General features: G+C 41.2%; 12 protein-coding genes across 12 annotated transcripts in view; 6 read left to right on the top strand and 6 right to left on the bottom strand.

Moving 5' to 3' along the window:
- Positions 1-7,864, top strand: part of prlra (prolactin receptor a) — a gene marked incomplete at both ends in the record, with an annotated part of 10,031 nt that extends 2,167 nt beyond the window's left edge. Inside the window, 9 exons of the mRNA XM_080743480.1 lie at positions 31-93; positions 261-360; positions 1,035-1,167; positions 1,775-1,944; positions 4,489-4,655; positions 5,120-5,261; positions 6,193-6,289; positions 6,420-6,489; positions 6,722-7,864. Of these exons, the coding sequence (XP_080599606.1) occupies positions 31-93; positions 261-360; positions 1,035-1,167; positions 1,775-1,944; positions 4,489-4,655; positions 5,120-5,261; positions 6,193-6,289; positions 6,420-6,489; positions 6,722-7,864 (2,085 nt within the window). The remainder of the gene's footprint in view (positions 1-30; positions 94-260; positions 361-1,034; positions 1,168-1,774; positions 1,945-4,488; positions 4,656-5,119; positions 5,262-6,192; positions 6,290-6,419; positions 6,490-6,721) is intronic.
- Positions 7,865-11,966: 4,102 nt separating this feature from the next.
- On the bottom strand, positions 11,967-17,987 carry ptges (prostaglandin E synthase; the record flags this gene model as incomplete). The annotated part of the gene is given in 4 exon segments (XM_080743849.1): positions 11,967-12,216; positions 17,594-17,667; positions 17,669-17,683; positions 17,852-17,987. Coding segments are annotated over 4 exon segments (447 nt in total). The 5' UTR covers positions 17,960-17,987.
- A 7,156-nt stretch (positions 17,988-25,143) lies between these two features.
- On the bottom strand, positions 25,144-42,007 carry usp20 (ubiquitin specific peptidase 20). The gene is made up of 25 exons (XM_080742928.1): positions 41,500-42,007; positions 41,307-41,360; positions 40,326-40,388; positions 39,986-40,147; positions 39,732-39,834; positions 39,113-39,182; positions 38,888-39,001; positions 38,300-38,383; positions 37,545-37,806; positions 36,811-37,084; positions 36,148-36,297; positions 35,065-35,177; positions 33,306-33,478; positions 31,189-31,283; positions 31,064-31,097; positions 30,507-30,552; positions 30,198-30,378; positions 29,687-29,813; positions 29,413-29,582; positions 28,445-28,526; positions 28,103-28,211; positions 27,904-28,006; positions 27,376-27,444; positions 26,774-26,952; positions 25,144-26,188 (listed from the first exon to the last, which is right to left on the bottom strand). Exons 1-24 carry the CDS (start codon positions 41,575-41,577, stop codon positions 26,795-26,797), a joined length of 2,874 nt encoding a protein of 957 aa, XP_080599054.1. The 5' UTR covers positions 41,578-42,007; the 3' UTR covers positions 25,144-26,188; positions 26,774-26,794.
- A 1,013-nt stretch (positions 42,008-43,020) lies between these two features.
- rpl7a (ribosomal protein L7a) lies at positions 43,021-47,704 on the top strand. The gene is made up of 8 exons (XM_080742600.1): positions 43,021-43,064; positions 44,095-44,215; positions 44,400-44,549; positions 44,978-45,118; positions 45,859-45,938; positions 46,191-46,321; positions 47,059-47,128; positions 47,474-47,704. The coding sequence occupies exons 1-8, from the start codon at positions 43,062-43,064 to the stop codon at positions 47,576-47,578; spliced, it is 801 nt and encodes a 266-aa protein (XP_080598726.1). The 5' UTR covers positions 43,021-43,061; the 3' UTR covers positions 47,579-47,704.
- Positions 47,705-48,719: 1,015 nt separating this feature from the next.
- Positions 48,720-56,391, bottom strand: surf1 (SURF1 cytochrome c oxidase assembly factor). Its single transcript, XM_080743171.1, has 9 exons — positions 56,268-56,391; positions 55,570-55,636; positions 55,352-55,479; positions 51,444-51,526; positions 51,038-51,229; positions 50,521-50,593; positions 49,900-50,062; positions 49,536-49,617; positions 48,720-49,369 (listed from the first exon to the last, which is right to left on the bottom strand). The coding sequence occupies exons 1-9, from the start codon at positions 56,328-56,330 to the stop codon at positions 49,303-49,305; spliced, it is 918 nt and encodes a 305-aa protein (XP_080599297.1). The 5' UTR covers positions 56,331-56,391; the 3' UTR covers positions 48,720-49,302.
- A 271-nt stretch (positions 56,392-56,662) lies between these two features.
- surf6 (surfeit 6) lies at positions 56,663-60,519 on the top strand. Its single transcript, XM_080742973.1, has 4 exons — positions 56,663-56,835; positions 57,694-57,894; positions 58,032-58,114; positions 59,178-60,519. Exons 1-4 carry the CDS (start codon positions 56,739-56,741, stop codon positions 59,865-59,867), a joined length of 1,071 nt encoding a protein of 356 aa, XP_080599099.1. The 5' UTR covers positions 56,663-56,738; the 3' UTR covers positions 59,868-60,519.
- A 9-nt stretch (positions 60,520-60,528) lies between these two features.
- On the top strand, positions 60,529-73,178 carry LOC308299689 (kynurenine aminotransferase-like). Its single transcript, XM_080743479.1, has 25 exons — positions 60,529-60,707; positions 60,805-60,863; positions 62,213-62,360; positions 62,479-62,628; positions 63,326-63,412; positions 63,557-63,682; positions 63,916-64,036; positions 64,681-64,757; positions 64,855-64,944; positions 65,562-65,748; positions 66,027-66,103; positions 66,346-66,432; positions 66,575-66,630; positions 68,433-68,508; positions 68,603-68,642; positions 68,958-69,086; positions 69,433-69,592; positions 69,795-69,884; positions 69,981-70,030; positions 70,798-70,928; positions 71,471-71,540; positions 71,997-72,095; positions 72,359-72,461; positions 72,628-72,775; positions 73,076-73,178. Exons 1-25 carry the CDS (start codon positions 60,642-60,644, stop codon positions 73,151-73,153), a joined length of 2,505 nt encoding a protein of 834 aa, XP_080599605.1. The 5' UTR covers positions 60,529-60,641; the 3' UTR covers positions 73,154-73,178.
- A 1,814-nt stretch (positions 73,179-74,992) lies between these two features.
- Positions 74,993-77,433, bottom strand: st6galnac6 (ST6 (alpha-N-acetyl-neuraminyl-2,3-beta-galactosyl-1,3)-N-acetylgalactosaminide alpha-2,6-sialyltransferase 6; the record flags this gene model as incomplete). Its single annotated transcript, XM_080743285.1, has 4 exons — positions 74,993-75,218; positions 75,870-75,977; positions 76,694-77,106; positions 77,251-77,433. The coding sequence occupies 4 exons, from the start codon at positions 77,431-77,433 to the stop codon at positions 75,032-75,034; spliced, it is 891 nt and encodes a 296-aa protein (XP_080599411.1). The 3' UTR covers positions 74,993-75,031.
- Positions 77,434-82,161: 4,728 nt separating this feature from the next.
- st6galnac4 (ST6 (alpha-N-acetyl-neuraminyl-2,3-beta-galactosyl-1,3)-N-acetylgalactosaminide alpha-2,6-sialyltransferase 4) lies at positions 82,162-86,703 on the bottom strand. The gene is made up of 5 exons (XM_080743041.1): positions 86,274-86,703; positions 85,976-86,119; positions 84,912-85,321; positions 84,410-84,517; positions 82,162-82,861 (listed from the first exon to the last, which is right to left on the bottom strand). The coding sequence occupies exons 1-5, from the start codon at positions 86,316-86,318 to the stop codon at positions 82,672-82,674; spliced, it is 897 nt and encodes a 298-aa protein (XP_080599167.1). The 5' UTR covers positions 86,319-86,703; the 3' UTR covers positions 82,162-82,671.
- Positions 86,704-90,466: 3,763 nt separating this feature from the next.
- miga2 (mitoguardin 2) lies at positions 90,467-108,070 on the top strand (the record flags this gene model as incomplete). The annotated part of the gene is made up of 15 exons (XM_080743478.1): positions 90,467-90,538; positions 91,945-92,155; positions 92,268-92,380; positions 92,481-92,601; positions 96,447-96,577; positions 96,900-97,017; positions 97,393-97,499; positions 99,172-99,284; positions 99,393-99,465; positions 99,865-99,951; positions 100,064-100,162; positions 100,733-100,867; positions 100,973-101,026; positions 101,571-101,687; positions 102,639-108,070. The coding sequence occupies 15 exons, from the start codon at positions 90,467-90,469 to the stop codon at positions 102,837-102,839; spliced, it is 1,752 nt and encodes a 583-aa protein (XP_080599604.1). The 3' UTR covers positions 102,840-108,070.
- Positions 108,071-110,812: 2,742 nt separating this feature from the next.
- On the top strand, positions 110,813-120,047 carry dolpp1 (dolichyldiphosphatase 1). Its single transcript, XM_080743042.1, has 8 exons — positions 110,813-110,895; positions 113,042-113,142; positions 113,411-113,495; positions 113,664-113,763; positions 114,343-114,441; positions 116,564-116,692; positions 117,550-117,639; positions 119,568-120,047. Exons 1-8 carry the CDS (start codon positions 110,820-110,822, stop codon positions 119,602-119,604), a joined length of 717 nt encoding a protein of 238 aa, XP_080599168.1. The 5' UTR covers positions 110,813-110,819; the 3' UTR covers positions 119,605-120,047.
- A 22,753-nt stretch (positions 120,048-142,800) lies between these two features.
- Positions 142,801-143,681, bottom strand: part of ntng2b (netrin g2b) — a gene marked incomplete at both ends in the record, with an annotated part of 95,081 nt that continues 94,200 nt past the window's right edge. Inside the window, one exon of the mRNA XM_080743178.1 lies at positions 142,801-143,021. Coding sequence (XP_080599304.1) covers positions 142,801-143,021 — 221 coding nt within the window. The remainder of the gene's footprint in view (positions 143,022-143,681) is intronic.

Below are 143,681 nucleotides of genomic sequence, written 5' to 3'. Positions count from 1 at the left end.
ATATTGATATGACATTCTCTGTGTTTCTAGTTCAAGTCTGCTGATGAGCCTGTCAAACAAAGCTATGGGAATATGAACCGGGACAGAAAACAGGTACGCCACCCTCTGGATATTCGAGAGGTTTCACACTTCACTATGTGGGTGCATAGTGCTTATTATAACGCTATTACGCAAGACACGCCGACCTGAACACCCCTGATCAGTAGGCTATTGGTCAATCTGTTCTGGTCCTCATATTATCTGTTCTGTTTTCTCCACAGTGCTCAAACATAGTACCAACACCATTTGGCACCATAATGAAACCTGTGGCCTCAGCTCTGTTTGTGACACTACTCCTGTTGGGACAGGCTGAAGGAACTCGTAAGTCACAGCCTACAGAGGGAGTTCGTAGTGAGAGGGGGGGTGGGGGGTAGTATCCTTGAGGAAAGTAAATACAGTTACAATCCAGCTCTTTGCTCCAGTCCTCATCTATGGAAAATCAAAGCAAATAATAGTTTAATGTTTAGTGAGTCGCTTAATTTCAGATTTATTGATCCGGACCCTTTGTACAAACACAAATCCCTACAATCTAAGAAATGGGAGGTCACTGAAAGTTGCACAAAAAGGCACCAGATGTGTGTCTTCCTGAGAGCTTATATGCTCTTGGGTTATAGGACATCTGGTGCTTTACCAGAAGTATTGGGAATGTTTTACTGTCTGATCTTAAGAGTGTACAGGTATTATGTCCTGAAAATATGTGATAAGGACAGATGTCTGTCATGTAGTGTAGCTCTATTGCTAGTTCTTAATTGTTCAAATCGATCTTTTATAATTGACTAAATTGACTACTCTGATTACCCACTTAAGAGGAATTTCATACTTTCGTATAACAAGGCCAATGAAAAGAATGTATATATTTCAATTATCTGTTGCACCCCTAGTCCTTTAATCTGTAAAAAGCATCCAAATTAATGCTGTTATGCAACAGTGTTTGAAAGCACTATATAAAAGCTGTAATACAGGATCACATGAAGCTTTTGTGGCGTCTCTTTCAGGCTACACCCCTCCAGGAAAGCCCAGACTGACCAGCTGTCGTTCCCCAGAGAAGGAGACGTTCACCTGTTGGTGGGAGCCAGGCTCCGATGGAGGGCTGCCCACCACATATGCCCTGTACTACCGCAAAGAGAAGTCAGTGGTGATCCCTCCTTCAGCACTGTTCTTTTGCCAATTCATCTATATGGTCACTGTCGGGCAGAAACCTTGTATCTCCATGTTTCAAATTTGTACGTTTCTTTGTAAAGTAAAGCCCTGCTACGTCATACAAAAGTGTTGCACAAAAGTAGTGAAAATAGCAGATCTACAAACAGATTTATAACAACGCGGTGCGAGGTGTTCTGTGCTTGCAGAAACAATCTAGATCTGCTTGTAGATCTGCTATTTTCACTATTTTAAATTGTTTTTAAAGACAAATGAATGGTTTGGGACATACAATGTTTCCACCCGACAACGACGACATGTTTGTGTTGTACATGTAAAGAAAGGTGCTTCTTACAATATACTTCATATGGTTGTGTGGACCTGCTTTGATGTACTATGGGGGGATTCAGAAAGCCCCTATTTGATAGGGGGCATGTAGCATTGTAGCATGCTCCCTCAGATTACCTAAAAGCAGTTTTATTCATCCTTGTATAGCTCATTTTATATTCATTACAATATATTCTCATTCAATTTAGTTGTCCTGACTGAAATGTAATGACATGCTGTACCATCTCTATATCGCTCTGACATGGTACAGCTCTGACATGGTGTACGAGTGTCCAGATTACCAAACTGCCGGAGAGAACTCCTGTTTCTTCAACAAGAACAGCACCTCCATCTGGATCAACTACAACATCACTGTTGTGGCCACCAACGCTCTGGGCAGCAACCTATCCGAGCCTGTAGAAGTAGATGTGGTCTATATTGGTGAGCAATGGTTACTTTTGTTCTGCTCTTGTGTATTGTATGTTGTTGTTGTCGGGTGGTGGAAACCTGGTATGTCCAAAACGGTTCGTTAAAAAGCACACACATTTGAAACTTGGAGATACAAGGTTTCTCCCCGACAGTGACGATCTCTTACATTAACATTTTGTTCCTGTTTGTTCACATGAATTAAACTAACAGGGACAGATTGATACTATTACTAAGTTACTACTACTATGCTATACAAAAAAGAACCAACCAATACAGGTCTTGTTGCTTTGATAATTTGTTAGCAGAATCTTTGCTAAAATTAAATATTACAGCTGCAATCCATACTGTAACTTCCATGTCTTACAGGGATTCGATCTCAATCGGTCTCCTATACTAGAGACTAATTGCTACCACTCTTCCAATAAGACATCCCTGCTTGGTCAAGGGAGTTATTGCACTTTGAGTAGGGAGACCACCTACCGGTTCTACTTACTCCAGTGGTTCTCAACCTGTGGGTCCCCCCAGTGGGTTCCCAAATTATTTTGGGGGGTCCCCAGATGATTAGCTTAATGTGAAACATTGTTTTCTCACTCAACAGTAAACAAACCAACATACTAGTAGTAAGTGTATAGAGGATATCTGCACAAAGTGACAATTTAAGGACCTTTAAGACCCTTTTAATACCTAAAACAAAATCAACATTCTCCATATTGTCAAATATTAGAGCAATTGTGAAAATAGTCGATCTACGTGCTCACGAAGCCTCACAACACGAAGCGTTGTGAGCATGTAGATCTGCTATTTTCACAATAGAACTGTGTTATACAAAATGTAATGCCTTACAACTCCAAGTGCTCGTTAGGTGGGGGTTCAAATGATAATTTTGGTGATAACGGCCTGTAAAGGTTGAGAACCACTGACTTACTCAACCACTGCAAATTTCCTAGTTACTGTATATTGTATTAACATACCACACAGATTAATTGAAATAATTGTTTCATTCATTAAAATAAGTATTACAGCTTTAAATATGATGCTATGATGTTATGTAACAATATGAATACAGGTAGTAAATGAAAAAAAAGGGAACTCAAACATTATACATATTTATTTATTTATCGTCATGCGCCTTTGAGGCTGCTAATCTGCAAATGGTCTGATTTGACTCTCAGTAGTAGGTTTGCTCTCATTGGCCATATACTTAATAATTAACCACATGAACCCTAATGTTCCTATTCTTGGGGCGAAAAATGGCAAAATGGATAAAGGATGTCAGTCAATTTAAAGACTAGGCATTAACTTTTAAATTGGCCTTTTCAATGCACCCTTGCCTGTGGCTATTACGAAAGCAGATACTGAAGTGTAATTTTTGTTTTGTTGAAGTTTACACCAGCTTGCAATTACTGACATGGATACATTTCTGTCTGCTTTCTATCAGACTGTCAGGGGATACCCTTATTGTGCACTATGTCACAGCCAAATCAACCCTATGTGCATATAGTGATATTATCTGACCAGTAAAGGGCTTTGCACACAGAGGCGTTTTTTCTTTTCGCACGGAAAAAAATTACGATTTCATCTTTTTAAAGAAGGCAATGATTCTCTATGACCTAATGCATAGTTGCATACCGGTTCCGAATTTGCCTTGCGGCAGGTTGCGACGTTGCGTTTTTTTCCCGATCGAACCCAGTTCGATTTGTGCGTCTTGTCGCATGCGGTAAAAACTCATTGACTCCTTTTATGACTCCTTTTCGGATCCACAGTGTGGATTCTGCACAGCCTTGCACACCAAATCCAAAGCGTTTTAATCATGCAGCAAATGGAAAAAAACGCAACGGTCCTGTGTGCGAAGCACTTAAGACTCCCTAGTCGGGAGATAAGCGACCGTCAGGTCACATACACAAACCTTAGAAGGCAATTGTAGGCAATCAGGAGGGAATATGGGAAATGGGACAGATCTATGTTGATGACATGACTTTAGAGATACTGTGTGCCGCTTTGCAGGATTTTAGGGCAAAATCTGTAGGAGCAGTGTCCAGAAATGGGTTTTGCAAGAATCAGCCTCACGGTGGCACTAGAAGAGGGCCATGAAATGTTTTTACAATAAAGACATGGACCATTAAAAACATAAACTCCAGGGACATGGGGAAAAGAGTTCATAAATCACGTCACCTTGGTCACACCCCAAACAGTCCTTCACACCTAACCCTCCACCACCCTCTTCTGAGTCTGGTGTCAATGGTTATATTTATCCATTGTTATGACATCACTCAGTTGGCCCAAATGACCTGGTCATGGCAAGCTAATCTACCCAAGCCGATGGGAACTTAATTGATTGACAACCACAAGTGACATAAAAGTAATAGTTGAATGTATGTACACATTTTGTCAACTGTGCAATATCTTGTACTGGATCAATGCCTCAAAAAGCCACGAGAGAATTAATGTTTTGTTAGATTCAGAGAATAATATCTCTCTCTTCCTTTCTTTGAACTGAAAAAAATGAGTCTCTCATAAATACGAACACGCTTTTCCTTCCATTCTGTCTCTTTCTAGTCCAGCCACACACTCCTGAGAATGTGACAGTGGCTTTGATGGAGGACAAAGACGGACCCTTCCTCAAGGCGTCATGGGAACCACCCCGTAAAGCAGACACGCGATCTGGGTGGATTACGCTCATCTATGAACTTCGTATCAAACTGGAGGGAAATGAGGACTGGGAGGTAAATAAATGTACATTTTCCACAGATTAGGTGGTTAACACGAGATGACATTTCACCAGGGAGCCTGGATGTTTTACATCCATTGTAACCACAACTCACCAATAGATGGCAGTGTTAGATCACAGCAGTAGTTGTTGTCAGAAGGAACACATTTTGTGGGGTCACACATTCTGGAGAGGGACATGAAATAGAGCACGTTGTTGGAGTAAAAAAAATAAAAATCTGTGTCTCCTGCTGTGAGTTAATATAAAAACGTCTGAACTGTTTACATAGATTGTGCATTACATTCACCCATTCCCACAAACATTCATACACCGATGGCAGAGGAAACCATGCAAGGCACCAATCAGTGCTCATCAGGAGTGCATGTGTGTGTGTGTGTGTGTGTGTGTGTGTGTGTGTGTGTGTGTGTGTGTGCATGCGTGAATGTTGGCAGTCACACATCATGTTCTTGTGGTTCCCAGGAACACCGTGCTGGCCAGCAGAAAACATTCAACATCTTCAGCCTGCGTTCTGGTGGGACCTACCTTCTTCAGGTGCGCTGTAAGCCAGACCATGGCTTCTGGAGTGAATGGAGTTCCACCACATACATCAACGTTCCTGACTGTAAGAGATCCTACAAACCGATAAATTAAATACTTTTTGTTTTGATTTGCGACCGTAGATTGCAAGTTTAGTATGTGAACGGTCACAGCTTGTCCGTACCGGTATGTATGTATCTCTGTCACGCCGGACATTGTGGTTCTATTCATGGGTTGCATTTGTAGTCCTAACCCGGCATTTTGAGGACCAACACAGTTGTTTTGATTAACGTAGAACATGTTCTATGCCAATCAGACAAATTGAACACCTGTGTTGGTCCTCAATATGGCCGGTTTAGGACTACAAATGCAACCCATGAATGGGTTTGTCGCTCTGACATCATGCTCTGATGTCACTGTGATGTCAGGGGAACCACTCTTAACAGAATGGGTTTGCTGCTCTGACATCACACTCTGGCTTAACTGTGATGTCACACTAACAGAATCCCTTTTATGCCCATATATGGAATTCCCTGATGTCATCAATATTAAGCCCATATCTAACAGGACTGTGGTGAGGCGATCAAAGAACATTAAAATTCATAGATATTGATGGATCCCACAAATATGTTCATTAATATCGTTGATCACCAGCTCTCCATATTTTTCATATTTATGCTCTACCTCTACGTTCTACGGTATCACACAAAAGTAGCAAAAATAGCCAATCTACAAGCTCACAACGCAGTGCATCATTATGTGTTGTAGCTTGTAGATCTGTAATTTGCGCTAACAATATTTTAAGTGATAGTGAAAGTGGTTAAATGTGTCTGGCTTTTATAAATAAGGAAACTATTATCAAGAGCTTGTGACCAAAACAATAACTACATTGGATCCATTGGAGTTCTCTTTTTGTAGATGTGATGCTTCTTTTTTACCCATTTTCTGAAAAGTAACAGTTTTGGACACCTAAGGTTTCCACCCGACAGTGACGAAACTTATGTTGTGTATTTTAGACATCCCGTATGGGAGGTCCATGTCCATCATCATCACAGTCTTCTCTGCCTTTATCTTCCTCATCCTCACGTGTATCCTAAACATGAAGATCCACAGGTGAGAGAATGACTGAAAATACAAAGTATATACAATATAGTTTTATTAATTAATTAGTTTGATGGACTTGAAAGAATGAAAGAAAAAACATCAATCCAAGAATTATATATATTTCTTTCCTTTTAAAAAGCGTGAAGCACTGCCTCCTGCCACCAGTACCTGGTCCTAAGATCAATGGATTTGATAAGCAGCTTCTCAAGGTAAGAAAAAATGGGAAAAGGCTACAGGGAAAAAATGTAATAGAAATGTGTGTGTGTGTGTGTGTGTGTGTGTGTGTGTGTGTGTGTGTGTGTGTGTGTGTGTGTGTGTGTGTGTGTGTGTGTGTGTGTGTGTGTGTGTGTGTGTGTGTGTGCGTGCGTGTGCGTGCATGAGTGTGTATACGTATGTGCTCACTTTATCAACAGCTAATGTACTGCATATTCCTTTGCATAGGATGGGAGATTTGAAGAGGTCTATCATGCACTGGTGGTGCCTGGTTTCCCACCAACCACCTTGTCTGAATGTGAGGACTTGCTGGTGGAGGACTTGGAAGTGAATGCTCCCGAAGAGCAGGAGCTGATGTCAGAGGAAGGCAAGGACGTCCAGGAGGGCTGTCTGAAATCCAAGGGTTCCCCATCTGACAGTGACTCTGGCCGGGGCAGCTGTGACAGCCACATCCTGCTGATGGAGAAGTGTGGAGAGGTGGAGGTCAAAGAGTATGATAGAGAAAAGGATGTGGATAGGATAGGGCAGCGATCAGGCTGGGAGGAGAGAGAGGCCAGCCAGGCTCATCGAGAGGGAATCAGCCCTGACATGTGCGACGGGAGGGTGAAGACCTGGCCATGTGTGTTCTCACCACTACCTCGGTATAGTTCCAGATCCATGGTCCATCTCGGCTCACTGGAGATAACTAAGCCGCTCTGCCTCTCCGACAGCTTGTTCCCTCCGCCCTACACAACCTCCCAGCCAGCTCATCAGCACCGCTATGGCTCAGAGGATGGCCTGAATCTGGGGTCTGGCCTGGGGGAGTTCCACTTGGGCGAGAAGCAGTTACAGCAGCTCCATGCGTCCCAAACCCAGCCTCACGTACACCTCCAGGAGGCTCACTGTCAGTACGACATTCTCAGCGTGGGGGAGGCCACTGGCAAGCTGCAGGTGAGCCCGTTCAGGTCCACGGAGTACGTTGAAGTCCATGAGGTCAATAAGGACGACACAGTGCTCCTCCAGCCCCTTTCATCAGACCAGGGCCATGGGGAAGCCCTCTCTCAGCTATGCCCGCGACAGGGGGAAGCCCTCTCTCAGCTACCCCAAGGGGAGGACTACAGTAAGGTGAAGGGGGTGGAAAGTGGTAATGTGCTGCTACTCCAGAGAGAGGTAGTGGTGAGGGGACACGAGAGGGAGGGGTGTCCTTGTGACCACCAGGAGACAGGTGGAACAACGCAGAGCTGCTGCACAACGTCCGCCACGCTCACTACCCAGACGCCATGGACCAAACCAAATGTCTCTGCCCACATTCACACATTGCCACCTCAGATAGACATTGTCCTGGCAGAAAATGGTTATGTGGACACAACTACTATTCTATTGAACCATTAGGTTTTATTTTAGGAGGACATGGGTGAGACAAAGCTTTGAAAGCAAGCACTTCAACGTTAGCTGACACCGCTGTGGGTCAGTCTATGAGGAGGTCACTGGCTTGTTGTTTTTGTTGAGTTCTGGAGGATCAAACTTACTAGGCACAAGTAATAGGACTTTGCATACTAGTAACTGATGGTGAAAAACACTGCAGGATCTGTGTTAGTTTGGGATGGAAAAATACACAGACTCCTCAGAAACCGCTGACAATTGGAAAGATAAGATGTTGCTCTCACAATGTAAATGTATTTAAGATTTTCTTTCCTTATAATATAAGAGCCTGATAAATGCTGGTTTCATGCCACATCTTTCCACTGATGCCACTCTAAAGTACTACAAAGCTAATCAATATTGAATTTGTGGTGGAGGTTATGTGTATCTATGCTGTTGTTAGTAAAACATGCAACAATGAGTTTTCTTTTTGAAACTTTGACATTTTCAAAATGTTTTTAAGACAATTTGACAAAGTATAAAGGGCTCAACTGCAATTTGTGCCATCTGGTGTAATACTGGTGTCTACAATGTGTTTTTTATAGAACTGAAAATGTATTCTACTGAGATTATTTCTGAGATTTGCATTATGCTGGTAAATAAAATAAAACAAGAATGTGTACTTAAGCATACGCGTTTTTTATTAAGTACCATTGTATAACTGCTTAAATTATGTGTTTGGAAAATGTCAAACTATTGGGCAAATAGGCTATAACTGGATACAAGTATGGATGATGCAAGCTTGGTCCCAGCACAAATCAGTTTGGCAACATTTAATCGAGTGTATTGAATATGATATAAATCATTATATTAATACAATACAATTATAAAATAACTAATGTATGATATGCATAGATTATGAATATTATTAATAATATCCTCACATCACCAGCTGTGTTGCTGAATCAACTACTGCTGAAATGTTTGTACTCATTATTCAACATTGTATTCAGACAAAATATTTCTCTTTCTGTTCACCAAATGCAACACCCACCAGGGTCCCACAAGAAAGCACTACTCCAGCCTTTAGTATCTTATTAATTTAATGTTTTCCTTAGTTTTATTTGACTGCTGTACCTTGATAACATTCACACACACACACACACACACACACACACACACACACACACACACACACACACACACACACACACACACACACACACACACACACACACACACACACACACACACACACACACACACACACACACACACACACACACACACACACACACACAGGCTGTGGAGAGGATGAGGAAATGAAGGATGCAGAGGTGGAGGAGGAAGATAAAGTGATGGTGGAGGAACCTGCCCCGGCCCGACTCCCTCCTTCCCCGACATACCACAGAGGATTTGTCTCTCTTTTACCCTCAAGGGTTTGTCTCTCTATCCTGGGAACCTGACAAATCTGACATTGATTGAAGACTTTATTAGAAGTTTGCATAGGAAAAGGTACAGTTTCATGACAGTATTCACTGGTACATGGTCAACTAAAAGGAGATCCAAGAAAGCCTTGCGGTAGGCCTATTAGGTATTTAGAGTAGAAAGGGGGAGATAAGGATGGGCTTTGTCTTTTACCAGTTTCGAGTAGCAGCGGTCTGTATTAAGTGGCTTTTCAGACTGTTTTTAAAGGAAGTTAGAGATTTACATTCCTTTAAGGCTTTCGGTAGGGCGTTCCACATATTAGTGGTATAGCAGGAGAACGAATTTGATCCTTGTTTAGTGCCAAATCTGGGTTGAACGTGATCTGTGGAGCTGCCTCTGGTGTTGTAGTTGTGAACATCTTTGACGTTTTGGAAGTATTTTTTGACAGCTCGTGTTTCATTTGTTCTGACTGGAGATTCCAGTGTGTGTTTGAGGTCCCAAATGGGCCCCCTAAATGTGAGCCTCTCTCTCTTGGCTCCACGGCTGCCAGACTCTCATCCAGATTTTGAGTTTTATGTCATCTACTAGCAGTGACCAGATGCCGTGGTATTCTATGGCGGCTTCTTTAAAGTGGAGTTCCAATCTCCAATCCACCTTTCACTCTCTGCCTATCTGCGTCTTATTTCTCTTTAGCAATTGGTTTGGACAATACGAGTGTCTAACTTGTGTTTGTCTTTCATTAGCATGTGCAGACATTATTATTATTCCATCAAATTATTTGACATTTATGCAACACTAATCTACACAAGCTGCTCATTCGACTCCAATGTAGTCTGTGTTTCTTATGATACAACCCAGTAGGTCACTGAAATAGGTAAAATCATTACAATTGTCTGCGGAAGGCTGCAACGACAAGAAAAGGGGAGCGTAAGGAAATAGTTGTTTCCCTCTATAGGACCTGCATGGCCCAAGGGCACAGGCAAGCCCAGACCAGTCCAGACTCCGGATATGAGAAGACTGGACACACCCAAGATACCACCTGTCATTAGCATTGTTTGAACAAGGGCAATGAATTATTAATGATATTCAACTCAACCTATGAATGAATTTCAACGTTTCATCATTTCTGATGATTAAATGTTGCTTTACACATCAAAGTTGAATCATTGGAAAAACACAGGGAAATATAATAATTTTCAACCTGGAAAATTTTCCTTTGTAGTTTTCTATTGCTGTGATCCCATTATGCTGTATCATAGAACCACTTTAAGTAAAGAGGCATGATTTGAGTGCGAGTTTAGGTGTCAAACAAACGTAGAATCCTCACCGTTAACATTTGTAAACATTTGGAACTCTTGAGTTAAACAAACACTCAGTATTTTACTGTGTTTACTGTGTGATCTACCGTATATAGGCAGCATATAGGAGTTACCAGCAACAAATACACTGTTAGACAACTGTACGCATGAATGAGCACTGTTCTGTGTCTCTGTCTGAGCACCCCAGCCCAGCAAGCCCAGCCCTTCAGGACGGTTTGGTGGACACAGCACAGGCCAAGGTCTTACATAAGAGGTAGAGGAATGCTGGAGCATTGCCGTGAACTCCTACATCATCACACATACACACACACACACACACAGAGGGGCCCTCTCCCCTCAGCAAAATAATACACGCTCCCCATAAGTAGGCTAAGATACCAGAAAGAATGATGAGCATATTCTTTTTTACTTCTTCAGTTTTCAGTCACTTTTATTTACACTTTACAGATTACATTGCACAATCACTCTGCCCTAAGTAATAAAAATAGGTCCTACAGTATCCAGGTTTTTGTTAAAAATATCAAATTATACATTCAGGGAAACGAGAATTCAAGAACAAGTATAACGTGGAAAAATAAGTTATGGAAATACTCATCAACGCAGATAATCAAACATAAAACTACACCTCAAACCAGATACTTCAGGCTTGGTTCTGTTCTGTTCTCATCTCTTTCTAATGCTCTATGGGGTTCTTGTCAGACAGAACTTTACTGGCCCTAGTAACTCCGGGGTCAAGTAAGGCCAGGTCTTGATTCAATGAAACAGAACACAGCTTCCCCATCTGTTCCACTGGGTCTTGCAAAGTTCTCAACAGTTCTCAACATGCCATTCATTATCCATTGTGCCTCAGCCCTCAGCTGAATTTAGCAGACAGATGTTTACATAATTATACTCATAGTCATACTAGACACAGACAGCAGATACATCTGTGATGGTATACAGCTGTTAATTACTACATTTTATGAGTTCATCCTCCCAGTCTAGGCCCATGCAGCTGCTTTAAACAAATGTACAACTTTGTCTATTAAGACACTTCAGATTCTGTGTGGTCGATGATAAACAAGATAAAATACAAGAACAACGACCTTCATTTGAAAAAAAAATATACAGTACATGATGACACAATCCTTTAACTTCAAACAACTTCCCCAGAAAGAGAGACAAAGAAGTTCTCACATTTAGAATTTTCATATAAAACAAATAAAATACAATACTGACGATATTTCACAAAACTCAGCGTTGGTGTAAGGCGTAAGCCGACACCATTATTGCACTCGGACTGATGATCATGTATCTTTATATATCCTTAGGGCGTCTTACTAGTATATGTTTATACTGTATATGAGCCACAACTCCACCGCAGTTCGATCTCTTATTCAGAGATGTTAGGCATATGAGGCCACTGCATAGAGGATCTGTATTGCCATGGAAAAACAGGGCACTTGTCCGATGATGTAGGCCAGCGCCCGTGTGGGTGCCCGCATGGCAAACAGGTAGGCCACACTGTGCAGAGTTCTGGCAAGGAAAAAGACCAGGAAATGTAGCCGGGCCACGGCCAAAGAGGGTCCAGTAAGGCAGTAGACGGCTCCCACGAACAGGAAAGGAACAATATTCTCTATGTCGTTACGGTGAGCCCTGCATGGGGAACAAAATACAGTCAGTCACCCTGTTATCTACACTGTAAAGTCCTGAGTGACAATTTAACTCTGAGAGTGTAGAAATGGAACCAATTGGATCTGTAAGGGATGCAGTCACACCGAACTTTGATTCTGCATAGGCATTATTAAGCAGAATTAATCTCCGCCTACCATTAAAGGTCCATTTGGTGAGTTCACAGAAAAATCTTCGGTACTGAGTGTAGAAATGTGAACAAACACATTTGTTTTTCTTTTTTTTCCCCGGGTGCAAACCCATCATTTTAAGTTTAAAAAGCACATACACAGGTATGCCCCCCCCCACACACACACACACGTGTACACACACAGACATGCAACCAAACCCTAAATCCAAGGCCTAACTCAAAGGATAGTCCCCTAAATTGAGGATTGAAAAAATGTCCCGGCTTTCTGGTCAAATGTCATCATTCCCACCACTTTGCTATTCTTGTTTTCTTGTTCAATAATGTCTTTTCCACATAAAACTGGGAAACGCATTGACACACATCTGGTTTTCATAGAGCATTTCTCAATCGCCCCCTCACTTTCCCCAACACTTTCCCTAACCCTAACCCTTTCTGGGAAAATGAAGAATGCCCACAAACATTACCTGCTCTTATTATTACAACCTTTCCAGGAATTGTAATGATGCAAGTCATTAAAACCCTGCATTGTATGAAGATTATTCTGTCTTTGAGTCATGACAGATGATCCACCTTAAGTCAAACAGACTTAAGGTGGATCATGAACTTTCCTCTGAAGGGATGTTGTGTCGGTGTAAGTACAGAAAGTACACTAGTACAGTATACAGGGGGAAACTACTGGATTGCATTCCATGCTACGGACATGACATCAGTAGCTACTGAGCCTCAAAGGAAGGGGAATGATTAATTATACAGGTTACCCAACATTCCCTTTCACCAAAAAGCGTGACTTTTCATTATGAGTCACCTAAAATGCAATTTCCTGTAAAAATTTAACTTTCAATTAAATTATCCGGAGAGCCTCATAGGTTTGCCCGCTGCCTAATGAGGCTGTGTTTTCTTTCAAGCTGCAGACCTCGGCCCCTGTACTGTAGCTGCTTCTGGGAATGCCTGACTAATCAGAATCTGTGGATGTCATAGAACCTCACGCCCCCCACCCACCCGTTTCCTGTACAACCACAAGGGAAACTTAGAATGAAATGTTATTTTAGGAGCCCTGCACTGGAAGAAAGAAATTCAACAAAACCACCCGCACGCGGCACATCAGAGCATCGGTAGAGTTAGAAAGGGATGTGATTATATCTACCCTGGGCCCTGAATGTCGTAACATTCACTGATTGGGTTTGATTTGTGATGCTAGATAATTGTGTGGGAGTGAACAAATGTTTCCTGTCATTAAAAGATATAAAATATGGGTCTTGGAGGGTGATGAGAGGATTATACAATTGATAGTGTTGGGAAAGCTGCTGACTGTCCTCAGCACCACAGATCATTTCCTGGCAAGTTAAAACAAAACAGGCTTTCAACCTCAGTGGTCAGTGATTCTCAACCTGTGGGCCAGGACTAGGGATGGCCAAATGGAGATTTTTTCTTAACCGATAACCGAAAGGCCTTATCAGTTAATTAACCGTTAACCGTTAAGGAAATGTGTTCAAAAATGCGCTATTTTTGCGATTTAAAAAGGGAAAATACACCCGTTTTTCCCCATAATAAAGTGCCATATTTACACATTACAAACAATAAAACTAGGAGAAACAAGAATACAAATGTTTTCTAAGAGAAATGTGTTTTTTCAAAGAAACCGTGGGATTGAAATGATCAATCTGTAATGTGATGCGCTTTCGCCAGGCAGTGACGTGCGCACATACAGCAAAGGGGGCTGGAGCCCTTAACTTTTATCAACAGAATTGTCCACCAAAAGGCCCTTCAGCCCATGCCTCTCTAACATTCTGTGCACTGACTGCACTCCCTGGCTATCGCCTAACAAAACATCCGCAGCGAGATGCTCGCATGTAGAGCAATAACTTTCAATCGTATGGCTTTTGGAATGGTTGAATCGGCTAAACGTGATGTCAATTTCATTCATTTTCTTCTCTCTCGGCCGTGTTTTGTGTGTGCTGATGCAGCGATCATTGAATTTGCGACTCTGAGCCGTGTTATTTTCGCATATCCTACTCTGTAACCAAGACGACTTTAGCGTTCCTCACGTCGTCAACATGTAACATTAGAACGTTGTGTTTTAAGCTCTTCTTAACGAGATTCAAGGTGACGGGGGTCTGTTTTGTAAAATCCAATCGACGACGGAGCATTTGTTGAATAAGTCAGCGTGTACGACTCCAAAATCAAGCAGCGTCGCAGCCTCGCAGTTGCGTGAATGGATGTTACACAGACATTGGTGTCCCAGAAATGTGTGACTACAGGCTACAGCGCGTATATAGTTGCATGGTTGATGACTTGATGTTGCGTATATATTGGTGTACGGGGCTTTTGGTGTGACACATGGGTTGATTTCCTTTTTCTTTTCTTTCTTATCGGTCAAAATTGACCGTTAGTGCTTACCGGTAACCAATTTCTTATCGGTTTAACGGTAACGGTTAGCCGTTGGCCATCCCTAGCCAGGACCCCCAGGGGGGTCCCCACATGATTTTGAGATGTCCCCAGAGGACAGTGAAGTGGCAATTTAAAGAGGTGCAGTTTTGTATTTATTTCTGTTTTGTATGTGTCTATGGAGTTTAGACATTACTCTAGTAGACCCCCAGGTGTTATAATGTGCAGATTTGTCTTCCCTGTGTATTTTTGGTTACTTCCTGAAAGCTGAAAAACACAGATTAACACATTGGGTGCCCCAAGATTGAGCCCCATTTATCCCCTCTCGATGCCCAGACCCACCACCATTGTATTGAATACGGCCCTGCTGCGTCAATGCATGCGTCATGACGTCACTTGGTCACATGACCGCAGACAGGATCTTGTTGTGTAACATACTGTATGGGCCAGTGTTGATCATAGCTGTTCATTGCCGATCAAAAGTTGGACATTTTGCCGCAGCCTGCCACAGTTTTAGCCATAAAACAAACATCAGAGCTAAAGGGCGTTAAAGATGGGGAAATGCATTGGATTATATGGAGAAAAACGGCTGCGCGATGCTCTCAGCGTCGATTCGAAGCAACCCGCGGTGAATGGGCTACATCCCCGCGTAGCCCCGACCTTACGGTGAGATTTAAAGTTGTTACTGTAAATACAGTAAACGCGGCGTGGGCCTCCAGCGACATCAAAGAGTTTGACGTGTGGGCACCCGCTGAGTTAAATGACATCATAAACCCATCCCCTCCCCTTTTACCATTCACCCAACACTGTGGGTGTGGCTAACCTCAGCTGGGTCACCACCCACCATACAACCAGGCATACTTAATGAACTGGTGGGTGTGGCCACATAAAAACCAAATTTTAACACTTTCTGTACACTTAAAAAAAAATCTATAGATCTGCTATTTTCACAACATTTAACTGTGGAACAGATTCAAATTAGATTCAAATTAAATGTTATGCCCCAACTCCTACAACTGCTTGCATGGCCTGAAAGGTTTGCGAACCATTGCTGTATGTGAACAACCATTTAAACATTTACATTTTAAACCCAGCTAGGGTACCCCAGGGGGCTATACTTGATCGACATGCTCACACCGTGAGCTTGTAGATCGTCTAGTTTCACAGAATGTCAACCATGTGGGTGAACATGCATTTATTCAATCTGATAACACTAGTGTAGGTAAACAACCATCCTTATCTTCATATAATTGGTCATTGCTAATGCTCATTATAGTGACTGTCTATTGCAAACAAACATGCCACTCGGCTGGGCACAGGCGACAGGGAAACCCGTTTTTGACGCGTTCTTCAATCAACAAATAACTGAATGTCCAAACCAAAGAACTGCTGTTGGGTGAGGATCACAGCTGACTGTTACGGTAACCGGAATGCTCGCCCTAAATATCTTTCCACCAACCTCACGCTGATTGCTTGGTGGGGCGGTTCTTGTATTCTTGCATTTGTTTTACTGAGGATAAGACAGGGTTAGGTTTTGGCACAGTATATGCGCGTGACATCATCATCGTACCCGGACGTTATTAGGAAACACCTACTGAGTGGCAAAAACCTACTTTCTGGCCTTGACAGCCCATACATACAAACAGAAAAGTCCTATCTGATTGCATTAAACAACTTTAAACAATGTTAAACTCACTTTGCCACTCGATTCTCCATTCACTTTATGCATGCATGCACATGCCCTCTATATGGTTAGGTTTAACCGCTTAGGCATGGTTTACCACGGTTACGTTTTTTGGAATAGGCCTACCAGGTAGAGAACGTTCTACCACTCCACCGGATAGACGCCCGAGGCGACTGTATTTTGGGGCGAGCATTCTGGCATTCATTGTTTTACGGCATCCCCCCCCCCCCCCCCCGTTTTACAGCCCCCCCCCCCCCCAAGGTCAACCCGCCCACAACCAGCGTGTGTTTTTCTTTTTTTCCTTTATGCAAGAATGGCTTCTCTTTAAGCATGCTAATTTTATAGGATGAGAAATTCTACTACTTTCCATTAGCTTAGAATCCCCATTGATGATGTCATTGGTAGACATGTTTCGAGTAGACCTATCAATGCATTGATAAGTTGTACTATGTACAATAAGTATTACTATTTGTGTTATGATGTGACACTTATGTAGCATTGACTGTTCTTGATACTTTTTTTGTTTAGTTTTTTTTAACATACGTTAAGGACTGTTCTGCATTGTTGATTCGTCTTTTTTGTTGCTTTGTTTTTTTCCCTGCAAGTAGGCCTACTTTTTTCTTTTCATACTTGTAATATTAACTGCTGTGCTGCCTCTGGGCGACTGATTTCCCCCTTGGGATAAGGTATCTATCTATCTATCTATCTATCTATCTATCTATCTATCTACGGTATCTATCTATCCATCTACAGAAATGCATTGATGAGGACCAGTTATATGAAGATGAAGGAAATGGGTGTAGTACCCCTTTACTTAATTTCTTTGTTATTGTTGAATTTTGCAAAATAAAAAAAGAATAGGCCTACACATTCACAATCCAAAAGTTCCATAAGTTTAGGTAGACCTATAGGACAGGTTACAAAAGATGAAACACAGCAACAAAACATACAAGTGTGTATCACACACACACACACACACACACACACACCTTTAGAGCGTTTCTCCTTTTTGCCTAAATAATAGGCTACTTAATAATAATAGGCTAATCATAAATACTTTTTACACAAATGCAAACGTTTTGATGACTGTAGCAATTTCACACTCGAATATAAAGTAGCCAGCCTATTGAATAATTCCTCACCTTAGGCAACGTTCCACGGTTGGATCCTCTCTGCAGAACTGAAGACCCCCATGTCTGACTGCATCCTCACTCCTCAGGGTTGGCGAATGCCTTCGAACCAAGAATGGGTAAGGAAAATAGTCATAATACTCTCTCTTAAAGGAAATTGCGTGCGTTGCTGTCTTGTTTATCATAAGCGTCTAATGTTTTTAAACACTTCTACAAACGATGAATATAGGTCTTAAGTGGGTATGGGTAAATGATGGATATGTCACTCACCTTTTTTCGAAGCCTCACTTGTCCTGTTATTATTGCTATGATGTACATCTTTATTACAAGAAGTATAGCATAGAAAATAAAACACGAGCAAACATCATCATATATCATGATTGTTTTTGTGTTGCTTTAAATGCCCGAAAATCCGAAATCCTTGTCAATTGTTTGCAGCCTGCTGAGGAGGACACGTCGCGGCCGAGAATGGAGTTGACACACTTTCAGAGAAGTTTATATAGCCTTCTGCCCCCCCTCCCTCTCTCTCTCTCCCCCTCCCTCACTCTCTCTCCCTCCCTCCCTGGTGACGCTTGTTGCTCCCACCCCTTGAGCTGCATGCCTTTAGGCTACCCTAAAACATCAGTGTAAAGGAGGTTTAGGCTATAACTTGTTGAGGTTGTGATAACTTCGCCATGGGTCGGTCAGGATGTTTAAGAAGAGCTCCAGATTTAATTCATGATGTCATTGTTTATTCTATAAATAAAGAGAAATACATAGTAGGTCTACATAATCAAAATACAATTCAATATATAATGCACCAAGGTTAAAATATCTTCAAGGTTAAATATGGCATTTCCCTGAATTCTAGGTACTCAGACAGTATGCACTAGGCACTAACATCAAGGCAAACAAGCAATAGGACAGGCAACATGGGCTCACTAACTTCAATAACGCATAACATGGTTCTGGTCTGACAGACTCCCGGACAGGGCTCTCAGGAAAGGGTCTCTGCTGAGGTGTTCCTGCTGCTGCTGACAAACAGGAGTGAGGGCACAGGTCTGACCACTAATGAGTGAGTGAGTTCAGGTGTGGGGAGTGCAGGTGAGTGAGAGGTGCAGTCAAACTAAGGAGAGGTTTGGTGACTTTTGTACAAGCAGTGTTCTCAAACTTTCACATTTCTCCCCTTAACTCTGACAGTGTACAAATGCATTTATACACTGTCAGAGTTACAGACTTGTATGGGTCAATCGTCCCTAGAGGAATCCACAGAGTCCCTGGAATCCACTTTGAGAACCACTGAAATAGCCTACAATGTAATTTTGACAGATTGAAAATACTGTGATTTGTTTCTAACATTAAAAAATTATGCCCCACACCTCCTCTGCACGACTGCACGTCCTGGCGTGTTTGATGTGGGTAATGTTGGAGCAGTAGCTCCATATGTCCCCCCTGGGGCATGGAATTTACACCAGTGCTCAAATACCAAACTTTCACCAAAGTTTGAGGTTATATAGGCATAATTAAATCGAAATCAAGTGGATGTCATGTATCTCATGACTGGTATATATCAGGGACGTGCTGGCCATTGGGAAAAGCGGGAGAACTCCCAAAAGGCCGGTCTATTCCCGGACGGGTCCAGGCCGGCCATTAAAAAAAATGGCCGGCCCACAAAGTAAATATAACTCATGTAATTGGCCCACTGGCTTGTCTCTCATGATGTGAAATGGCCAATCTTTGAGTAGCAGCAGCGCTATAGAGCATCGCAGCGGAAGTGGATTCCTGGGGTCACTTAATATTCCCCACTCATTTTCGCCATAGACTTTTACAAATATATTTATAACAATTATGTTAAGCCTCGAACCAAGCCATCCAGGATGGAGGTGAATCATGACCATATAACCTTTGATCCTATGTGAAAACATATTTTAATATTACATTATTTGATATACTACATTTAATAACTACCCTTTGTTTAGCGATTTTCAAAATGTTCTTTTCATAGAAAAAAAACGTTATATGGTCATGATTCACCTCCATCCTGGATGGCTTGGTTCGAGGCTTAACATAATTGTTATAAATATTTTTGTAAAAGTCTATGGCGAAAATGAATGGGGAATATTAAGTGACCCCAGGAATCCACTTCCGCTGCGATGCTCTATAGAGCATCGCAGCCCACTTTGGCAGCGACCGGGCCAACGGCGACTGAGATCTGGCGCTCACAAACTGCGAGGACACACGGACGCACGCACGCACGCACGCACGCACGCACGGACGGACACACGGACGGACGAAGGGGAAAACATACTCTCCCCCATGCCTTCGGCTGGTGGAGACAATAAGCAACATAGCTGTCAGGATAACAAATCTATCTAAATCAAACAAGAAGATCACATTTCAGCTTTATTATGTGGTTTATTTATACTTACTTATCACACACACACATAGCCTACATATGTGGCAGTTTCATAAACCTGTCACCATCGGGCTCATTGTCAATCCTCTGTCCCCTGTGTCTGCCAGTCCATGGTGACAGAGCTCCCTGTGCTGGTGTCATCGCAACAGTCCTCGGCATCAGAGAAAGAGGACATGTAGTGAAGACCGGTCACTCTGTGGTAGCCACCCTGCAGAGCCTCAGGGTAGGCAGTGAGCTCCATAGCCCTGCGGCTGGATCTATTCACCGATACATTCCACAGGTCAACCAGCTGGGAGCATATGGCACAGCCCATGGCAGCTCAGCAGATGCAGAAGGTGACAGTGAAATAGCACACACCAAATATCTAATACACATGTGTAGACAAGACATAGGCCTACAATGTAGTCACACTCCGGGAAGTGCTACGTTAATCATGACAGACATGACAGCAACTGCAGGTGACACAGGCAGACAGACAGACATCACTTCACTATTACACATCTAAAGTACGTAGTATCTGAGAGCATTGCAGTATGACAAAGAATCCTCTGGAGTGTTGAGTAGATGGAATTACGAGCCTTTCCCCTGGAATGTGTTTATGCAAGTCCCTCTCCTGTCTGAAGCGCTGCCTGTGGCAAGGAGAGAGTGAGAGAGAGTTTGTGTGGCTGAGAGTGAGAGTTCTAGCATAGAAGAGTTTTCCCCAGTCGACCGGTGACCGCAGTTTGTAACCGCCTCACATCCAGCCCTGCCTGCAGGGCCTCATGTGGGTTAGTATGAGTTCAAAGGTCACAAAGTCATAACCAGGCTCCTAAGATGCTTTCTTTTTTCTCAAAACTGGCAGGTTAAACATGTAAATATGTACAGAGTTAGAGAGTTAGGTTCACAAAAAGAAGAGTTAATCAGCGTGCTGCACTCCGTAAGCACAGTCCTTCCATTTTCCAAGCCTGCTCAGTCCAGGCGACTTTGTGCATCATGCAACAATCTTCTATCTGGGTGAAGAATCTTGTAGTAGTTTTTTTCTGATGCTTCAGACGTTTTGTGTTCAGTGAGAATCCATAACTGCTGTCTATAATGAAGATGAAGAGACAAGACAAAAAGAGAAACGTATTTAGAGAAATGACATATTCACTCAGCTACATTGTGACAACATAGTCCAAGGTGTTGGTCATGCTCAATTAAACACGTTACTGTTAAAGTTGGACCAAGTTCACCCATAAATCTGCATGCGTTTTATATTTGGTTTGCTTTCTAAGGGCAAATATTGTGGACAAATGCAACTTTTCCATCACAGCAGCAGCAAACGTCCCTTTCAGATTTGTGATAAGAGGCATATATATGTGGTAATATATACCACAGGGATATACCACTGTGGTACACATAAATAACGTCATCAACTGTGAAGGTTCCCCCTAACTTTACAGTCACATTTCCACACACGCATACCAGAATTCTCACTCATGTATGTCAAAGTTGGTCCTCCAAGGATTAATATCAGTGATCACTACTTTCTGCACTGTCAATACATCAGAGAGTACCAACCGATTATATGTAACAGTTTAACAGCAGGAGATCTTGTACATTTCTTCCACAAAGTGTCTGTATTTGTGGTGACCCAGAGATTTCCATATATAATTGGTAATTTTCCGGTTCATTAGAACATATCAGAACATGCCCTCTTGAACCAGACTAGTCTGGATAATATCATGCAAAGTTGAATGGCATAGGCCTACGCGTTATTACCGAGTGCCAGTGATGTTTATCATCTGAACAGAAATGGAACTGTGGTCTGCTGTTTACCTACCACACCCATCCCAACATGCTGGGGGGGACATAGCAGGACAGCCCCATGGAAAATACTCATATCTGGAACAACGGCATGTACGTATTATGTTCATATATACAGTATATAGCTGCAACACTGCCTTGTTATTTTCTCTACGAATCTGATGCATGATAACAAGAGGCACATTATAACACTTTCACAATGTCGATTTATTCACTTATGTCATTTCAAAATATAATATGGTCATTATATTTTAGATGTTTGTGATGATAGCTAACAGTGACCCTTTATTAATATCCCTTATACTCCTTTCAAATACACATTCTAGTATCTTCCTATCTATAGTCTATGATATGTCATAGACTGTTGATGTATGGAGTGCACTGTCATGCTCTCTCTCTCTCTCTCTCTCACACACACACACACACACACACACACACACACACACACACACACACACACACACACACACACACACACACAGAAGAACACATGCTAATGGTTTGATGGGGTGGGTCGAATGAGCAGCTGCCATTAGGTGTGCGTATGAGAGGGAGGAGATTCATGAAACAGACAAGCATGATCCTTTCTCTTACCTACCTTTTAGCGTTACTGCTTCTATCTCCCAGAGGATGATCAGTGAGCGTGTACCGTATAGGATGATAACTGTGCGTCCCCTATAGGATGGTGTGCACACGCTATCCTCTCTTCATCTCCTCTCTCCACACTCCCTCTCTTGTCTGCCTCTGTCTCAGCCAGCCAGAGTCAGCAACACATACTGTAAGCAGAGGGCTACAGATGACATCATTGCTGCCCACTTATGTTTTATTTTATACTGTTTAAAACACAGACATACCTGTGCACCTTTCTCTCACTCAGACCTTAAACAATGATGTCACAGGTTAAACACATGCATGTTATATTAGTTATTATCCCTCAGCCCCTAATCAATGTGTCCTGAGATTCTGAGAATGATATTGATCATATCACTGTAATACAGATGCATGTATACAGTGCTGTGATTGTAATAATTCAGAATATGAAATGAACATTAAGAGTGCATATTTAGGAAAATGGTGAATGAGTAAAAGCACAATTTAAGTTATTGAATCGAGTCAATGGTGCATTTTCTAGTGTCTTGTACAAAGGCTTGTTTCAACTGTGGCTTTGTTGCAGCAAGTAATGCATTTCTATCCATGAAGCCTGTATTACGTTTTCTAACTATTACCAGGACCAGTAGTCATCAGTCACGTAATGTATTTTTATGATTATGATGACTATGTAGTATGCCTGCTATCGGAAGTAAATGAGAATTCAAAGGCTTGTGTATTTGTGGCAGAGCAGTGGTCTTGCTTCTACTTTGCAGCAGTAGCTCAGGAGAATCCTGGCATCCTGCCGAACTTTCCCTGTGCCAAAACAGATTTAAACCCTAAATGCTCCCGACGAGCTGGTTGCCGTCGGTGTGGGAATGTGTGTGTGTGTGTGTGTGTGATATCCCTATCACTGTAATATTTGTTTTCAATCAGAAACCAGTTAAATGGCACACTGCTACAATATCTTAGTAATGCAAGAAAGTTAATTTAGTTTACCAGTAAGACTCCCTAATCTGAAGATAAGCGACCGCCAGGTCGCATACACAAACTTTACAAGGCAATGGTAGCCAATCAGGAGGGAATTTGGGAAATGGGACAGATCCATGTTGATGACATGACTTTAGAGATACTGTGTACCGCTCTGTGTGATTTTAGGGCAAAATCTGTAGGAGCAGTGTGCAAAAATGTGTTTTGCAAGAATCTGCCTCATGGTGGCGCTAGAAGAGGGGCATGTGAGAAATGAGGGGTGGGGGTTGTGGTTTGGCAGCCAAGGAGTATGTGTGCAAAGTTTGGCATGGATAGGGCAACGGTGGCGGACATATGAGTAGGGGAAAAGTGTGACGGACAGACTGACTGACAGACAGCCGGTGGAGGTTTTGATAGTAACTGCGACCGGACGGCTGCAAAAAGTGGGAATAGTTTAAATGTTACCACCAGTCATTTCTTAACAGCCGTCCATTCTGTAAACTGTTCAAACTCTTCTGTGGGACCGTTTTCTAAAACATCGATGATGCAGGTGAGATTGCTTGGACATTTTTATTTCCATTGCACTTACCCAAAAGAAAACAAAGTAGCGGAAGACAAACATTCTCACAGAGATCTGACTCATGGTCATTTGTCATGGATATACATTTGAGAGGAAAAGTCAAAAATTCACAATTTTCTTAATTCAAAACAACAAATACATTTGCTGTCATTAAAGCATATTGACAAACAACAAAAACCTGGCTCTATTGCTTTCCTTTAGACTTGTTCAGCTTGTTTGATGCAGTATAGAATGTTGACCACTTGAGCTCTAGCTTCCCTATTCTCAGAGGACCATTCACCAAAAAAGCTGATCTACAACCTTACAACGAATCGCAACGCAATACCTTGTTAGCTTATAGTTTGACAATTTTAGTTTAGAGGTGAAAAAAAAGAGCGGACAAAGTACAGTGCCGATCCCAGACAACTAGTATTCATTTACTAATATAGAAGGCTTTTATCTACAATTGTGAATATCGAGTTGAAACCTTACCAAAATATCATAGATATATTAAGAAGTCCAAGATTCACATGAAGCCACGCCGTTATTAGATTCCCATCTTATTCAGGGGTCATCGCCATGCTGGCTTGTGGTGGACAATTTTCTCAAATTATTATTTTTTGCCAAGGAGAAGACAATAATATTTCCAGAAACACAAAGAGACAGCCCTGAATGACCATAACAGGTCTGTTACACTGAGAGTGTACAAATGGAACCAAATGGAGCCGTGTCATGGGGGTCCTTGTAAATAAAACTTTTGAGAACCACTAGTACTAGTTGGACTCATAATGTGCCACAGTGTTGTAGTAAATAAGTGTCCTACATACGTATAATAAATAATAATAAAAAAATAAAATAAAAATGTAGACTTGACATTCAGTAATTGGGTCTTTTTATATTGGTGTGTCAAAAAAGAAAATCTAGAATTTGCCACGGACAAAACCAAAATCTTGCCACGGACACATTTGTCTGTGTACGGACATGTTGATGACCCCTTGATCTTATTTCATCCTGTGTTATTGAGCCTGCTGAGACTCCACTTTTTTGCTCTTTTGGGGTTTTCCACACTGCAGAATACCAAGGATGCAGCAAGTAAATAATTACTATTTACGGCAAAACATTTCAAGCATACCAATTTAAATGAAGGATTAAACGGTTGGGCCAGAAATGTCAAAAAGTTACACAGATTAGAACATTTTATTGGGATTTTCTGAAAATTGGAGTCTTGATCAAAGGAAAAGAAAGTGTATATTTGCAAAATGTTGACCACTTGCATTGTTGTTATCTGTCAAGTATGCTTAATGTTGCTTAAAGGAGAACATTTATGAATAAGCATTTTTATACTCTTGTTAGAAAATGTTTTATTGAGAAACAGCTTTTTCTAAACTATACAATGTTTATTAACTTCCCGTGTATGTAGCATTATGGTCTTATGCCTACTGTATGTATATACTGTATGTATGTACATACATAATATGTAATCTACAGTATATGAACAGTATTTGTGTGTGCCCCACTTGTCTTCATTATGATTATGAGAATAAATACACCCTCTGCCAGCAAAGAAACTAGACAACTGTGATAAGACATGATTATGTTTGTGATTGTCTTCACCAGTCATGAAAACGACTTTGTTACATGCAGTTAAAGGCATTTCAAATACAAATTAGACTGAAAAGCTTGTGCATGATTCAAAGTATGTTCTTTGTGTAGCTCAATATTTCACTGATTTAAGTGTTTCCAGGGGCTCAGATTACTAATGCGAATTGTTTATTTACGGCAGGAGGAGCCAGAGTACAGTTTGTTGATTCTCTGATGTCTCTGAAGCACTAATGGGCTAAGCAAGTGGCAAGATGTGGGCAGAACCATACTAGAAATAAGCAAACAATGGCAAACATGTTAAAGGTCTCTCGGTTAGGACCTGCAGGGAAGCATGTAAAAGTGAATGCGTAAACAAGTAAAGCATAACACTTCTGTCCTCCTAAGCGTAGCCGCCCATCCTCTGCCTGCCTGAATCAGACACAGTTTACAGTATGACACTTAGATCCTACGGAAGCCACTCAAACAGCTCCATAGACGTGGCATGGTGTGTTATTTTCCACTGTAACATCAAATATCAGAATTGCTCAATAAAGATAAATGTTCTTCCTACTACAATATATGATAGTCGAGTACCATTTTGTCTTCTTGTGACGAGGCAACAGATTAATGCATTGCTACATTTACGGAGTGCTCACAACAAGGATTCTTCGCCAAGGTGCAAATTCCTCGGTTTCTTGTGGAGGCAGGAGTGATGCAGAAGTCAAATGACCTGGTGAGAGTGAGACAACAAAAGCACAAATTGTGAAATAAGTGTGAAACAATTTCTTTTTCAAACATACCTTTTGAAACCTTATGGTCTAGCTTCAACTGTTTAACTAGTTATTATGACATCTCCATAATTCCATAATTTTTGGCTTACAGCGTTAGTGTGAACTTATGACAGTGACAAGGATGGCTCTTCAGGAGACAAAGGTTCCACTAAATGTATTTTTAACCACTTAAGACCTTCAACACACTTAGTAAAATGGACCTGTGTTGCAATTGTACTGGTTCTGGTTTCGTTCTAGACCACATATCTTCACCAGAAATAGCAGATCTACAAGCTTCCTCTTGTAGATCAGGTACTTCTGGCAAATGTTCCCCCCAGAATAGGGATGCTGGGGTTTAGCTGGTTAATCACTTAAGCCCTTTTTTTGTTCTGTTTTCAACAAATATTCAAAATGTTTGAAAAATCACATTTTTTTTATATTTTTGAAAATATTTTCCTAAAATGATGTGCAAAAAAATAGAGATGCCCAGGGATAAGGAGTGGTTACATTTTAAAAATGTCATTCAATGATTCAATGAGTCTCACCTTTCTCTTTTACTCTGTGCCTCAAAGTGCTCTGGTCTCTGCCTCAATCTTTCTCTCTCCGTGCAAACTGTCTGTGTCGACCGGGGCCACAGTCTGTCTCACTGCAATCTCGGGGCCTCCACCATAGATGCTCAACAAATATTGCCACGTCTCCTCTGAGATCTGACCATAGTCAGCACCTATGTGCCAAAACAAACATAAATACCCATAAATAAGTGACTCCCTGAGTCAGTAGGACCCTTATTTTAAACAATCCCTTATTGTAAGACATAGTATACTTGCACTAATGTATGTATACAACTTTTATTATTACACATCCTATTTATCCGGCTACTGAATTATTGTAAGTACCAGAGGTTTTTACCCTTACCATCTTTCTTCTTAACCATTACTATTCTAATCATTATCTTTTATATCCAGTATTATAATTAATAATTATTCATTAATTTGTCAATCATTATTATCATACTGTATATTATATTGTAATAGTTGTTAGCACTGTCTGTGGAACCTGATGCCAAACCAATGACAAATATTGAAGTCTTTTGAATCTTAAATCGTTACAGTCTTTTCAACAGTATTGTAACATTACTGACAGTCACCTTGTTTGAGCTGTATGTGGCCTCCTTTCATAACACCAATCTTACTGTTGTCAATGGGACCAGGTGGCTCTAAGAAAGAAAGATGACAAATATTATGTATGCTTTGACAGGAAGCAAATTTACTTTTAGGCAATAGTACTTTAAACGCATAAGTCTGATTTAGTCCAGTCCACACAAATGATACGTAAAGCAACACATTGCAACAAGTAGCAACTTGCAACCACTTCCGACATGCAATGGGGCAATTCAAACCGCTGCAATTTCTCCCTGCAACGGTTTTGTTGCATTGCGAATCAATGGTGTGAACCAGGCTAAACGCCTGGGTGTAACACAAACCTTTAAACACAAGTTGGCTCTGTACATGGACAGCTTTTTTCCGTCTACACCAAATCTTTTCGACAAAGATAAGACTATCTATAAGCTCACAGCGTGTCTGTAGATGTGCTCTTTTTGGCTTATGTTATACAGTGTGCCCCAAAATAGGGTTCTGAGGTTCAAGTGGTTATTAATGTAGCTGTGCAGTCATACCATTGTCTTTGCCCTTAACAAAGCTCTCCCACTCTCTGAACCACTGCATGCTGATACACAGGATGACGGTGGGTGCTTCTTCAGCCTGGAACTCTTTATTTAGCTAAAACAATGAGACAAGAGCATACGATCACAACAAAATTCAACGGATAGGTACACACATGCATCCATAATTCCTTAAAACAGGCATTACTACTACCTTGATGAAAGTGTCGATTTCCACCTTTCTGCGTTTTACCAGAGCTTCAATCTCCACCTGGCAGATGGCACACATGTACAGATGGTTCACAGCTGGACCACCTCCAAAGCTGCACAAAGATACAGGAGATAAGATAGACCTGTGGTCCTCAACTATTTTCATTTCAACAACCCCAGTCTGATATGCATTAGGACACGGACCCCCATTTGATACAAATGTTTTGATTTTATTATCGTCTCTGGGAATCCTGGAGATCAGCTATTTTCACACGACACAGCCACATGATGTTGTACAACAAAATATTAATTACGTGGTTAACATAGTAAGGTGCCAGCTGCTCACCTGTTGTAAAGATACTCCCACACGTTCTGTGGCAGAATGACCACCAGGTCGTCTATGTATTGATATTTATTAGGTGGGATCCCTGTGCAGAGATAAAAGCAGAGCTTAACTGTCATGTGCGCAACAGACTGAGGAACGCTCCAATATTGTCTATGTACAGTAACTACCTAGGCCTACTCACCAAACTGGAAACCTGTGTAGTGTACACCTTTAAAACCTTTATTCTTCCTAATTTCTTATTATCTCTCTCTTGTAATTTCACCCCACTCCTTTATACTGGTGTAAACATGTGATAATAAAGTTGAGTTTGATGTGCATGAGACTGTGTTTTGTAATGTGTGATTCTGCGTTCGGCAAACAAAAGCTACACAAAGACCAAGTGTGATCAGCTACATTTCTACAGGGTCACTGTTGAAAGCGTTGCTCAAGCTACATCGCATAAAGTAAAAGAATATATTCAACAAGGAACTACATTAGTTAGTCTATTAGTTTTAGATTAATTTACAGATTGGAGTGGTAACTGTGGAGTGAGAGAAGGGACGGGAAGTGGTGAAACAAAAAATTGTTTGACGCCCGCACAGCGTCGTTAGAGGGCTAAAAGGTTGTTGTTGTTGGTTCAACTATTTTGTAGCATGTCAAAACCACTTAGCAACAAATGTCGGATATCGATGTCAATGGCTTCCATTTACAATGTGTAGCCTATCAATTTGCCGCCACTAGTGGCAAATACAGTGTCAGGAAACATGATCGTAACACTTAAGCTAGTTGCACATTGCTGCGTTTTTTAGGCCGAATATAGGAGCGAATTTCGGAGCACGTACATAAAGAAATCAACCTCACGTTGCGTCAAACATGTTTGCACACTGCCGCCCGTAACGTTTCTATTTTCGGACCACTGGGACCACAAAAAAAACACAGCAGTGTGCAACCAGCTTTAGTTTGACTTCAGAGCTTATGACAGCGCTAACCTCCATGGTGACAGAGAAACGTGTGGTTGCTGATGGGTCCTGGTTCTGTGAAGGTGTTGAACTTATTGAGCCATTCTCTGGAAATGTAAAACTGAAGTAGGCTGTGCTCTTTCATGTTGGCTAGCGCCACCACCTTCTGTCTCTCCCGAACCGATTCTTCACTGCTCTTCCTGCACACACCGTGAGGAAATATGTATACACCATAATCAGCGATACTTATTACAGATACAACATTATATGAGTGATCATTATTGTAGGACTGTGCATGGCTCACCTATAGAACAATACATAGGCCTCTGCATTCTGCACAACTGTTTCATGGACTTCCGTTACGTATTGGTCATCAAACTCATACCACTGACCATTAATCACATTCTGACAGTACGCTATGTAATGCCCACCTGAAACACCAGAAACAGAGAGATGAGAAGTGAGATACAGTATAACAAGCAGAAGGAAGGAGCCTGATTTATGCAATGTCTTACAGCAGTGTCAACAACAGTGCCAAAAATAGCAGATCTACAAGCTTGCTTACATATTTGGTGCACAACGACTTTATACAACACCGTTTGACAAAGTATAAATCAGACTTAAGGCTTACCAATGAAATGTAACAAGCGATTCAATAATCACTCTTGATAAATAAGAAAGAGGGAGACCTTTTTTTATTCCTTTTTTACTAAACAATCTAATTTCTGACAATAATTCTTCATTTTCTGACTATAATTCTTCACTAAAGAGAAAGGCTTTACGGTGTGTGTTTATCAAGACGAGTTGAGTCATACTTCCTGCAGTGCCATGGTGACATATGACTGACAGCAGATCATATGTGGTGATTTGGGAGGGACTTTCTTTAGCTAAGAAAGGTCGCAGGTCAAGGCCCTCCAATGGGAATGAGACGTGGCTGCTGATTTTGAAGGAATACATGACCTCGTGGCGAAAGCGCTTCAGGTGAATGCACAGAATCTAGATCATTAAGGGAACAAAAGCAAACAGATGCTTCATGTTAATTTCATTGTAGTAAAACTGCCATCTTCTACAAGATATATATGTATATATAATATATATATTTTTTTTTAATTATGGTTATTTACCTCAGGCAGTCGGAGTACTTTGCAATATTTTACACCATTTCTCAACCTGTACAGATGAAGATATTTGGAGACATTAGATTTGTTAATTGACACCAAAATGATGTTGCCATTCAAGATGTCAAGATGATGGATGATGTCTCTCCAACTTTTACATTAGGCCCAGTTCACCTCTGGGACAACCAGATCTTATTTTATTGTTGTTTGGGACAAGATCAACCCAATCCTTGTCCCAAACAACAATAAAATAAGATCTGGTTGTCCCAGATGTGAACTGGGGCTTTACGTTCAGTTGTAATCATTGTATTGTCCTCGTTAATGAGACAATACTCTTACAACTTTGCTCATCAATCACTTAGAAGTTTCCAGGTCTAAATGAATGTGACTGATATTCAGTTCAATCAATAGAAAAAAAAGTCATTTTGGGGGTGAACTACTCCTTTAACTCCAAAAACTGTACAACTGCAAGCAAATGGCCTGAAATAGACTTGTGTTCGCTGTGACATGCTGGACAAAGTGAACAATGTCCACTAAGCAATGCATTATTCCAATGTACTTACTTTTTACATCTTTCACAGCTGTACATGTTGTCCCCTGTAAAATGATGAATACATACAACTAATTATGAAACATTCCTTGAAATACACTTATTGAAAAACTACGGTGGAAATCTACACTCACTAACCTTTAAGTTCATCTGCAGCAAAGAAGGCTGCAAGGCAGTCCTCTAGATTCACTATGGGTCCCCAAAACCAGCTGGGGATGCAGGAAACTACAAACCTGCACACAGATAAACAGATGCAATCATTACAGCCATGAGATAAACAGATGCAATCATTACAGCCATGAGATGAACAGATGCAATCATTACATCCATGAGATAAATCGATGTAATCATTATACCCATGAAATAAAGCGATGTAATCATTACACCAATAAGGAAATGTAAACATTTCACAATAAGGACTTCACAACATCCTGTTGCTGACATGTCAACGTAACTTCTCACGATTGAATTTGTCAAAGACCCTCCTCAGGTATAAGAAAAGAACCATAGCATTGGTGTAGTCTATGTTGCTTTCAGCATATTCAGAGACAAGACAGAGAACCATTTCCAAGGATTTGACTTTGAGAACAACTGAACAAGAAGGTAAGACGTTGCACACTGCAATTATGTGGTTGAGACTTTACACTTTACCTTAGTCAACGGGTTATGGTTGATACAAACTACTAACCTAGAAGAAGACTGTCTATATTAGAGATTAGAATTGCACAGCCTCTATTTCCCCGCTTGTGTTTAATACCAAGACATTTATCATTACAGATGAACCAACCGGGGGAAGTTGAACAGTCCCGTAGAGAAACTGAAAGGACGAAGATTGAGCACCAGGTTTGTTATGTCTTGTATGTTATGGCCAAAAATGTAAATAGAAACCAAATCTAGAAGATCAACGGAAATCTAGACTATCAATTCAGCAGGTTGAGGATTTTATTTTTTTGTATTTAAATATGTGGGGGTTATTTGTTTTAGCAGAATGCAGCAATTACATTTATTTATAGAATATTTATTAAACAATTAAAAACACCCCCAAATGTTGTAGGTGGAGGCAACACCAGGTGTTGTGTCAGTGTCCTCAAAGCCATCACCTGACAAGGATGTGAAACTGCTTATAAAGGAAGAGGGTCTTTGTATGCCATGCACAAGATACACAAAAGGTAAGAGTGCTGATGATTCTGAAGCTGTGATAAAACGTGATTGCTCCAGTGTGCTCCATGACATTTCTGTACAACAGCTGATCCGACCAACTTCTCACTGACTCGGCACATCACTCCCATAGGATGCTTAGGGTACTAAGCTCTACCGTTATTTGGATTCATTCGTTCATTTGGATGCACTCAGCATGCATGCAGAGGACAAGCACCCAAATTAGATGGCCATTCATGTCGTGTGCATTAAATGAAATATGAATGAATCACTGGTTCATTGCCAAATTACTGCATTGTTGGAATACATTGGTTCCCCAATGAGCGTCATGTGTTAACTCTCATGTTTTTATCCTCCTCCTAGACTTTGTCCCTGTGTGTAAAGAAGCGTTTTCACTTAAACAGAAGGAGAGGGGCCACAGACTGTTCCAGAAGGAACCAGAAGCTCAACAGGTTGAAGAGGAAGGAGAGGGGCTATTCCAAATACAAGAGACTGTCCCATTAGAGGCTGTTGGGACCATGTTGACATTACTAACAGTGAAAAGTGACTACTATGCATGTATAGAGGACTGTGACACATCACAACCAACTAGAGGTGCTCCGCTCCTCTCTTTACACTGTTCTGAATCTGATACTGAAGACAGTGATGAGTGTGAGGATAGTTACTCATCTCTATTAGATTAATGTTATCTCCATAGACAGATACAAAACAGACAAGTACAAAACTATGGCCTCTTCAAGAAGAAATAAAAAAAAAGAAATCCTACAATAAGCATATATGCATTTATCAGAGCCAATGGCTCAGGGAATGAGCAGTTGTTGTGCTAAGGAAAAGATAACATATTCTGAAGAAGAAAGGAGAAATGTACGGTGGGGTTTGAGGGCCTTTTACCCATCTCTTAAGGGATGTTGATGGGTCGGAAATGCTTCAAATGGATAATGATGGAAATACCTCATAAACTGTTGTGACTCTATGCACTCTATGGACGCTGCCTGTCGTGTTTGTTCTGATCTAATTTTAGATTTTAGTTTTTTTTTGTTAATGAAAAAACAATAAACATATTGATAAAATAAAATAAAAGTAGGACAACCACTAACTTGCGTATGGAGTCCATGATGTAGGTGATCCAGCCCTGGGAGCCGTAGATATCTGGAGAGATGCCCGTCTTGGCTGGAAGGTTCTGGTGGATGGAGGCGTGGAGTTTGGCCAGATCCTCTTTACCGGGAATGGGTAGGGACAGGTCCTGGAACGTCTCCACCGTGTTGGAGACCTAGCGGACAACATGAGAATTATTAGCCTACTTAACATACTGCACAGGTGTGTCTGTCACATGACATGTCGGTAGGGGTGGGCGATATGGAAACATGCAGCTCGCAGCGCGGCACCAAGTGCCGTGCTGTGAGCTTGTAGATCTTCTGTTTTTCAATAGATAAAGTAATTAAGGCCCCTCCACCTTTGGCCCTTGTGACACCCCTGTGTACATGACTTGTTGCAATGCGAAGTGGTAAACATTTCAACACGTTCTATCTGCTACCCTTTCTCAACAGATTTCTGAGCACAGAAAAGTGACATTTGGTCAAAGACAAATACCATTATGAACTCATTGCACAAATAAGCATGGTACATGTAAAATAAATTAGAGATATTTGCAATACTTTGCATTATTATTCATTAAAATGTCCATAACTAAACAAAAGATAAAGTAGCATATAGGCTATATGTTTCATATATTATGCATTTGGTGCAGAGGAATGGAACGGAATCACATTGTATATCATAATTCCAGATCACACCTGTTCTGACTTTACTTTGTGCCGAATAGTTCAAACAAAATGTTCACTTCAATACACACAATAATTTAATATTTCAATGACCATGTAAGCAAGATACATTTTCAATTAATGAATAATGACATAGAAATATTTTTCAAATGACAACTGCAATTTATCAAACTAATTACAATGTTCCATGTTGAGCATCTTGTATTGTAGTATGAGTCTGCATATATTTTCTTTTAGACAGAATTCATAAGCACTAAGCAGCTCCCCCTGCTGTTGACAAGCAGACACTGAAGCAAAGCTCAACCTGCCACAGGGCAGGCAAGAGACACTGAAGCATACCTCATGGCTGTGGCTGTCACAGGTCAAACCACACCCTGTCAGGGCGCAGACAGATACAGTATGCAGTGTTCCAGCGTCGTAACGCCCATACAGTCCCATGTTAACTCTTTTACCGCTTTGGACGTTCCCGTTTCGCCCCATTTTTCACGGCGGCGCGATGCCAATTGTACGTTCTTTGGCTCGTTCTTTTGTACCTTGTTTTGATGTCTGTAAACTGATGAGGGGTCGCACGGGTGTCTACCGTTAACACATCTCCCGTAAAAGTGCTCTCAAAAACCCACTGGACGTTAGCATCAATGGAGTAACAAAACGCTTCCTTGTTATTTTCTCTGGGTCTATTGCTCTGTAGCGATGCAGTGGCCTGGACGGATGGGAGCCGACCGCGGCCATTTCACATTAATTCTTAGATCTTTGTCTATAACCTCGCAAAGGTAAGCTGCTTTTGCTGGCACAAGACCCAATAAATAAATAATAACATCTGGCAGTAAAACTGTTAAGGGGAAATAATGGAAATGGCGTTGCAACAATGACCGAAACGGCATTGAGACGTTGCAGGGTCGTGTGCAGTGTGCAGAAAGCTTTGTCAACCTTTGTTGACACTCCCATTAGCCGCTCAGGTGTCAAAGTTCAAAGGAACGCCTGGAAATGCTGCTATAGGCAGCGTCATTCCAATCGTAATGAGCCTAATGTGTGGCCGTGACCTCACAGGGCAGAGACACACTGATGCGAAACTCACCCTATCACAGGTCAGACATTGGACCAGGCTGAGGATGGAGCCATCAAATATGTCAGAGATCACACTGCGGTAACGAGACTGTTTCTTCTTCCTGGACGTCGGCAGCAACTGAGCTGAAGAGAACATGTACCAAAGGGATGGTTATGAACATACCATATTATCATTAATACCACGTAATGGTCCCAGTGGGAAATGTCTGTGAGCATTGAGCAATGCAAAACATGTGTATCCAAAAGGCCCCCTGGTACAGTTCCTGCCCGCGGAAGCTTGTGATGGGCTGCACCGGAGGTAGGGAGCGCTCCGCTGTGTTCACTTGGACCGCACGGAGGTGACTAAAAGTCGGGGGGACAAAGATTTACCATTCTGGTCCCCTGGTTTACGACCTCTAACGGCACTGAGTCGGCTCATGCGACCTTCGTAAAGACTGACATGGTGACTTGCCCGCTACCGCTCCTCTGTCATCTACAGCGAAAACAATCGCTCCTTTACAAGAACCATACTAAACCAGGGTGCTTTTAGGATTCACGCATACAAAACTAAGCTCTTGGTGTCACCGTGAACCTTGTAAGATGAATAACGAAAACAACCAACCTACAAACTCACTCAGAGTTGTATTGTGAGCTTGCAGAACTGCTATTTTCACAATGTAATGGCCTAGAAGTGGTTCGATATTAAGGCACTACACAATTATACAAATAGCAGATCTACAAGCTCACAGCTGCAAGCTTGTAGATCTGCTATTTTTGGAAAATCGTGAACATTTGTGCAAGTCTTTCAATATTTTTGACCCCATTCTATAAATGTCTTCTAAATCCTTCTTCTAAATCAGGGGTTCTCAAACTTTATCATGTCAAGGACCCCAAAGATTACATGTATTTAGCCGTGGACCCCCATCTCAAAATATGTTGCTCCAGGGACCAACCAGAAGCAAATATTTGAGTTACAAATGTTTGCTTTTATAAATTCAAAGACTTGGCACTCGGTGCCGTGCTGTGACCTTGTATATCTTCTATTTTTCCATAGTTGAAGCATTAAATAATTCTAGGCCTAAATGAGGTAAGTGAGTCTATGAAATCTCCACACCTTTTTTAAAGACATAGGCTGGGCCTGCAGAGCGCAGGGGGCTGGACCGCGGTGGACTGGAGGACAGCTTGGGGTGAAGATCCTGAATGGTTCGAACTGGACTGCAGGGGCGGGACGGGGTCTGGGCCATCGATGCTTCATTGTCTGGTACTAAAATACAGAAACAATATAGTGATGCAAATGACCCGCATGCTAAGATATAGTACTAACACATGCTAAAATGTCCTGTGGATCTTGGGATCCATCATTAAATATTTAAGAGATAATGTCCATTATAGTTGGCAGGCATGCTTTTCAAAAGGTTCTCCTATATTATTATTTTATTATTAGAGACACATGAATGAGCCTCTAGTCTTCCTGGGGTCCTGCAATAAAGCAAATACAATACAGATGTACAAAAAAATACAAATTTAAATGAATTTAAAATGAATACAAAAAACAAATTAACATTATTAGATAAAATTCCAGTTCAGTCAAAAGAAACAAATACACAAAGAAGTTACATATTGGCACAATATCTCTTGATATGTTTTTTGAGTATGGATTGTAGATAGGATGTTTTTCGGCAGAGCATTCCAAAGTTCTATTGACCTATAATACCAGTAAGTTTGCGAAAGTTAGATTTTGGTGCATTTTTTGTTCTTATTTTACCAGAAGTATTACCTAAAGTGTTGTTGTTGTTGCTCTGTCCTTGCGCTGCACTCTGTGTCTGGTTGTTTCCTTGGAGCGGAGTCAGCTCCTCTGCAGGGCTCTCGGGGGTGCGTCCCTCGGCTGCCGTGTCCACGTCTGCATCCTCGTCCATCTCCTGAGAGCCCCCGCGGAGCGGGGAGCCAGACACCTTCCTCTCCTTCAGCCTCTCCTTCTCCGAGATCAACCCCCCAGGGCTCAGAGCGGGTATCCCCCCCGCTGGGACTCCCCTGACCGCATCACATCCGTCCTGAAATTAGGCTTGTCACAATTATTACATATTCGTCTAACAGCTATTAATTGACATAATTGCATTATTTGACATTTGTGTGAGCTTGTAGATCGGCTATTTCCACTATCAATGTTCTTTTTTAAGTACGCAGTTGTCAAATATTGACAGTAATGTGTCATATCTGCCATGTGCAACTTCAAAGCCTACAAACCTAACAGAAATGCTATGCCCCTCCCCTTGGCAAGCAGGAAGTTATTCTAAACTAGCATTGGACAAAAGCTTTTTGGGAGGGGCATAGCTACTGGCTAATGGACCAATCCCCAATCACATACACACCCATTGTAACTGTTACAATGGGTGTGTATGTGATTGGGGATTGGTCCATTGTCAATGATAAAAACACAATTGAATCGTTAATCGCAATTATTTGAGTGACAATTAATCGTCATGTAAAATTTCATAATCATGACAGCCCTACCTGCAATAGAAGCTCCGATTCCCCTGCGCCTCCTCCTCCTCCTCCTCCCTCCCCCCGGTCACTGCTGGACCCTGAATCACATGACAAGAACTCGTCCTCGGACGGGGAGTGGTCTCCGTCCCTCCTCTCGTCTCCATCGCTTCCCTCGCAACCCGCAGCACACTCTGCCAGAGGCTCCTTCAGTTCCTCGTGGAGCTGATCCATCAGGCAACGCAGGAACTCCTGGGTGTCCTGTCCCACCACACAGACAGAGGGAGAAGGTCTGCTTGTTGCTGCTCATAACAAGGAAGACAGCCTCGGGTGGTGAAATAATGAGCACTGCGTGCGGAGGCAGTAGATGAAAAGATTTTTTTTTTTTCGTGAATATGTAATAGAATGATATGCACACTTGCCAATTTCAAAATTAGAAGATGGAGGGAGAAATGTGATTTAGAAGGTATTTTTCTTTCTGGCAGAAATTCCTTGGCAGCAGACGAAGAACCATTAAATATGCCCTCTACAGGAAGGCCCAATTATGTTTAAAACCTTAACATTTTACACAACAATCAATGCAAAACAAAGCTAGGACTAAAAGAGATTTTAATCAAGACTTAAAACAAAATGTTTGGATGACAATATCAACTGCCAACAGAAATCAATAACAAAAACAATGGGGTCTTCTTACTATTAAGTAAGAGGCACTCGTACATCAGGCGTTGGGTATTAAAGTGTGGATGGTTGTTGAGCTCTGGTGTGATGTCGGTTGTTGTTGGGACCCTACCTGCTGGGCATAGCCACGAAACATGGGGTTGACCAGTTTGATGCCATGAGACAGGCTAGTAGGGACCACATAGCTGGGCCTGGGATGAGGGCAAACACAGAAGGGTTGAATGAAAGGCCATTGTGAATTATATTTCATAATATGGGCAAATTGGAATTCCCCAATAATGCCTTACAGGTTCTCCAGCATATAATGAAGATAACTCACTGCTACGCTAGGTTTTGACTAGCAACATATTGTCAAATACATTTTGTTCCTAATAACAGGTAATTGTGTTTGTCTGATTCTAGAGCTTTAATCTTTTCAAACACAAAACTGTTTTTAAACCAAATAATATCACTTACACCAGCACTAACTTTAAACCCTATAATAGAGGGAAAAAGCCAATCACATTGTAAGCTTGTAAATCTACTATCTATGTCAAATGTAGCCCATTTTGGCCAAATGTTCACATAATAGGCATGCTAGGGTTCATGTGGTCAAATCTAAAATCAACATGTTCCGGTAACAGATTGATTTAATAGAAAAGAAAATGATATGATATTTTGACGACAATGTGTCTTACGTTCCATAAATGACTTACCGTTTTTTATGCCAGAGCTCAGAGATGAGTTTCTGGTAACTCTTACACAGAGCTGGTTTTTTATCTGTTCGGACTAGTCCACTACAGTCCAGGAAGAACTGAGTAAGAGGAGGACTAAAGGACAGAGAGATGGACAGTAGGACACAGTTCAAAGTAGAGAAAACTGACAGAAACAAACAAACATTTCCCATCATTTGGCTAAATATAATGAAGTACTATTCTCACCAATTGGACAGGGCTTGAAGGGCTGCATTCATATAACATGAGTTTCCAATATTTTTCATCCCCGTCAAGCCTAAAAAGAACAGGAAAAACAAACGGAAAGACAAATTTTCAATCCCAAAGCAAGATGCCAGGTGTTGATGTGATACAACTACTAGACAGATGGATTTGAAATAAATACTGTATATACAGTAGTATTTTGTCACCATGACCAGACCTCACAGAGAGTAAATTATAATTGTATTTGAAATAAGCCAGGTACCTATTCTTAGACTGCAGAGTAATCATATTTCTTAGAATATGATAGATATGGTGATATCATCATTCTGTACCGGTATATGAACATCCTTGGAGAGTCCTTGCCAATATCAAAGGAGCACTTTTGAATCGCCATTCTTCCCAGTGTTCTAATGTGAGGAGATCTTAGTGTGGCAAAAAATGTAATCTGTGCATTTCTCCGCAAAATTTGGAAACGTCTGGGTAAGAATCTACTATGTCAGCTGGCCGAAGAGAATGTGTGACCTCAAACTCCAAGAAGACCTTGTACAAATTGGGTCCTGATACCATTCAGGAACCAAGAACAAAGATCTAATACTACACAGGGTATGAACTATGAACCCACCCCGGGGTTTGATCTCATCCTCTTCCGACTCGGATCCTTCCTCTTCTGCCACAGCGATCGGTACTGCTTTTACTGGGTGAACAGTTGGTGGCGGCACTGCATCCTAGGAAAACATTTTGTCAGGTGTATAAATAGCAACATTTGAGCTAGCCAAAAACATAATTTCCCATTTTCCAAAACAAAACAAAAACAACCCACGAGATCAACAGAGAAAGAAAAATAAAGTGTAATGATGAGCAGATCTGACCAGTCACCTTCTTCAAGCGAAGGCGTACCTGCTCCATGGCTTTGCAATGGTGCGGCGTATTGGTGGCCGGCACCAGAGCTGGTCTCTGCTCCAGAAACACCTCCCTCTCACACACATAACACCAGATCCTGAACGTGGTCAGGTTCACGGTCAGGTTGTGCTTCTTAGCCTACACGCACACGCACACACACACACACACACACACACACACACACACACACACACACACACACACACACACACACACACACACACACATTTCAATACTTTGGAGGCAATTGCTTTCTGAGAAACAAATTTGAATGTTTGCCTCTTTCAATAAATGACTGTGGGTAAGAACATTTTACCTGTGCATGCAGGGTGCTGTGGTCACAGTACGATTCTCCACAACCAACATATGGGCAGTCATTCTGCATTACAGAAACAACACATTGCATGAGTTATATTTTCATATAAAAATAAAGCCCTGCACACTGTCTTCTTTGTAGGTCATGACTGAAAGTATAAGGTCGCGGGTACAAGCGGACAAAATGGGTTTCCTCAAACGGGTGGCTGGTATCTCCCTTAGAGATACAGTAATGTGAGAAGTTCAGTCACCCGAGAGAGACTTGGAGTAGAACCGCTGCTCCCAACGTAGAAAGGAGTCAGGTTTAGGTGGTTTGGGCATCTATGGATGCCCCCCCGAGCGCCTTCCTAGGAAGGTCCCCGATGCACGTCCCACTGGGAGAAGACCCTTTTTCAGACCAAAGACCAGATGGATGGATTATATCTCCAAACTGGCTTGGGAATGCCTCTCTATACTCCCGGAGGGAGTGGAGGAAGTTGCTTGATATAAGGAACTATGGAAATCTCAGTAGGAACTGTAACCCCGCGACCCGATTCTGGATAAGTGGTTGAAGATGGATGGATGGATGGATGATGCTCTCATTCATAACAACATGCAGTGAGGGCAACAGCAGGAAATGCTGAGCCGTAATATAGCAACTCTAAAAGTATATTTCCCCTTTTCCACTGTAAATATCTCCCCTTCCTTTGGCTTTTTTCTTTTTTTTTAATGCTTTTCCAATTTTTGAATGATGATGATATCCTATCTGTACTGTGTTCTATCCGTCTGTCTTTCAATGTTATATGAGATACATAAAGTGGTTCCTGTGTAAATACTGTAAGCCTAAAAGCTTCTATAGGATCTCCTTTTAGATGAATATGTACCAGTGATTGTACAGTCATGAAACTGTACTTTTCCTATGCAACCTTCTAATAAATTCTTCAATCAATCACTCAATTATTTTCACAAGATAGATAATTATAGCAGTCCCTAGACTCCCTACCTGTAGACAGGCCCATAGGTTTGGCCCCCCTGCTCCGCATGACTGACAGGTCCCCTACGAAAAAAGGCAGTGAACATTAGAATACCATTTTAACTGCTTCAACAATAATAGTGTGACACATTTTCTAAATGCAATCTCATTCCCAGTAGAAAAAGGTGAAAAGTAGAAAAGGTGAGGTAAATGTAAAACCCACCTTGGATTTCTGCAAGAGTTCCTCTTTGGTCACCTCCCCTATGGAATCCAGGTGGGGGCAGATATCTTGGTCAGCCATATTAATCCAGTCTCCTCAATTGGAGATCTAATGATAAAAAAATATATATAACTTGGTGTTATGGCAAGCTGTGGTAGCTAACACTAGCTAGCAGAGCTATCACTGTCCAGTGAATCATAATCAACACCCATGCAAGGACTTAATAGTATATAGGTATGATTGTTTTGGTCATCTTTGCTAATTAGCCATTACACCAAAATATGTTTCGCACTATTATAGAAACATCTCTACCTCTCCTCAGAAAATGTGACAGCTCTTCAAATTAAAAGGCCTTGTTTTCATAGCGAATGCTCGCTATGAAAAGGCTTTTCGAGCTTTAAGCGACGTCATTGTAACGACGGGTGCACATCAACCAAAATAAAATAAAAGGCAAGTAATGGTCTCGATGATATCAGGTATTGTTCATTCTTATAATAAACATGTTTGCGGCAGATTGACGGTACGGTAGATCCTGAGAAGCGGCTGACGCGATGACTCCCCCCGCCCCTTCAAAACACAGCAGTGGCGTCACAATCCCATCCTGTCGTGTCCCCAGTGGGTAATAACTAAGTACATTTACTGTACTTACTGTAGATAGATAGAAGATAGATAGATGCCTTTATTATCCCAAGGGGGAAATTCAGTTGTCCAGTTGTAGCATAGCAGTATACAGTATTTACAAAGTTACAGAGAAGTAAGACAAAAGATAGATAAGATAAAAAAAATAAAAATAAAAAAAGAGCAGTACGGTGCATCAATAGAGGGGGCGAATAATATATAAGTATATATACATAAAGTGACTACTACTGTACTGAATTTTGAGGTATTTGTACTTTACCTGAGTATAATTTCCAATTTCCAATACTTTTACTTCTACTCCACAACACCTCGGATTCAAATATTGTACTTTTACTCCAATACATATATTTTAAAACTTTTATTTACTACTAGTTACTTTGTATATTGATTATAAACATACAGTCATTAACCACTACATTTTGGCCATTTGAAAATAGCCGATCTGCTATTTTCAAAGGATTTTGTATACATTATAAAACTTGAAAGGGAAATGTTGAATACCAGACTTTTACTTGTAACAGAGTATTTCTACATAAGTAAAGCATAAGAATTAAGTAAAACATTTGAGTACTTTTTCCACCACTGGACTGGGACCAATTCGCTTCGCAGGTTGCATCCGGTCTGCGTACAGAGCGGATACGGAAATGGTGCGTGCTTTTAAGTGTGGGTGAATATTTCCGGATACAGTAGGCGGGCCCTAAACCGAATCATGCTGGTTAATTCGAGAATTCGGAACAGAAACGCGAGGTTTGACCCTAGCGCGCAGAAAATGGCAGATCTACAAGATCACAGCGCATCATGGACGCGATGCTCTGTGAGCTTGTAGGTCTGCTATGCATGGGCCTACGTCATCACCCTGCAAGCATCGCGATACTTTAAAGTTACCCAGGATCCCTTGCACGTTCTTTTCTATCTGAACCTTCAACATGGTAACGTTATTATTATTTTTATCCGTCTGCATCTGTGTTTTATCGACGTTTTTATATCAAATTGAGCGTAACTGTCCATGTAGTTCAATTAAACAATGTATTATAAGTCGATATGACTTGTTCACGTGTCGCGGTTTTGATAAAAACCCACTTTAAACTGCGATGTGTCGTAATGGTCACCAGTATACGACCGAGTCCAACCCGGTTGCTAGCTTCTAAGCTTGCTAACCAACACGTTTGTTGTTTTGTTTGTAATATTTAATTTAACCAACATTTGCATTGACGTTATGCATATCGGCACTTGTCTTAACATTAATGTTCTATTAAAATGGCTGTTATTATAGGCGTTTGCCGGGTTCCGCGTCCACACAGGCCGGGGCCACTCCATGACTCCAACCGTAATTTTAAGTTGGAACTCAACTACACGTGCATTCATTTTAAGATTAAAGTTATCCGGTAGGTCAGCTGAATGATTAGACATCTCAACTAGTAGCCGGTTCAATTAAATCGTATTCAACTGTCCATGGAAAATCAGAAATTGTCTCAAGACTATTGACAGTGGAGAGAGACCAAGCGTGTGTCCCCATGAAATGGGGGAAAACTAACCTGGAAGTGAAATCGATTTATTAATTCGACATCTTGAACAAGTATCGTTTACAACTTGAGTTGAATCATGTTAGTTTACAACTTGAGTTGTTAGATGGATGCCCTGCTGCCCTCAGCTCCACCTGAATCACCTGTGGTCATTTGCAATGATGTTTGACTATATTAACCTGAATCCTCCATGTGGATCAAACCATAGGAGCTTTTTAACCCTGAGCAAAGACTACACTAGTGATGTTCATAAGCATACTATTGATTTGCAATTGGATGTTTGATTACAGCAAATGGAAAACAATTTCTTTCTTTCTTTTTTAAACCATGAGCAATAGTCGTTCTCAAAGTGTAGGGTTGTGTATTTGTTTTCCTCATGTCAGTGCTGTTAAATTCTTATACATAATACTTAATTTTCATGATTTCATCTCTTTAGCCGAAGGGAAAGAAGGCGAAGGGGAAGAAGGTCGCACCGGCCCCTTCTGTGGCCAAGAAGCATGAAGTGAAGAAGGTGGTCAACCCTCTCTTTGAGAAGCGACCCAAGAACTTTGGCATTGGTAAGTAATATTTGATATCTTGTTGGGTGCAATCTAGGTGCAGATGATGTAAAGAATATTTGCTATCTTAAACATTAATGATGACAAACCACCAAGATCGCTGATGCACATGAGACTAAAAAGACTGCACAACAAGATATTATTGATAAAGGAACTAAATCATAATATTTCCCCATCCTTCCAGGTCAGGACATTCAACCAAAGCGTGACCTGACCCGCTTTGTCAAATGGCCCCGCTACATCCGCCTTCAGAGGCAGCGCGCCATCCTGTACAAGCGCCTGAAGGTCCCTCCTGCGATCAACCAGTTCACCCAAGCTCTGGACCGCCAGACAGGTTAGCTGCAAAACTAACTGTGGTGATGGTCTAGAAGTGTTGATCTCATTAACTTTTCAAACATTGACTGGAAAGATGCTGTTACTTTTTGGTCAGTTGTATTGGGTGTGATGTAAATTTCTTAACAACCTTGCAGCCTATTTTTAGGTTGTTGGTTGTAATACTGTGCAAATGATGTAAAAATATTTGCTATCTTATGTCAATGATGACAAACCACCAAGATCGCTGATGCACATGTGACTGACAAAACCTATATGAAGTAATGGATTTTCTGGCTACAAGCTCACGAAACACTTCAGCTTCTAGAGTAGCTATTTTTAAAATCTTTGTAAACATATTAACATTTTAATCTATAACATGCCCAAAATAGGGATGTCAGGGTTAAAGCGGATACATTCTTAAATTTGTGTTGTACCTTTTCTCCATAGCAACACAGTTGTTCAAGTTGGCCCACAAGTACAGACCAGAGACAAAGCAGGAGAAGAGGCAGAGGCTGCTGGCCCGTGCTGAGCAGAAGGCTGCAGGAAAGGGAGACACACCAACCAAGAGGCCTCCTGTCCTCCGTGCAGGTGAGATGCTGGAACTGAGACTACAAATTCAGAGGAATGATGCTACCTGCATACAATTCCATAACGTCAGGATGCATATGGACAGACTAGAAAACTTAAAATTGTTATTCTGTTTCTCTGAAACTCTGGAAATGCTTGTAAACTGTTTGCAAGCAAATCAATTGGTGGTTGATGCTGTTTACTAGGCTTCATGCTGCTTACTCTAGTCTTGCACTTTGTAAATCATTTGGATTAACCATATTTCACTCAGTAAGAGGTGGTCGTTTGCAATGATGTTTGAATTTCTTCACCTGAATCCTCCATGTGGATCAAATACAGGAGCTTTTTAACCCTGAGCAGAGACCACACTTTAATGGGCATAAGCAATAATAAGCATGCCGTTGCATACAATAAAAATAATCCTTTTTTTGATAAATTTGTAACAAATGCTTGTACATTTTTGGGAAGCAAGTCACTTCCACTAACGCAATATCTTTGAGTGGTGATTCATGCCGCTTAAGTCTTGCACTTAGTAAGTCACTCTGGATAAGAGTTATCTTCTAAAAACCTAATGACCTAATTGTAGGTGTGACGTGTAGACAATTTTTGGAGACCCAAAACTTTCAGTCATTTAGACCAAGTTAATCTTTTAATGCTTGGTGGTGCAGACGCACTGGTCAAATCCTCAAGTGTTGATTAGATCAATCTTAACTGACGGTTGCTAAAAGTGATGTCTGTCTGTCTGTCTGTCTGTCCCATAGGTGTGAACTCAGTCACAACTCTGGTGGAGAGCAAGAAGGCCCAGCTGGTGATCATCGCTCATGATGTGGATCCTATTGAGGTAAAAACGGATACACCTGTGTACCTAAAGTCATAATTCAGTGCAGCTTGGTCATTTGCAATGATGTTTGAATATATTCACCTGAATCCTCCATGTGGATCAAACTACAGGAGCTTTTTAACCCTGAGCAAAGACCATTGATTTGCAATTGGATGTTTGATTACAGCCCATTAACCTTAGAGAAAATATTGAACAGAACTACTGTTAATATTACTTAAATGTATATTGTTTTTTCTTTTTCTTTTTTCTTAGCTGGTTGTTTTCCTGCCAGCCCTGTGCCGCAAGATGGGTGTCCCATACTGCATAATCAAGGGCAAGGCTAGGTTGGGAAGGCTCGTGCACAGAAAGACCTGCACTTCAGTGGCTTTCACCCAGATCAACCCGTAAGTACAATTTTGCCACTCGTTATGTGCAAAAACAAACTAAAATGTAGTTCCTGACATGATAATTTAAAAAATTATACACAAAGGCATTAGTCAGTTCTCAGGGACTTAAAAATTAAAGTCGGTGTGGTGTGGACGGCCCGTTAGCTGGAAATATTGAGAAATTGTTAAGGAACTCCCACCATGGTTGCATGTTTTTTTTTTTACCCACACCATATTTCAGTTCAGAGGTGGTCATTTGCAATGATGTTTGAATTTCTTCACCTGAATCCTCCATGTGGATCAACTACAGGAGCTTTTTAACCCTGAGCAGAGACCACTCTAATGATGGGCATAAGTATACATGCATGCCATTAAAACATTCCTTCATTGTAATGTCCATATTGTATATACAGTATCTGTATGTTTTACAGACTGCAATGGGTTCCTGTCTGCTTTATGAAGCGATAGTATCTGCCATTAAATAATGGACCAACATTACCCAGAGGCCAAAATGCCTTGCATTAAGCATTGTTAGATGTGAGAAAAGCTCACAGAATGGCAGTATTATGTTGCTGGTTCTTGCTTTGAATGATTCTGGTGGGTTGATCCCACCGGAGTCTTAATGATCTTAATTGGTGTCTGTTGGTTTCAGTATTGTGAATGGACAAAAATCTAAAGCACTGGGACTTGTATACTCAAAAGGTTAAAATCACTTTAAATGTAAACACAAACTTATTGCTTTTGTTTCTTCACAGTGAGGACAAGGGGGCTCTTGCCAAGCTTGTGGAAGCCATCAAGACCAACTACAACGATAGATACGACGAGGTGAGATAACCATATTAAAGAATGTATTGACATTGGAGGTTATGGTTTGAAATGTGCTTGCAAAGATGTGTACTCACTGTACTGTAGTTCAGTGTCTAATTCAGTGAAGAGGTGGTCATTGCAATGATGTTTGAATTTCTTCACCTGAATCCTCCATGTGGATCAACATTGGAGCTTTTTAACCCTGAGCAGACCACACTAATGGGGCATAATTCATGCCAGTTATACATGTAATTAAAATGCTTCTTTAGATGCAGTGTCATTTTAAGCCATTTTATATGGATATGGTGGAATGACTAGTCAACCTTGAACCTGCTAAAAACTCTGTATATATCTGTTTTTCAGATTCGTCGTCATTGGGGTGGCAATATCCTGGGTCCCAAGTCGACCGCTCGAGTGACAAAGCTCGAGAAGGCCAAGGCCAAAGAACTGGCCACGAAACTTGGTTAAAGTTGAAATAAATGCCCATGAAAAATAATTAGTTGTATTGTCTTATGTTATATTGTTTTACAATGTTGGAATATTTACACTGTTTAACTGATATTTTGATTAAACGGATGTTTGAAATGACTGGTACCCAGATTATTTGTCCTATTGCTACTCTGCCTGAAACACTATCATTTGCAGTATCTTTGTCATGCACTACTACTATGAGGTCAACTAATTCCTCTTAAGTGAAATTCTGAACTTGTGAATAAAACAAATTATGGTAGACTATATATTCTAAGAGTATTAATAAATGCAAATTAGCAGATCTGTGGTGTTCTTCTACACTGAGGAAAGAGGAAGTCGCCAGCACACAAGAAAATCCTTTTCACATGATTTATTTACCGCCTCTGGACGCGTTTCAACCTGAACGGTCTTCCTCAGCGTTCATGTTTCCTCATTGAGCCGTGCACCATAAAGACTATTTAATTACGAGTGTTGCAGGCTTTCTGCTTTGTTGCAGTCTGTATTCTACACTGAGAAAATATGAACCCTGTGTCTGACATGTACAGTACTGCTTAATAGCTGCCTTTTCTAGCCAAGCAGAGGTGCCTGCTTTAGTCAATGTTAAGCTCCATGACTTTAATTACGGAAAATCTGTATTTGACAGAATTATGGATTTAAAGTTATACCATGTAACTTTTTTTATAAAACAAATCTTAAAATTGTCCTAACTGTTAAATCGCTAAAGTTTTAGAACACCCACTCTGTTTTTTTCAGCTTCTGAAGCCTTCTCTTTATATGTTTTCTATGAGTTGTGAGGGGGGGAGAATTTCCCGGCAAAATGATGTCATCTCCCACATGATACACTACCGGCCAATCACAGCGTCTTGCTGTCTCTAAAGGAAGTAGCTTCCCTCAGCAACTGTGTTTACATTGGTGAAGGAATCTTGCAGGCTACTCCCTCAATCCTGGTCTAAAAATGACGGGAGACGGCTCTACGGATGCGTATCGGCGAGGCGGAGGTGATCGCGGCGGCCGCGGTGGTCCGCGCCGCGGCGACTCCGGCCGAAAAAAGCAATACCGCTACTGACCACTAGTTGAGCAGCTTCCACAGTACAGCTTTAAGTTTATAAAAATGTAATGTACACAACAGAAGCAAGAATGTAAGTGTTAACACTTTATTAGAGGCAAGAATTTTAAGTGGTACTTAAAATCATTAAATAAAGGTGAAATAGGGTTGCAATGCAAAATGTACATATATGGTGTAAAGTAATTATCACAATCTGAATTGAACATTGAAAACATACATTTTAAGAATTGTTTGATCCTATTGTAATTTGGACCATCTGAAAATATTTATCACTTTCACATTACATCCCCTTGCTGTGGGAAAATGATAACACCAAAGACGTGAATTGCAATAATGCAGATCTTTGGGTGGCAGTGGCTTAGGAGGTAGAGTTGGAAGTATCCTGTTTTGATCGCAGCAACTGGCTCTGTGAGTCCTTGAGCAAGCCATGAAAACCAACTGCTCTTTCTACCACCATCGGTGTGTGTGAATGTAATGCATATTGTAAAGTAATGCATATTGTAAAGTAATTTGGTTACTGCATATACAGTACTGGGTTTGGTGCTCAAAATAAATTGAGATAATTTACACTGCTGAATAACATACATGCAAACATTTTTAGTCTTTAGTAAATATATATCTACACAACTCAGTTTCATCCAGACAGCTGTTGGATTCATATTTTCATCATTTTAATGAACTTTGCATACCACATATAAGACGTTGCAGCACACAGACCAAACCTGGAAGAGAAGTGATAAGAACATTAACTATAATGTCAAAAACATCAAATTGAATTTAGGTTATGTATCTTCGTGGCCATTCAAGCAGGTGTCTATTATGGGCATATAGGCAGGGGGGATTATTTAAATGCAAGTTTTAAAATGATTGAACTGGTGTGAAACCTACCATGTTATTACATACTGGATGTGTTCATTCCTCAGGGTGACTCTGGTCTGTCCACCTATTGGGCCACCAGGAATGGTGCTGCCTGCAAGAGAACATAATTATGCTGCTACATCTGCTGCTTTTCAGTTTTAATGTACACAAATGTGTTCTTCAAACTCAATTTTAGGAGAGTAATTTTATTCAATTATATATTATTACTGAAATATTAAATTGAGAAAAACATTGGACCTGAGGCCAATTCTACAAAAGCTTTCTAAATCCTAAGAGTTTTCTGAAAACGTATGTTGCTATATACTGTATATATACACAGAATCTAAAATTACACAGATGCTTTCCCGGTTTTAATGCATTAACGAGGTCCTACCAAAGTCTGCATCAATGAAGATGGCTTCAGCTCCAGTGACACTGGACATGGCGTCAACATCGCGGTAGTGCCATCGGTTGTTTACCACATCATTCTGTGGCACAAAGGGTTTGCGGATTTCTGTCAGCCTTACTACCCCTACCACGTCTACCTCTCCTTCCACCTGGAATAAAAATGAAAAGCATTTTCAGTGAAACTGGACACCTGGGAAACAGATTTAAAAAGATTACTACATATCTTAAAATGTTAAAACCAGTATCATTGTCCTCACAATTGAGAATGAGACCTGTGATCCATCCACTAAGGCCAAAAGTTTAAGTAGAATCAGAATAAATATATAATATATAATAATAGTCATTCATCACTCCCAGACAAAAATCCCTGTAGTCTCAAGCTCAACATGTCATTAGCAATGATCCCACCTTACCATTTGATGCTTTGCACATACAAAGTACAAACTGTGCATTTCGGTTTTTAATTGCACTTTGAAAGTAAACCTTTTATGCACAAATCTCTTACTTTTTTTTTTTGCATAACGAAACTACTAACTGAGCAATTAGGGCCCTGGACATTGCACCCTTGGAATACATGTTCAGTTATTTACACAAATGAACCATTTACCTGTCCCTTTAGCCTTGTCTCAGGTCTAATCTTCTTCCTTGGGACATATCCTCTGTTCACCAGGATTGTGATGCTGTTTGAGAAGTGAGAATCTATGAGTGGTGGAATTTGAAATGTTGTAACTCCTTGTTAATACTTGATGTTTCTTTCCTTTATGTAATTGTTGTTGTACAGTAGAATTACAAGCTAGATACTGGTCAGAATAGTTTATACCACTGTTTCCCAAACAATGGGTCAGGAGCCATTTGTGGGTCGCAGACACATTTTTATGGGTCCCTTAATTTTTTGTTTCCTCCATTTTGTTTAGAATTATTTCAGAAAATTTTTACAACCCCCCCCCCCCCCCCCCAAAAAAAAAAAACAAAAACAAAAAAAAAACAACGCACAACGCGTCGCTTCGCGCCGCATTGTGAGCTTGCAGATCTGCCATTTTGACTAGCTTGGGTCCCAGGCAAACGTCTAATTTCTCTTTTGGGTCTCGACCAAAAACGTTTGGGAACCACTGGTTTATACGTACCCTAGGTCGGTACAGTAGAATGGAGTAATAACATTTGCTCCAGTCTCTCCACTGGAGGACAGTTGGCCAGCCTCCCTGGCCTCCTTCTCTGGGTCAACCGGTGAGCGGGGCAGTATGTACATCTCCTGTGAGTGGTCGTACTTTCCTCGAACCATCACCCTTCTGTATTCTAAGCTCTTCAGCTCAAGAGGACTGGGAACCAAAGACACACTTGATTAGCACAAATATGCTTGATTTAGTAGCTTAGTAGATAGGCTATTTCTGGCATGCAATAACATCGTAATTTTTGAATTATTCATTTTAGTTTTTATTTAGTTATGTTTTTAACTTTAGACAATTTTCTCCCCCCTTTAGTACTGGTCTTAGTTTGAGATAACTGAAATGTGACGATATCTGATATACTTACTCGGTAGGAAGAGGAATAGGCTCTGCAGTAGTAAGACTTTTCAGATCTGCAATGAGTTGCAATTTCCACTGACGCCGCTTGAGCTAGTGAAGAGGTGAGGAGTATATGATGATAAGATAAGACCTTCATTGACCAGAGGGATATTCACCTCACCAAAAACAGCACAGGAGTTAAGTTACAGAAGGGTAAAAAGGGGTGCATCTCTCCACTCCGACATAAGAAGTCAATTTCGGAGTGGCGACATGTCGGAATGGAGAGAGCCTCCTGGTAAAAAGACATCACACCTGTGGAGGGCTCGTCTATGTGCGATGCGGGGACACCCCACCAATGGGAGAAAGAAAGAGAAATGTTGTGCTACCATGTGACACTTAAAGCTGTGACTGGCCATTGTATGGTGTTATACCAAAGTGTACCACAATCTAATGTCAAGAGTCCAGTGTAGCCGTAGGCCTGCCGCTTTGGGGCAAGCAGCTTATACATTTTTATTTGCACCCAGGTGATCTAAATGACTTCAATGTTAATGTCATTAACATTTTCCCTCCCACTAAACCTCCATACAATCTCCATGTGGAGGGGAGTGAGTGGTTGTCCACATGATGAGTGATGACACACTTTCTCCATTCAGTGATGATAACTCTTTTGGGCTGGACTCGTTTACGGATGCTAGCATTGAAATTGCCAACTATACTGTAATCAGGAATGATAGAAACAGGTATGGAGGCGGAGTTTGCATGTATGTACACAATGATGTCAATTTTGTCCCCCGTCCAGACTTACACCACAGTTCACTTGAAACTGTATGGATTGAGGTAATCTTTGAACATGCCAAAAACATACTAATATGCGCTGTCTATAGACCACCTGATCAGAATGATTTCTTTGAGCTGTTTGATGAGAGCTTAGCAAAGGTGGACGGTACCGAGTGTCACATTTTGGGCGACTGGAATGTGGACATTTTGCGTAAAGACGCACCCATGTTCAAGTCCTTTGATGGGTTATGCAAGCAATACAGCCTCACTCAGCTTGTCACAGTACCCACCAGGGTGACAGAGCACTCTCAAACCCTCATAGATCTCGTCGTAACCACTGACAAGTCCAAAGTCACCGCTAGCGGGGCTATTGTATGCGGTCTTAGTGATCATTATATGATCTACTCTACCCGAAAAATACACAAACCCAAAGCTAGTGGCCACAGAACTGTCGTTGCTAGAAGCCTGAAGAACTACTCCAGTGAGGCTTTTAATCTCAAACTAGCGGGTGTAGACTTTTCCCCAGAGCTGCAGTGTACAGATGTCGAGGAAGCATGGTGCGGTTTTAAAACCAAATTGACCGATGCTCTAGACGACGTGGCCCCCTTGAATACCACCAGGGTTAAAGCCCGCCAAGAGCCATGGTATAACTCAGATATTGCAGAATCAGCTAGACTCAGAGACAAAAAATACGATGAAAAACGAAAGTGCTGCAAAAAGCTCAAGAAAAAATTCAACCATGACCTCAAAAAACACATTGAGCATCTTACTGCTCAATGCAAGAGACTTAGAAACCAGACAACCGCCCTAGTTAGATCCGCCAAAAAAAACTACATCGACGACAAAATCGATGAATACAAAAACAACCCACGAGACCTATGGAAGTTGCTTAACAACCAATTAGGCTTAAAATCAAAAACCATATGCCACAACATAAACATCAAAACGGACGCCGCTCTCATTTCTGACAAAGGTGAAGTGGCTACCCATTTTAACAAAACCTTTACCACCACAGCCCGTTCACTGGTCAAAAGACTGGTCGCCCCATCTGGGCGGTATGGTGAAGAATTTGTTAATACATTCTACAAAAAACTGGGCGTCAGTAAAGACAGCTTTAAACTTTCCACAGTGACAACTGATGAAGTGTTTAAAAAATTGAGCGCCCTACCTCAACACAAGGCCACTGGCCTTGATAAAATCCCAGCTAGATTTCTCAGAGATTCAGCCGCCACCATTGCTCCAATCATTACCCACATAATTAACCTTTCCATCGAACAGGGTCATGTCCCCCAGGACTTCAAACTAGCAAAAGTAACCCCCCTGCATAAAAAAGGTAGCAAACTAGACCCTGGAAACTACCGCCCCGTTTCCATTCTTAGCTCCATATCCAAAGTCATGGAGAAAATAGTCTACGAACAGATTGCAAGATATCTCGATGAGAATAATCTGATTTACGAGTTCCAATCTGGATTCAGAAAATCCCATTCCACTGACACATGCCTTCTCTATTTGACTGACCAAATCAAACGCGAAGCGGATCAGGGCAAGTATAGTGGCATGGTCATGATGGACCTCCAGAAGGCATTTGACACCGTGGATCATGCTATTCTGATTGAGAAACTAAAAGCCATCGGTCTTGACAGCGCAGCAGTGAGCTGGATGCAATCTTACCTGGTGGGGAGGGAACAGGTGGTGGAGATTAACGGTACCCTGTCCCCCCCCCTCCCAGTAAGCTGTGGAGTTCCCCAAGGTAGCATACTGGGACCTCTGTTGTTCCTAATATACGTGAACGACATGGCATCTGCTTGCGACTGCAACCTGTTCCTGTTCGCGGATGACTCGGCTCTCCTAGTCTCGGGCAAGGACCACTTGCAGGTTGAAAAGACACTTAACTCTGAACTGAGTAAGATCTGCACATGGCTTAACGACAACAAATTATCAATTCACCTGGGCAAAACCGAGTCCATCCTCTTTGGATCAAATCATAACCTCAAAAAGGTAGAGAACTTCATAATCAAAGTGGGTGACAAGGTCATAACACGAAAAAACGAAATCTCCTACTTAGGATGTATCCTTGAAGCTAATCTTTCCAGCGAAAAGATGACTTCAAAAGTAATACAAAAAATCAACCAACGAACTCGTTTCCTACAGAGGATCGCCCCAATGGTCAACTTCAACACACTGAAGACCATAGCTGGTGCAATAACCCAGCCCCTCTTTGACTATGGAGTCCACGTATGGTATCGTGACGCCCCACAAGCCCTAAAAACTAAACTCCAAACAGCCCAAAATAAACTAATTAGGGTCCTGCTTAACCTTCCCAATCAGACTCACCTCACCGCTACTCACCAGTTAAGAGTGGGGTGGCTCAGAGTAGATGACAGAGTACAGCAACTTGCAATGGGCCTGGTGTACAAGATACACTACACCACTATGATACCCAAGTACCTGTCAAAATACTTTATAAACGTTAAGGATGTCCATAATTACAACACCAGAGGCAGTGCCACAGATCACGTTCAACCCAGAGTCAACTCAAAGAAAGGGTCGAACTCGTTCTTCTGCTACACCACAAAAATGTGGAATGCCTTACCGAAGGCCATAAAGGAGTGTGGATCACTAGCATCCTTTAAAATTGCCCTAAAAAACCACTTACAGGCAGCAGCCGTTCACAACTGGTAAAAACCTAGCCCAACCCTACCCTCCCTGCCCCTTCCTTGTATATACTGTACATACTGATTGTTTAGACTTACTGTTACCTGCCCCTTCCTTGTATATATTGTATATACTGTACTTACTGATTGTATAGACCTACTGTTTTCTTTTTTTCTTTACATATCTACTGCATAGTACTGTGTTCTATTTGTCTGTCATTCAATGTTATATGAGATACTTTAATGGTTTCCTGTTGAAATAAGCTTAGTCTTTTCATGGATCTCCTTTTAGTAGACCTTGTACCAGTGAACTGTACCGTCATGAATCTGTACATTTTCCTATGCAAACTTCTAATAAAGCCTTCAATCAATCAAAATGTCCTTGACTAAATACGTTTGACTAATAGACATAGGAATTTGTCAAGATTTAATCGATAAAGCTGCAGAATATGTCTTGAGAGATTAGCACATGTAAAACTGACAACACACTAAAGAAAGCATATACCTGCCATGTTCCAAGGCCAAACGTTGTGGCAGGAATTAGAAGCAGGAACCATTTGAGAAATGAGTCCTCTCCCTTTTGACTACTGGCGGCTGAGGTACTTGACTGACGGCCAAACGAAAGAAACTTGCCTAGGAGTAAAAACAAAACAAGTCTGTTAAGTACCGTTAATGTTAACCATGTCTATTTCAGTTTGATTTTGATCATATTCCTATATGTACCCTCTGTATGTTTGAAGATGTACTGCCTGGGCAAGAGAAGAGTCCTCTTGATGTAAATGACATTTGTCTGCAAAAAAGAACAGTTCATTTGTAATTACTGATCGAAAAACCACTCATTTATAGTAGACTAGATCACAAGCAAATTAAAATAAAACATTGTAACATTGTGACTTTTTTTTTTAGAATCAGTGCTTCAAAAATCTAATAATATTTTGTATTTGTAATGAACTTATCATTCAAAGGGAATCTAGAGTTCCATCTGCGTGTGACAACATTCAGCCACTAGATGTCGCAATTACATCACCTCTGTTGTATAATTATTATTTTATTTATTATTATTGTACGTAAATGCCATCAATTGAATCAATATGACCTTTTTAATATCCCCATTTCCCACGTCTTTGACCACCCAAACGTGTAAATGGGATAGTCGTCCTTGTTTGTCTGTCTAGAAGTAACTTATCTCATTGTACATGTAAGAACTAGCCTGAAATAACTAGTCTTAGATCAATAGACGTATAGGCCTATTTGATCGATTCTGACCTTTTATAGATACTAAGTAAAAGTCGGATTTGATAAAATACTTGATAGTTTTAATCCAAAGCTAATGTCTGAACATTAGTAGCGTTATCTTCGATATTGTCAAAGCACCTTGAGCTCTACACATTATGAAAGACTATCATTAATAAACAACTCACGTTCCTTCTCATTATCTTCAGCGTTCCAATGGAACACGCCAGCATAGACTTCAAAGAAGACATATTTTATTAATAATCAGAACACCGAAAACGAGAGAGGGAATTAAACAACTACATAACTGACATGTTTTTTTTTTTAATAACACACGAACAGGGGGATGTTTTTTAATGTTACTACTTCCGGTTCGTGGTCACAACGATCGATGCACGGCTAGTCTCACGGCGGGCGGTGTCGCGCACAGAGAATATCAGAGTTACAAGCCCACAACGCTGCTCATCCGCGAGGCGCTGTGAGCTTGTACATCTGCTATTTTGGGTTTAAGCCACGCCCATGTGTCCGTACCCACGTGTTGACTTCGCTTATGATTTCTGTTACCAGTTGGGTTTCTTCTGGTCTCGTGTGTTGAATCATTTAGTATTACTTTTTGTGTTTGATTTACAACTTGAGTTTACAGTCGTTCATTACGCGAGATGGATCTTCTTGCAGCGAAGGACTCGTATATTCAGAAGTTGGCGAGCAGAGTCTGTTCTCAACCGCGTCAGGAGCAAAGGAAGAAGCCATTATATGGTGAATATACATGTTTTCATTAATATTTTGTTGATTGATTGATTGATTGATTGATTGATTGAAGAATCTATTAGAAAGTTGCGTGGGAAAAGGTACAGTTTCATGACAGTACAAATCACAGTGGTGAGTGGTACAAGGTAAACTAAAAAGAGATCCTAGTAGTAAGCTAGGCTTATTTACACAGGAACCACTTTATGTATCTCATTATAACACTGAAAGACCTTCCTTGGCTGTGCTTTCTATTAATTCTAATGATTAATCGTAATGCATCGTATTGATTTATAGTATGTAGTTGTGTAGGGCATCTACTACAATGTACTGTACTGTATCTTTTCCTATGCAAACCTCTAATAAAATCTTCAATCAGTCAGTCATTCTGTCTGTCAGTCAGTCAGTCAGTCGGTCAGTCAGTCAGTCATGTCATGAAGTTAGAAGTATCTTGCCATGTCGTGCAGATGTTATTGTTATACAATGCATTTAAAATTGGGTTCTGGGACCCCAGGGGTCATTGAGGCACTTCCAGGTGGTCCCCAGCCAAATTAGTAGTTTAATTTAACTACAATTCAATTCATATGAGATTATTACAATGTAATAAATGGATGAGTGTCTATTCTATCATTATGTATCTAATAACACCACAATTAATCCATTTCTCATTTACAATTATATAGAGAAATGTAGAAAAGAATCGAAATCAAAATACAAAATAATTTGAAATGGCATAAAGCATCTGGTTTCTTTGATAACGTGTCTTTGCATTCCTGCTTTACTCCGATCACACACTTTTAAGTCGCTCTGGATAAATGTCTAATATGTAAATTGTATAAAGTCAATACTGTCTTCTGCTTCTTTGTACAGTTCCATTTAAGGGTGGAGGTGATACTGGTCCTGCCAAGAAAAACAAACCCAAACCCCTTGTAGAAAAGGGTTCCAATGGGAACACATCACCTCCTAAACTCCAACGGAAACCGCCACCAAGTGCAGCTACAGCAAAACTGAATGACCCCAAAGCTAAGATCACTAATGATGCAACAGCAGAGGAAATGCAGGCCACCAAAGGTATCTTTTACCAAAAAAGTATGTTTGTGTGTGTGTGTGTGTGTGTGTGTGTGTGTGTGTGTGTGATTGCTGTATTTATTTAGACCAATATCCAAGTCCCATACTATTGACCTGACCTTTGTGTTTTTTTTCTCAAGACGGAACTACTGGTTCAAACTTCTCCACAGTAGACGTTCTTCGCAAGAGACTACATGAGAAAATTGAAGAGTCCCGGGTGCAGGTATGTAACATTTGAAAGTGTTTTCAGTCTTTACAAAATTAAATATTTGACGTCTTCTTTGGTTGCATTCTGTGACTGGCCAATATCTCCATCCTGTGTACTAAACCACAAACATGTAGCACTCTATACAGATTAAAACCACATTAATAATTATGTATTCTTTCTTTAAATGCCTTACTTTACACTAGGTGAAATTATACTTGCAATACAACTTGTGTTGTGCATGTCATTAAACAAGGAGGTGCAGAGTTAAGTGACATACTGCAATGATGACCTGATGCCTGAGGTTCTGGTTCTTCACTTCCTTGTTTAATGTAATGCATTGTATTACAAGGAATTGCAACTACACTGTTTACTGGTATGAAAGCTGTGATGGCTCAAACGATAATTTGAATTAACCACTTTAGCCGTATTTCATTTTCATACTGTCTTGTGAAAATAGGCGAGCTACAAGCTCACAACCTTGTGCGATGTGCTAGTAGCTTGTAGATCTGCTATCTTTTGGAGGAAAATCTTTATAATAGAGAAACGAAGCCATGTCGTCATTTGTGCGTAATGACGCCCTCTAGGGGGTTCATGCTGGTATTGTTTTGTATTCAAATCGCCATTGGGAAATTTGCGATTGCCGCATATAAGGACTGTGTTAAAAAAATAAACACACCATGTGCGCGTTTCTGTCAGCGGGGGGGTTCTGCATAGTTTATGATATTCATTCATATCTGATATAGCCTGTTGTCAGAGAAAATGTAATCAACGCTGTCCTAAATGTTGGAAACTACAGAGAGACACTCGTGTCTGGGACAGACTGTCGCTGAGAGCATGTCCGCGCACATGGTGTGTTTATATTTTTAACACAGTTCTTATATGCGGTGATCGCAAATTCCTCAATGGCGATTTGAATACAAAACAATACCAGCATGAACCCCGTAGAGGGCGACATTTCACGCCATTTCACGGAAGTGACATCACACTTCGCTGCTGAATAGCATATACTTATAATAACCCAAATTATGGTTTGTCTGTTAAAAGCTGTATCTTGATTAACGTTCCATGCTTCTCGCAGGGAACCCCAAAGAACTCAGAAGCAGTTCTGGCAAAGCGAGCAAGGAGAAAGCAGGAAAAGGAACGCAAGAAACGGAAAAGAAAAGAATTCCAGATGAAAAAGCTGGCAGAAGAAGCTGGCAAACTACAAGAGCAGGAAATAAAGAAGGAAGAACAGCCCGCTCCTGTTGCAGCTGCAAAGAAGAGGGACGATACCGCAATCCTCTTCAACACGGTGGAAACGGTAGAGGAGGAGTACGTAGACAAAACTCAGAAGAAGAAGGATAAGAAGAAGCATGTGAAGGGCAAGCTAACGCCACTGACGGGGAAGAACTACAAGCAGCTGCTAAGTCGCGTGGAGGCACGCAAAGCTAAGTTGGAGCAGCTGAGAGAAAAGGACGAGGACAAGGCCCGTGACATGGAGCAGAAGATGAAGTGGACCAATGTTCTATACAAGGCCGAGGGCCTTAAGATCAAGGACAACGAGGACATGTTGCGAGCCTCGCTAAAGAGGAAGGAGAGGCTGCGTTCACAGAAGAAAAAGCAATGGGAGGAGCGATGTGAGTATACTGTGGGAAAGATGCAGCAGCGGCAGGACAAGCGACGCAAGAACATCCAGAAACGCAAGAAGCAGAAAATCGACAAGAAGAAGGACAAAGCACGTAAAAAGGGCAGAGTGTTGCCCGAGGATTTGAGGAAGGCTAAGTTATAGTCTAGGAAGCCAAGTATGAGCAATAACAACGGAACTGATTCTTTTGTTTTTCTTGCTGGCTCATAAAAGTATATCCCATTTTCTGAAATGCCTGGCTAAAATCTCAATCTACAATCAAACATATATTCTGAAGTTGTTTCTTCATCCACCAGAAGGATGGAGCCAATTGTTATTTGTTACCTGGTCTGTAGACTAAATTAAGGGACTGCTCAATTTGATCTTTGTCTTTACTGTTATTTGAAAATGCATACATTTTTGGGTTTCTCTGATATTCTTATGGAAGATGTGATAGCTTAGCTACATCCCAGTTTAAAAAAATAATAATACAATGTTTCATTATTATGAGGGTTGTTTTGCTTTGTTTTTTACTGAAAGGTTTGAAACGACATTTATTTAGTTTTTCAGTGATTGTCTGCGATCTGTCAGATTGTGTCAAGAAAGACTATTTTGGTAGCAGCCTGGTTTCTATTTACTGCTCAGATCCGGTCTAGAGCCCGCAGCCCGCCTACTGTAGCCGGTCATTTCAACCTATGCACGCAGACAGGACGTTTCCGTATCCTTTTTAGACCGGATCTGCACCATACAAAGCATATAGATCTGTTTGAGATCATCTAGTCCACGTCCACCCCGCCTACACAGGAAGTTGAACGTGACACGAAAACCTCAAGGAGATCCAAAGTTCGGGGTTCGTATTCAGTGTTGTGTCAAGTTATGGGGACAAAGAGTCTACTTGTTTTGTGTTAAATCGAGCCATTGTTCTATTTTTTTACTGTTATGTTAAAAGCGTCTGCAAATGTGTCTGTAATTTGTCAGAGAATTAATAAATACGTTCATCCGAAGGTAAGTGCTACTCTGTTTACTTGCGCCAGTGTGGAATGAAACACAGCCACATGGTGAAATTAAATATTACATTTAATATTTGTTGACATCTTTTCAGATAATTATGGCACGCCGCTTGCATGCGCGCAGATTAGAAGGTGTCGACAAAAACATATGGTAAGTATTCAATATTGACAACGCAATGCACTGACTGCGTGAGCTTGTAGATTTGCAGCTCAAAGACTAGTGTTGCAACTGTTGCGGTTGTACGACGAAATCAGGCGAATAGATTTACAAGGATTAGTGTTTGTGTTGGTTGGAAACGTGATATCGCCATTGTCATCATGTCACAAACATATTTTGTCTCCGATTTGTGTTCACAATTAAATCATCTGGGTCATCTCAAAATAATCGAGTCCAATGTCTTACAGACAAAACAAACAGCACTCTGAGAATTAAGAATGATTTCAAGTGACAACCTTAATTTATACATTTATATTCATTTGAGATTACTCACTTTAACGTCGTATCTTTTTTTTAAAGTGTGTTTTGTGCTTTTAACCTCAGGCATATATTAATGTCTGACTGTCATGTGAAGTGTCATCAATGATTGTCACATGATATGAGCCAGTCAGTCACCAATAAGAAGTCAAGTGCTACTAAACGGTAGCTTCACTGATACATTAATGGGAAGGGAAGTTATACAGTATTACATTACATTATTATAAACGATGTTTTTATTTAGTTTATTTTTAATATATCAAACATATAATTTTGCGAATGTCTGTCTGTCTGTCTGTCTGTCTGTCTGTCTGTCTGTCTGTCTGTCTGTCTGTCTGTCTGTCTGTCTGAGTGAGTGTCTGTCTGTCACAGCGTTTCTCCTCAGTGGCTGGAGCAATTGATCTGACATCGCATCACCATTAGCATATGAACACACCTAACATAACTGTGAAGCCCGTTTGTCACTTTCACAAATCATATGCTGTATATTAGCATTTTTATGGTGTATCTACTATCTATTCTGCATCTAGCATGAGGCATATCTATTCTGCATCTAGCATGAGGCAACATGTTTAACCAGCTCTGTGTGTGTGTGTGTGTGTGTGTGCGTGCAGGCAGGCAGGCGGGCGGGCGGGCGGGGGGGGGGGGGGGGGGTTTGGGTGGAACACAGTATCTCTGTAGCCATTAAACAAAACGGGTATTTCTTACATTGATGCTCCTACATATTATCATGCAAGCACCAGTTAAAGTTACTTTCCATCCCTCATCCCACATCCCATAACCCACACACTGCACATCATTTCGGAGCTCATATCTTTGAATGGGTAAGGGCTAGTATAACAAATTCAGTAATGGTGTGATTAATCCATTGTTATACTTTTATTTAAAGGACATAGGAAACACAATGCATTGATACAATTTCAGTGTGAGCCATCTGCATGCTGACTTTGTCTGATCAAGGATGACCCATTTGATGAATTGATTCCTGTCTCTGTCCTCGCATCTCAATTATTTTATATTGACAGGGTTGAGTTCACACAATTGGCAGCTGACTACAAAGCTGTGAATCTAGGCCAGGGCTTCCCTGATTTCTCCCCTCCCGGGTATATCCAGGAGGCTTTCTGTAAAGCTGTGAGTGGAGGATCCTCAATGCACCAATATACCCGTGCTTTTGTAAGTGAGAATATAATATACATCCATCACAAAAAACTGAGAATTATATTGCTTTATTTATCATACCCTTTTCCTTTGTGTGTGTGAAAGCTGATGGAACATTTCCATTTTTCCTCAGGGCCATCCCGCTCTAGTAAAGATACTAGCTAAATTCTTTGGCAGGATTGTAGGATGTGAGATTGATCCTCTTGAAGACGTCCTTGTGACAGTCGGAGCCTACCAGGCGCTCTTCTGTACGTGTCAAGCACTGGTCGATGAAGGGGATGAGGTAAGAAACTGAATTCAGGGCAAGTCAGGTTTGTTCATTATGTATTGTAATAAGCGGTTTGTTACAAAACAAGAAAAACAAACACTCAAGACTTGGATTTAAAACCCACTGATCTAATCTAAAGGGTGAATAAGTGGTTTGTTGAGTTAGAGCTGTCACACTAATGCGGATTGGAGAGTGGAGACAGTAGGTTCTCAAGTTACTGAAGTTTCTGTGCCTTATTTCCACAGAATTGGAGATTGTATTGTTTTGTAATTTTTCAGTTCTCTGTTTTGGTTGGCATTCCTTAATAGCAGTTTGATAACACTGCTGAACAACAACAATATCAGGGACCCAGGATACAGAGTCAATCTTATTATTTATTTATTTTCAGCACAAAAAAGCTACAGAAACGAGTTTATTCTCTATAGAAATATGTGACGATGTATATATTGTTTTTACTAAGTAAGGAATCATCTGATTCATCAGCTGGGTGATGAGGGAAGTGATACTGACTGTCAACAGTATGTGTTCTGAGGAACAACCTTGGTGTTGCGCAGTGAAAAGAGCCGAACTACAAGTTTACAACGCATCGCATTACGATGCATTGTGAGCTAGTGGATCTGCTATTTCCACCCTTAGTGTCAGGCATAAGTGGTTTAAGAATATGAAATATGCTAAACCTTTTTGTCCTCATAAAACAAAATCTGTGTTTTAGGTCATAATTATTGAACCGTTCTTTGACTGCTACCAGCCTATGGTGAAGATGGCTGGAGGAAAGGCTGTCTACGTACCTCTAAGGCCAGTGAGTGATCAGAAAACTTTCCAGTTTAAATACAGTATAGTAGTAGTTATACTGTAGCTAGTTTCAAACGCCTGCTAGCATCTCTGTTTGTTTCATGGGTTTACAAACAGACTAAATTCGATTTTCTCCCCCCCCCCCGCCCAGAGGGCGGGGTGCAGCGAGGTCCTTTCAAGTGGAGACTGGGTGCTTTCTGCTGAGGAGCTGGCCAGTAAATTCTCTTCACGAACAAAAGCCATCGTTATGAACACTCCAAACAACCCATTAGGCAAGGTGAGTCAGTACTCGTTGCCTAGGGCTTCAGCCAATGCACTTACAGTAACTGTAACATTTCAAGACTCACTCGGATTGTCAGGGGCGTGGATGCATACACTTGTGGGCGTCAAGAGTTAATCTTACAAACTGCTGTGTTGATCGCTACAAAGTTCCTTTGGGGTACACTGCCAGTAGGCCACAGAAGTACCTCCACTAATGTTTTCTCTTAACTACCGGTTCTTCATATGCAGGTGTACAAAACAGAAGAGCTCCAGGTGATTGCTGACCTCTGTATCAAGCACGACGTGGTGTGCATTAGTGATGAGGTTTATGAATGGCTGACCTATGATGGAGCCAAGCATGTCAAGATAGGTGAGATACATCCGCCATTCAATAGATAAATGTAAAGATCATAATCATCTTCAAAGAACAACATTCTTTTACTGCACTAGGGGTGGTCCCAGCTGCTCAAGAAATTAATGCCTCAGCCACATAATCATAATAATGACCGTGGTTTCATATTAGACAGTACTTCCTTCCTTTCTGTTTTCACATTGCGGTCTCTCTACCAAATAACAAGTACACATTTCCCCTGAAAATCCAAATACAGTAAGTGGTTAAGGTGTAAGGGAGTAATAAATGTGCAGGTGATAGGAAGGAATCCTCTGTATACTGTTTGAACCAGGGGAGGCTGGTGGCTAACATTTTGAGGTGATATCTAACCACAAATCTCCTTCCAGCCTGGCTAACCGACATGTTGAAACTTAAGATCTGTTTTATACTATATTTTTATACTATATATATATATATATATATGACGTTATCATGTAATTTTGCATTTGGTGGAGGTGGGAAAGCTACAAATATTTAGACACAACTGGCAAAGAAGCATCTAACAATTGCTTTTTACATTTTATTTGTTGTTTAATAAAATTACACTATGGCTTTACATATGTATTCATTATTCTTAACTTCCTGTTACCTTTTATCTTAATTTGGTGTGATTGTGTCTGAAGCCAGCCTTCCTGGTATGTGGGAACGGACAATCACTATTGGCAGTGCTGGAAAGTCCTTCAGCGCTACAGGCTGGAAGGTAATATCCTGATATTTATCAGAAATCCTTTTAGGCCATCTGATTTACCATACATTATTGACTGATGTTGCTTATAACTTGTCTTATTTTCTTTAAGGTTGGCTGGGCTATTGGTTCTGGGCATATCGTAAAACACCTGAAAACCGTCCATCAAAACTCTGTTTACCACTGTGCAACGGCTGCTCAGGTTAAGAGATACAGATACTGTATTTTACATAATTTAGTATATGTGGTCAGAAATATGTTTATGCCTTGTAGGGCTGTCACGATTATGACATTTTACATGACGATTAATTGTCACACAAATAATTGCGATTAGCGATTTAATTGTGTTTTTGTCACTGAACACTGGAGCAATGTGGAGCATAAATGAATTAAAATTACATTTCTGTTTGGCTTTGAAGTTGCACAAGGCAGATACTGTATGACAAATAACCTAAATATACAAAGGAATGACTGGCATGTTTAATAACTTTATTCTTTATACATTTATAGTGGAAATAGCCGATCTACAAGCTCACAACGCATCGCATCGCGTTGTAGATCGGCTATTTCCACTACTTTTTGAAAGTGTTTGAAACTATATGAATATTTCATAACATGTAAATAATTATGAAGACTATGTAAAATAATTGAGAGTACCTCAAATAATTGCGATTGGACGATTTTGTCATAATTGTGACAGGCCTAATGCCTTACAGTAAATTACAAGTATAACAGATTGGTTAATTTATTGTAAGTCTGTCCGCAGTGTCCGGTTAGCTCATCTATTTTGTAACCTTCCTTCGTTTCTCCATCCAACAGGAGGCAGTCGCCGTTGGTTTCCAAAGAGAATACGAGGCATTTGGGACTCCAGAGAGCTACTTCCAGCAGTTACCTGAGCAACTGCATCACAAGAGGAAGAAACTTGCCAAATGCCTGGAGAGTGTTGGTTTGCAACCCATAATGCCAGAGGGAGGCTATTTCATGATAGCAGACATATCCTCTGTCAGTGAGTATTGACTGTTGCAATTAATTATATGAATTGTTGCCACTATGTTTAGTTGGGTGTTAGTATATATTCTGATTCTTTGTGCAGTGTTTCATTTTTATTTAACTAATTTAGATCTGGAAATTTTGTTTGCAACATACTGTACATTTTTAAATAAATATGTGATGTTTTTCAGAAAACCTTTCTCTTAAAAAAATGGTTAGATCTCTTGAAAAGGTCAACTTATTTCAATGTGTTCTATCTATATTCTATAGTTTTCTGTTATTTTGTTTTAACAGAATCTGACGTGGATGACTCAGTTAGTATGGATGAACCTTGCGACTACAGATTTGTTAAGTGGCTAATTAAAAATAAGGTAAAAGATTAAACCATTACTATACTGATTATTACTTTTTCAAAGATGTTGTTTTTCATTTGAACAGTATAATTGAACAAAAGGGTTGGTGTTACACAGGATTTCTAATACATGCATCAACAGTAGTGTGTTGTAGAATATCTAAAGTAATGCATAGTGTACACTTATACAGGCTTCGGTTTTCCAAATTGGAAGTTTATTCCTTGTTTAATTCTGACTTTTTATTGTGTTGTTTTTGTCAGGGTTTGGCGACAATCCCGGTATCAGCATTCTACAGCTCAGAGCACCGTAAAGACTTTGAGAACTATATACGATTCTGCTTCGTCAAGGTAACATACTTTTTTTTATGAGAATAGGGTCAGGTGGTTCTATTGGTATTTTCGGATTATTTGACCTTTCTTGATCTTTATAGATCTGCTATTTCTGCTGCGTGCACAACCAAGTATAACTTTTACTCTCTCATACTTAAAGGAGGACTCAACACTGAATGCGGCAGAAGACATCTTGAGAAAGTGGAGTGCAGGAAAGTGAAAGAACAGTCTATGGCAGCCATCCGTCCAACTATGACTCTCAGTCTCCGTCCCAGTCTCCAGATACTCTACTTGAAGTACCTGTGATGCAATTTCTCCATGTTGAACAATAAAGCCATATAGTATGTTATCTTGTGTTATCTTATTTTGTGAGATTACAGTAATATACTGTAACACACCCTTGTCGAGCACCTTGTCGTTTGTTTTATTTCTGTAACATCTCTGACCGTCCCTGCAACTCATAATGTAAATCATCACTGTCGGGCAGAAACCTGGTATCTCCAAGTTTAAAATTTGTAAGTTTTTTCGTTAAGTAAAAGCCCTGCTTCATCATACAAGACGGGCGGCCGAGCTTCTAGTCCATATAATGCGAGTCATACTATTTTTTTAATATTGTATTTTAAGATGATTTGAGTGCTTGGCTTACTTAGTAGGCATGTAAAAACATTGATTAGCAATGTACCTCTTGCCAATGTCAGTTCCATCAATCTACCCTTGTACCCTCACATGTTACTGTGAGATATCATACATATTATACACATCAAACACACCAGAACATCATGGATGGATGCTATAGTTTCTGCCCCCATAAAGCAGATCTTGTAGATCGGCTATTCTCACAACTTCTTGAATGTTTTGTTTTCTAATTCATGGAATTTCTTAGATTTCTCTTTTATTTCTTCATGAAATTACTGAAAAAGAAATCACAGAATTTTGTTTTTAAAGCCATACTGTGTAAGTTGCCCAACTAGTGGTCATTAGCCCTATAGCAAACCGCGGTCGCGTCCGCGTCTTTCGTCCGTTTTTCGTACCTTCAGACCCCCGCGTCTGCCTCCACCTCGCTGAGATCTATCTTTTAAGGGGTCCCTTGTTCCTGTGCGTTCAGTAATTCCAGAGATACGGACTCCTTCACCCTGCCTGGTAGGCGAAATTACCTAGAGAAGGGATGGTACAAACGGGCGACAACAAATATGGCTGCCATAGCGACCCCACTTCAAGATGCGCTGTGATTGGCCGGCAGTTGTATAACCCTCGCTGTGATTGGCCGGTAGTGTGATGACGCAATTTTGGCGCGAGATCCGGTCCACGGCAAGGATCTCAGTTTACATATAGAGAAGGCTTTACAGGCTGAAATTCACGGCGCGGATCTTCTAAAACTTTTGTGATTTAATAGTTAGGAGAATTTTAAGATTTGTTTTATAAAAAAAGTTACATAGTACAACTTTAATTCATGAAAGAAGAAATAGGAGACAAAAACTAAAGGGACCCATAAACATGTGTCCGCAGCAACCCACACATGGGTGCCGAGTGCCGACCCAGTGTTTGGAAAACACTAGGGACTCTCTAGGTTCCAGGTTCATTTAGGGGGGGGTCTAAATTGACCGGGAGGCTCTCTCCATTCCGACATGTCGCCACTCCGAAATGGACTTCTTATTGTCGGAGTGGCGACACTCCCCATGGGCCTAAGGTTTAGGGTAGGGGTAGAGATAGGGTTAGTGTCGGAATGGAGACATGTCGGAAAGGAGACATGTCGGAGTGGAGAGATGCACCCAAATTGACCCTTACAAGTCTGTAATTCTGACAGTGTACACATGGAACCAAATGGATCCATTGTACACTGTCAGAGTTGGGGGGAGACCTTCAAATATCAAAGTTTGAAAACCACTGCCAATGTGTAAGACCCAAACAATGGGCAGTACATACAAACCTCCAGTGGGGGGCAGCAAAAGCCAACGGGCGCCTTGGCAGTCTGCCGGAAACACTGGAAACTGTGAAGAAGAAGTAACCCGGAAGTAAATAAAGTTCACGTGTGGTGAAATTGTGAAAATGTCTGACAACGGTGCTGCCAAGAAAACAAAACTTGAGAGTTCTCAGGTATTATTATGACATTAAAAACGACTTCCAGTATGTTTTAGTGTAAAACTATTGTGTTCGTATTCATAATATTGCATGCTTTCATCTTTTACAGCGTGAGGAGAAAGTGGACTGGAAGAAATGGAAAGGAGAACGTGAGTATCATGTCATGTCAACAACATTATTATTATAATAATATTACATTAAAGCCTATAGCATCGGTCTCTAAACAATTTACAATTTAGGCATTTAGCAAATGCTCTTAATAATCCAGAGCGTTTACACAACCTGACATCTTTACATCCTTAGCTTTTGTGGACAAGCAGAGACAGTATGCATGTGTAAGTCACATGAGGAAGAGGCATTGTAAATTTGTTACAGCAGAGCACACAGAATCAAATACATTTAGTTTATATTATTATTACTTTTATCACACATCTTATTTACTATAAATCATCCTGAACTGACAGGGAAGGAGGTTAAGAAACAGTGGAAAGAGTCCAAGCTGATTAAACAGTTGGAGAAGCAGAAGACCAAAGATGAGGATTCCAAGGAGAAGGCAGCAAGTGAACATGATCACGACAGTCCAAGTGACAAAGGTAAGCTCGCTGCAAACTGATGTCTCCCCTGCACAAAGAGATTGTAATTCTACATCAGCTGATATTATATTGACTACACTACTATTGGTCTACCAGTGCAAGAAGCATTTCTGCCTCATTGTATAAAACAATTTACCATGCAAATGTACCCTTTGTATGTAATTTGACATTGTCCCTCCTTTTTATCTTCCATGTCTCTTTCCTTCTATACTCTTTTACCCCTTTTAACTGGAAAATGTTTGTAGCTTTATACAATAAATAATTCTTCTTGAATCTGTATCTATCACTATATGTCAGTGTGTACATAAATAATATAATAAATTATGCTGTGATTTACATCTCTTAGGTCGGCCGTACACAGTGAGTGTGGCGCTGCCAGGTTCTGTCCTGGATAACGCACAGTCCCCAGAGCTCCGTACGTACCTGGCTGGACAGATAGCCAGAGCCTGTGCTGTCTTCTGCGTGGATGAAATCATCATATTTGATGAATACGGAGAAGACGTTAAGTAAGTCATCATCTACTGCTGTTCTCAACTGGGACCAGCAGTGCTTCAGTTTCTTCTTATCATCTTATCAGGAACTCTTTTGGACCTGTCAAATTAGTTGCAAGTTGGGAACGACGCAAATGCCCAAAACAGGTTAAAAGTGGTTAAGAGTAGATGATGTAAAGCTAACATAATCACTATGTACTTTGTTGTTGTCTTGCAGAAGTGTAGAAGGTGAATTCACAGGTGTTAGGAAGAAAGGACAAGCCTGTATCCAGCTTGCCAGAATACTTCAGTACCTAGAATGTCCACAGTAAGTAGTGACATTTGATATAATGATCAAGATATTATGATCATTATGAGATTTTTATGGCATCACTTTTTCTGTTTGTTTTGTTTTCCTGAACAGGTATCTTCGGAAGTGGTTTTTCCCCAAGCATCAAGATTTACAATATGCTGGTAAAATGAGTTATTCCTAATTGTTACTTTTAAAATATTACATTTTCTCGTGAAGTATTTCTCGTACATATGTAAGCAATTTACCCCGAGTGAGAGGACATTATGCTCTGATAATGTCCTGTGTGAGGGGGTGATCGCCGAGTCCGATAACACCCTCACACAGGACATTATCAGAGCATAATGTCCGACCCCGAGTGGTAAATAGCTTTTCTACCACTTTTTTCCGTATACATGAAAGAAAACACATAGTTGTAACTTGCAAGGATATTAAGTTACAATCATTATTGCCTATAAAACTTCCGCAACGACAGCAAATAGTTCCACAAACAACATCTTCTACTCACCACCAGATGACGCCAACTCCATGCAGAGAAAGATGTCTAGCATACAGCTAAGCTAACGTCAGTTAGAAGGACCGTTCCGGCCGTAAATAGAGGCTGTTCGCTTCCAGAAAGGCATAGGTTCAGAGAAAAGGGGCTTTAAAGTTGGCGGATTGCATTGGATCCAAATAAATCGGCGACGTCGTACGCACGTTAGTAAACAGGACCGCTACGACCGTCATATGTTGGTTGGGGGAAAGGTGTTCCGACTACCTCCTGAAGTCCCTGGATGTACACTGAGGCGCATTGATCTCGTCCTCACACAACTGCGGCGGTTGTTCTGCCATAACCTCCGGAATTTAGCCAATCAGAATCCAGTATTTGAACATGTGACTAGAAAAAGTGGTAGAAATATATATATATATATTTTTTCTTTTATGTGTTCAGGCTTATGTAACCCTTTGGACAGTCCACACCATATGAGGATAGATGAAGGAGCAGAGTATCGAGAGGGGATTGTTCTCGACAGGCCGACCAAACCAGGCAAAGGTTCATTAGTCAACTGTGGAATGAGGAAGGTGAGCAGGTGTGGTTTAGAGGTGGAACCATTTGTTTTGAACAAGGGTGTCTTGGGCTCTGATGGGTGAATATAAGCCTGATAAGTGAGAATTGCGCTTCAAACACACAGGGCCCTCTCCCATCTTAATACACAGATGCGTACACATATTTCCCCCACTCCAGGCGCATTTTCATTGAAATTCATTAACCAGACGTCCACTGTGGCCAGGTTTGGTGAGAACAGTAACGCACAATAAAGATTGCAAGCAACGCTTCTTTTGGTGGGCACCCAGAGTTGGACTCACAAGTCAGTATCTAAAAGCTCCACTATTCCAGAGTTGGACTCACAAATCAGTATCTAAAAGCTCCACAATTACAGAGTTTTTAGTTTGGTCTCTTTGTATTGGGGCAGTGACATGATAGGTTTCCAAAGTAGCAGCATAGATTTGTTAGTGGCCATTATAGCAACTGCCTTGCACCTTACCTAGTTGAAGATGTCTTGCAACTTAACACTAGACTTAGTGAATACAAGTCTAACCATATTATGCATCTACTCCTCCAGGATGTGCAGATTGATAAACAGCTGCAGTCTGGTCTGAGAGTTACAGTGCACCTCAAGAAGACCGAGAACGGTATGGTTTTTGGAGAATGTGATGTGTACAGTTACTGTACGAGTACGTTGTCATAGGGCTCATCACATACCACAAAGTGTTGCTTATATTGTTATTTGTCACTGTCGGGTAGAAACCTTGTATCCAACTATTTGATCTTTTAATTTATATATTATAATTTTTTGGAGAAAATATCTGATCCACAAGCTCACAACATGTCAATTTTATTCTTTCTATTTGAACATTAGTGGAAAATTACTGCCTACAATTACATACCCGAAATAAGGAGACCAGGTTGAAAGTGCTTAGCTTGTGACTGGGACCATAACACAGGTTATTTCTTTCCATTTTCCAACTTAACGATTTCGGACATACAAGGTTTCTGCCCGTAGTGCCTGCAGCCTGACAGTGACGATTTGCACATAATAGTGAAATTTGTCATGTGTGCACACTTATATGTGTGTATATTTCTTTCAGAGAGCAAACTACATAAAGGTGTGGTGGTGGCGCCTCATGTACCCAGGACGGAAGGCGGTCTTTACTGGGGTTATAATGTCCGCCTGGCATCCTCTCTCAGTAGGTTCTTCTTATGAATGCAGCTGTTATATAATGTCGACCATTCTTCTAGCGCTGGGCATGCCATATTGTTCATCACATGCATTGTTTGATACAATTACAAATGATTAATCATATGTATTGATAGTTCCCCGCCCTAGCACACACCATGAACGTAGTTTTTAGACCGAGTAAGCATAGCATGGCATCATGGGTTTTTGTAGTAGGATTTAATCCTGCTGAAATGATGTCACCCTTTTGTTCTGTCCTTGTGTCAATTTCAGGTGATGTGTTCACAGAGGCTCCATATGAAGACGGATACGATATGACAATTGGCACCTCGGAGAGAGGAAGCCACGTCGACCATACAACACTCTCACCATTCAAGTAAGAGGATAACAGCCCTCTAATTAGAGCTTTATTTTAACCACTTTTGAGAAATGTTCACAAATAACTAAAATAGTACAAGCTCCTAATGCATCATATAGGATTGAATTGCCAAATATATTTCTCGTATACGCTTCTAAGCTATTATAATTGTTCACTTTTGCAGACATTTGTTGGTAGTGTTTGGAGGACTACAGGGACTGGAGGCCAGTTTAGATGCTGACCAGAAACTGGATGTGAGCGACCCTGCCGTTCTGTTTGACCATTATCTCAACACCTGTCCTGCACAGGGGAGTAGAACCATACGCACAGAGGTGAGCCTGAACTTCACCATACACCGGTGAGGTGATGATAGATAGTTGTAGAAACTATGCTGGAAGGGGAAAGCCTGTTGGCCACTCAAATTTAGTGGAACATACATTGATTTGTTTGTATCCCAACCTAGGGAATGTCTAGTATGTTTATTAATGTGTGACAGTCCTTTATGGTTTTTCTAATATAAATACAGATGGTATCAGTTTAGTGTCAGGTGTCCTGAACCACATCATAAACGGCTGACATGTTGGCAACTCTCATGGCAAAAGTACACTAATACCATCTGTATTTTTCCATAGGAGGCCATCTTGATTTCCATGGCAGGTCTGAGACAGAAGATCACGGCAGCTTTCTCAGACGTTCAACAGAATTGTTGATGGAGACAGTCTCCATGTTTTCTAACTGGGACCTGACCTGAATTTGTATTGTAATTGTAATTTCTTATGTATATTTTTATGTACATTAAACAACAACCTTCCTTGGATCATTGTTAACAATCTCTTTGTGAAGCCATATATCCTGTATGCTACATTTCAATGCATCTAAATGTTCTCTTGAATAATATATTTCTTTATATTGGTATTAGCAATGACACATGTAGGCAACAATGATTGGGCAATATATTTGTGCTACCACGAATACCAATGTAAGGGTAATTAATACATTAGACCCTCCAAGATTTTGCAAAGATACGTTTGCTGTCTACTTCACAATATTGCAACCGGTATCAATATCTGACACCAGAGTGTAAAGAGTTGGGAGACTATTTACAAGTAAAGAAAATGTGACTACATCTGATGGATTCCAATGGTAGCGGTTTATAGGTGAATGTATTAAAAACAATCTAGGAATGACAAAAATGGATTTGAACACTCCTTCCATTGACATGACATTTCTTTAGTTTTTGTTTAATTTTACATTTTAAGGAATTATGTAAAAAAAAAAAAAACAGAAACGTCTCTGATCCATCTTCTGTAACTCCTTCCAAGTATGGAGACAAGAGGTCCAAAATAGTGGGTAGAATTAGGAATAACCCACAACAACAGCAACATTAGCCTGGGCTTTATGAAAAACAAAATGACTCCAGTCCAGACCTATCATTGACTCTTTCACAAAGCTTTAATGTAGACCTATTAATACTCTTTGAATTGGAAGTCTCTTCATTTGCCATTCACACCGAGCTCCAAAAAAATCATACCTTTGACACAACCTTTCTGTCAAATTAAACAGAAACAATATAGTTTGAAGTGAGCACATACAATTTGAGCGTATTTTGTCAGCAGATGCATTTAAGCCTTACATGAACACGGTACATGGTATTAGTGTGCACCTCACTACATTAGTCATTTTAATGTGTTCAAATGCGATATGTACCTTTAAGCTTATAACCTGTTCCTGTTCATACAATATCATATGGATAGATATGTCATCAAACTGAAGAATATACAGTCATAGATAATATTATTTTAAAGTCAAAGTTAAGAGATTCAAAAGAAACTCTGTGGAGCTCAATTGTATATTATGTCCAGTAATTCCAACTGTCACTATATCGATATGCTCCTCTTGCCAGTATTCTCCTGTACCTAATAGACAATAATCTGTTCATAAAATAGCGTTGCTCAAGAAGATCGAATGGGATGTAATATGTAAGTAATTTTATACAGTAAGACACTTTGATTCGGTCATATTAAACTATCTGTGCTGGCTGATACAATCCCCCTCAACATGGGAATTATGCATACATTTTGAGGACATTTCTTAACAAAGCAATTATAAACATGTAAAAATACCTCTTTAAATTCTTTTTTTTTTCTACCCTATTTACAATAACACTTGTTGGGTGCCACATTTCCATGATGTGGGATACAGTGACCATTTCAGGAATCTAACAAAGAAAAAATTGATTCCGAATTATTTGTATCACTTTTTATAGATCTCTCATTGATCACTTGATCATTGAGCACACAGAAAGGTTATGCCTGATTTGTACTTGGCTGCGCAGTATTGTACATCCAAAAATTGCGGGTCTACAAGCTCAGAATGTGTCAAATCACAACATGCTGTGAGCTTGTAGATCTGCTACTTTGGTGTGCAACGATGGATAAATCAGGCTTTACTGTACTGTATTAAATCCCTTATGCATTTATGTGAAAAGGATCAAGTAAAATACTATGGATTCCTTCCAAGACTCTCGATAGAGCAGCTATGATGTTGGATCAGTCACTGTCTTCAGTTTGGGTTTCAAACATGTCTTTTCACCAGGTGGGATGAGTGAATGTGATATTATACAGCTTTGCCCAGCGTGCAAACACATGCTTCTCTGTTATAAAGCGATGATGGTTCCCTCTGCGACCTCTCTCGTGTGTCAGGTATGTCACACATTCATCGGGTCCCCTGGGCTTATAGTAGTGATACGGCATTTTCTTAGATCCTTGTTTCCTCCTAAAGAAGAAATACTATTAAATCTACTAAAACATACTCCAAAAAAGTAGACAATTTCTGTATGTCAAGTGTTCATTTACATTATTAAATAAGGTAAATATAATTGAGATGAAATCATTGTAATTTTCTAATACTCGGTTAAACTTAGACAGGCTGGTTTTACACAAGTTAGGTGGTGTTAAGTTAAAAACAAAATGTAAATATAAAGAACAGAAAATGCGATTTTACTCAAGTCATGACCCGTGACCGATAAAACCTTGTCCGCGACCCACAAATGGGTCCCGACCAACTGATTGGGAAACAGTGGTATAGAGTGTTTGTTAAGTAACATGGTCCACACACACACACACACACACACACACACACACGTAGAAAACTCTGATTTTGTTCTACGATTTTTTTTTCTTTTTCAGAAATAATTTGACATCAAATGTCATGAACAATGCGTCAATCTTCTTACAATATTGAACTTTGTGCCACAATAGGTCACACATGGCCTTTCTGTGGAAAATTGGCAATTGGTTTCACATTGAGAAATGTAAATTGAATAACTAATCGTTCAGTGCGATAATGTAGCCTGGTACCCTTTGTGATATATAATGATGAGTGGATGAAAGTAGGATATCTATCATTTTCATATGCTATACATACCCACAGTGATTTGGTGGAACCATTCCATAGACTTTGATGTTGTCACAAATCTCAACTGCTATCACCATAGTGAACCAGCCAGTGCTCAACCAAGACTGAGACTTTGCCCTGTGAGAAATAAACAGCGGGTAAGTTGCAGTAAATGTCTTACTTCTTAAAATAATCACTTACTATAGTGTTTTTTTTGTTTTTCAGTAACAAAGATCTTCCTGTCTCTTCAGCATTTAGTTAACAGAAAATATTAGTTTTAAGGTTGGTATACCAATGTTATCCAATCAGGAGAGAGAACTCATAATAGGATACAGGATAAACAAGTGTAATTGGAAGACATGACACAAAAAAGGAGCAGACTTGGAACTGGAACACTATAACATTGAAGATGATACATGGGTTCTCTGGGGTCCTCAGTTACTACAGGGGACTATGTGTGATTGGAACTTTAAACTGTATTTACATGAACCACTTGAGCATCCCTATTCCGGGGGGATGCCGGGAATAGCCGATCTACAAGGTCAAACTCACACTACAATGCACTGCGGAGCCTTGTGAGCTTGTAGAAAAACAAGTCCTTGGCCTGAAAAACATTGAAGGGGTCTTGCTCTATAGCAATGACTACTACCTGAATATAGGCCAGATCCCCAACTAGGCCCCCGGTCCCCCAACTGCTCTGCACTAAACGTGATGCGCTGTGAGCTTGTAGATATGCTGTTTTCACTCAATGTTAGACCAAGAATAGGGCTGTCAAGGTTCAAGTGCTTAACATAATAATCAAAAATATGTTTTGAATAGTTATAGTGACCCATTCCTCCTTGAAATGTACCCACCTGTCTCGTCCGGTCTCCTTCTGAAACAGACTATCAAATTTTCGCATCTTGTTTGGTATGATTGTGAAACAAGAGAGGTTACTGTAGGTCTTGCTGACTCTGTGTATCAATCTATACAGGGTTCCTTTAGCGTCTTTCCCAATCTTGTTGGGGGGTCCCCAGAAGATGACGACAGGATCACTGCCTGTGCGGTTTAGGAACTCGGACGGCCTCCGAACAACCCTGAACACACTGGAATGGGCAACCACCCTCAAAGAAGTCCGATTCCCTACATCAGGCTCGTATCCCGTACTGGGAGCATCGTTCATACGGATCACACATTCAGTTTGGTCAATGTCTTTTCCTGCCTTGGAGCCCAGGACATGGCTGGAGCTCGTCACCAGCGCGCAGTGATGACAATGCAGGGTCATACTCTGGAGAAGAAATGGAACATTTGTTGTTTTAGGATTCCCAACATCACACCAACACAATAAAAGACACTATTGATCATAATGTGTTTTAGTAATATACAAAGAAGTTGCTTGCTGCATGTTTATACAATATGTGTTCTACAATACCTTGTTTCCATAAACAGGCACATATCCATTTTTTCCAGCCCATTTCTTCAGGTCAGTGACCTTTAAAGCATGGTGGTTTGAAGAAACACGGAACGCACCGTTTGTCATGATGTCATTTCTACTGTTGGAGCTGTAGAGGATGAGGAGGGTTGTGAGGAGGAAGATGACTCCAAATATCACCATCCTCTTGCTCTGCTGTTCTTGCTGTGTAATAATAATAACAACAATTGTTAGTGTGGATGCCAGGAGGGCAACCAGACCATTGTTCTAGTCTGGAACATAAACATTGCGTAAACATAGCCAACCAGGAAGCAGCAAAAAAACGAATATACACTCATAGCCAATCAGGAAGCAGCATTCTCTGTGATGTCACCATTTAGTCAGCCCATTAAGTTCAATGGGAGAGTGGGAATGGGAGAGTGGGGGATGGAATTGATTGATTGAATTGAATTGATTCCCATTGGAGTCAACAGCAACCACACTTGCAATGTCCAATTGTATCTTTCTAGTTATTATTATTGTGGGTTCGCCTGAAAGGCGAAAACACTATGTTAGCTTAATTATATTTACCAAGTTCCGCCACGACAGTACAAAGGCAGGGCCCTTAGCCAATGAGGTGGGTGCAATTGAGGTGCGGAAAATCTGGGAGTGGTGTTAGCTGGAGTATTAGTTGAGCTTCACATGACAGTTAGCATGCTGCAGCAGAATATAGTCACGAGCGAGCCCACACTGTTTCGTAGGAACAGTATTTCTAGTTATAGTTGTAATAGTGTCTTTGTTCACTAATTAACAACAAAAATATTATCCTTACCTATACACAAATTAAACATTTATTGTATTATGTAAGTGCAGTTGTTCTCAAAGTGGGGTCTGGGGACCCCCAGGGGTCCTTGAATAAGGTTCCCAGTAGGTTAACCTATAGTTATAAACCAAATGAACCTTTATGTGTCTGTTACTCACAGAGTGTAAAAAATGTAACCAAATGAATGGACTGTAAGTAAGTTCCATTTGTACACTCTGAGGGTTAAATTGAGTTTAGATTGGGGTCCCAGTGACATATAGAACTTGGGGTTTGTGGACTAGTCTGTGGCATAATGCATAGCCTAATCAAACTGGGGGCCTTGCATTTAAAAAGATAGAAAAACATAGTCAAGTGGATACAGCACAGTCAGCAATGCCACTCCCTCCTATATGTCTGAGTCTGTCTTACCTTGTCAATGAGCCTGGGCCCCGCCATGACGACTGATTCTTATTAAACTGAGCAAAACTCTTGCTGTGATTGTTTGTCATCATACCTTTGAGGAGGAAAAAAACAAAACACGAATCGTGATTCGATTTCAGTAAGGCACTAAGGCAAGTAGGTGAGGCCCTATATATTATGGCAATCACTATTTTGATGTAAACACACAATTCTTACATTTAGATTAACCTTACAGTTAAAAAAATAAATAATACCAGATCGAAATAATACATTTCCTCCCTTTTCCGAACCCTGGGGGTCTGTTTGGAGGAATGTAGGCATTTCTTATGAAATTGCCAAGTCAATTAATATATTAACAGAATTTATGTTGTAGTAGTAAATTATTTAATTGTTATCTATAACGGACAGTCAAAGTACATACCGTAACACAATAATAATGATATTATTATTGTCATTATTATATTAGAAACCCATCTTATTACGCAGCCCATCCATAGCATCCATAACACCTTATCACACATCTGGTAAGTGGTAACAATCATCATTTTACGCGTTCTCCGCACCATAAGATGATTAAGGCAATCGTAATATGCCATATAATGCTTATTATCAAAACATAAATAAAGCTTACCATTTAAATGTTTTTGTCGTGCCCGATCTATGCTTTCTTGGCGTCTGATATGTCTTGTACCCCATCTTCCTTCACGCACCGCTAAGAGTGGGATCAATTCACTTAGCAGGTTACAGATCCGGTCTTGGCGGATACAGATTACAGAAACAGTCTGCGTGCATGCATGTACGCGATGTATACGTCAAATGACCGGATACAGTAGGTGGGCCAACTGCTCTATACCGGATGTGAGCACTGAGCAGCATATAGAAACCGGGCTTTCCACAGGTCCTGCGGGAATACTGTGACGCGAGGTTATGCACCACTGTGGGAGGGGACTTGGCTACTACGTCATGCAACATTCCACTGCTCAGTGCTCACTGCAGTGAAGGCCAGGCAGGAACCCTATGGCCTATACTATGGTCTGTCCATCACTGGTGGAAAAGTACAAAAATATTGGTATAAATTATAAGCCAATCAAATTAATTGTATACTAAGCCTGACTGTATGACTACTTACTGTACTGGTCAGCTGTTGTTGGGCAGATTACACTGAGACAGTTTCAGACTGTTTCAGGATGCAGACTGGAGAGAGACCACATGACCTACTGTATCATACTATTATAATTTCGGGGCTGACAGCGGACCTTTAACGTACAAAAGTAGAAAGTAGCCTACTCATTATGCAGAATGTCATATTTCACAAGTTTTCAAATGTATAACAAATATTTGAAAATAGCAGATCTACTACCTCACAATGCTTTGCATCGCACTGAGAGCTTGTAGATCGTCTATTTTCAGATGGCCAACATGTATATAGGGTTGAAGTGATTAATGTATGTTTTGTAATAATAACTAGTAAGACGCCTCAGGGCGACAAGCTAAAGTAAAGGGCGAGGTCGCGTCATGTCTTGGCCCTCTGGCCAGTGATGTATATCGGACCAGTTATCCATATATGGAGACCCCTGGTACCCATATATCATACATGGGCAACTGGCGGCCCGGTGGCCACATGCGGCCCCCACCTTCACTTAATGCGGCCCACAGGTTAATACTGATATATTATTGATTTTAGATGTTATAATTCCAAACATGACCTGCTTTTAGTAGCTTAATGACTAGTACAGTAGTATTAAAATGTATTTTATGTCCAATGTATTTGTATTTAAGTTTATAAAGTTAACATGAGTATATAATTAAATGTGTTTGAAATTAAATCAAAATGTTACATTTCAGGATTCCAATTCAAATTGACAACAAAATTATTCAGGATTCCAATTCAAAAGAAGCAAAACATAGCCGATCTACAAGCTCAAAACGCAACGCAGCGCGATGCATTTTGAGCTTGTAGATCTGCTATTTTTTGCTTCTTTTGTATGAGATACTAGAATGACAAAGTAGGACGTAGCAATATGCAATGTGGCCCTCTGGAGTGAAGGTGGAAATAAAGTGGCCCTCGCCATCATCAAAGTTGCCCACCCCTGCCATGTATGGAAAAATGTCTCATGATTCTGTTTTTGCAGTTTTTTTTTTAGCACCAAGAAACAGAGGATGTGCATTATTTCTCATTTGAAGGGCTGTCAATGACCAACAAACACATGCTAGTCAGTAATCATTTCTGCAAAAGACATCTGACAGCCTAAGTAAAAAAAACAACAACAACAACAACAACAACCAATGTTTACATACATACCTATATTTACAGTAAATGATACAACTGTTGAGTGTATACATCAACATAACTTTATAGTCATATGATACTGTTCAGTCAGTTTCTCTACAAATATTGCAGTATTATACTGTAGTAATGATAAATGCGATATGACAGCAGTGTAGCAAGGTATAGCAGAAATAACAGGTGGCAGAAAAGCCTTTACAACAAACATCCCATTTCATGTTTTATATTCCAGTTTGATAAAAAAAAAATGAATACAAAATTAAAACACGCTATAAGCTTATCCAATTGCTTAACATTCAAATCACGTGGAAATACTGCAACATAAAATTAAACAAAACAAATGAATACTGTAAATAATGAAGGCACAGCAGGTAAGAAATTACAATTGTCAACTTTGGTAACATTATTTCAGTAGTGTTTGGATTAAGGTGCTTCATCTATAAGCATACTGATAACATAAAAAGGCAAATATGTATATTATTATTACATATTATTATTATTGTTATTACATATTACCAACACTTTAAAATGTTAAATGTAAAAAAATAAAATAAAAATCCATACAACAATCAATTCCTTAATTTCAGTGCATTAACCCATTTAGGACAGGAACCCCTTTTGGGATAATTTTTTTTTTGCTATGTACAGTACAATATGTTTTTAGAATTGACCTCAGTCCTACTCCTAAATGGGTTAAAGTGAATCAATGTAGCCTATCCCTTCTGTACATTTCAAGACTTAAACCTTAAAGTCTGATCGACTTTCACATATAAGAAGTCCAAGTCTTTTATAATTTCCAGTGGTTTAATCCCAGTGCTGGATTCTCACTATGTAAAGACAGTGACACACCAGACATTCTATACCATACATGGGCACATGCGGCCCCCACCTTCACTTAATGCGGCCCGCTGGTTAATACCGGAATACTGATGATATATTATTGATTTCAGCTGTTACAATTCCAAACATGACCTGCTTTAATTCCATCAGTCTATATTAGTAGCTTAATGACTAGTATAGTAGTATTATTATTTTTTTTTTATGTCCAATGTATTTGTATTTAGTTTCATAAAGTTAACATGAGTATATAACTACCGGTAAATGGGTTTGGAATTAAATCAAAATGTTACATTTCAGGTCTCCAATAAAAAAAAAATACAAAAAATAATTCAGGATTCCAATTCAAAAGAAGCAAAAATAGCCGATCTACAAGCTCAAAACGCATCGCAGTGCGATGTGTTTTGAGCTTGTAGATCTGCTATTTTTGCTTCTTTTGTATGGCCCTTTGGAGTGAAGGTGGCCCTCTGGAGTGAAGGTGTAAATATAGTGGCCCTCGCCATCATCAAAGTTGCCCACCCCTGTTCTATACCCTCTTTATCATCTTAAACACTTAAGCCCTTTGTGAGCTTGTAGGTATGCAAAAATGTGTTGAATCACGATTTGTTGGAACTTGTGAGCTCTTTTCCTTTCTTATTATTATATATTTCTTTGCTATTTTTGAAATGATAGGAAACTCCTATAATTATAATACTATATATAATACTATAATAATATTATTATCAGGGATGCCAGGTTGAAACTGTCTCTTGACCACCACACCAGCATAAAACAATTGTTTTGCATGGACCAAAAAAATAAAAGAAGCTAAAAGTGGTATTAATACTGTGTTTAACTAGAAAATAGTTTACATGCTGGTGGTGTAGTGTCATGCACCTACAATGTATTATTTTACACCAAAAATAACTATTTGATTGCAACAGCAAACAAAAAAACAATTGTTGGCATAAAGTAGAACTCACGTCATAGAAACCTGGTAAACATTCAATTCAGTAACACTGCAGAGTAAAAATGGTCAAGTTGCTGTATTAGACAGCATAGAAGAACAGCAGTTCCACAGGGATCAAGTAAAACCTTAATGGTAACAGTATTTTCTTTATTCTTGACTCCAAGAGGGGTGTTTAAACTCCATCTTGTGGCGTTTGGCCCATTTAGCATAGATGGCCTTCTCAGTGATAAAGCGATGCCCCCCGCGGCGGGTGTGTTCATGGATCCGGTACATTCTGCATTCATCAATTCGGCTCCGTTCATAGTAATGGTACGGAACAATGCTGTGATTGGCGCGACTGCCATGAGGAGGAAAGTCACAAATATTCAAAAATGTCAGCTATGATGAAAAGGTAACGTACAGTACGAATTACATACAGGGTTCCCACACATTTTTACCAATTAATTTCCAAAACTTTTCCAGAATATTTAACCCAATTTCCAGGACTATATAACAATAGCTCAATAACAAGTCGCTTACTCCTACGCGCAATGCCCAAAGACAGGTAGTGTATGCCAGTGGTTCTCAACCTTTTCAGGCTGTGACCCCCGAAATAATCATATTTTAACTGGGCCCGGCACCCTGACGAGCACTAAGAGTTGAGGAATTTTGTATAACACGTTTCTATTGTGAAAATAGCAGATCTACATGCTCACAACGCCTCGCAACACAATTTCTGCCTCTAATATTTGACAATTTCCAAAACTTTTCCAGTACTGGAAACATATTTTTCTAATTTCAAAATATTTCCAGGAATTTCATGACCGTGGGACCCCTGTACATAACACAGTAAAAAGAAGAGAAGAGAGCTTCCCAAAACAGAGCTAGCGTTGTTCGTTGAAGAATTTAACAGCAGCAGGAACAAAGGACCTCCTCAGTCGCTCAGTAGAGCGACGTGATGACATCATCCTTAGACAGTTTTTTAGTAAAGATTTTAAATGTTTTATTATCATTTTTATTAACGCGAGAACAATGGCTTTCTTTATAGCATGCTAATGTTCCAGGAATAGAAAGCCTGCAGTTTTTATCTAGCTTGGATTCCCCATCAATGATGTCACTGGTAGATGTGTTTCTGAACTGTTCACAGCCCCCCTCTGAGACATTTTTGAATAAATAAACAAATTGACGCGAAAATATATTTTTTAATAATTAACTAAATCCAATAGTCTGATTTACCACTTGAACTATTTTATACTTTGCCATACAATGGTGAAATAGCTAAAATAGCCGATCTACTTAAGCTCACAATGCCGTTGTGAGATAATAGATACTAGTCCTGTGCCCGGGGGTGTGCACAGTACAGTATATGAGGGATTAAATGTAGGAGTCTCAGAAGTAATGTTGGAGAACCCAGACTGGTGGCCGTTGGGCAGAATAGTCACCATTGATGTCCAGTTGTGCAATACCAGTTGTATCCGTCTGTCTGTCTGTGTGTGTCCCTTTCATGGCCATACATTATATGAGGGTATCTTATCTCTCTCGGTCTGTCTCTCTTTTATGCTCATATATGGTGTTCCGTGTCCAGGCCAGTCTGTGATGTCATCTCCAAATTTGGGCACTGTAGTGATGTCAGTCAGTGTTTCAGCATGCGGGTATATCAGATTTGGGCAATGTTTATTATCAGTGATGTTAGTCACAAATTAATTTCCAAATTTGGGCAAAGTTTAGTATCAGTGATGTCAGTCATCTCCAAATGTGGGCTGACTGATGTCAGTCAGTGGTGTTCGGTAAATTAATAGTTAGATGATATTTTTGAAATTTTTGAAACTGTTTGCCTGTAATGATTTTTTCGATTAGTTTGAGTAACTGTTGAATATCATATATAATATAGCTGCAAATATCTTACCTGCAGTAGTTGTCATCGATCATTCCATAGACATAAATACTGTCACACATGTCCAGGGCTAGAACCATGGTGAAGAATCCAGTGCTGAGAAATGCCCCTGTCTTCATTCTGAGAAAGACACCAACTGTTAACTGTATTCGTAGCGTACGTCTGTTATTGTTATGGTATGTATTCGTTATTTTTGTCTTTGTGTCAATAGGACACACTCAAAACCACCTATCCTTTCAGAGCAAATTCTGAGGTTTTACTTGAAAAAGGCTGCTAAAAATCTATGAAACCTTGCATTTTGTGAATGCAGTTATATTCTATTCCAGTGGTTCTCAAAGTGGATTCCAGGGACTCTGTGGGTTCCTTTAGGGGGGTCTAAATTGACCTATACAAGTCTGTAACTCTGACAGTGTGGAACCAAATGAATACCTAACGGGTCAGAGTTAAGGGGAGAGCTTGAAATGTGAAAGTTTGAGAAACACTGTTCTATTCTATATTACGGTATATGCCATACCTGTTTTTTCCCGTCTCGTTCTGAAAAACACCGTCACAATACTGTATCTTCTCTCTGGTCACAGCATAGATTCTGACATTTGGATACTTGTTTGCCATTTTCAACAGGACATTGAAGATGTGTCCCTTTCCGTCCTGCCTCATATTTCTTTCAGGACCCCAGAACACGTACGTGGTGTCTGCAGAAGACTGGAAGTAGTACTTCTCGTTTTTCAGCAGCAGGGGAACGCTGGTGTGAGAAACAACTCTGACGTTGGTTTGCCTCCCGACGTCCCTCTCGTAGCCACGCGTAGGAGCATTGTTCATGCGAATCACACATCCAGTCTTGTCGATCTCCTCTCCGACTCCAGCTCCCAGCATCTGTCCTGAGCTGGACACCAACGCACAGTGGCTGCAGTGCAGGTCCAGGAACTGTTCAATAAAACACGATACAAAGAAATGAAAATAAAATAAAAATCATTGTGTTGTGGTTCCCCCATATTGTCACTGTCAGGTGAATAAACTGTGTTCCTTTAGATCCAGTGTGATATTATTTAGTCACAAGCTCTTGCCAATATTTTTAACTGGTTAAATATATTAATAAAACCCACAGATGGACTTAACTTTCAACCAGGCGTGCCTATTTTGGCCATGTAAAAAATAGCAGATCTACAAACTCACAATGCATCACTTTGTGTCACACATAGTCCCAGTGTCAAAACAGTATCCCGCCCAGAGCAACGACAACTTTGTAAGCAAACGTTATACGAACAAGACATCAAGCCCTGTAATCACAGAGTCCCACTCTAAACCCAGGCAAATATGTAAGCAAAGGTACTTGCTTCTCGTCGTTACAGTGTCAACAGTGACAAGCAACATGTTCAATACAGATCCTGTACAGTATGCATGTTCTCCAGTTATATCAGTTGTACTCCCTGACACAAGTTGGATAAGGTTGGTTGTTAAATGATTGTATCTTAACCCAGTGAGTCTCACCCTTTTTAATTTCAGCTCTGACACTCTGGACCAGAGCTAGGGGTCCCCAGACCCCACATTGAGAACCAGTGTCTTTAATCAATTCCTCACCTGGTCCATGTTTTCAGGTTTGATCCTGGTGTATCCTTTGAGACCAGAGTTGTGCAAAGTAGAGGAGCCATTTGATCGGATCACTTGACCACACCAAAACAATACCCCAAACCCTAAAACCACGAGACAAACCCAGCAGAATTTCTGATGGCAAAAATAAAATAGAAAAGATTAGTTTCTCACAGTAAATTTGGAAAAGGGAATTGTAATCCCTATCCCACTAGGGAATTTCAGTTTAACAATGTGTAAAAACTCAGATATTGACCAAATTCTAATGACATAAACAAAACAAGCTTACCAGAGATTTCATGTCACAGCTTTTAGGAGACCCCCCCTGGTCCATAGTCTGATGGCATCACGAAGTCATGGTGTTTTTGTTTGTGTGTGTGTGTGTGTGTGTGTGTGTGTGTGTGTGTGTGTGTGCGTGGTTCGGGTCATCTATCATTGCGTGGAAATGTGTGACAGACATTCATGTTCAACGATTCTTCCATAAGGGAACAAATCAACACTGCCAACTCGATTTCTTTCCACGAAAGCTAAAACGTGCGTCGAGCTGAAATGAACACATCGTCTTTAAAACCCTTTGTACTTTTACTTTATGTTAATTAACATCCATTTGAATCTGGATCACATTTAGATTTGCGAGGGAGTAATAGTTACTTTAACCACTACGTTACTTATCACAATCCCACAGAACATGTTCGCAAAGTAAATACTTTTCTACTCGTCTTTCGATATCAACGCAGCAGCACCGTTATTCATGCGTTATTATCCCTTAATTCTGTTCTCACAGTCACAAATACTACATTGTAATGATTGACCGGCGGGTAATAATACACATCATTATATAATAACACGGACACCAAAAATGAACAATGAATGAATGTCTATGCCGTTCGAATAATTACTTTAAGATGTCTAAATAGTTTATATCCCAATTTTTTCTCGAAGATATGGTGGTGCACATAAACCTAAAATCCGCCTAGAAACATCAAATAGAGCGGCTGGTTCCCACTATCAAGCCAAGCTGCTGCCCACCGGTTGGGGCAGCTGCTAGTAAGAGTAAAAAAAAATTGTGCATCACTGACTTAAGCTTGGTTCGGTGTTACCATGTCTCTTTTTCATGGAGTTTTTATTTTATTATGTTTTACTCGGGTCGGCATTTTGCGGGGGAACAATAACACTGCGGCACATAGTGGTGTAGTGTATCTTGCAATGGGCCTGGTGTACAAGATACACTACACCACTATGATACCCAAGTACCTGTCAAAATACTTTATAAACATTAAGGATGTCCATAATTACAACACCAGAGGCAGCGCCACAGATCACTTTCAACCCAGAGTCAAAACCAACAAAGGGTCAAACTCTTTTTTCTGCTATACCACCAAAATGTGGAAAGCCTTACCGAAGGCCATAAAGGAGTGTGGATCACTTGCATCCTTTAAAATTGCCCTGAAAAGCCACTTACAGGCAGCAGCCGTTCGCAACTGGTAATAATGAACCTAGCCCCAACCCTACCCTCCCCTGCCCCTTCTTTGTATATACTGTTTGTTTAAGAATTACTGTCTTTGTTTTGTTTTTCTTTACATATCTACTGCATAGTACTGTGTTCTATCTGTCTGTCATTCAATGTTATATGAGATACTTAAATGGTTTCCAGTGGAAATAAGCTTAGTCTTTTCATGGATCTCCTTTTAGTAGACCTTGTACCAGTGAACTGTACCGTCATGAAACTGTACCTTTTCCTATGCAAACTTCTAATAAAGTCTTCAATCAATCAAAAAAAAAGCACAGAGCAGAAACATGGTAGGCGGGGTCTAAAAACCCGGCCTGGTTTCTAATTACTACTCAGTGGTCAGATCCGGTTTAAGGCCAGCCTACTGTATCCGGTCATTTGCAAAGACACTTACATAAGCACACAGAAACCATTTTCGTATCCGCTCCAGACCGGATATACAATCTGCAACGTGTTTAGATCATAGAGTTATAGATCCCCCTGACGCAATTAGCGCATCATCTGCGCTGCGGTGTAAAAGTAACTAAGTACACTTACTTAAGAATAATGTTGAGGTATTTGTACTTCACTTGAATATTTCCATTTTTCAATAATTCTACTTCTACTCCACTACATTTCGGTATGATTGTGGTGTGGTTGGATTTCTACTGTTCTTGCTACTTCCTATCTGACCTATGATTGGTCAAAAGGGTGCCGGCCCTTTCCCCACTCGGTACGCAATTGGCCAATACTCCCGTCAGTCCAAAAGTAAGTACCGCCCAGAAGCAAGAATCTAGTGTGTGAAATGAATGTCCTTCTAGCCTCGACTGGTGGGACCCTATGGTGGGACCTGATGGGATGTTAAAGGTAAGCTAACTGGCTGCTAACTTATGTATGGAAAAACACATTCATGTCCTGTGTAGACACCACAAACCAACACATCTGATCTGTCACATTGAATATAAAACTATCCCACAACGTCCCAGGAAACTGTGCTGTGATGTTGTTGACACGTTAGCCATAAGTGGCTATAGTTCGTTAGCTAACTGGTTAGCAGCCTGTGTGTGTGTGTCTGAGATTGTCTAGTTGTGTGGAATAACTATAAACCTATAAACTGGAACTGACATAATTATTATGTCAGTGCCAGTTATGGTTATTTTTATTATCTGGAATATATTATTGATATGTCCCAGATGATTATAAAAGTAACCAGATTTAAGTAGGAGGCAAACGAAAATATACAATAGTGTTAATGTCATCCAGTCTGCTCTGTGTTCATCAATACTATAATAAACCATTAACCACTGTCATTCTGGCTATATTGTTCTGTTTTTCAATTGAAAGCTGCCAGAGACTTCAATCGTTATTATCACACCATCTAACTAGTTCATAATTTTTTTTTTATATCAACTTGTTTCAGTTTGGCACATGCTTATTTTTGGGGGGCGTTTCAGCACGCCCTAAAGTAAAAGGTATCTGCATGGTCATGACTGGTCTAAAAGGTTCCTGCCTCCTGGTCATGACAGGTACCTTTTAGATAGCACTGGCACCTTTTATGAGATGTGGGTGTCTTGCTTGCTACTGCAAGCAACTCTTCCTCTTTAGATGCTATAATGGTATCTGGCATCTGTAGTTGCAATACTAGCCCCTTTTAGGACCCTAGTAGTTACCTTTTTGAGCGGTGGTCACACCGTCTCCTATACGTGGCCGTGTGTGTGGGTATGCGTCCGGCTGGCCGTCCGTGTCTGTATGTAGCCTCAAGCCTGCAGTACCTTTTCTGACCACACATGTTAAGGGAGGGGCGCTGTTCTTCAGCCTCAGGCCAGTCACACTCACATTCACACACACACACACACATACACACGCACGCACGCACGCACACACACACACACACACACACACACACACACACACACACACACACACACACACTCACGCAGCCTCCACCGCTCAGTTCACACGAGTGTGATTTTTTGTATTTGGGAAGGGTGCTGAAAGGGGCTAGTTGCAATACCAACCCTTCACAGCCTATTCATTCAACAGAAAAGTCCTCCTAATCTGATTGTATTAAACAATGTTAAACCCATCATGGCTGCAGCTGTAAGGAGATAAGCTTGGATTATCATAAACATCATAAAGGAGTATTTCATAAAAATCCACTGTAGACATTTATGAGCTACTTTCTTTCAATAGATTACATGCCGGTGATTATTTTTCAAAGTGTTTTGTTTCAGTTTGCTTCATCCTGCTTTAACTGCAACATATAAACAAATGGTATGCAGGACTGTTGAGTGATTTCCCACAAGCACTTCCAAACTCTTAACACAAAAATATTCACCTGCACAGAATTTATTGACTGAAAGACAGAGGCTCATAACATACCATGTCTAGGGTGGATTTTTATGAAACAAATTTAACAGGTCAGATACCATTCAGATGGCATGATAGCATCTAATAAGAGTTGCTTGCGGCTAGGTGTCTTGCTGATAGTTTGAAAATAGACAAACTGCTATGGCTTTTCTTGTCTTCTGTCTTGTGGGAAAGTTTGTCTTTGGGTTGGGTTTCCATGCAAAATCATGAATGATAGCAAGTACATTTTCATTTGTGGAATCAAGGCCATTATTTTCATTCATGGAGAATTATTTTTGATCAGTTTCTTAAAACAATGTCACATAGGTCGCCAGGGCCCTGCTGCAACATAATAGCATGAAAGAGGAAGATCTGCACACCTAGAAAGCTTTACCTCCAGATATTAGGTTCCCAAACCCAGTGCCCTGCTGGTCTTTGGGATACCACAGTTCTATTAAGAAGTAAGACCAGTATTGGGAATCTGGTTGAGAAGTGGATGACGACAGACAGATCACCAGCAGGCCCTGTCCTGGCTGCTCACAGAAGAGAGAGGAAGGCTTCTGGAAGGTGACTGACGGGGCCTCAGACAACTGTGGCCTTTTGGCATTTTTGTTACTGAGATGTCAGTCAGAAGAGCGGAAGGGATGTCCATCGCCCAGGCTTTGGCCATGACAGTAGCTGAGATACCAGTGTTTCTCTATTCCACGTTTGGCCAGGTAAAACACTTCAGTGCTTCTGTGATTTGTTCTGTGCTGTAGTTGCAGTTTTGCACAAACACGCACTACTTGCCTGTGTGGACTGGATATCTTTTTTCTTTAACAGTTTTTTATTGCTTTTGTTTTAAACATAAATCTGTAACAAGACGTAAAAAACTACCTACAAAAAGTTTGTAAACTTAACTTCGGTCCATTATACCTTCCCTTTAATAATACCAATTGCTATGGCTTTTTATATAATTTTTATCGTTGGCTAGTCACCTTTCCAACGAGGTACAGCTTGAAAGCATCAGGTATTTGTGGAATGAACAGCACAGCTAAACATAATGGATTGCATTTTATAGCGCTTTTCTATGCAAGTTGCGAACTCAAAGCGCTTTACAATTGTCTATTCATTCATACTTTGGGAAGTGAAGCGGCAAACATTCGATGCCAGCGTCCTCACTTCCGACATTCACACACCAATGGTGGCAAGCTTGCACCGACCATTGGAGGCAATGTGGGGTTCAGTGTCTTGCCCAAGGACACTTCGACATGTGGACAGGAGGAGCTGGGATTTGAACCGCTGGCGCCGCCCCACGGATCATTGGCCAACCTGCTCTACCTCCTGAGCCCCAGATGTGTGTAATGTCTATACCCCCAAAAATGTGCCAAAATGGCCTGCATTACTGTTATGTTGGTATTCACCTTTGTTGCTTGGTGCATTGAATGATTGTGCTCTCCCACAGTAATAAGGATTTCTTTTTTACAATTATTTTCCAAAACGAGTGAATGCCAGTAGAACAGTATTGCAGGCCATTTTGGCACATTTTTGGGGGGCGCTACCCATACGTTTAGCTGTGCTGCTAATTCCACTAATGCCCGATTACTTACAAGCTGTATACCTCGTAAAGGACGGAGACTAATAAACGATAACACAATACCAATTGTGGGTACTTTTTGTGGGTAGTTTATATTGTTGAAACTGATCATGTTTTCTTTGTTGAATATCTCTTCTAAATGAATAAATACTGAAAACATCATCTTCAGCAATATAGATATTGTGTTAAAAGACTTAAGGCACATTTATTTGTCTTCCCTTTCACTTGGCAAAAATGACATATTTTCAACTGAAAAAAATGTTGACGTGAGTTGCATCAAGCCTAGGTTGGTCAGGCTTGCTTAAGGTGTAACTTTAATTAGTGCATCTCCCTCTTTCAGTCCATATTCTCGTTTCAAACATGTTTACTGAGCAATATGGAAAACATACATGTAATTCTCTAATTCAAGTTCCAATATCCTGTTTTAATTTAAATCCAACATAAAACACGGATAACAAACAAACTACATTAACAACACATAACCTGCCGCCCCCAACCCCCACCCCGGCACACCTTTTCCTAATTCTACATCCCTCCCTCTTTCAGTCCATATTCTCTCAGCTCAAGCTTACACCCAGCTTGAAGAAGGTGCTATTTGCCACCGCACTGGGTAGTGTGGCGCTGGCTCTTACTGCACATCATCTTAAACGGAGAGGCAGGAAGAGGAAACAGGTGACGCAAGGAAAGGAAGGACAAAAGACTGTGGGAATTCCTGAGGCATTGCTGAAGACGGGTAGACCCTCGTCACTGAAGAGAGGTGAGGATGTTAGTCAAGTTGAACAAGTTTAAACTAATGTCCCAAGTTGTTGATCATCTAAAAAAATCTAGTGCTAAACTCCTATCAAGAGAATGCTTAATTTCTGCTACAGGTACATATCCTGGCCGCCAAATGATGAGTCCAAGCACACGGAGCAATGACGCGTTGAGTGGAATCTCCTCTTTGGCCCCCAGCAAACACTCAAGTTCCTCACACAGCAACTCTGTACGCTTTATCAAATGTTTTTTTTTTTTACGAATACACATGTCTTCTTTGGTCTCTCTATTGTATTAATTCGCTGTCGGTGCATGTGTGTGTGTGACAGACGCGGGTCGCCGTCTCCCCAAATCAGTCAGCCAACCCATCTACTCCTTGGGAGGCAGAACCTGTCGTGGAAGAGCCAGGTGCAGCAGAGGATGCAAATGCAGAGAATCTCTACATATTGGGTATGTACTTTCTGTAGCTTGTTTTAAACAAACAACATGAATTGAACAAGAATTTGGTGTACTGTATTGATTAACATTTCTTAACAAATTTTTATCATGCTTGAGATGCATTGGCTACCAAGTTTCTGACCAGACAATTGGTAGTTGCTTGTCCACCAAAAACGAATAGTGCAGAGGAAGTGTAGCTCCGCACCTTGTCAAAAGACTACAGTATGCAGGTATAATGTTAGTTGCCTTCGGGGGTTGAATCTTGTCTGTTTCTCCTGCTTGACTGGGCACTCAAATTAACACAACTGGCAGGGTTTGCGGGTGGTAATCTGGTGATCATGTTCATCATGATCACCAGATTACGTTAAGATCATGTTGCTGCATTAGTGACCTCTGCTGATTTGTTGGGGAACCTATTGATCAGGAACTGAGGGAGATAGCTTGAACCTCTGTTCGTACTGACATGATCTCCCAGTGAAACGGCATGCTGTCAGGTGAAAAGAAGCAGCTGGTGACTACAGTATGTGTATCGGAGGAGACATGTGGCTGTCTGTACAGTCCCAAGACCAACGGTGGAGGTTGGCAGTGACAGACCACATTAGCAAAAAATGTGTTTACAAGAAAACGCTAAATGAAATCCTGTCTGGCAGAAATGGAAACTTGTTTTCATAAATAATTCATAGTGCTATAAGGGAAATGTTTGAATGATACTTTTCATTGGCTTACGAATAGCTGGCCTGTCAGCTTGTTATCTTTGCCTATTGCAAAAGCAAATAGTCAATGACCAAAAAGGTCATTAAGGTTGTTTATTACATAATCTTATTACATAGTTTGAACTTGCAACCAGCACCCCCTTCAGAAAAAAAAGTAGTCCAGAGAGCATGATATGAATAGTAATATCCAAAAACATTGATGTTGTATATGTCACGGTTAGATAGAGAAACGGTTAGATAGAGAAACGGAGCGCTCGCCGTGCGGCACGGGGCGGAACAAGCGGTCGCCACAACAACGTCCTCCAGGCGGAGCCGCTCGATTGTCCACGACATTGCAAGCGGCGCGAAGGCCAGCGGACCTTGGTCCTGCTCTTCGCCCCCGAGCGCCGCAGGCGCGAGTGGCCGCGAAGTTACGAAGCCGTGGTGAATGCAATCGTTATATTTATGCCCAGGCCGTATTTATGCCCAGGCCGTAGTTACGAAGCCGTGGTGAATGCAATCGTTATATTTATGCCCAGGCCGTAAGGCCTGGGCAAGCTAGGCTAGGCTAGGCTAGGCTAGGCTAGGCTAGTAAATAAAGAAAGAGTCGCAAACGAGTGACGTCAGCGCCTTCACTAGTGAATGGCTGTCGTCGCCATCTGGTGGTGATTGGTGTGTGGTGAACGACAAAACAAGCGCTCTTACCACAGTCTAACCGAGTTACCCAAACTAACCGTAACATATATACTCTTGTATGCTATTGTTCATTATTTATGTTGTTTGTGTGTGATGTCTTTACCCTGCTGTATATACAGTACTTTCTCTTGCGTTGTAACTGTATCTTAAAGGGATATTCCACTTTCAAAAACACTTTTGGTCATTTTATTGTCTAATCAGGCTTTTGTGAACACCCTGAACAGTTTTTAATTTGCTTCATTCAGTATTTATTTAGATATTTGATGTAAATGTTATCAGGCCCTCCCCCTCCAGGGCCGCTCCACATACACACCCATTGTAACTTCAAACTCCATTTTAACCATGATAGATTCATTAAAAACACCCATTTTCTTTTCTGGTGACTCATAATACCATCCTAATATGTGAGCAGCAATGTTTTTTCAATAACCTTTTTTTTATTATTTGTAATAATCTTTTATTGTATTATTTCTTTTCCATTTCCCCCCAAAAATATTTAAAATAACTGAAAAAAGTTAATCGAAAAAACATGGAGGGCTGGTAACATTTACATCAAATATCTAAATACTGAATGAAGCAAATTAAAAACTGTTCAGGGTGTTCCCATTCCCAAAAGCCTGATTAGATGATAAAACGACCAAAAGGTTTTTGGTTATTTTTCTAAAGTGAAATATCCCTTTAACTGCTGTGCTGCCTCTGGTGACTGAATTTCCCTTTCGGTATCAATAAAGGTCTTATCTTAGCGTATTTGCGTTCCCACTTCCCAGAGATAAAACATCCTATCAAATGGGGATCTGGGAGCTAATGCATTCTGAGTGCTGACATTACATGTTTGTTTATTTGGTGTGCCAATAGAAAAGTGGAAATGTCAGTGGTACTTTGTCCCTCATTGATTTGCAGGACATATTGCGCATGCCATGGTCATACCTTGATAACGATACAATAACGATATATTGTGCAGCAGTAGAAAATACTACAGCCGACAACTTCAGAGGATTAAAGGTTTATTATTATCCAACTACTACTAGGTGACCTCCACCTCCGCTCCCTATAAGAATAGCTGTTAGTTGGAAATATCTATTATAGCCAAATACTTATAATTACTGTACACTAGTCTCGCGGGTCTCTGGGGTAGACCTTCACAAATAGAATTTAGAGAAGTTGTCAAAAAATTTGGAATGATTTTGGTAGAAGATATACCAGTGAAAGATTATACAACTTTTGTTTAAAAGGGCCCCACCATGCTTTTAAAAATATATATTTTATATAAATATTGGTCCATAATACGGTTTTATACAGGTTTTAGCCTAAACAACCACTCAGATATTGAAATGTCATGTTCTGTCTGTCTCTAATTCCAAACCATTTCAGATGCAATACCAAAATACCCTTTGTTGGCAATAGAATATAGCCTCCCAAAAAGTACCACCCCCTTCTCGAGGGGGCCCAATAGGAAATGAGCCCCCTGTGACATAGAATGGGGGCTGATTTCAAAAGAGTACTGATCAGACACGCCCATTTATAAAATCACTGAAATGAAAGGCAAGGCTTAGAGTTAATGAATTGGGTTTTTTGGGGGGGCTGGAAGAGAGACTGGGAAGAGACACTGGGAAGACACTGGGAAGACCAAAAAACAAGAAAAGAAATGAAAAATCACACCTGTGTGTGTGTGTGTGTGTGTGTGTGTGTGTGTGTGTGTGTGTGTGTGTGTGTGTGTGTGTGTGTGTGTGTGTGTGTGTGTGTGTGTGTGTGTGTGTGTGTGTGTGTGTGTGTGGATCATGTGTACCGATTTTTGTTGACATTTGAAGAAAATATGTAGGAAAAGGAGCAAAAAGTGTGTTTGGAGAAAATTCAAGATGGCGGAAAATCTATCCTGGCGCAAATGGGCGTGGCCTATATGGGGAGATGCGTCTTGACCCAAGGAATCCAGGGAAAAAAGAATTTTAATTTTCCGATCTACGGTTCAAGAGTTACGGGGCAAAACGTAAAGTGGGCCGTTATAGCGCCACCATGAGGCCGAGTGATGTAATTATTTTTCGATTCATTCTTAAAATCATTATGAATCTCCTCTCCGAGGTTTGAAACTGTAGCTCCTATGGTTTACGAGAGAAAAATACTTGAAAGTGATTTCTTGCATTGTCCCATTATAAGTCAATGGGGACAATTAAGCGTCGTTTTTTGCCGATTACGTCGGCATGGTAAGGCGGATCGGAACGAAAGGTAATAGAACACCATTCCCGGCCGAGCCGCACATTTTGATGTATATATTGCGCGAGTGGCGTAAATGGTGCGGCACTAGTTACGCGCCGAAGTCAGGCTACATACACACAGACACACAGACAGACAGACAGACACACACACACACAGACCCACACAGCCACGTATAGGGAGCTGCACACAGCTCCAAAAATATGAAATTGAAATCTCCATGGTTATGGTTTCTCTTCCATTCTTCCTGTTTTCCACCAGGAATGGAGTTGTTTGAAGAGGCCTTGCAGAAGTGGGAGCAGGCACTCAACATTCGCCACAACTTCCACTCTTCCTCCAACAGTAGTACCAGCCTCGCCCTGCAGGGAGCAGCATGTGTTGACATTCCCTCGGTGCATAACATTACATTTATTTATTTTTAACCATGTATAGACACTCAAAAAAAGCTGATATATATAAGCTCACAATGTGTGGTGATGTGACTTTACAGTTGAAGTACAGTGAGTTGGTGTCTGGCATATATTATACTCGTTTAACTTGAATTAAATACAATTCAAGTTGTCATATTTTATCCCTAATGTGACTTATTTTTTGTCATAGTTGAACATTTGATGAAAATAGTCGATATAAAGAACATGTTTTGAGCTCTTTTTCTTTTGTTTGCAGAATGTTTGTTTGCAGAGAGAAAGTGACTGATTTTGGTTTCTGTTGTAGGCGGACACACGTAATAAAGTGTTTGCAGAGAAATTGGAGACCCTCTTACACCGAGCGTACCACCTCCAGGAAGACTTTGGAAGCACTATCCCACCAGACAGCCTGCTGGCTGACTTTGGTAAAATATTATAATCATAGAGGCGCAAAGTATTTAACATCATGTGAGCGAACAGTTCATGTGAGCATTGTTAAATATATGAATTGCTGGGGGGGGAAAAACACTAACAAAAGCAGCACCAGAAAAAAACTGAATACACAATCACATACTTATGAAGCATTGTTCGTATCTTTTGACAAATTATGTTTCATGAAAGCTAAATAAATGAAACGGGAGAATATTACAATAATGCTCCAGGGAGTGCCATTTCTAATCATGTAATTAATTGATGTTGCTGAGTTTTGGACCGTGAAATTGAATAACAGTCATCATACTTTTGTTAAAAGCATCAATGTTCATTGTGGTTCACACATTTTTCTGGTATTCCTCTAGCAGAGAGTGAAGGAACGCTTATCTTGCCTAATGTGGAGAGTTCACTCAGACAAGTAGACGATGATGCGACGACAATTACTTCTGACGATTCTTTCTTCTCAGCTGCAGAGGTCAGTTCTTTTGTTTTGCAACAGAATGTCTGCTACAAATACATTTACTTTTATTAATCCCACGGGGGGAATTCGGATACAGCTTCACCCACCGGATGGCTGCTCAGATGCTCTTCATGAATGATCTTCGGGGTACTTACAGTACATACTAGGGATGGGCATTTGGATTTTTTGGGGGGGAAATGTGTAACCTTTGGAAGGTTGGTGTTTACTGTGGTTTACTATCTATGACGTCATATCAATAAATAAAGTCCTATGTGCAGTTCAAATAGGGCCTAAAACATACATTAGGTCTAATTGATTTATTCCATTCATATTCTGTTAACTTAATTTCCGTTATTTAGTCCTAAATGGTTAGTGACACACAAGATATTTTGGGGGGCTTTTCTGTCTTTATTCATAGTACAGTAGGTAGACAGGAAACAGGGAGAGAGAGATGGGTAGTGACATGCAGCAAAGGCTGTTGGGATCGAGATTCAAACGACAAGCGACACGCTGTCAGGCGTCAGAGCCTATGTGGCGCCCAGTGACACACATTTTGGTTCACCATCCCATCCCTAGTACATACCAGTGTGCCAAACAGATAATGCCTGATTTAGCCTGATTTACTGATTTGATGCTTGGTGGCGCTGTCATACACCAAAAGCCAATTTACAAGATCACAGCGCAACGTGCTGTGATGATGCATTCAAACTTGTAGATGGCTATTTTTGGTGGGCGACACTGGTGCACCCAGCTTACGGTATGTACTGTATAAACCAGGCAATAGAGCTCATCCTATAGAGATAAGAACTGTGTTCCAAAAATAAACACAACATTTCCGTCAGGGGAGTGGTTCTGCATAGCTTATGATATTCATTCATATTTGATATTATATAGCCTGTTTCTGGAGAAAATGGAGTTAATTCTGCCGGGAAAAAGTCGGAAACTACACTTCTGGGACCACTGTTCCCTACCAGCCGCTTTCACGGGAAATGTAAATGTTGGGTTTTGTTTAACTCGTTTCTAGTATTTATTGTGTTACTCTTTGGGTAAATGTGTACGTTTCCACCTTAGTCGATGCTTCATCGACTTCGTATGAGTAAAATCACCAAAGTGGTATGTTTATATTTGGAATACAGTTCTTATAGAGGCGATCTAAGATTCCCCTTTGGAGATATCAATAAAAAAAATAACAATGTGAACCCGATTAATGCCGGCAGCTAGCGGCAGTGACGTCAGACTTCGGTGGTCTATAGCAGTGGTTCTCAACCTGTGGGTCGGGACCCCCTCCCCAAATTATTTTGGGGGGTCCCCAGATGATTAACTTAATGTGTACATTTTTTTTTCTCACTGAACAGTAAACAAACCAACAAAGTTTAAGTGTGTAGGGGGTATCTACACATTTCCAAAGTGACAATTTAAGGACGTTTTGATACTTCTAAAATGAAAAATTAATTGTTGGTCAAATTGTCAAATATTAGATGCAGAAATTGTGAAAATAGACGATCTACATGCTCACAACGCCTCACGTTGCAAGGTGTTGTGAGCATGTAGATCTGCTATTTTCACAATAGAACCGTGTTATACAAAATGTAATTGCTTATCAGGGTGGGAGGGGTGACCTGAAAAGGTTGAGAACCACTGGTCTATAGTCATTCATTTTTGACTGAGCATCTCTCCTTCTGTGCAGTTGTTTGATGCCATGACGCTAGATGAGGTGTACCAGCCTCTTAAGCCTGCTGCTCTTTATGAAGAGGCCATTGAGCTTGTGCGGCAAGACAAAGTGGTCTATCGGTCCCTCAGGTAGCTAACGATTCATAATGAAGGTCTGCACCTAATATCACCAGTATTGAGTAAAATAACAACGTCTTATTTTGTTTAATTGCTCTCCTCCACCTCTGTCTTCAACAGGACTGAATTACTTGAATGCTATGGAGACCAAGACTTTCTTGCCAAGCTTCACTGTGTGAGACAAGCATTCCAGGTCAGTTCCTGCAGTACCAAAATCATGCTCACTGTACTGTTTGAATGTATACACTACAGTCATCATTGCTGTTGTAGATCTGACAATTGTCTCTACTCTGAGAATATTGTTAGATTGTATTTTTTTTTATATATATATTTAGAGTTTTGACACTTTACTGAACTAGATACTCTTTTATGAGAGCAGCGAAGTCCCAGAATACTGTATACAAAAAAGTATGCAATGCCAGCAAAGTACTAGACCATGGCAAATGAACTACATACAGTACTAATGTATATGCACTACAGATGCCTGTGTATATGTTTTTTCTTCTTTTTCCCAAGGGTTTTAGCTTGGCACAAACTGGCATAATATGACTGTGTTCTTTCTTGTTTACTATCGAATACTTATTTTATGCAGGTTCTGTTGTTGGATGAAACTCACCGGACATTTTTTATGGAGTCTGGGAAGCAAATGATTGTGGGCTTGATGGTTAAGGCAAACAAGGTAAAACCTTTTACTTGGGTCGTGAATTATTCATTTGCTGTATCTTTGCTTACTTTTACTTCTTTCTTTGGACATATTGGAATAATGTATTATTTTTCTTACCCCACTTTAGAGTCCCAAGGCCTTTCTAGAGGCATATGAAGACATGCTGCTGTACACTAAGAGAGAAGAGACATGGCCCATCACCAAATTGGAGCTAGAGGGCAGAGGGGTGAGCAATACTATAATTTCTTTTTGTATGTTATTTTTGGCGGGTGTTGTTTTGGGGCTTTTATGCCTTTATTGATAGGACAGTAGACTGACAGGAAATGGGTAGAGAGATGGGGAGTGACACATAGCAAAGGTCGTCTGGTACTGGACTTGAACCCGAGATAGACATCGGAGACTTTTAAATAATTTGTGAAACAGACATGAACATTTTCTGCTCTTTTACATATTGACATTCTCCTGAGACTGTATAATGTATAATTGGATTTATTTGTGATGGGATTTCCGTGGGTGCATTGTTTGTCATTCTATGTGATTTCTTCTGTAGTGTTGCTGTCTGGCAGAAACCTTGTATCTTTTTTTAAATTAATGCCCAGCTTCATTATACAAGTGTCGCACAAACGTAGTGAAAATAGTAGATCCACAAGCTCACAACACATACTAACGCGGTGTGAGCTTGTAAATCGTTGACTTTCACTTTTTTTTAAAATGTTTTTAAAATAATAAAAACTATTTTGGACATACAAGGTTTCCACCCGACGACTCTTTTTGGTTGTCATTGTGATTCCTGTAGGTGGTGTCTATGAACTTCTTTGACATCGTGTTGGACTTCATCCTAATGGATGCGTTCGAAGATCTAGAGAGTCCTCCCTCATCTGTGGTGGCAGTGTTGAGGAACCGCTGGCTGTCAGACAGCTTTAAAGAGACAGTAAGTTGCGTATACACTCACTCACACTCAGAATGTATATGTACATTATTCTAGCATGACACTAATAGATTCTTGTACACTAACATCTGTTTGTGTCTCTCTCAGGCCCTGGCTACAGCTTGCTGGTCTGTTCTGAAAGCTAAAAGACGTCTTCTTATGGTGAGGTTGAACATATTCCAATTAACAGAACAACTTATTATTTAAAAACTACCTTTTAATATTTTAACAGATGGATCATGCCAGTTCCTTCTTAGGTGCCGGCTACACGGAGCTGGATATTTCTGAAGCTAGACATTTCTTTGTGCTGTTGGGGCTTGCAGCCACACAAAGCTGGATATTTCGGCTGTGAAACTGGATATTTTTTAAACCGGATAAATAAGTGGAGAGATTGAAAAATATCCGATTCACTGGATCCGTGTAGACAGGGAACCTGAAGACTTTACTGTGTGTGTGTGTGTGTGTGTGTGTGTGTGTGTGTGTGTGTGTGTGTGTGTGTGTGTGTGTGTGCTTGTTAGACCTAGATATCTTTTTCGTGTGGACCTAGATATTTTTCTATGTGGATATCTGAAAAAACGGGATATATGAAATATCCAGCTCCGTGTGGACCTAGATATTTTTCTATGTGGATATCTGAAAAACCAGGATATATGAAATATCCAGCTCCATGTAGCCATAATAATAATGCATTTAAATTGTTCCATAGGTTCCTGATGGGTTCATCTCCCACTTCTATGCCATATCGGAACACGTGAGCCCAGTTTTAGCATTTGGGTTCTTGGGGCCGAGGCAACACCTGACTGAAGTTTGCACAATCTTCAAGGTATGTCTTTAACATTTATTTTTTAATTTCCATTTCTGCTAAGCAGCAAGCTAGATACGCTTAGATTAACTCATTTACTGTCCCAACCCGAGAATCCAGAGAAAAAGCCGTAGGTCCAGGCTGCCCCCGCCCGAGAAACCAGAGATTTTATTTTATTTCCTTTATAAAAAACAATCCAAAATCAAATCGCTGCTCTGTGAGCTAGTGAGATAGTGCTTCCGTTCTGGGCCCGTAACCAGAACCAAATCTGCTTTTTTTTTTTTCCTGAACAACCCATTTCTCTTTGACGACTTCCTGCTCCATTTATTTCCTTTTGTAAACATCACTGCTTTAGCTAAGCAATGGTAGCATGGATTATGATGGGGTCTTTTGCAATCGTGAACGGACCACAGCGTGCATGCGGATCGTGCATGCGGATCGTGCACCATCGAGCGCAATGCACATGCACACGTTAAAAGGTAAGACCGCGAAAGCCTGCGTTTTTTAATAGCAGTAAATGAGTTAATTTGATTTACAGTAATAGCTCCACGACTGCAAAGTAGAAACAAGAGGGGGGCGACTGTTAGGCAGAAAGGATCAAATATTTACACAATGGCAATAAAAATGAATGACCAAGGGGGCCGAGATATCAAGAGCCGAGGTATGGGTCTTCCATCCCCCCCAGAAAATCCAACCCCGTCTATGATTAATGCTGAAATAAGGAGTAGGCCTGCACGCAAGATCAACTGACCTTAATGAGATAGATACTATTATGAAGTTCAGTTGACTCTATTATGGTGCTCGTAATGAAGTGATACAGTGAAGACAGTGTGTGTGTCTACACTTTTTTTTCAACGTTGGCTGTTCTCTCCTATGCACCTGTCCAATGTATGCAGGTGTGCAAAAGGACTATCTAAAAAGAAAATCCAAATTCAATCTGTAACAAACCTTTTTCTTACCTCTCCTCTTTAGCAACAAATAGTGCAGTACCTTAAGGATATGTTTGACCATGACAAGGTTCGCTTCACCTCTGCCCAGTGCTTGGCTGAGGACATCCTGAACCTCTCCCATCGGCGTAGTGAGATTTTACTGGGCTATCTGGGAATTGAGAGCCTGCTGGAGCTCAACGAAACCCTGCTTAGAGACACAGGAGGGGCCTCTAGGCTGAACTGAGACTATGGGCTTACATGTCAGATCGACTATATTTGAGCTAACCAAGTGGGAAGGACAGGGAATCACAGCTTACCTTCTATGATACAGATTTTTTAAATTATTGGCACCCAAGCATTTTACATTTGTACCTACAATGAACAGTTGGGGAATTTGTAAAGTGATGTTGCCCCCAATGCAGCATGTGCTCAAGAGATGTCTCCAGATATTGTGTACAACACTTTGTGAGGGCTGGACAAAATGTGTCAAAGGTGCAAATGTGTTCTGAAGTAAAAGAAAATTTGTATAAAATCGAATTGTGTAAATAGGAGTGGCATATATACTCAAATGTGGCTTGACCAAAGGAATCTAGGGTAAAACATTTTCTTATAATGTTCATATTTTAAAATCCTAAATGCCAAGTTGGTTGTTTTTGCACCATCATAAGGCTGATTGGTGTGTGGTGGTAGCTGTTACTTGTTGTGGTGTCTGAGATCCATATACTCTATATCTGTCTGCTAATCCCAGTCATATAAAACTCCATGATCAAAACTGTAATAATTCAAAAAACTAGACAACCCACAGCTTATATAAAAACAGACGAGTCAGCAGAACCAACAAAAGATTTGAACATATAAATTATGTTCAAGGTGTTTGTTGTCACTGTACTAAAGATGGTTAGCCGTGTTACGCGGCAAGACATTATTGTACTCCTGTGTGAATAGCAATAAAGTATGAATACAATTAAATAGGATAGAAGGGTAAAATAATGGTAATCGATAAGGAATAATAAAAACGGAATAGCCAAAATAGCCATAAAAATAGGAATATATTAATCATATTTATAGCACTTTCATCTATGTGAAGGTGGAGGCAAGTGAATTTTCTAAAGTGCAGTAAATTACTGAACGATATCAGTAAATATTAGAAATGGCAATAGGAGATGTGAAAGGAATTTGTACAGTCCATAAACTGTTAGTCTATATCACTTTTTAATTTAGGTCAGAGGTCCAATATCCAGGGGATAGAAACTGTCCCTGAGCCTTCTGGATTGAGATCTGATGCTCCGCCACCGTTTCCCTGACGTTAGCAAGCAGAGTGAACAGTCCATTACTGAGGTGATCCTCTGAGACGTCACACTACTCATCTGGGTGTAGAAGCCCTGCATGGCTGGCGGCTCAGTTATTTGTATTATGTCTATGATAAAGTTTATAAACTATGGTCATAGTGAAAGAAAAAAGGTAAATCTCTGTGCGTAGCTGCAAGTGCACTGGACTGAAATTAGTGACGATTTTTTGTTGTTGTTTCACTGCCCTTGCAGTTTGGGCTCAACACCAAAATAGGATGGCCTATTCTTTGTGGACTATCATGACATTTCACAGCTTAATATCACATAAACCATAAGTACTTTCACTAGGATAATCGAAGGTCCGTGAAAGCAGGAATTGGAGAACATGTTAAGATATGTTGATGTAATAATAGAAGAATTGTGGGAGCAGCTGAAGTAGAGTGTAAATCCAATGTGTGTCTGTGCCAAACAAATTATCATAATTCAATAACCAAATCACAGCATAGATGATATCAGAGGAATCAGTGGACCCTTAGGGCCGATGCATACTCCACTTTTAGAGATGATTTTATTTATTTTTTTGGGGTTTGGCTATGTCCAAACTACAATATGACGTTATTCAGAGGTTCTGGGGGTGGGTACCGTCATTAGTTCGACTGTTCGGTGCTGCCGAGATTTTGTGACTCCCAGAACTGAACCGAAATAAATTCGGCTTTAAAAGTCTGCCCTTATAGAGAATTCTATTGTAAGTATTGTCAAAAAACGACGGTTTAAAAAATGAGAAATCATGCAATTCCACCTTAACTCAACTAACAATGGTTAAATATATCAAAATCCATAAAACATACTGCTTAAAAAAATACAAGCACACAATTTGATATATTACTCATATGTGGTGAAAAAAACTATCGGTAGCATGACAAAGATTTCAGACAATCTGAGCTATGATTAAACCAAAATGTACAAAAGTACTAGTAATGAATGATAATGAAATGTATTTGGTCTTCACGTCGAATAAGGCATAAAACTAGATTGTGGACAGATTCTAGAAAGTGGCTTAAAATATTTTTAAGATTCAGCTAATATTTCTTGGGCAGATTATGCCAAAGCTCTGATGACAAAGGCCTGGTCATCTTTATCTTTCAGTAATATTTGCAAAGCAATGTTCTAGTGAGTCAAAAGGTTTTGTGGTTAAAAACTAATAAGTGGGTGTCATCTGTCTAACAGTTGAACTGGACATTTATGGATAGTTTAACCAAGAAGGATAGATGGAGAAAACGATCAGATGTAAATTAAAACCTGATGTGCACATAAATTAATATTTATGTACAGTAACTATTGCTACGCTTTTTTTCCCCATATCAGCCTCTGTATTGTAAATTGCAATAGAGGTTCTATATTTACCCTTCTCTTTGCCTTTATATTTTTGAGAACTCAACTGTAAATATGTCTTAATATTGCCATTATGTGCAATTTGTGCAAACAAACCTGGCAAGAAGGAGATTCTGATGAGAACTTTGCTGAGGATAATGAAGCATCCAGTGCTATTGAGCATAGGAGTTATACCAGCTCAGAGCTGTGCCTTTGATTCCAGCCCAATGCTAAGCGATTACATAAAGTGATATCTACAGTGTCAAAAGCTGACATGACTGACCATGTTAACACTTATGTTGCAATGATTTTTTCTCTTCAATGTCTCGCGTTGCCATGGTTACCATAGACTTCCATGTAATTGTGCAATTGTGTAAAAAGTGCACACCCATGCCTAGATGATGCACCACGTGTGTAGATGCTGTTCACAGCTTTCAAACAAAAAAATCCGCTTGGAAATCCGTTCAGGCATTCATGATTTATGGGCCATTATGTTTTCTTCAGATGTAAACAAACATGGCTGCCATGTTTGAAAGAATGGGTTGGTATGGGGGTTAAACATGCAATTTCGCGATCATGCCTAATACATTTCTGGAGGTCCAAAAAAAAAATTTGAAAAAAAAAAATTTGAAAAAAAAAAAAAATGTTTTTTCAAAAACGGCCCAAACTCTGGAAACTCGGGGTTGGCACAGCGTTGGTATCAATACAAACTCGGGAAACTCGGGGTTGGCACCAGATGTGTTAACAGTAGAACAAAGCCCATCATCTGCTTTCAGAAGGCACAGTCTTTTATGATGACATTCATGACTAAGCTTTCCATTGGTACTCTGATCTTCTGTAGTGTATCTTTATGGCCAGGCTGTTATTACTAAGCCACAGTGTAGCCGTAAAGCCTCCGTTGCATCTTTGTGTTGCACACCGGAAATAGATGATCTACAAGCTTGCAGCACAGCGTGGTGAGAGCTTGTAGATCGGCCATTTTTGTCTGTACGACACAACGCACTCAAGCTACGTTGAGTTTAATTCTAGGTATAACTGTAAATTGCTACAGTGCCAATAGATTGGATCAGTGTTGTGTATTAACATAGGATTGAATCAAGCTCATGTGGCAAACTGAAGACCAGCATCACCTCTTCATCTACTGTACAACAGCTATTTACTTTAACTTTGTTTAAGAACATTAAACCATTTGGACTTATGTATTGAGGTAATCTCTGCACACATTAATGTGCATTATGGGGACTTGGCGTCACCTCGCTGGGTGATAATTCTATGTACTGTAGGGCAGATCACTTGAGCTGAGTCAAGTCTCCATATACAGAACATGGAATATGTTCCAAGTTCCATATGTTCCAAGTTCTTTTTGCACATTGTCCATGTGCAAAAAGAAATGGTCTGAAACATTGTTTGAGTATTTGTATGTTTCTTTTATATTAAAGTGGTTAGGATTTTTTTTTATCCATTGCAAAAATTGCAAAGGTTTAGCAATGAGTGAAGTCAGGTGAAGGACTTAATAATTGTTCCCTTGCTGATTTAGTACCTCTGTGATCTTGAGACTTTATTTTATTTGTGATAACTGTTTGACATTCAAAGGTGACACATGCCAGTGAAATGAAAAGGGGCATTATGTTTGAAATAATGTTTCTTATTAGGTGAGCATGTCTGCTCCAGTGGAGCCAGCTTCGCAAGCAGTATAATTTAACCTAAACTATTGATACAGTGATGTAGCTGGAATAATAACTGTGTCACACTCCATTTTTTAACTCCATTTATATGCAGAAATGGCAACACCCAATGGGGAGTCTTGGGGACTAAAATAAAATCTTGGTCTTCTAATGATTTTTACAATTTTTACTGGTGTCAAGAATCAGACAAAATCATAGATGCCACACAGAGACCAAAACACTGATCCATGAGTTAGTCTAACAGGGAAAGAGTAAAAATCCCCCCAAACAACTATCCCCTTTTAAGAGATTATAATTAAGGAACAGTGCCATCCAGTGGCTAATGGGAGCATTGCTATTCCTCACATGGCTATGTTTTATTCTCCAAGCCAGGTTTGTGCTGAAAGCTGGTGAATTGTGTCCCTGGGCACAGAGTATGTCAAACATGCACTAATGATCCCCAAGATAAGATGTTTTCACATTTTGCGTATTGTTAGTTAGAGCATAGAGACACTGACTGAAGAGGCACATAAGCTAAAGCCCTAAGAATGATACCTCCATTGCTGTACATATAGACAGACCTGTGATTATGCAGGTTGTATTTAAGAAAGTGCTAAATATTAAATTACCTTTTTGAATGGAAAGTATGTTGCATTATAGAAAGGAATGGAAGAATGCTTTTGCTTATACATTTATGTTCTGTAGCCTGTTATCATTTTCTGTTTCACAAGCCTGGATTCAGTACTTCATATTCAACATCAAAATAATAATAGAAACCAGATATATTTGGTGTGACGTTCATATGCCAGTTCCTCATGGTATTTTTGTCAATCTAAAGTGAGTTTTCTTCTTTTTACTTTTATTTTTTCTATTTATGATCTTGGCATTCAAATCTGAAGACGAATACTTAAACTGTGTATTCTGTGTTATGGATAGTCTTCAAATTGAGCAATGTGGGATCTGATGCTGTTATACTTGAACATAACTTAAAAGAATCATGCTGAAATTGAGCATTTCTGCCACTAGTATACATGTTTTGTGACGTCCATCCTATCATGCATCCCTTTTTTGTCAGTTGACCTCTTTGGTTATCAGTTAAAGGACCAGGTCACCTCTGGGACAACCATATCTTATTTTATTGTTGTGTGGGACACGATCAACACAATCCTGAATTATTTTTTGTGTTCAATCTGTGTTTTTAGATATGTTAGTATTCCAGCATGCTACAACTGGTCATATGATGCATTTTGCATCATATGACCAGTTGTAGCATGCTGAAATCGGCTGAAATACTAAAATATCTAAAAACACAGATTGAACACAAAAAATAACTCAGGATTGTGTTGATCGTGTCCCACACAACAATAAAATAAGATATAGTTGTCCCAGAGGTGACCTGGTCCTTTAAATCATCTTACTAATTCAATTGCATATTCATGAAATATGCTGATCATGTAAAAGAGTATAACTTCTATGAAATGTAACCTTTTGCCTTTAACCGAAAAAGCATTTTTAAGGTTCGTTGATTTAAATTGTGTATTGCATTAGATGTTCATTACCACTGTTGAAGTTATTTATTTTTAAGTCTGCCCCTACTACAGGTTCATTTTGTCAGATCAATTTGTCTTATTCCTGAGGAATTTCTAAAAATCATTTTTACCTAGATTCGGGTCATGTTACTGTAACCCAGTGGTTTTCAACCCTTTTTCACGTCAAGGTCCATTATTTATTCGTCATTTGAGCCACGGACCAACATTTGATGAGATTTAGCCTCTCAGACCCAAAACGTAGAAAATGTTGTTGTTGGATAATATTTTGTCCACAATTCCATGCTGTATTGATGTGGTCATATAGGAGAGATAACAGGTGAACTTTGGTCAAAAGAACAATTCTTCTACATTCTCTAATTGTGGAGAATAGATGGTCTGAGCATTTCTAACATTTCATAAGAACATTCATTGTAGATTGCTTTGGATTGCGTCTTGTGCATGTGTCCCATCAAATCATTACAGAACCGGAATGTTTAATGGCAGACTCATTTATAGGTGTACGTAGATTTTTTAAATCTATATGAGAGTATATAAAATAATACATTTTTAGCTATGACATTAATTTGAATCTCAAATGTCAGGTGCAGTATGCAGTCTATAGATTCAGAATATAGCTTGAATTAAAAAAATATATTATATATTCAGATGGGTAAGACAGGGATATTATAAAATATGTATATTTTGTGTTATAAAGTCACTGCTCTCTACACTACAAGTGTCCTATTCATGCCTTTGGATTTTATAATGTTTCATTACAATGCCAGCACATACTGTAAATTAAGTTTGATTCTGCATATTTGTGTGATTTTATTATTTTTCATATTAAACTAAATTCATTATGCAATTTCCCAACGTGTGATGGCTTTTTATTGTTGGGTTCCAGCGTAGATCAACACAAGTTTGTAGGTGTAAAAAAAGTGGGTGAAATTCTTCATACAAGTTCAGAACATTTTTAGTTTCAATAAAGGGTAAAAGATTAGGCTATAGAAAGAGAGAAACAATCAGGAAAACATCAGATATGTAAGCTATATATTATGAGTTCCTACACAGTATAGGCCTATTGGCCTATGAGGCCCTCATGAGCTGAGCTGGTGTAAAATATAGGCCTACATAAGGTTTGCATGGTTAAAATGTGTAGTGTTATTGTCAAATGCCTTTGACTGATTGATTGATTTGATTGAAGACTATTCGAAGTTTGCATAGGAAAAGGTAGTTTCATGACGGTACAGTTCACTGGTACAAGGTCAACTAAAAGGAGATCCTAGGAAAGCACTTGGCTTATTTACACAGGAAACCATTGAAATATCTCATATAACATTGAATGACAGACGGATAGAACACAGTACTATGCAGATAGTTCCCCATCAAACATGCATGTTTCAACATGCATGCAACAACAAAGTGCTCCAGCTGTTATCCATCCATACACAAATTAATCCTTTGAAGGATTATTTTCTGGATTATATTTTACTTATTTGGGGTTATCTTTTTGTGTTTTGCAGACAGAAAGCCTATTTTCTCTTTACTGTTCAGTGGTCAGATCCGGTCTAGATCCTAAAGCCCGCCTACTGTATCCGGAAATTTGTGCACATTGCCGCAATCACACTAGTCTCGCGTGGCCAGACGGTTGCCTCCGCGATTTGGTCAAATGCTTCCAATAGAGTTCGATTGCTCCCGGCATTCGGAGATTGTGGAATAGTTGTCTGGCTACGCGAGACTACAATCACACACCAGACAATTTTCGTATCCGCTGTAAACCGGATCTGCAACCTTGAGCCCAGTCTGACTCTTCAGCGATTGGCTGGGGCAGGAAAGCCTGGTGAGGCGAGGTTAGGGCAGTGGTGGAAGAAGTACTCAATAAAAGTAAAAGTAGCAATACCATAATATAAACATACTCTAAGTAAAAGGCCTGTGTTCAAAATGTTACTTGAGTAAAAGTACAAAAGTATTGGCAATAAAAATATACTTACCAAAAGTAAAAGTAGGCCTACTAAAAGGTTTGAAAATAGCAGATCTGCAAGTTCATGACACAGTGAGCTTGTAGATCAGCTATTTTCAAATGTATAAAATAGGGCTATTTTGGTTAATGTATGTTTTATAATATAGGCCTAATAATGTTTATCTCCAAAGTAACTAGTAACTAAAGTTTTCATATAGCCTAAATTTATTGGAGTAAAAAGTACAATATTTGCCTCTGAGATATAGTGGAGTAGAAGTAAAAGTATTGACATTTTTTAAAGGAAAAAAATTAAAAGAAAAGAAATACAGTACTTGAGTAAATGTACTCAGTTACTTTACACCACTGGGGGTCGCGCGTGTGCCCGCCCGGTTGTGTTGTGTCCGGGTAAAGATGGCGTCGGAAGAGCAGTGCTCGGCACCACCTCAATGGCGGTCCATATCTTTAACACACGTAGAGTTCCCCGAGGGTGAGTCAACAAAGCGTCTCCTAACACCCACACTTCTTCTATCAACAGTATATTTAATAACAACCGCAAAGATGTCTGTTTGGTGGGTTTTATTCGCGTTTGAATGGACTCGACTGGACGCGAGTGTTGTTGCCATATAGTGAGCCGCTTGAAGGTGCAGGGCTCGGCAGATACGGAACCCGGAATGCCAAATAGTGAGACGGTACCCCGCATGCGCAATCGATGGTAAAATGTCCACAATGGTGGCTTAGCAGAGATGCTATTTAGCTTAAATTTCGGCATTGTCACAGATTTCAAGTATATGAAATTGGTTAATTCATAGACATTCATATGTACCCGTGTACTGAAAAGAAACAGCCAGTTTAACGAGGCAAATGTCCCACCGTGTTAAAATAATGTTGCCTTGCTGAGCTGTTGTTGGATTCTATTAACTGGTCTGCTAATTAATATAGCCCCTTGCACAGAAGGAATGCTAGACAAAAACTAACGTCCTCCTCCTCGGTGATAAATAATGTGTCCATTTGTAACTCGTGTGAGTTTACAAATCTGACCAAATGTGTACTGCCTGAGTTAAATTAACATTCTGGATTTGACTGTGTATAGCAGTGGATCTCAAAGTGGATTTCCAGTGACTCTGTGGGTTCCTTTAGTTTAGGGGCGTCTAAATTGACCCATACAAGTCTGTAACTCTTTGACAGTGTACAGATGGAACCAAATGAACCCCTGGTGGAACCAAATAAACCCCTACGGGTTTACTTGGTTCCATTTGTACACTGGCAGAGTTAAGGGGAGACCACCTTGACATTTTGAGAAACACTGGTGTATAGGATTATGGGATCATTGAGAATGAATATGGTTTTCATAAATGGTTTATTAATCAAAGGCTCCACATACAGTACAGTAGTGTGTTATGCTCGTCACAGCACCTCAGCGATACAGAATTAGATTAAATGGGGTGGCCCAACAGGGATCGGCTTGATTGACAGCACCAGGTCATTGTCTGCTCTCAAAACCAGTTTTACTTTTACTCTCTTATGTTTTACCTTGAGTTTTACAACGCAAAAGTAATCTAGAATTCACTGTGTCCAAATGCAAAATCCTTAGTGCTGACATGACTCCCTCCACTAAACAGCCATGGATGGGTGGTAAAATAATAATTAAATTGTGGGAATCTTGATGATGTGCAGTGGTGGAAAAGTACTCAAATATTTTACTTAAGCAAAAGTATCGATACTGCATTGTAGAAATACTCTTAGGGTGCCCTCACACCAAAGTACCTATGAGATTGGAATCCGCGTTCCGCCAATGCATTTCAGTGAGAGTGAAGCGGTTTCATGCCAGCAGAGGATTTATGCAAAAAACGCTCCCTTCTCATTGAAATGCATTGGCGGAACGCGGATTCCACTCTCCTAGGTATTTTGGTGTACCTAGAGTGGAATCCGCCAATGCATTTAAATGAGAATGGAGCGTTTTTTTGCCCGTAGAGGATTTCTGCAAAAAACGCTCCATTCTCATTGAAATGCATTGGCGGATTCCACTCTAGGTATTTTGGTGTGTGGGCACCCTTAGGGTGCCCTCAGACCAAAATACCTATGAGAGTGGAATCCGCGTTCCGCCAATGCATTTCAATGAGAGTGAAGCGGTTTCATGCCAGCAGAGGATTTCTGCAAAAAACGCTCCCTTCTCATTGAAATGCATTGGCGGAACGGGGATTCCACTCTCATAGGTATTTTGGTCTGAGGGCACCCTTACAAGTAAAAGTATTGGCATCAAAATGTACTTAAAGTACCAAATGTAAAAGTACTCATTATGCAGAATGTCCCATTTCAAGTTTTTGAAAATAGCAGATCTACAAGCTCACAATGCGTCGCACCGGTAGTTTGGCTATTTTCAAATCGAAATGTATGCAGGGCTGAAGAGGTTAAGCTATATTTTGTAATAATAATAATAATCCAATTCTACAAAGTAACTAGTAACGTTTTCAAATAATAGTAGTGGAGTAAAAATACAATATTTGCTTCTGAGATGTAGTGGCGTGGAAGTAAAAGTACTGAAAACTGGAAATACAAATGTATGTTAAGTAAATGTGCTTAGTTACTTTACACCACTGATGTGTCACTGAAACATTGTTGTCACCATGTTTCAGGTGATCTAACGGGACAAGTGCTGGCCTACATCAGTCTGCTTCCGATAGCCATCCTCGTGGGGTTCGTTACGCTTATAGTTTTCAAACGGGAACTGCACACGGTAAGTTAAACTCATTCAGGCGTGCCTATTTTTGGCGTTTTCTTTATAGGTGAATACAAAAAAAGATATCATCATGACACTGAGTTGTACAACTGCTATTTTGGTTCATCATATGCTTGTACTGATTTTGATTGGACACATTACAAATGTAACTTTTATTAATTACGTTCCAAAACAAAATCAAATTGTTAATCGTAATTAGTCGACAATTAATCGTCAAGTACAATGTCATGATTGTGACAGCCCTAACCATAACCTATTGTTATAGATTTCATTCTTTGGTGGGCTCATCCTGAATGAAGGGGTGAACTGGCTATTGAAGAACATTCTTAGAGAGCCACGACCATGTGCAGGTAAATGCAGTAGTGTGGGACAGCAGCATACTACCTTAATTAAACTTAAATACGATGGATTCTGCATGAACTTCCTGGCTGGTTGCAAATTCATCTATAAATTACAATTAAATCACGTGGATTGTTTCTTGTGTTGTGCTTTAATGTAAAACATGACTGTCCTTACAGGGGCTCATTCCACACTGACCACAGACTATGGGATGCCGTCCAGTCATTCCCAGCTTATCTGGTTCTTTGTTGTTTACTTCTTTCTTTTCCTTTATTTAAGGTGAGCTTCATTCTTTTTAAAGTTAGTTTTGAGGAGCCAGGAAGGGACATTATAACTGTTACAACATTAAAAGTGTGTCCATTACAAAATAAATCTAAACCCCAGCTAACAATGCAACAGATTTTATTGCCCCGTGCTTAATGTGAGCAAGGCATCTATTTAAAATTATCTTTGACATTATCAATGCGCTAAAGATATATAAGTCAGACAGTACACTGTCTGTACAGTGTTCTGGACCAGTCTTGTTGCATTTCGGTTTAGAAATCAGTTCACAACTCTCAGTTCTTTTGCTTAATAATGCACGTTGAAATTGGTCATCTCTAATTGCTTAATCCCCACAATTTACCCTTTTCAGTTTTCAGCAACATTAATTCTATGATTTGAAGTCTTTTAAATTATTTCCAAGGTAGTTATCCACAATCCCCACAATTTACCCTTTTCAGTTTTCAGCAACATTAATTCTATGATTTGAAGTCTTTTAAATTATTTCCAAAGTAGTTATACTTTGTCAACAAGTACCATTGCACTCGAACCATTGCATGATGTGTCATATGTGAATATGTTTTGTCTGTGTTTTAGAATGCATCAGACGAACAATGCTCGATGTGTGGACCTGTTGTGGAGACACATACTGTCCATCATCCTGTTGGGCATGGCCTTATTGGTCTCATACAGCAGGTAAGACATTGTTTTGCCCACTTTTCTATTGTTCAATTATATAAATCTGCTGTGGAGTTTTCACGTTCCAAAAGTTTTTGCCTTTATCTCCTGAATTTCTGTAATCACTGTCAACCTAAAGCCTAACCTCATTGTACAATGAATGGCCAAAATAGCAGATCTACAAGATCATAATAATGTGACATGTTGTGAGCTAGTAGATCTGCTTTTTGTTTTTAAGTAGTAAACCTGATGTTGACTAGTCATAGAGAATGCATTTCAAAAAGATGGAAACTGAAGCTACAGATACCACACATAAAGTAGGCAACTGATATAACATCTGATATAATGGCAACTGATATAACAATTAACATTGTGATGGCATCAATATATTTAGAAATTGTACCTGAATTTCTAAGCTAATATGGATTAGGCATAGTTGTGTTACTTTGGTGACAGCATGGAGGAATTCGAGGGCAGCATTTATATTAGATCCCATATCCCCAAAGGAACTGTCACATTCTGACAGATTCTTTGTCTTGAAACTCCTAATGAATAAAAGCCCTGACACATAGGAAGTTGTGTGTGTGTGTGTGTGTGTGTGTGTGTGTGTGTGTGTGTGTGTGTGTGTGTGTGTGTGTGTGTGTGTGTGTGTGTGTGTGTGTGTGTGTGTGTGTGTGTGTGTGTGTGTGTGTCTCAATTTAGGCTAGTTTTTCAATTGAAGGTGGGAGAATTTGAATCATCAATGCATCGTTTATATTCGGCAGCACCGCATTTATTATGTTGGACCCTTCTGCACCGACCCAAATTAAATGAGGGACGTAGCAACACGCACACGTGTACGCACACATGGTGGGACTGTTGTTCCATTTGCTCTTTCTATTTCTACCTCAGTTGTTTCCACTTTGTTTCTCTATATGTTCCGCATGCATTCTGACTGGCAAAGCTGAACTCTTGAACTTCTGTACCACCTGTAGGCACAGGTGGTACAGAAGGCACTAACCTTGTTAGTATGTCTCATCCCCCCACACACAACTATTTTATCATGTTCTGTGCTGACACTTCTATTTCATTAAAACTTTAAAATAGTCAAACTTTACACTTACTTAAGCAATATATAAATAGTTTTTCATGGTCTGTGCGCCATGTGGACTTGACATGTCTACTTGATGCCTCCTGTGTGGCTGCAGTCGTTGTAAACAATGTAAACCCCTTGAGGTTTCATGACAGGAGCATATGATGCTTTCAGCATTCATAGCAGATGCAATGAAGAATAATCAGGTAGCTTGCATTGCAGGATCCGTGCTGCTCCATTCACCTGACATTTGGCTGCAGCAGCATCTGCGAGGTGTATGTCACCAGTCCGTTGTTAAGCATGGTAATGGAGCACAACGTGTGCTTACAGACAATTCTCTTCTCTCACCACTCTGTATCCTTTCACAGGTTTTTGATTGATTGAATACTTTATTAACAGTTTGCAAATAGTACAGTGTACCATTATACATTGGTGCTAAAAGGATGCCCTGGGGCTTGTTTCCATTGTGGTCATGTGTATTCAATTCATGTCATATAAATTTTGCTCAGGAAATCCGCACACATCAACAACAAATAACTTCTCTAACAAACATGTTAGATCAGTACTGTATGCTTCTGTGAAGAAGAAAAAAACGCTTGAGTTGAAACATTTTCAACTTGCAATGTGCAATATGGTTCCAGAGGCAGCTAGGTTCCTGTGATGGAAAGGGAGAAATGTCCTGCATTTCAGAGAATGTTCCTGCGGTCAAAGGGGTTGGCAATCATATTTTGTGCTAGTTTTGGCACACTCCTGCACCCAGATCAATATATGAACTCTCTTACAGTGACACCACGGGGACACACAGTGACTTTGTATGCCTAGCCCTAAATTCCTTTAGGGCAAAATGGGATGACAATAAAGGTTTTACACACCAAGAGCCTGAAAAATAAATTATTTAAAAAAGCACCTGTGAATATTTTGCATCAAATAAATCGACCGTGTCTTAATAAACAAATTAATTAATGATGTCGCTTCATCACCATATAATATTTGGCACAAAAATGGAATTTGATGCATGTACTGTTTAAGGCAGCTGTTACTTTAAAAATCATGTTTTGTCATCCTCAGGGTCTACCTGTTGTATCACACCTGGAGTCAGGTGTTCTATGGTGGAGTGGCAGGTAGTGTCATTGGCATATTCTGGTTCTTGTTCACACAAGAGGTGCTGACACCACTTTTCCCCAAGATAGCAGCATGGTAAGGATCCATATTTAACTACTTAAAGGTTAAACCTATATACTCCTTTGACTGTAGTCCCCCAGAGGTCTAGCTTAGGCCTCCTCTACAGTACACCAAATTGTTAGAAGAAAACAGCTGATTTACAAGCTCACGATGCGCCCCATTGTGAATCATTGTGAGCTTGTGGATCAGCTATTTTTTGACATTCTCATGTCAACTTTATTTGTAAAGCACTTTTAAAAACAATCAGGTTGACCAAAGTGCCGTACAACATGATGAAACAGCCCAACACCCATTTTCATCCATATCTTTATTATAATTGGTCCTCACTAAGTGTATGATAAGATGGTGGGACTACTACTACTGTCTACTTGTGCTGTGACTGTGAGGTGGGCTGTGGACCGCTGATCACGTTATCAGAGGTAATTTCAAACAACATTAGGCAGGTTTCTGAACTGTCCATTGCCCACCTCTGAGACACAGAGCTAGTAGATGGAATTGATGCCATCTTATAATGAGCTATTGGTGAGTTATATGAAGGTAAGGTTGGCGACGTCTCCTTTAAGGAATATAGAGCATGCACATCCTCTCTGCTGATCCAGGTGCAGGGTAACACTATAAACGTCTTGGAGTCTCACTGTTTATTGCAGAGATTTGGTCAAATCAGTATCTACTGATGAAGATCATTTGGTGATCGAAACGACATTCTGATCTTTACTAAATACATAGTGGGGGCTAACAACAAGGATCAGTATATCATCGCTGTTGTGTTGAAACCTTGTATGTCCATGTTTCATCTTGTCGTAACGTAGTTTACGAAATGCAATGTCTTGACCTTAATAATGCTTGTGTTATTTTCTTTTTCACAATAATAGGCCATTATCAGAGTACTTTCTGGTGCGAGACACAAGCCTGATCCCAAACATCTTATGGTTTGAATACACGGTGACCAGATCAGAAGCAAGGTAAAATCCTGTTCGGATAGAAACAGATTATACACATTATTACATTGTATTGTATTGTATTGTGTGTTTAGATTTATTTTTTATTTTTATGCAGGCTTCACTATAATTTCACACACTTGACATTTTGCTTACACAATTCAGCTCAGATTTAGGCCCACAGTGTTTCCACTAGGATGGAGTTGAAGCAGCAGAGTTGAACTTGTTTCTGGTTCTGCAGATAGAAATATCTGCATAAGTACATACATTTGTGCTCAGTAATGTCTCTAGTTTATATGAGGTCTCAATAATTAGGAAACAAACACTTTTATTGGACAAGTATAAAACTCATTAAATACAAATATAATAATCAATAGAAGAGTGGATATGGGACGCATTGGGGTTCAATTTGAATGGCATTCATTCTTCCAAATATTAATTTTAACTGTTAAGTGGAATTACCACACTGTTGTATTGTCAAACGGTGTTAATTTAATTGAATGTAATAACTAAGATTTTGCTTCATCTTGCTTTATAAGAAGAAGTTAAGCTGCAGTTTCTCTGTGAGGAAGTCGGGAGTCTTTCAGATTTCATTAGATTCTCATGGTACTGGGATTAACCCATAAAATGCACTGTGGTGCTGCAATTCACGCAGGGGAATTGTCACTTTGCAGAGATGGTGTCATGACATCTGCTCGTCCCAGTAAGGAATTGGATAAGAATGAGAGCCCTCACACTCAACATGATATTGGCGCTAATAAGCCTGGGGAGCTGTTTCACCACAGACCTGAAAAGGGAATGCGCACAAGATATCTCATTATCAAATTGGGAGATTGCAGGATAAGCCCTACTGATTTTGGTGACCATATGATATAGCCTTTCCTCTTAGATTCACACCAGCTTTGCGTGCATGCCTTTCAGAACCCAGTAATGAGGCTTTGAGGGAGGCTGAATATAGCCAGGAAGCACAGTCATGGTATTAACTGATGCAACTATTGGGACTCATGTCGACTGTTCACCCTGTGGTGCTGCGAGGCCTTCAGTGGTCCATAAGGCTCAAGTTGGACACAAAAAGGGCCTTTTGATCATATCTCATTCTCTGCTACTGTCGGGGACCTCAACCACCAGAGGACCCCATGCATAATTTAAAATGACTAGTGTGTTGCACATTAGCTTTCACGAGAAATGTATTGCACATTATTAACTTTCACTTGAGTAATGTGTTGCACTCAGCTTTGACTGAAGTTGTGTGTTTTACATTAGCTTTCTCGTGGGTAATGTGTTGCACATTAGCTTTGACCGGAGTAGTGTGTTGCACATTTAGGCACATCACACAAGGGCTGTGGGAGCTTGTGCAGAGTGGTCAAGGTTGACTAATGTCGGTCTGAAAAATGGCACATCCAACTCCTGTAACATTTGGCAGTCCTGACTCCTGCTGCGCCGCCTCCTACAGGGATGGGATGTGTTAATCAGGAGTCAGGACAGACAACAGCATCGACTAAAAGCTTTGTTTAGGGCGGACAGTATGCTCTGGCTCTATGGGCTCATGCAAATGGTGCATGGCACCGAAGACGAGCATAGGCGGCATAGCTCAGGGGTAGAGAAACCGTTATTAGAGCACGAAGGGTTCCCAGTTCGAATCCGGGCTCCCCCTGAGTTAATGTCGAAGGGTCCTTGGGCAAGACTCTGAACCCCACATTGCTCCCGGTGAGCTGGTTGGTGCCTTGCATGGTTTCCTCTGCCACCGGTGTATGAATGTGTGCGTGAATGGGTGAATGTAATGCACAATCTCTGTAAAGCGCTTTGGATAAAAGCGCTATATAAATGCACCATTTACCATTTATATAGAGCACGATAAAGTGCTCGGTCTGAACTATATATACAGTATATATCATGGCAGATCAATATAGGAATTTCTTTACTAATTGATTATTTTTTTTTTCTTTTTCTAGGAACAGACAACGAAAGCTTGGAACAAAACTTCAGTGAGATCTACAGTTCTTTTGTGAAACTGAGTTAAGGACCACACATTATGTACATGTACACATAAACAGATGCTCACTCAACAAACACACTGGAGAACCAACCTTTGGACTTAAATGGTTGCAAGGAATCGAAGGCCAAACTGTTTAAAGGTTGTGAAAAGCGTGCCTGGACCCGGCCTGGAGCCTACAGCCTGAGCAAGTCCGTCCACATGCCTCTCCTTCTTGTATAGCTTGCCCAGGTGCTTTCCAATGCATGCAAGACTGTGCAAGAGGCATACTATTTAATGATAGATTAATATATATTTTAACTCTTAAACGCACGCTGACAGTAACCGTGTACTGTAAAAGATACAAGGAACCAAAAGAAGGGGGCTTTAGTCAAATCTCAAACAAACTGGCTAGTGCCATTACAGCATGTAATTAGTGATGCTTTTTAAGAATATTCTACTGTGGATAGTTGGTAGGGGCTGGGTGGGTACAGAGTGATTGGTGGTTAATGCTAGTTGGATTGGTTAGATTTTGGTTGTGGATAATATGGGAGGGGGGGAGTGGAATAGACATTTTTTCATTGTTATATAAAAGAGCAATTTCTAAAACTGGTTAAGACAACAAATTTGCACTTTGTGAAATGTAATCGTAAGATAAAAGTTAAACTAACACTAGTTAAATGTTAAGATCCCCTCTTTTCCCCAGTTCTTCCCTCTGTGTCTATGACTGTCAGTCCTAATATATTAGCTTCCAAAGCTCCTTTGCAACCCAACTGTAAACTTTGTGTACCTTCTGTACAATTGAGCATAATGTCTTGGTTTCTGTTCATATCCACATTTGGGGATTATGACTGAGTTTTTGTTGTAATCTTTTGCTGTTTTACATACACAACAGACCAGCAATGGTCTTCTCTTAATGCCTCACGTATTGTTGCTGTCGGGCAGAAGCGTATTTCCATATTTCAACTTTGAATGCCCCAATACATAAATGCCCTACATAGTTGAGTGTCACACAAAAGTAGCAAAAATAGCCACTCAACAAATTGTTGTGAGCATGTAGAGCTGGTATTTTTGAACAGGTTTGAAGTTAAATTGGTTAAGTAAGTATGAGTGATATTTAACCAATGAAAAGAATATTAATAAGAGCTGGTGACTAAATAACTTCATGGGATCCTTTGGAACATTATTATTCCCATTTCTTGAAAAGCAACGGTTTTGGACATACCGAGTTTCCACCCGACAGCAACGATATACAGTAGCAGCCTGGGATCAGAATCCTGGGAATCTTTTTTTATGTCTCATTCTGTTGTCTTGCTTTCTGCCATGGCAGAAAACCTTTTTTTACTTGCATTTCCATGCTAACATTCCATATCACTTGGTGAGAAAACGTAAAATATGACTGCTGTTTTTGAATTTGTTTTGGGTTGGGGTGGGTGGGTTGGGGTATTGGTGGCGGGGATGAGATCAGGTCAGTCCGTAGCATGTGATTATGATTGTTTCTTTCTCCACAACCAGGGAAACTGTTGTTTGAGGTTGTAATGTGGGGACCTAGCTGATTTGGAACTGTCATATCATTAGCTTCACAAAGGGAAGTAGTTCTCTTAGAAATACATTTTTCCATGTGTAACCCATATCAGGCTGAATAAAGAACTGTTTATGTAAAAAAGAAAAGAAACTGTATTGCTCATTGTGCTAAATTGCTCTTGACTTAACATGACTGATTTTGTAATCTAAACTTGCTGAATAGTAAAATTAGTAAAAGTACAAACAGAAAGATTCTACTCTATGGATTATTAAAGTCCAGAAGTCAAAATGTACTTGAGTAAAGGTACAAAGGTATTTGTATCAAAATGTACAAAAGTAGAAAGTAGCCTACTCATTATGCAGAATGTCCCATTTCACTCATAATGCATCGCGACGCATTGTGAGCTTGCAGATCGGCTATTTTCAAATACCTGAAATGTATGGTTAATGTATGATTTCTAATAATCAAAATCTACAAAGTAACCAGTAACTAAAGCTTTGAGATAAATGTAATTGGAGTTAAAGTACAATATTTGGATCCAATATGTAGTGGAGTAGAAGTAATGGAAATTGGAAATACTCAAGTAAAATACCTCAAAATTGCGCTCAAGTAGGCCTACAGTACTTAAGTAATTGTACTTAGTTACTTTACACCGCTGCTGATGATCACAGGTGAAATGTCTTCTGCACTTTTTTCCTTCAGGGATTATGCAATGAACCACTTGGTGAACAGATCTGTCAGGTCAGGTGTCGTGTTGCCACACATTTTATAGTTGTAATTAAATATGATTGAAGATTAATATTAAATCCTATCCTGTTGAAACAACAGGATAGGATTGTGCACACACACACACACACACACACACTGCTCCCCCACTCCACAGGGCTATATGTATTTGGCTACACATACCTGTAGTACAGAGCAGCTGGCCTGTTGCACAGCAACTGCTTGTTACCAAAGCTCTGTCTGTCTGTCAGCAGGATATCTCAAAAAGTTATCAAAGCATTTGCACAGAACTTTGTGGAATGGTTGGTCATCATGGGCAGTCAGGGCAGAACTCATATACTGCTCATGGAGTGGCTCAGGAGTTAGTGTCCAGTGTCCACTTGGGAATCAGAAGGTTCCTGGTTTGATCACAGGCTCCAAAAAACTTGACAGTTTTCCTATAGTGTTGTTCTGGATTTTAGCCTTCAGAATGGTATGGAGAAGGCAATACTTTTCTGGGTTTGAACCTACCTTCCTGGGGCTATCCATTCTAGAGAATGTCTCAACAGAGTGAGCCACAGTGCTTGCTCTTTCATCACAGTGTGAAAAGCTTTTCGATATTGTCCGCTCCACTACTAATATTTGATGAAGATTTATGGCCCTTTGCTCTCACTGAACGTTTTTCAATCTCTCCTTAAAATGAAGTGCTGAGTGGGGTTTGAACTTGTGATTTTTGGTCCATCTAGTGCAGTGGTTCTCAACCTTTTCAGGCCACAACCCCCCAAATAATCATGCCCCACCCTGACGAGCACTAAGTGTTGAGGCATTACATTTTGTATAACACGGCTCTATTGTGAAAATAGCAGATAGATCTGCTATTTTCACAATTTCTGGCTCTAATATTTGACAATTTGGCCAATGTTTAAATTGTCACTTGAGAAATGTGCACATATACCCTCTATAGTACACCTAAACATTATGTTGGTTTGTTTACTGTTGAGTGAGAAAACAATGTAGCACATTAACTTAATCATCTGGGGACCCCCCAGAATAATTTGGGGACCCACAGGTTGAGAACCACTGATATAGAGAATGCCTTTACACATTGAGACACAACATTTGGTGCTCAATCATTGTGTCAAAGAGCCCTTAAATCTCACCTCCACTATAATATATAAAATACTTTTTTCAATCTCTTTCCCCTCCTCAGATTATTACATTTCCATTATATTGGTCTTATTACTCAACCCAACCATGATCAATAAAATTCAAATATTCTGCTATAATGAAATAGGAAAATAGTGCTACTAACAAGAAGTTAACACATTACAGCAACAACGGATTAAAACCTAGAGTTTAGGTTATTTTCACATTTACAACTTGGAATGTATAAATGCTGTGATTTTATCACCTGTCATTGAGTTGCCACTATACAAGATGGGCCAGGATTTGCGAGATTTCTACGAGCGTTTAATCTTTCACTCCTATGAGTAGTGTGTGCACACATACCGGTAGTAAAAAAGAATATGTATAATAATTTTAAATATTTTTTTTCTTGTGCTTTTTCTGCATTTATTGATAGTTGTACAGTAGGCTGACAGGAAACGGAGAGAGAGATGGGGGGTGACACCCAGCAAAGGTTGTCAGGATTGGGATTCGAACTGATCTGATCATATTTCAATGTTGCACATGGAGTACTGATGTTTCAACACAGAAATCTCTGTTGCTAAAATGTAATCTCCCTGGCGTTTTGTTTTGCCCTGATCTGTGGCCACTGGGTTTGAGAATAAGATTTAAATTAAAGTCTCTCAATTTACAAATATAGTACATTGTACCACAGTGTCATTTTAAACTACATCCACTTGGGGGAGACCAAAGACTCTTTAGCCCTACACAGCTTTTCTTTTTTCTTTTTTTTTTTTTTGTCAGACTCGCAAACATTACTATAGGATTTGCCTATGTGTGTATGTATGTTTAATACTGTTAACATAAGTATCTATTGTGCTTAAAATGTTTTTATTCTTCTTCACACCCTTGGGCAAAGCAGTCTCCCCACAAAGCATGGCTTGATTACATGCAAAGCAACTATTTATAGCCTTGTGTCCTGGGGCCATGTAGTCCTCTCTACTGTACTGTAGTGCAGTTATGTTCTTATTTGATAATAATTAATAATAATAATAATTATAATAACAATAATTATCTAATAATAAAATAAATGTCAAAACAAGGCTTCAAAGTGCTTTACAGAGGACATGATTAAATCAAACTAGACGGATCAAAATACAACCCCATTAATAAGATTTGGTCTAGAGGAAATAGAAGAAGGTCAAAATTGAGAAGAAACAGGACAATTGGGACAGACAATTAGGGAATAAACAATACACTAACTTGAAAGGTGTGCTCCTCTGAGAATTGGAATGGGATCTGAAAATTGTGTCATGATCCAAGGAATCCAGGGGAAAGAATATGTTGATTGTACAACCTAAGATTCAAAAGCTATGTTATATTAAACGTGGGCTGTGTAGCGCCAGTACCAATATGAGGAGATCACCATGAGGAGATTTAAAAAATATGCATATAGTGGTTATTCTATCTTCTAGTCTAGGTAACAGTCTAGGTAACAAAAACATGAGTACAAATTAACGGTATGCACGGTTGTCGGATTCATGATGGCGAATTCTTTTTTTCTTTTTTTTACTTATTTTTTATTTCGTCACGTGCATATATTCACAGGGTCAACATTACATCATTTCCATCATCGTATTATAGTCCATCTCATTTCTCCGCGGTGTCATTCTTCCGGGTAGTATAATCAGTCCATTTCTCCCATTTTTCAAGAAACAGCTCCTCATGATGGTGAATTCTGAATAGAGATTTAAAAGATGATACCGAGTTTGGAAGTCTGAGATTCTCAGGCAGGGATTTCCAGAGCTGGAGGAGCCCTGACAGCAAAACCCCGGGGTCGCCTTTGGTTATGAGCCAGGACTTAAGAACAGACAGAAGACCCATGCATGAGGGATTTTAGGCTATGTTCTGGTTCGTAAGGAACTAACATGTCAGAGAGGTAACTGGGTGCCTGGTGCTCAGACAACTGGCAGGTTCGAGTCGCATCAAGGTATTGGAGGACCATCGGGATGGACTGTGCCTCTCCCCCTGTTTTCTTTTTTTTGGGGGGCTTTTATGCCTTTATTGATAGGACAATAGGCTGACAGGAAATGGGGGGAGAGATGTGGAGTGACATGCGGCAAAGGTCTTCCGGATCCATGCCTATGTGGCAATGCCTATAAGTCGTATGCGCCTGGACCAGTAGGCCAGCGGGCACCCCCTCTCCCCCTGTTTTCTAAGTAAATGTGGGGGGTGATGCAAAGAGGAAACCTTATCCAGCTGAAACCTTACAGATCAAAATGTAAAACAAGACAAGACAAAGCAAATATACCAGCACCAAATGTAGTCTAGCTAGTACAGTTTCTGTTTGAATCCGAGGCCTCCTGTAGATATACATTTTGAAAACATCAGAAGCCCAAATGTGCACAGCTGGCAGATTGTGTTTGGTATGATATTGTTTTTGTATCTGTAAAACTTCAGCTGGACAAGTTTGTGTTGTTGTTAACTTGTTGTCATAACTCCCCACTCTTACCTCTCAGGAAACAGGGGGAGAGACTGTTTTGAGTACTGTACATGTGAAACTTGCGACTCTAGTTAGGTAGATGCCATTGCGCCAAGGTACTGGGACGATACTGTACCTTTGGGCCCTCAACAGGTATCTTCAAAACACACCAGCAATATGTTAAGCCTGGGAAACACATAGGTTCCGAACGGAACCCCTGTTTATTTAATACCGGAGGACAAGGTCCCCCAATGGGATAACAGCGCCATCTGGCGATGCAACAGAGTAAAACTCATAAGCTCCCGAACGTCAATTTTTAATTTGTCGGAAGGGCTGTCAATCACAAACGAGGGCACCGCCCCCGAGTGTATATAAACCCCATGGGCTAACATGGCGTCCTCTAAAGCCGCACCTCTGCCCGCAACTAGCGAACCGAGGGGCTTTAATCTGGGGGACCTTGTCCTCCGGTATTAAATAAACAGGGGTTCCGTTCGGAACCTATGTGTTTATTGTCATACCTCCAGACAAGGTCCCCCAATGGGACTCATATACTCCCCGAGAAGCTAAGCTCCGACAGAACTGTCGTCTACACAGACCACACCCGGAAGGAGGCCCCGTCAACCGACGTGACCCCTCCCAGGACTGGCCCGACCCAGACCCACAGGGCCTGGGCGTGTTCAGACAGAAAGAGACCCTGACAGACCGAAGTCCGCCTTATGCACTAAGAGCAGACACGGGTCTGCCTTATAATACTACAGTAATATAAGGGAATAACTCAGGGTCCCCCCAGGTCTCCTAGGAACAGTGGCATGCTGTCCCAGGAAGGGGAGAGAGAGCCGCCCCACTACACAGTAGACGGGGCAGCAGCACCCAGAACCGAATGCGCCAAGGCAGAAGGGGCAACGTCCAAGTGATAGTAGGTCGCAAGGGTAGACGGCGAAGACCAATTCGCCGCTGCACAAATCTCATTAATTGAGACCCCTTTGGACAAGGCCCAAGAAGTCGACACACCCCTAGTGCTATGGGCCTTAAGTGCTTCCGGCACTTCGGACCCAGCACGGGCGTAAGCCAACTTAATAGCATCCACAATCCAACTTGACAAAGTGGATTTAGACACCGCTTTTCGCCGACGGGCATTCATGACAACGAAAAGCTGAGAAGTAGACCTGCTGTCCACCGTCCTGTCACAGTAGGCCTTCAAGGCCCTAACAGGACACAGACAATGAAGACGTCTATCCTCCTCCGAGGCAAACGGAGGAGGATGAAAGGCCGTCAGAACAACAGGTTCCTTCGGGACCACCCGGTTCTTCGGAACAAAACCCAAATGAGGTTTAAGAAGAACCTTGGAGTCATTATTGAGAAACCTCATACAATCAGGGCTCACAGAGAGCGCATGAAGGTCGCTCACTCGCTTGGCCGTAGACAAGGCCAGCAAAAGAGCCGTCTTGAAACTTAAATGTTTCAAGGAGGTCCCCTCAATTGGTTCAAAAGGCGCCCTGCATAGGCCCTCAAGAACCAACTGTAGAAGAAGAAGAAGCAGGGAACAAAGCTCTAGTCACAGGTCTCAAATGGTCGACACCATGCATGAACTTGACCACCTCAGGGATTTTAGATAGGCCTTTGCCTGCCACCCCCAGGTGACAGGCATCAATAGCCGCTAAATAACCCCTCAGTGTAGAGAACGCCAGACCAAGGTCAAGGCGGTCCTGCAAGAAATCTAACACCCTCTGGGCCGGAGCCAAGTGAGCCACCACAGGCGGCTCTTGAAGCTCACACCAGTCCAAGAAGGCATTCCATCTTCCATCATACACTGCCCTGGTGGAGGGGGCTCTAGCACTCTGAATAGTAGCTATAACCGCTGGTGAGAAGCCTGCTGCTAGCAGGTTCTCCCTCTCACGGGCCAAACCCACAGGTCTAGGACCCGCGGGTCTGGATGTAAGATCTCGTCCCCTGCCTGGCGCAGCAGATCCCTGTGCAAGGGGAGCTGCCAGGGGGACCGAGAGAGCAGTGGGGTGATCAGAGACCTCCACACTCCCCTGGATGGTGCCACGAGAAGAACCTCCAGGTTGGAGCACCTGATCCTCTCTAACGTGGGGAGGATCAGCTCCAAGGGCGGGAACGCGTAGAGAAGGCCCTCCGGCCACTCGTAAGCGAACGCATCCGTCCCCAGAGAAGAAGGCCCCCTCACTGAGAAGTAAAGGGGGCACTTCGCGTTCTCCTGGGAGGCAAAGAGATCGACTCGAGGTTGACCGAACCTGGAGAAGATCTGCCTCACCACCGCCGGGTGGAGAGACCAATCCTCGTAGCGAGGCTCCCCCCTGGACAACAGATCGGCGCCGCCGTTCTGAAGGCCTGGGACATGGGAGGCTCTGATGGACCTCAGATGAGGCACACACCAGAGAGTCATCTCGCGCGCTAGCTGATCCAGCGTACGCGAGGAGAGGCCGCCCTGTTTGTTGAGATAATACAGGGCCGCCGTGTTGTCCGTCCTGACCAGGACATGGCAACCTCGGAGAAACGGTTCGAAATGCTTGAGCGCCAAGTAGATCGCCATTAACTCCAGATAATTGATGTGGTACTCCAACATGGCCTGGGTCCAAAGGCCCCTGGCTGAGCGCCCCTCGTGGGTGGCGCCCCACCCCGAGCGGCTGGCGTCCGTGGTGATCACCTTGCGTGACACCACTTCGCCCATGGAGACCCCACTCGTCAGTAACGCCTGGTCCCTCCATGGGATCAGAGCGTCCATGCAGACCTGGCTGACCGTCACCTTCCTGTACCGTTGCCGGGAAGGAATTCTGAGCGCCAGTGTCCACCGCTGGAAAGGTCTCATATGAAACCTGCCCAGACGCAGAAGTTGCACCGCTGAAGCCATCAGCCCTGCTAACTTCATACACTCCTTGTACCTGACCACCTGGTTCAGTTGAAAGGAGCGGAGACAAGTCAGAAACCTGTCCACCCTCTCTGGCGAGAGGCGGGCAGACATCGTGGCCGAATCCAGAGATATTCCTATAAAGGAAATCTGCTGAGAGGGTGACAACATGCTTTAGCCAAAATTGACGTTGAAACCCAAGGCCTTCAGGTGTGATAACACCAGATTGGTATGGCGCGCCGCTTCTGAGCAGGAGGCGGCGGAAATCATCCAATCGTCGATGTAATTCGCAAGTCTGATTCCCTGATGCCTCAGTGGAGCAATGGCCGCCTCGGTCACTTTCACGAAAACCCGCGGGCTCAGGGAAAGGCCGAAGGGGAGGGCTGTGTACTCGTACAGGCGCCCCTCGAAGGCGAACCGCAGGAACTTCCTGTGGGGGGGATAAATAAGGACGTGCTGATAAGCGTCCTTCAGATCCACTGAACAGTGGAAATCCCCCTGCCTCACTGATCTCATCAGAGCCTCTGACGTCAGCATCCTGAACTTGAACTTTTTTAGGTGCTTGTTTAGAGCGCGTAAGTCCATGATCGGACGCAGCCCCCCTCCTTTTTTCTGAACCAGAAAATAACGGCTCCAGAAGCCTAACCGGCTCTGGTCTCGCGATAGCTCCACTATAGCGCCCTTGTGCAATAGCGAGCTTATCTCCTCTCTCAAGGCATCCGCTTTCAAGCCGCGGGCTCGAGTGTAAATAACCTTGCTGGAGAGGGAGGGTATTTCCGCGAACTGTAGTCTGTAGCCCTGTGTCACTGTCCGAAACACCCACTGATTCGGATTGCAACGTTTCCATTGCTCCGCACACTGTGCTAACGTGTTGCTGAGCAACGGAGAAGCCTTGGGGTTGTACCGCATTAGCGGGACTACTGGGCCGTGAGGGAGAGGGAGAACGGGACCGAGGGGTTCCGTATCCGGGGAGTACGTTTCCGTATCCGGTGGCCACCGGGCTGGCAAGCGCGGGGCCACGGCCGGGAAGAGCGTTTCCGTATCCGGTGCGCTCAATTCCGTATCCGGCGGGGGCCGGACACGTGACTCCCCTAAAACCCTGCCTGTTGAAAATACAGGCGGCACATAACGTAGATCCCGGGGGACAGAGTTTATAGCATAAGAAACATAATCCCCGGCTTGGGGAGCTGTATCTACGTTTAACACCTGTTCTAAGGCCTTTATATGCTTCCCGCGGGGAAGACGAGGCCGACCCTGGTTGTTGATATGTGCTGGCTTCTTCCCTGACGCTAAAACCAAACTCATGTCTTGGACTAACCTCGGCATTGCAGTGCCGCTCAGTGGAGACAGAGGGGTATTGCACAGATGAGACACTGACCCACTGTGAATAGGATTTAACGTGTTTAGAGACATTTTGCAAGGAGGAGAAAACATACGCTTGTGACCTGTCTGCATGACTGGATAAAGCGGTACTTTCTGAGTGGAAAGAAATTCCTGCCTGGACTTCTCTACACTGGCTGTTTTCATGCAAAATGGGGTCGTCTGTACTAATGCAGGAGGAGTCGAAATAAACAGGCATTGTTTCATCAACACACTCTTTAATACAGGCACTGGAGGGGAACACAGAGGAGGAGAAATAAACATTATTTTCTTGGCATAAGAAATAGAGTTCACTCGTCTGCGTTTGAGAGGGGGTTCCCCTGAATATTCAGGGGGACCCCGCCAATGTCCAGTGTCACTTCCGAGGCGGCTTCCCACGGGCCTTGTGGGAGCCGGCCGGTTTCCCGTCCCTGGGAGGGTGGCGGGATTGGGAGCGGGCCGGAGGCCTCACTTCAGTGCGGGAGGGTCCCGCGGAGGAGGAAGGGGTTCTGGGGGGATGGGGTTTCCCCCGCTTGGAAGAAGAGCGCCCTCTGTCAGCCTGACTGTGGGTCTTCTTGCGTCCTTCCCTGCTCTCTTTCTTGGGCTCCTGGGGTTCAGTCGTGGCCTCCAGGAGTTCCAAGGTGATCCTTTTGGCCTCCACCTCTCGACGGAGGAGGTCCAGGCCGCCGCCCATCAGAGAAGTAGGGTGCCCGGGGAGGTCTTGCATGACCTTCTCGGTCTCCCCCTTAGAAGGGCCAACGAGCTTCACCTTATGGAGCCACCTGGCACGTTCCGCTTGCATGCAGTAGTCCAGGGGTCCTCAATAGGCGGACCGCGGTCCATGTCCGGACCGCGAGGCACCGCCGACCGGACCCAGGACGAATTATAGTAAAAAGAACAAAAAGGAAACATATTTTCGTTTCGTTTCACTTCATTGCATGCGCTGTGAGTGTGTGTGTGAGAGAGAGAGAGAGAGAGAGAGAGAGAGAGAGAGAGAGAGAGGGACAACGACGAGCTGATTGGCTGATGCCGGCCCACATGGGTTGTCATCTCTACGCTGATAGGCTGTTACCAGCTGGGTCACTAGAGTTCATTCCAGAGACCACGGAAGCGTCCAAGTAGTAGGCTACTCGAAGCGTTCGGACTCGGAGCTGCAGCCTGCAACAGCTCAACTATAAACCAGTGGGCTTCATTCACGCACAACAACATCAACGTGAATATGTTTGCAGGATTGTAATCTTCTCTCCAGAGAGTTTGTCGGGACGTGCCACCGCCGTCTCTCTCTTTCTGCATGGATATGCAGCCAGCGAGCCATGCAGCTAAGCTAGCTGTGAGCTGCACGCAGTAGCCTCCCTACTCGGTACAGGAGTGAGCTACGAGCTGCTTTAGTCTCTGACGCGCGATACTTGTTTTCAGATCGATATTCATGTTGTGATACAAGCATAAATTATTCAAAAATTAACTAACCCAGTTTGTTAAAAGAAAACAAAGCAACAAACATTAGCGCAAAATATCTCTGCTCCACTTTGATTTAAACATTCTGTAATCTCCCTTCAATGGGTTGTTGCACTTCAGTCAAGTGAGGTCCCCAAATGATTTTGGAGGAGTCCCCAGGCCAGATGACAGTGAGGCCATTCATAATTAAGGACCTAAAACCTTTTAATAAAGAATCTGGAAACAGACCATTACTTTATTTTTATATATATTTGTTTTTCCGGACCCGGACCTGTTTCAAAAACATATTTGTGGACCTTCAAGATTTCTATTTGAGGACCCCTGCAGTAGTCCATGCCATGACCGAGCCACTCGATGGCGTGCACGTTGAGGTCCACCAGCATGCGAAGCGTTTTATCCATCTCAGCCGCTGTATCCTCAGGGACCCCTTCCAGCTCGTTGAAGAGGAGCCTGGTGGACGAGAGCAGCAGCTGGGTGGCGTTGAGTCCTCTGGTGGCCAGCGCAGAGGACCTGTAGGCGTTTCTCACCCTAGAGGATTGCTTGTCATCTACGTCGATAGCAAACCCTAGTGGCTTCTTCCCCACGGCCAAGTTGAAGGGACAGCGACCACCCGGGCCGGTCCGCTCGTGCTCCGGTTTGAGGCTCCCCACCAGGGACCGGGCTAGCAGCTCGTCCATCGGGGGGCACAAGGGGATCCCAATACCTTCCGCGTTGAGGCAGTCCACGAGGAAGGGGAGCTTGGGGGGGTCTTTGTGGCTGGTCCAGGTTGAGTGCAGGGCCTCTGCGAAACCTGGAACCACTGGGAGCTTGGCCATGCGTGGGGGGGGGGGAGGGCTCCACATCCTGGCCCAGGATTGGAACCCTAGCCCGGTGTCCAGAAGGCGGCTCTTCGAGTGGCATCTCAAGGCCGCATCTGATGGTGGCACGTTCCAACACCGACAGCTCGTCCAGCGGGAGAGGGTCCGGGTTGTGTGCCGCTGCTCCTCTCCCCCCAGCTGGCGTGGAAGGGGGGAGGGAGACAGTGGGGGCTGAGGAGGCCGCGGCGGAGGTGGAAGCCTCGGCGTGAGGAACCACCCTGGCCGCGCCTCCGCCCTGTGCGGAGGGAAGTTGGGAGGAGTCGTCCTCGTACTCACCCTCCGAGTCCTCCTCAGACATGTCGTAGTCCTCCTGGGAAGGCTCGTCTCCATCGCTGGCGTGCCAGGAGACGGGGCTAGGAGGCCCCATAGCGCGGAGCTGGGGGACGGAGAAGGACAAAGGAATGTCACCAACGGTGAGCGGGTGGAATTCCTTGAAGTGGGCCGCCGGAGTAGCAGCTGGCGGTGGTACAACTCCGGTGGTCTTGCAGGTTCTCTTCCTGGGCACGGCGCCAGCCGAGCCAGTCGGAGACACAGCGGGGGTCGCTGGAGGAACCTCCCGCGGAGCAGTAGTAGCAGCCGGCCCGCTAGCGCCGGGGCTACCGGTGCTAGCTGTGGGCAAGGCCGCTGGAGGCCTAACCACGTGGCGGGGAGCAGCGCTGTGGCGTGCAGCGCTGACCGGCACACGAGGAGAGGTACCTGGGAGGGGTCCGGCGGAGACAGCGGTGCTTAGGCCGAGGCCGGCGGCAGCGATGTTGTAGCGGGCCTGGAGGGCTGCGACGTCGTACTGGAGGCAGTCCACGCAGTTCATACCCAAGGCCGGGGCCGGAGGAGACAGGGCGGCTAAGCCGTGTCCCACTCCCATGCAGACGATGCAGAATCGGTGGGTGTCCTCGCGTGCGATGAGGCCTCTGCAAGCCGGGAGGCCACACTTCTTCGGGACCAAGGCTAGCAGGTGGCTAGCGCTAGGACGCTGAGCAGACATCGTGCTACGATAGCTTGAAGCTAGGCTAAGCTACGAGAGGCTATCGGACAATAACAAGCTCAGAGAAGAAGCTGGAAACTTACAGCGAGGAAACAGGTGAGAACACCGAAACTGTTGAAGAGAGAAGAACTGAAGAATAAAGACGTAAGGGAGATATTCTATAAAGGCCAGTGGCCGACTTCCTAGGCGTCGCTGCAGGCTATACTTTACAGAATAAATTGCTGAGTTCGCTACACTCTAGTTGCGGTAAGCAGAGGTGCGGAAAGAGGACGCCATGTTAGCCCATGGGGTTTATATACACTCGGGGGCGGTGCCCTCGTTTGTGATTGACAGCCCTTCCGACAAATTAAAAATTGACGTTCGGGAGCTTATGAGTTTTACTCTGTTGCATCGCCAGATGGCGCTGTTATCCCATTGGGGGACCTTGTCTGGAGGTATGACAATAAACATGGAAACTTCAGAGAGACTGGGCAATAACACACCTTCACAATTTGAATCAATAATTGCCTTCTAGTGCTTAAGTGTTAAGTAGCCTTCACAATATTAAAGCACTCCAGCATTTAGCTAGGAGGCCTGCGATGCGACCATGGAAACTCTATAGTGAGTGAAAGAGCATTAGACCACGAGCCACAACACCTGCACACTCCAAAAGACGTTTTGGAAATATTCATCCAATGTTAACTTTCAAAACATAATTTGGTATTAAAGAGAAACTTCAACCTAAATCCCATTGTTCTGATGTGATGAACAATAATATAGTTGGGCAAACAAGATGGGGTCTAATAACATTATACCCCAACAATAAATTGAAAAGCATAAATAGCCAATAAGGATGACATGCAGGCACACACTTACACTGAACTCAGTCATCTGCTTTATTGAAGCATGGTGCCCTCTTCAGGCATTCAGGGACATTGCGACAAACTATTGCAGCTAACCTTACCATCCAGCAATGAGCATCCATTCTGGCTTATACAGTATATCACAATGAAGACCTATTTTTTTTAATGTGACATAATCCTGGAAAGAAAAAGGTTTATCAAAAACTATTGTAAATTTTATTAATTTCTGGAGACTGGCATTAGGCAGTGTTCAATTTAAAGATTAACTGGAGAACTTCTGAACTTCGCAAATCATGTTGTCTCATAACGTTTGGGTTCATGGTTGTTTAAAAAAATAGCCTTTTCAACTATGTCTGATTTGCAGAATCACAAAATGTCACATGGTGCTGGTTTTACAGGGCTAAAGAAGTGGGTGAAATATATATTTTTTCTTGTGTAGACTAGACCCTGCATTCGCGGATCTGAAGGTGGTGTTGCATGCATGTAGTGCAGCACGTACAGTAGGCCTACCTCAGCATTTACACATGGTCTCTGGCTAGGGTAAATCCAAATGGTAGTTTTTGGACACCATTATCAATACACTTGTTGATAAAGCCAGTCACTGTGTCTGAGAATTTGTGACATTATTCTCAGTATCATGCTTGAACGTTCCCCAGTCGGCTTATAGCAGGATTGTGGCGTGGAATCCGATTCGGACCTGCCTTTCACTGTCTGGTTATTTTTTTTGTCTCTGTTTGTACTGTAGGTAGGGACCAGTTGGATCGAGCAATGATCTTCCAAAGAGTGGCCACGGTAGGGCCTTGTAGCCATCCCGGAAGTGTGAATAACAATGGAGTTCTTTCATCCCAAGTTCTTTTGAATATTAATAGGCCTACTGTCCTTAGATTCTAACGGATCGTCCCCAACACAGATCACAGGAGTAAAAATACTGTCCTTAGATTCTAACGGATCGTCCCCAACACAGATCACAGGAGCAGAGGGCAGAGTGGTTTCCTGCTTGCCAGTGACTATGAAGTTCCTTATCAATGCAATGTTTGCTCCTGGATGTATGTAAGCTACAACAATATTATAACTGCACTAAGTTCTCAAGGGAAGTAGAAAGGACAACATCAAGAGTAGAGGGGGGTACTCCCTGCATTTAACATCATCATTCATGGTATAACCAAAATCATACAACATAGTTGACACACTATCATTTCTCCCTCAAAACAGATTGTAAACCATAACTCTATTAAAAAACTATAAAACAACACTGAACCAAATGTGCTAAGGGCATGCTGGGAGGTCTCTCTCAGCCTCTACACACACTACACAGCCCCAACCCAAGGGCTTGAACTGTCCTTAATAGTAACACACACTCAAAGTCCCAGGACGCTGAGGCGGATGCCTCCACCTTAATCTTTTACCCAGATGGGTTAAATGCCCACACCTGTGCCTCCGAGGTAAAGTTAACCCCAGTGGTGGACAGTAAACTCACCAAGTACATTTAGTCGATTACAGTACTTCTCCCACATCGGTAGAAGCCAGAACAGGTAGCCTAGTTTTCATCTCTTCGGTGCATTTCATGGCAGGGAGGCTGGAGACACTCTCTTTCTCGCTTGTGTCATCCTCCACCCTTTCTGATTGTTGTTCTACCCTTTCTGTCATCAACAGAGATGGTGTAGGTCTGTGGGATTATTAGAGTAGACTATTCTGTCTATCTGACAGTAAGTAGACGTGTTGCCAGCGACCTCGGGATGGACTTCTACCCTCCAGCCAGTAGGCGAGGTTGTCATATTTAGCTGTATACCCCGGTACCACTACCTACCTCGCTGTGAGCATCCCCCTAGTGGCTTTCTTCCAGTGCTGTCACTGCTGTGCCTACAATTTTTGTATTTGATTATTTATTTTGCCTGAATTTTGTAGAAGGCTACTGTAGTTAGTTTTTCTATGTGTAACCCATGTAAACCACAGAGTCATCTCTCTGTCTGTCTATCTATCTATCTAAACACCCTTGTACTACTGACCAATTCAGTTCCAGCAACTTTGGATAAAGCGCCTCCTCCACTGACAGCACTCGCTCACTGTGTTCAGTGTAATCGAGTTCAGATGTCATTTGTGTATTTTATTCTAGCTTCTTTGTTTAGTCGAAAAGACATGTATAAGAATTTGAATTTGGCACGCCTCAGTACAACTAAAAACCATATAGGCCTATGCCATAATCAAAATGATTTGCCTTCAGCACTTCAAATATGTCCTTTTTTCAGGATGGTGTTTGTCACTCACAATTTGTGTGATGGCCTGGCTTTTAACATTTTAGAAATTGACCTAAGTTCATTAAAGCTGGATACAATCACATTTATAAATATTAATGCTTGAGATCATCAGTGTCCTATTATGTAACGGGTTTATTTCAGAACAATATCCAACCTGAAATAGCCTTCAGGGTTTATTTCTTTTTTGTTCAGTAAATTATGCTTGGCATTAAGCCGCTTCTAATATAGAAAAAGTCATTGAGAGAACTGACTGGGTTAACAGTTGGGATGCTCTGTTGGTTGTAAAGTTGTCCTATTTTTGCCATGTGAATAAAGGAATAAAAATGTCTATTTATACTTTTTAATTGTGTTCAAGGAGTAAATAAAGGTCGCCAACAAAAGTACTACCCAAAGTTACAGTATTGTGGCTCTTCTTTTGGTCAATATTATAGCAAAATGTCTCAACGTTAATTTACCAGAATTAGATTCTGAATCCACTGTCTCAACTGCTGTCTAAAGAAAGCAGAGGAATTGAATCCTGAATTATTTCAGAAAGAGATCTCACAAGCTCCATAATACGCCTGCTCTGATGCATGCGTTAGCTTGGCATATTTCTCTGTGAATCCCAAGACATCATTAGCACATGCATGACTCTATTATCATTGCTGTCAGGTATAACTCTTGTATCTCCATATTTCATTTTCATGTTTTCTTTTTAATGAAGGAATGCCCTATTTTATACTTCGTTGTACGACGGCGTCTCACAGAAAAATATCACTTAAAATTCACATAAAGATGTGACACGTTGCAACTTGTAAACCTGCTGTTCTCACTCTTTTTGCCTTTTTTTTGCCTATGGTTTAAGCAGTCAGGTTGAAAGTATGTGTGGGTTTTCTGAATATTAATAAATAGATTGTGAATAAATAATAATAAAAGCAACTGTTTTGGACAGTACAAGGATTCCACCCGACAGTGGCGACATATGCCATTTACTTTTTGCTCTTTGATCTGACCACGGGAGAGTGTTTTCTGCTGGTGATTCAGTCCGAGTGTATCAAAGGGTGCGTTTGTAAATGCGTACCGGGTGTGGTTAGGGTTAGGGGTTATGGTTAGGTTTAGGCATAGTTTTACTGAGGTTAAGGTTAGGGTTAGGGTTAGGCATAGTTTTACTGAGGTTAGGATTAGGGTTAGGTTTAGGCACTCACTACACTGAGCACACACCCGATGCGCATTTCCGAACGCACCCTTTGATACACTCGGACAGTCGGACTGAAACACCAGCAGAAAACACTATCCCATCTGACCACACTGGACATTCAGAAGCTACTCTGAACCACATAGCACATATTAATGCTTCACATCACTCATGTTACGACCACACAAATCCTGCCAGATGATGATTAATGAAGAACGTCTGCTCATCAGGAGCAATTAAGAGTTCAGCGTCTTGCTCAAGGACACGTCAACATTAACTCTGGGGGATCCCGGGATCGAACTGGGAACCTTGCGGTTGCCAAGCGGCCACTCTACCCCTGGGCCACACCTGCCCCGTGCATGGAAACGAGTTGTTACTCTACATCCTTATGAGTACAGGATGCTTTAAGGAAGTTGTAAGTGCTGTAGCCTATAGTGCTTTTATGCACAATACACACAGTATATTTGCGTACATTCTCTGCACATTTGCAGGTTGAATGACACATTAATACACAACAGAATGAAAGCGCCACACACTTGTCAGCGCATATGTTATGAGGTACTCTATGTCACAACTGTCCTCCTATGGGCTGCCATGGTTGGACACACACTCTAAGTCTACTGCTCTACTCCTGTCCCATTGATCCTCCTCCTTATACAGACACTTAACCCCTTATCATTGTCCAGGTGCTCTGGCTCTGACCATTGTACGTTTAACATCTGGTCCGTGGCCCACAAGGAGTCCAAATGGACCCTTACAGGTCTAGTAACTCAGAATGGAATGGAACAATATTTCTAAGTCTTTGGGACCCCCCAATACAGTATATAATTCTTAAGTGTTAATTTAACACACTCAGTTACGGACCCATAAGGATCCATTTGGACGCCCTGGTGGCCCCGACCCGAATTAATGTTAATACATGAATGTTCCCAGAATGATGAAGCATCTCTAACTTAGGTGTAGATTTAGTTTTTTTTTCTTTTTTAAATCTCATATGTGAGCCTTTATGTTACAGCATTGTTTTTGATATACTGCATATTTATCATTGTACGTTTCTCTTTTATAAGACTGGGGTATTGGTTTTAATGACAGCAACCTAATGTGGCATTAGAACCTCACAAACACTAATCTCAGGTCTAGAAGAGAGGGTTCTCCTGTTAAAGGTGGGGTAAGTGATACGTTTTGGTGAAAACAAAAACGTTTTGATCAAAGGTTAAACCACTATATTGTGATAGTATCATTGCTATCGGTGATTGTTCAGTAAAAGGAGTCTCCCTGTCTCTCCAGCTCTTAATACAATTACAATTTATGATTTAGGCATTTAGCTGATGCTCTTAATCCAGAGAGATTTACAATAGCACGGTAAGACATCAGCATCAAATGAATAATCTAAGAAATCTAAGAAAAACTTAGATAAGCACCTATTCAGTAAAAACGTTATAAAAATATATGGTTATTGAGGGTAGGCAAGTGCTACAGTAAGTGCTATGGGGCAAAGTGGAGTCTGAAGAGGCGAGTCTTCAGACCACGGCGGAAACTAGGGAGTGAGTCTGCCGTTCTAAGTGCAACAGGGGGTTTATTACACAGTTTGGGGGCCAGGAGGGAAAAGATTCTAGGATGAATGGATCGTTGTCCTGGGGTTTTTTAGCAAGGGTTCTGTCAGCTTCCCTGTGTTAGCTGGTCTGAGTGAACGGGCGGGGTTGTAGGTTTCGATCTGGCTTTGAAGGTATGGAGGTGCCATACCTTTTGGCTGCTTTGAAGGCCAGCATCAGTGTTTTGTTCTCTGTGCGGGCATCAACCGGGAGCCAGTAGAGGGCGTGGAGAAGGGGGTGCATGTGAGAATTTAGGCTGGTTGAAGACCAATCGTGCTGCAGCATTTTGGATCAGTTGGAGGTTTTGATATGACTGATGTCTGGATGAGGAGCTGGGCTGCATGACTCCTGGGTGAGGAAGGGTCTGGTCCTATACGGATGTTATAGAGTGTGAACCAGCATCAGTGTTTTGTTCTCTGTGCGGGCATCAACCGGGAGCCAGTAGAGGGCGTGGAGAAGGGGGTGCATGTGAGAATTTAGGCTGGTTGAAGACCAATCGTGCTCCAGCATTTTGGATCAGTTGGAGGTTTTGATATGACTGATGTCTGGATGAGGAGCTGGGCTGCATGACTCCTGTGTGAGGAAGGGTCTGGTCCTATACGGATGTTATAGAGTGTGAACCAGCATCAGTGTTTTGTTCTCTGTGCGGGCAGCAACCGGGAGCCAGTAGAGGGCGTGGAGAAGGGAGGGTGCATGTGAGAATTCAGGCTGGTTGAAGACCAATCGTGCTGCAGCATTTTGGATCATTTGGAGGTTTTGATATGACTGATGTCTGGATGAGGAGCTGGGCTGCATGACTCCTGTGTGAGGAAGGGTCTGGTCCTATCCACCTACAGGGTGACTGATGCAATGTGTGCCTTGAATAAACAGAAAATTCAGGTGGGTTGAACATTTTCAGCCAATCAGGAGAGAGTACCCATACATTTACTTGCTTACTTTATGCCATATCCTGTGCATGTTCTCTTTTCTGATTGAATACAATTGGTATCCTGACCTGAAAATTAATGTTCTGTTTACCAAAGAGCTGGAAAGATGAGGAGACTCCTGTTACTGAACAAGCACATAATAGTACTCTCAGAATATAGAGCCCTTATTTTAACAACAAAACAAGAACAAATAATCACTTACCCTACCTTTAAAATTGATAGAATGGCATACTGTAGCTAGTAAATGTTAGCCCTATTTCTAGTTTGACAAATTCCCCACCTAAACATGTATTTTCCCTTTATGCCCAGATGTTACACAAATATCCATTCTATACAAATAATATTTAGGATCATATCCCAGAGTATCTATACAAAAAACATAATATAAATATACAGTATGGTGACTGAAATAATAAACATAGCATTATGGTATATAGAAACTATTGAGTTATACTTCTTGCAGTACCTATGTTTCCTGAAAGCAAAGTGACGCTGTCACCCACATTTCTTTTCATTTTATAAACATGCTGTCACTCATGATGCTGGCTGTTGAAGAACCTTAAAAGCACAGATACTGACTCTTGGAACGAAATGTACTATAATATATTGTTGAGTAAAAAGTCAAATTCACTCTCTTCATTTGGCTTCAACAACATACATGATGTGCAGTTGTAGTCGGTGAAATTATTTATTCTCCTTTCAGGAATGTTCTTTGTGATTCAAGGACTATTGGGTTTCAAAGTGAAATTATTTGTGTCATTTAGGTTCTTCATTCCTACTTGGTGTGACATACGTACGAGCTAGTGACATGGACACAGTAAAATCCTTACAGTTAATTTAACTCTGAGAGTGTAAAAGTGGACTGAGTTTATTTTTACACTCTCAGAGTTAACCACATTCAACCTTGTCTCACATATTGGATATCTACACCGTACAGTACTGTATCTCCGGCGGAGATCTATGAAAGTCTGGCTACGTGAGACTACATTCAATCTCCCTATTTTGGGCAATGTCATTATTGGCAAATATTGCACTTTTAGTTAGACGTTGGTTTGCAGATTTACTGTAGATTATTATTACAAAACATACATTAACCACTTATAAGCCTTATTTTTACTTTGACTATTTGAAAATAGCTGATCTACAAACTCACAATGAGCCACTATAAAACGCATTGTGAGCTTGTAGGTCTACTATTTTCGGGGTATAAAATAGGACTCATGTGGCTAAATCTGTAGTCATTAAAATGTATCGCACTTTTCAGTTGCGATTAAATTACACCCAACAGAAGCAATCTGATAATTTAGCAGTGGCAACAATATGTTATAGTTAAGACTGAAGCAATAATATAAAAGCAAGGGAAAACAACAGTCATATTTACATTTACAGTCAGTAATAAAAAGCAATCGTAATAGTTGTAAATGTCATTTGTTATAATTTATTGTAACTCCAAACAAAAATATTTTCTACAAAAAATATTCAAATAATGTCATATAATATTGATACTTTGATATCTTTTCTCTCTTTTAGATTTCTGATAAGATAAATTCTGTTAAATTCTGTTTCCTGAATACTGTTGTGAAGATAAAATCTCGCTAAGTGTGGCAACAATCACTCATTCCTATAACAACCATAGTAGTGACTAAATTTTATTATTCATAACCCTCTGAATATTATAATATGTATAATCTCAGCGACTGTAAGTGGGCACATTAGATACAATGACGGAAGATATAATAAATAAATAAAAATCTGCAGCAGAAATAGAAGAAAATGTGAAATCAAGTCTCATCTTCTGAGAACAAATGAAACCTGGTTAATATTCTACGTAGGCCTCAGCAGCAGGTTCTCTCTCTCGCACGCACGCACGCACGCACGCACGCACGCACGCACGCACGCACGCACGCACGCACACGCTCACACACACACACACACACACACACACACACACGCATACACACACACACACACACACACACACACACACACTATAGATATTACTATACTTGTGAGGACATCAAAAGGCAATTTTATGAATGACTTTTACCATTTTGTTTTTGCCATTCTTAACCCTTAACGCTCAGAAAATAGCTGATTCTACAATACTTGCGGGGATATTTGACCCTCTCAAGCATAGTAACACGCACACACACACACACACACACACACACACACACACACACACACACACACACACTCACACTCACACACACACACACACACACACACCACCTCTCTCCCACTCTCCACATGTCAAACATAAACCCCACTAAGTCTAAGAGGACACATTGTTCATCAGTAATATCAGTCTTTATGAGATGGTGAGTCTCAGCAACAACCAAGGATGGAGAACAGAAAAATGTCCCGTTTGTTACGACAGCCGGTCCCTCCTTCTCTCTCCCCGACGTGAAAACAGTAGTGACGTAAAGTGTTTCTTTTTTGTTTTTACGCATTTTTGGTATGATGCACATCGTCCCAGCTCTGGAATAAAGGGATAGAGACAGTGGTTTGGTTGTTATGATTTGTTTCCCCTCTGTCTGCATCCGTTTGTCTCTGAAGTTCGTCCTTTTTCTCCGTCCGATACACTCACATCTGGGTGCATTCTCAGTAACAGTAACAGTCCCGTGAGGTGTGTGTGTGTGCGAGTCTGTGAATGCTGTCTGATTTATACTTGGTCACGCGTTGTGTCGCGCACCGAAAATATCCGATCTACAAGCCACAAGCACGATGTGAGTTAATAGATCGACTATCTTTGGTGCAGGACGCCGCTGCGCAACTTTGTATATCAGGCGTCAATGCGCATATGTGCGTGCATGTGCGTACCGTACGTATGTCTGTGTGCACTCGTGCGAATGTATGTGTGTTGCAAAGTGTTGATAGGGCCCCCCGTTGTTGACTATGATGGCCCTCCTCGTGCAGGGTCACCCTTCACTTAAAATCCACAGACATATGACACCCACACACGCACACACACACACACACACACACACACACACACACACACACACACACACACACACACACACACACACACACTACCCCCTCTGTCACGGGGTGGTGGCAGCTCAGTGTGAAGTTAATGTGGTGAGGAGGGGGGAGAGCAGAAAGCAGAGCAGCAGGGTGGTGGCGGAGAGGCGGAGGAAGGGGGCAGCGCTGCAGGTCTTGCCCCCGCAGCGAGGGTCTTGGCACAGCACCCCCTTAAACTCTGGAGGGCAGATGCACTTCTGGTTCTGGTAGCAGGTTCCTCCGTTCTGGCACAGGAGCAGCTCCTCGTCACAATTGTTAGCTGTGGTGGGGAGATGGAAGAGTAGACATATAGGACAGGGGTTCACAAGCCTTTCCATGTCAAGGACCCCCAAATAGCCATAGCATCTGGCTGCGCCCCCCTACTGTGAAATAGCTTAAAAAAAAGTAGAAGAAAGAGCATAGCTAAGATGGCCAACTTGAAAGTTGTTAAACTCAATAATTAATAGGATTTCAATTTAAATATATTTTTGAAATATACAAATATTTTTATGCTTTTTATTTTTGTTTCATTTTCATCTCCTTTCCAATTAGCCCTCCTGGTGCCCCCTGGCGCTTTGAAAACCACTATAGGAGATTGAGACAGAAGTTGAGGAAAGAATATCCAAATAGTGGACGGGGCCAAAAGAAGGGCAGAGAGGAGTTGGTGAATGAAGAAGACGGGAACAGACAGCAGAAGGGAAATGGAGAGAAGATGCACACTGGCCTCTCATTATTAATTAATTGATACTTTTGATAGCCTAATCGCAATACATTTAGACATTTACAAAAATGTGTTGTGGATCAGTTATTTCCTTTTGACAAATTGTGAGTATGAAATGATTAAATATGGCCTATTTTGGTCATAGATACCTTATTTATTTTGATTGGTGCATGGTGTCAGTCATTGACAGTAATTTCTATGTAAATTTAAGTTATTTGT

Source organism: Nannobrachium achirus, assembly GCF_963921795.1.
Source record: "Nannobrachium achirus genome assembly, chromosome: 15".
Lineage (NCBI taxonomy): Eukaryota > Metazoa > Chordata > Actinopteri > Myctophiformes > Myctophidae > Nannobrachium > Nannobrachium achirus.
This window is presented reverse-complemented; position numbering and strand designations above follow the sequence as displayed.

Excerpts from the sequence above, each read along its gene's own strand:
- rpl7a (XM_080742600.1), top strand. Across the intron at positions 45,119-45,858 it reads GCCTCCTGTCCTCCGTGCAG|GTGTGAACTCAGTCACAACT; the intron begins GTGAGATGCTGG and ends TCTGTCCCATAG. Across the intron at positions 45,939-46,190 it reads ATGATGTGGATCCTATTGAG|CTGGTTGTTTTCCTGCCAGC; the intron begins GTAAAAACGGAT and ends CTTTTTTCTTAG.
- dolpp1 (XM_080743042.1), top strand. The coding sequence starts at position 110,820 with ATGGCGTCGGAAGAGCAGTGCTCGGCACCACCTCAATGGCGGTCCATA. Across the intron at positions 110,896-113,041 it reads ACACGTAGAGTTCCCCGAGG|GTGATCTAACGGGACAAGTG; the intron begins GTGAGTCAACAA and ends ACCATGTTTCAG. Across the intron at positions 114,442-116,563 it reads TTATTGGTCTCATACAGCAG|GGTCTACCTGTTGTATCACA; the intron begins GTAAGACATTGT and ends TGTCATCCTCAG.
- LOC308299689 (XM_080743479.1), top strand. The coding sequence starts at position 60,642 with ATGTTAAAAGCGTCTGCAAATGTGTCTGTAATTTGTCAGAGAATTAAT. Across the intron at positions 64,945-65,561 it reads ACTGTGCAACGGCTGCTCAG|GAGGCAGTCGCCGTTGGTTT; the intron begins GTTAAGAGATAC and ends TCCATCCAACAG. Across the intron at positions 72,462-72,627 it reads ACAACACTCTCACCATTCAA|ACATTTGTTGGTAGTGTTTG; the intron begins GTAAGAGGATAA and ends TCACTTTTGCAG.
- surf1 (XM_080743171.1), bottom strand. The coding sequence starts at position 56,330 with ATGTCTTCTTTGAAGTCTATGCTGGCGTGTTCCATTGGAACGCTGAAG. Across the intron at positions 50,063-50,520 it reads AGACAAGGCTAAAGGGACAG|GTGGAAGGAGAGGTAGACGT; the intron begins GTAAATGGTTCA and ends TTTTTATTCCAG. Across the intron at positions 49,370-49,535 it reads ATCCAGTATGTAATAACATG|GTTTGGTCTGTGTGCTGCAA; the intron begins GTAGGTTTCACA and ends CTTCTCTTCCAG.
- usp20 (XM_080742928.1), bottom strand. The coding sequence starts at position 41,577 with ATGGCTGACCAAGATATCTGCCCCCACCTGGATTCCATAGGGGAGGTG. Across the intron at positions 40,389-41,306 it reads ACCTATGGGCCTGTCTACAG|AATGACTGCCCATATGTTGG; the intron begins GTAGGGAGTCTA and ends TCTGTAATGCAG. Across the intron at positions 28,527-29,412 it reads GTTTCTCTGTCACCATGGAG|GGATCCCACCTAATAAATAT; the intron begins GTTAGCGCTGTC and ends ATCTCTGCACAG.
- surf6 (XM_080742973.1), top strand. The coding sequence starts at position 56,739 with ATGGATCTTCTTGCAGCGAAGGACTCGTATATTCAGAAGTTGGCGAGC. Across the intron at positions 57,895-58,031 it reads GGAAATGCAGGCCACCAAAG|ACGGAACTACTGGTTCAAAC; the intron begins GTATCTTTTACC and ends TTTTTTCTCAAG. Across the intron at positions 58,115-59,177 it reads TTGAAGAGTCCCGGGTGCAG|GGAACCCCAAAGAACTCAGA; the intron begins GTATGTAACATT and ends TGCTTCTCGCAG.
- st6galnac4 (XM_080743041.1), bottom strand. The coding sequence starts at position 86,318 with ATGGACCAGGGGGGGTCTCCTAAAAGCTGTGACATGAAATCTCTG. Across the intron at positions 86,120-86,273 it reads GCTGTGACATGAAATCTCTG|AAATTCTGCTGGGTTTGTCT; the intron begins GTAAGCTTGTTT and ends TTTTGCCATCAG. Across the intron at positions 84,518-84,911 it reads AACGAGACGGGAAAAAACAG|AATGAAGACAGGGGCATTTC; the intron begins GTATGGCATATA and ends TGTCTTTCTCAG.